Raw genomic sequence first — 129,455 nt, 5'->3', positions numbered from 1 at the left:
GACTTAGGGGGTGTGACATCGTTTTCAACTAAAAAACTAATATATATTATGCATTTTGGCCATTCGTTTACACGACAATGGCATTTTCGGGGCCTGAAAATAGAAACTTTTGGAAACGAGTTTCAAAGTGCAAGTTTTTAAAAATGATACTGTCATCATCTCTTTGTAAGTTATGAAAACATAAATTTTTGAAATGGTGATGTCATGGAAATGTATATTCAGTCTACAGGAATGCTTATGTGCACAGGTGAGTAGTGTTTCTTTAGAAGGTGACATTAGCCCGATTCGGACAGTAATTATTTCTCATATGGACGTCTGTAAAAATAAATTTACAAATTTTATTTCCAAATTTATTCTTATTATTGTGTAAAATGTAATTTAAAATACTTAATATTATATAAAATGTATTCTTATTATTCCAAGCATATTTTATAATATACAATCCTATTTATTATTTGATTATTTAAATCTGTTGTTTAAAAATAGGAAAATAGATGTGCTAGTTATATATAATTATACGTGATATCTGTTTTATGTTGTATTCCATACCTGCTGCTGCCATAATAAAGACCCATTTCAAATGTTTACATGCTTTTCTTCTCTTTATGCTCCCAGTCGCTGTGGTGGCACAGTTATGAAGTATTGTTCTTTTGAATACTTTCTAGCTTTTCAGAAATAAATATGTATGCAAATTACACTGACGTACAAAACGGTGTTCGGGAGTGCTCAAAACGGGTTTATATGCTGAATTTTGAATCAATTTCTTCTTGTAAACTCAGGGATGTGGATTAGGACGGAATACTCGGCCACAGAAGGATCCAGTGGCTTTTCAAGTGGACAACGGCCAGGTATGGATGCAGCGATCTTGTTACTAGCCCTCAAACAGGGTACACGATCTCTAGAGAGTTACGTAGCGGAATATTTGGCTTTGGCTAATGACTCAGATTTACCAGACTGCATGCTGATAGATTTTTTCTGCGATGGCCTTAATCAGCCATTAAAATCAAAGGTGATTCATCGGGGACCTCGTTTGTCCCTAAATTATTTTGTGGATTATGTTCTTTGGACTGCTGGTTCAGCATTCACTGTGGGTGTCACGGAGGAACGTGATACTGCATTCACCAGTATGATAGCAGCCGCTGATGTTAAAGAGTCAAGTCAAGTCACCGCTGATGTTAAAGAGTCAAGTCAAGTCACAGCTGATGTTAAAGAGCCAAGTCAAGTTTTTAGCATATTGTTGACACGTAAACGTACCCTAAATGTCCACCAAACACTGAAGCTGTGTGATTACAAAAATGTCCCACTGAAAAATAAATGTCTGTTGTTACCGAAACTGGGACCAATGGACTAGAAATAGTCTCCTCCTCCTCTGTCTATCAAGGAGAAAACTCCAACTCCAACAGTTCACATATTTTAACTCTGCTTAATCAAATACACATGATTCAACTGATCAGCTCATTAGTAAAGCCAGATAAGAGAGAAATCCAAAATTGTACTGTTGGTGTGCCTCCAGGAATAGGGTTAGGAAACACTTTGTTACATGGTCCATGTTTACATTCCAGTAAAATATTTTTCTGAAGTTGTCTCCATTTGTATAGATGCTAATGGCATTGAAAAACAAACACCTGTATAATTGTTCATCTACCTCTAATTGTTTTTATAGTATTTAATTTTCTTAGATTTTAATGTATTTTGTGGACTTTATATCCAAACAACCATGAACTATGAACTACCTGGGACTTTCAAGACCTCAGGCAGCCATCTCTTTGCCATATTTAGATAGGACTCATCGTGCCAGCATTGAATGTCCCAGAAGGAAAGAGAGATCCTCCACTGCAGACCTGAGGACAATGCCCCTGCCCAAGCCAGCACTCATACGGACAGTGAAAGCCACCTCCAACCACAGAGCCAGCCAAAGAGATGGTCCCGGAGCCAGAGCTGGTCACCACATCTGTCTCAAGTCTGGAGCTGATTGTCAGTTCCATCACGGAGTCAGTGCTGTCAGGATAGTCCATCCCAGAGACAGAAAAGGAGCACTGGCTTATTGGTTTTACTGCTGAGCCAGCTCCCACCTTTGTCCCTACCCCAGTCCCTACCCATTTTCTCCCAGTATCCTTCTCACCCTGCTGCACTGTGTCCACGACACTGAATTTACCTGCTGATCGATAGCTTCAGTCTGTTCCTGTCTGTTGTGCTGCTGATAGGTTTGCGATTGTAGCTCTGCTTTATTGAATCTTTACCTTACTTTCACTCTCTGTTGTTTAAAGTGATAATATATAACTTAATTCCCACCATATTTCTGGTATTAGCTATCAAAATAATCTAACTAATTTGATCGTTCGCATTTAAAACCGTGAGTGCAGCTCGTTAGCATTCGTTAGCCGGTTAGCTTGTTACTCGCGGTTCCATTCGCGTTTCTATTCGCGCCTATTATTGCTTTCTTTATTCTCCCTCCGTTTTCATTTCTCTCTCGCTCCATTTTTCACGAGTTCACCAAACAACAGTGGTAAGTTAAGTTGGTATCATTCATCAATCACGGTGAGTAATTGCTTCTTCTCCTGCTATTCTTGTTTGCACTGCTTGCCACATGTACAGTTTATCTATCTCTGTCGGCGACGAGGGATTCACATGTGATAAATGCAGGGAAATAGTTAGGCTGACAGAGAAGATTTTAGAACTAGAGACACGCATCCAAACTTTAGTTCAGCATAGTAAGAATGTGAGGGCTGTAGATACGGCCTTGGATGCGACTAGCTCAGGGAGTCCTGTACATTGTTCAGTTCCGGCATTAGAGCCCATGCAGCAGGGCAACTGGGTTACTGTAAAGCCAAGTTCACACTACACGACTTTACACGTCGGCAGATCGCTGTGCCGTTCAGACTACATGACTTGATTGTCTGTCTTTTAGTCGTTGTGGGGTTCACACTACATGACTCTATGTAAATGATCCGCTACCAGGGTTTACACACTACAGGAGCTGACAACAACTCTGTCACCCAACTACTCGATTCGGTCCCTAAACCACGTTTTGTCATGAAAACACGAGAGGTCAGTTTCCTCTTTGCTTTGCGATGTGTTTTTCACTGCGTGAGATAGAGTGTAGTGTGAGTGTTTGTCGGTCATGGCAACAGTAACTATTGGTGGTTAATAAAAAATATAGTAGCCAAAAGCCTGTGAAAGACGCTTATGTGCAAAAATATAAGCCTTTTCTTTAAGCAAAGTTGCTGCTGTTTTTGTTCCGGTGACCTCAACCCATGCCTTGCTCTTTCATTGGCTGTAGCTCGTCACGACACCTGACATCATGTGATGTCGAGTCGGCCAACCGGTCCAGATATTTGGCATGCTAGATATTTGTTTTGCGACGCGTCAGGGAGCGTCTTTGATGCATCGTTGTGTAGTTCACACATAAAGATCGCGGTGCGCCGATCCCCCGCAGATTTTCCGGCTTAAAATCCTGTAGTGTGAACTAGCCTTTAGGCGGCCTAGTCGCGGGTCAAAACACCGCTCTTCCTTTCCGATCAAAACATCAAACAGGTTCTCCCCACTCAGTGACACACCCACTGAGAAACCTGATGAAAGTGCTCTAGTAATTGGCGATTCTATTGTACGGAATTTGAAAATAAAGACACCAGCCACCATAGTCCAACGTTTACCGGGAGCCAGAGTGCCTGACATCTTGGCAAATTTAAAAGTGCTGGCTAATGCTAAACGTAAACTCAGTAAGATTGTTATCCACGTTGGCGCTAATAATGTTCGACTTCGCCAGTCGGAGATCACTAAAAATAATGTTAACCCTCTGGGGTCGAAGGTATCGCAGACGATACCAGCTCGGTTTTTTTAAGATCAGTGCAAAAGACACTAAAAATACTCTGTTCATTTTGGTCACACAAATAAGTGTTATACATCAATCGAAACTGTTAAGTGTCTACTAGAACAGAGGAAAGGTCTTCAGACCCACAACCACAGAATCCTGGAAGTCATTCATTTGATGTACAACCTGAAGAAACAGAACAAACTGAGACAGACTAAATCCAGATGAACTGTGGGCAACATCTCCAAGATGCTTCAAGAAACTTACCTGCAAAGTTACAGTGCTGTTAAAAGTTTTAGACACTTGTGAAAAAATGCTGTAAATTGATGATGCTGTCAAAAATAATGTCCTAAATAGATTTTCTTTATCAATTAACTTCTATTAACTAAATTAAATCAACATTTGGTGTGATCATCCTTTAAATTTAAAACATATTTTGCCCTCGGTGCACTTGAGCAGAGTTTCTCATGAGGTTTTCAGGGAGGTTTCTTGAAGCGTCTTGAAGACACAGTTCTTCTGGACTTAGTCTGTCTCAGTTTCTGTTTCTAGCTTTTGCCCTCGGTGCACTTGAGCAGAGTTTCTCATGAGCTTTTCAGGGAGGTTTCTTGAAGCGTCTTGAAGACACAGTTCTTCTGGACTTAGTCTGTCTCAGTTTCTGTTTCTTCATGTCATTCCAGACAGACTGGATGATGATCAGATCAGATCTCTGTGTGGAGCACTGACTGTTTTCAGACTCTTTGTGCAAACAAAAATCTCACTGGATTATTACATGACAAAATTAATGTTTGGAAATGTAAACTGATATTTCCTACTGACACATTACAGCAAAAGATTGAAATAACTGACTTAAAACTCTTTTTTTTATTTAGCTGACTAAAATACTAGTGGCCTAAAACTTTTGCACAGTTATGTATATATATATATATATATATACACAGGTCCTTTTCAAAAAATTAGCATATTGTGATAAAGTTCATTATTTTCTGTAATGTACTGATAAACATTAGACTTTCATATATTTTAGATTCATTACAACACAACTGAAGTAGTTCAAGCCTTTTATTGTTTTAATATTGATGATTTTGGCATACAGCTCATGAAAACCCAAAATTCCTATCTCAAAAAATTAGCATATCATGAAAAGGTTCTCTAAACGAGCTATTAACCTAATCATCTGAATCAACTAATTAACTCTAAACACCTGCAAAAGATTCCTGAGGCTTTTAAAAACTCCCAGCCTGGTTCATTACTCAAAACCGCAATCATGGGTAAGACTGCCGACCTGACTGCTGTCCAGAAGGCCATCATTGACACCCTCAAGCAAGAGGGTAAGACACAGAAAGAAATTTCTGAACGAATAGGCTGTTCCCAGAGTGCTGTATCAAGGCACCTCAGTGGGAAGTCTGTGGGAAGGAAAAAGTGTGGCAGAAAACGCAGCACAACGAGAAGAGGTGACCGGACCCTGAGGAAGATTGTGGAGAAGGACCGATTCCAGACCTTGGGGGACCTGCGGAAGCAGTGGACTGAGTCTGGAGTAGAAACATCCAGAGCCACCGTGTACAGGCGTGTGCAGGAAATGGGCTACAGGTGCCGCATTCCCCAGGTCAAGCCACTTTTGAACCAGAAACAGCGGCAGAAGCGCCTGACCTGGGCTACAGAGAAGCAGCACTGGACTGTTGCTCAGTGGTCCAAAGTACTTTTTTCGGATGAAAGCAAATTTTGCATGTCATTCGGAAATCAAGGTGCCAGAGTCTGGAGGAAGACTGGGGAGAGGGAAATGCCAAAATGCCTGAAGTCCAGTGTCAAGTACCCACAGTCAGTGATGCTGGTGTTGGTCCACTGTGTTTTATCAAGGGCAGGGTCAATGCAGCTAGCTATCAGGAGATTTTGGAGCACTTCATGCTTCCATCTGCTGAAAAGCTTTATGGAGATGAAGATTTCATTTTTCAGCAACACCTGGCACCTGCTCACAGTGCCAAAACCACTGGTAAATGGTTTACTGACCATGGTATTACTGTGCTCAATTGGCCTGCCAACTCTCCTGACCTGAACCCCATAGAGAATCTGTGGGATATTGTGAAGAGAAAGTTGAGAGACGCAAGACCCAACACTCTGGATGAGCTTAAGGCCGCTAGCGAAGCATCCTGGGCCTCCATAACACCTCAGCAGTGCCACAGGCTGATTGCCTCCATGCCACGCCGCATTGAAGCAGTCATTTCTGCAAAAGGATTCCCGACCAAGTATTGACTGCATAAATGAACATAATTATTTGAAGGTTGACTTTTTTTTTGTATTAAAAACACTTTTCTTTTATTGGTCGGATGAAATATGCAAATTTTTTGAGATAGGAATTTTGGGTTTTCATGAGCTGTATGCCAAAATCATCAATATTAAAACAATAAAAGGCTTGAACTACTTCAGTTGTGTTGCAATGAATCTAAAATATATGAAAGTCTAATGTTTATCAGTACATTACAGAAAATAATGAACTTTATCACAATATGCTAATTTTTTGAAAAGGACCTGTATATATATATATATATTGGGGGCTTTAAATACCCCATAATTTATGCCATATTGGTTGGATGAAATTTAGGTAGACAACCAAGAAGTGCCAGTAAGCAGAAAGAAACCTAAATCATTAACACAATAAATATTTAGTTTGATTACCAGACCCAGTTCACAGGAAAACCCTGATGGTGTGGCTTATTTCCATAAAATACACTTAAATGTTATTTAAGGGTGTATTCACACCAGGAAAGTCCGTTAGTTCACTTGCTTTGGTCCGGACCAAATAGAATGTTTTTTTTTATTGTTTGGTGCGGTTCGCTTTCATACTGCCCTTTTTTCAAGTGAACCAGTAATTGTAAACAAAACCACACGTGTGCCAAGGTCATCAATTCATTGGACAGAAATTCTCAAGCAGGGAAAAGCAGGAAGTTCGAAAACAGGCTAATCATGTAAATGTTTCATAGTGCAATTGCTATTATTTTACTGATTTTCTTTTATCAGCTACAAACGCAATATGCAGACACCTATGAACTTCAGATGAGACAATGTCATCTATACCATGTTGCAACAAGGATTTTGCGAAGACGAATAAGTGCTGCAAGACGGTTCCGACGGAGAGAGCATGCTTTTATGTGCGCCTACCATGGCATACTGACAGTAGCACTGCGCAGAACACGGATCAGGTATAAAGAAAGCGAAAGTGAAACCTAAAAAAAAAAAAACGCGCATAGGAGAGCGATTGCAGGCTTTCACACGTGTAAGCTAACTGCACGATCGCCCGAAAACACCACCCCCTGCTCAACGTGATTTGTGGCCCCTAGAAATTTAAATTGTTCATACAATTACAATCACTGCTATTATTATTGCATACTAATATGTGTAGGCATTTCGTCACCCCTAATTACATAGTAAAAATCATGTTGCACTCTGCTTAGGCACACAGTGCTTTTTCACCATATTTGGTTCGTTTGGAACCGAACCGAGACCACCTCTTCAGCTGGGTCTCGGTTCGGTTGTTTGGTGCGCACCAGAGTGCGATTGCTGTATTCACACCTGCCCAAAAGATCCGCACCAAAGGGGGAAACGAACCAGAGTTCGCTTTAATTGAACCAAACAAGACAGGTGTGAATACACCCTAAGTCAACTTAAATGTTACAACTTGTAAAAATGTAAGTTATATTGCAAGACTAAGTGTTGTGTAATTAACAGGTGGGGACCAACATGGTGCTGCATTCCTGTACATTTTGTGCCTTGGTGACAAGACAACGACATGCCACACCTTCCCCATTGTTTCGGGCAATGCCATTGGAATTGACTTGAGGCTGTTTATCTTTTTGAAGTCCTTTTTTTACACTGACATATTCCTTCCTGCAAATTTCTCCAGCATGCAGATATCATATCATATATCATATTGATGGACATGAGTCTTCATGTGTGAAGTATTTGAGGGCAACAGTTTTTTCTGACCACTTGTAATGTTTTAATTTTTTGTCACATGTATTGTCTGTTGTAGGTCTCTTGGTTTGGCTTAGTTTTAATGGCACACTGTTTGGACTGATTCTCATGTGGCAATAATCAATTTCTTAGTGTTATGATGCTGCAATGTTGACAAAGAATAGGAATCTACAGTACCTAGTTTACAAAGTTTTGTGTTTTAAAGAAACTGATCTACAAAAACCATTGTTTTATTTGTGTCTGTAGGGGTGGGATGTAATGTGTAACAGTAGCACCCATTCAAAAAAAGTTTTAAAAAGAAATGTTAAAACTCAATAAATTGATATTTACAGTTGCATTTTTTGTGTTGTGTAATTGTATTACAGAAGAATAATAATTGTACATTCCTTTGTGATTGTTATTTTTTATTATTGGTTATATTGGTAAATATAAAGGTAGCAAGGCAATGAGACAACAAATAACCCAATGTTTAGGTAATGTTTAACCCAGCAACACAGTTAAGCTGACCCACTGGTTTCGTCAAATAAACAACCCAGCATTCTAGGTCAAATGGCTCAATCCAGCATTTGGGTCAAAACAACCCAGCGCGTGTTCTGTCCCATAGTTACCCAGCGGCTGGGTTATGGTTGGATTATTTTTTAACCCAGCATTTTTAGAATGTAGAATATCAAAATCGACTGCGGGCGGCAGATCCTTTTCCTATTTAGCAACCAAACTCTGGAACAATCTACCTAACACTTCACGCTTTAATTTAAATCTCTCCTCCGGCGTTAGAGGGCGGTTAGTGGGTGTGGTCTGACCGCAGTGCTCGTAAGCTCATTCTCAGTTTTGACAGCGCGGAGCACACGGATGTATCAACGTAAGATGATCAGGGCTTTTTCTTTTTGTTTAACTTTCTGTCAATGTAACTAATGATAGACTACAAGATAGATTTCGACAAGTATCTTATGCTGGTGTTTTAACGATCGCCGTAAGATACACATTTGTTTAACTTTTCTACCGTTGTGACAACTAGTTTTAAATTGTAATGTTACAAGATTTTGACAGGTATCTTATACTATTGTTTTAACGGTCTGATTCTTTTTATTTTAGGTGATGGTAAGTCGTTTCAGCTCTATTTTATTTAACTTATAATGTTAGACTACAAGAGTTTGTCAAATATCTCATTGTTTTAATGGACGTGCCTGATGCTTTTTGTTATAGATGAGCGAACATGCACACCTCTGCTTCTTTTTATTTAACTTTGTCAAACTAACTAGTTTTAAATTGATAGAAAAACTACCGTATTATTTAACATGTCAGATGCTTTTTTGTTTTATTTTCTAACTTTTAACAAACTAACTTTTCCTAAAATAGTTTTAACAACTTGACTTGTAGGAATAAAACAGTTGTTGGTTGTTTTACGTGTATGTTTGGTGTTTTTTCCTTGATATGTATGTGAAAACACTTTAATAAAAACTACCCTTTATCCCATTTAACACAATTTCACCATTTAAAGTTTAAAAAACACATAACAATGGCCCCTACACAAAAACACATTCAGTCATAAATTCCTTAAGATCGCTGGGGTGGATGAACCAGATGGTCTCTTAGATGGGTGGGGGCGTACAAATAGGTGTCCGAACAGGTGTCGAGTTATGGATGGGAGGGAGGGGTGGGGGATGGAATATTTATGAGGGGGCAATAAATCAAATTTTGGACACATAGTGCACTAAGGTCTCTCTAATGGTGCTTCATATAACGTTATCCAAAGAAACAAGTGTTAATGATAAATCCCCTGTGATGTTTGTACTGGCTATTGTACTGTATACAGGCCACCAGGGCACCATTCAGACTTTATTAAAGAATTTGCTGATTTTCTATCTGAGTTAGTGCTGACTGTCCTAATTGTTGGCAATTTTAATATCCATGTTGATAATTAAAAAGATTTGTTGGGATCAGCATTTATAGACATTCTAAACTCTATTGGTGTTAAACAACACGAGTCAGGACCTATTCATTGTTGAAATCATACTCTAGATTTAATACTGCCGCATGAAATTCATGTCAGTGGCGTTGAAATTTTGCAGCAGACCGATGATAGCAGACCGATGACCGACGATATGATCATTATCTAGTTTTGTGTATATTCCATATAGCTTAAACTGTAAAGCCAGCTCCTTGTTACAAATATTGTATAACCATCACCTCGAACACAAAAGACTGCTTCATAAATCATCTTCCTGAATTATCTCTGTTCCTCAGCATATCCAATAGCTCAGAACAAATTGATGATATGACAGAAACTATGGACTCTCTCCTTTCTAGCACTTTAGATATGGTTGCTCCTTTACACTTAATGAACACACTCGGGCCCTAAAGAGAGCAGCCTGGAAAATGGAGCGCAGCTGGAGAAAAAACAAAATTAGAGGTATTTCGTATTGCTTGGCGAGAAAATACTCTCTCCTACAAGAAAGCCTTAAACACTGCTAGATCTGCTTACTTTACATCACTTTTAGAAGAAAACAAACACAACCATAAGTATTAATTCAATACAGTGGCTAAATTAACAAAAAATATAACATCAGCAGGTGCAGACATTACCCAGCAGCACAGTAGTAATGACTTTATGAACTTTTCTTCCAAGTTCAAAACTATTAGAGATAAAATTGTAACCATGCAACTGTCAGCTACAGTATTGCACCATATAGTACGCTATAGATCCCCCGAGGAACAATTCCACTCATTCTCTTCTATTGGAAATGAAGAATTGTATAAACTTGTATAAATTGAATTGTATAAATCATCTAAAACAACAACCTGTATGTTACACCCTGTTCCATCTAAGCTCCTAAAAGAGGTGCTTCCAGAAGTAATAGATCCCCTTTGTCTATTATTAACTCATAATTGCCATTAGGCTATGCCCCAAAAACCTTCAAACTGGCTGTTATTAAGCCTCTCTTTGAAAAACCACAACTTGACCCCTAAGAATTATTTAATTACAGACTGATCTAGAATCTCCATTTTCTGTCAAAGATATTAGAAAATGTAGTATCATCACAACAATGTTCCTTCTTAAAGAAAAAATGCCATATGTGAGGATTTCCAATCAGGTTTTAGACCATATCATAGTACCGAGACTGCTCTCATTAGAGTCACAAACGACCTGCTCTTATCATCAGATCGTGGTTGTATCTTTCCATTAGTGCTGCTGGATCTCAGTGCCATGTTTGGCACTATTAACCAGAACATTCTTTTAAATAGACTAGAAAATTATGTTGGCATTAGAGAAAGTGCACTGGCATGGATCAAATTGCACTTATCTGACCGCCATCAATTCGTGGCAGTAAATGAAGAGGTATCATACCAATCACAAGTGCAGTATGGAGTACCTCAAGGCTCAGTACTAGGCCCCTTACTTTTGACTCTTTACATGTTACCTTTGAGTGTTATCATCATGAAACATGGCGTTGGCTTTCACTGTTATGCTGATGATACTCAACTCTATATTTCTTCGCGACCTAATAAAACATACCAATTTGCGAAACTAACGGAATGTTGATATCAAATAGTTGATATCAAAAACTGGATGACTAGCAATTTCTTACAACTAAATTCTGAAAAAACAGTGGTGTTAATTACTGGACCAAAAACTTTTGCATGTAATAATCTAGATCACTGTCTAATACTTGATGGCTGCTCTGTAAATTCTTCGTCATCAGTTAGGAACCTAGGCGTACTTTTTGATAGCAATCTTTCCTTCGAAAACATGTTTCTAGCATTTGTAAAATTTTATTTTTCCATCTTAAAAATAAATTACGACCTATGCTCTCAATGTCAAATGCAGAAACAGTAACCCCGCTAGAAATTTTACGTTCCCAGAACGTCCTCAGAACGTCCCCGCTGGTGTCAAGGACGTTGTCTATTAACGTCCCCAGAACGTTCTGAGATGGTCACGATGTTGAGTTCTTCAAAGGGTTGGGGAAGTTATTTGGAGGACCTTCACAGAATATTCAGGATGTTCTCAGAACGTTTAGGGGACCATATTTTATTTGGAAATCTGATGTTCCCAGAACGTTCTCAAAACGTCACTGCTGGTGTCAAGGACATCACCTAGTAATGTTCCCAGAACGTTATGAGAAGGTCACGATGTTGAGTTCTTTAAAGGGTGAGGGATTGTTATTTGGGGGACCTTAGCAGAACTTTTAGGACGTTCTCAGAACATTTAGGGGACCATATTTTGTTTGGAAATCTGATGTTCCCAGAACATTTTCAAAACGTCATTGCTGGTGTCAAGGACGTCACCTGGTAATGTTCCCAGAACGTTCTGAGAAGGTCACGATGTGGCGCTCTTTAAAGGGTTCAGGGACGTTATTTGGGAGACCTTAATGGTACTTTCTGGACGTTCTCTAAACGTTTAGGGGACCATATTTTATTTGTAAATTTGATGTTCCCAGAACGTTTCTAAATGGTCACAATGTTAAGTTCTTCTAAGGATTGGGGGATGTTTTTTGGTGGACCTTCAGAGAGCATTCAAGACGTTCTCGGGCCGTTTAATGAACCAGTAATATAGGACATTACCTCTAGGTCTCTACACTACAGTCCATAACGTTTTCAAGGCCTTTGGGGGACCGTCCTTTTTAGGTATTTCCATCACATTTACTGAATATTTTCAGAACCTTTAGTAACATCACAGGAAACTTTAGGGGATCAAACTATAATGTTACTGCAACACATCTTTCACACTGGTTCTTGGTCTTCAAAACCTAATCGGGCATAAGCACTGTGTCTTCATGCTTAACATATTCAAAGATAAACATACAAAGCAGGAATTCGTCATTCATTTGCATTGTGAACAAAAACAGACTATAACATAATATTACATGTGACCATGCATAGGATGGGTGGGTGAGAGAGAGAGGGGGCAGAGAAAGCTTAATCAATTCAATTGAATTCAAACTGGCTTTATTGCCATGAAAACTTCCATAGCATCAACATTTGTCAAAACAACGGTAAACAGTAACAGTACAACAATTTACATTAATTATATACAATGTGTGTATGTATGCGTGTGTATCAGTCACTGTCTCCATCTTCAGGAGGTGCCCCAAGTTGTTCTTCTGCTGCCTGAAAAAAAAGCATAAATAACAATATTTACCAATCACTTCAATTACTTTTTAACGGCTTTTAATTACACTTAGGTATATACAGTGGTGCTTGAAAGTCCGCAAACCCTTTAGAACAGTGGTCACCAACCTGTCGATCGAGATGGTAGATCTTTCACGAGTTCGCCCTTGCGTATAATGAACAGAGTCAAGGTTTATGCGTATTTGGCGTGCTGTCCGGGGAGAGGGCTCCGAGCTCGGTAAATTACTCCCGAACCCGGGGCACTCCCCCTGTCCGGGGAGAGGGGTCCGAGCTCAGCATTTAGCCCGGACCCAGAGCGCTCCCCCCGAGCTCCTCCCCACGCTAGGGTAGGAGCGGGCTGATGGTAAGGAGTTGGGGTGGAGGAGGGATGCTAAAAACTGTAGAGAGAATGAAGGTAAGATGGCTTGGTCTATTTATAGAAGTTCTCTCTCGGCTGATAGGATAGACTGAGTGATTGCTGATGGTGAATTGGCCGTGTTAATTATCTGCGCGTGCTCCTCCCGAAATTTGTTAATAAAACATCACTTATCACTGTCCCAGTAGATCTTAAAAATAATAGTAAAATAAGTACAAAAAGGCATTACATTTCTCTGCTTTGTTTACAGCAGTAACCAAGGACACTCTATATCATGGCTAGTTCATAAGTGCTATCTGCTGTTAGAGAGTGAATTTGGGTCTCATTCAGGCCTGCTGTTTTTGTTTCATACAGATATGTTTTATGCAGCAAAAAATGAAATAAATAAAATACTTAAAACCTAAAGTCAGACCATTCTGTTTTTGTTTTAAATCCTGAAATTATACAATCACATTCAAATGAAAAACAACCGCTTGTGCAACATGTGTGTATCATCTTTGTTTGGATCATGATTAAAATGCAGTGGTTGCCTCTAATTTCAAATGGCTACAGGTATTTTTTGTTTAAGGCCAGTTTGTTTGTTATAATTAAATAGCCAATACATTTTCTTTAAAAAAAAATCTGTCTCAGAATCAGCCAATTTGTTAGGTAAAAAAAGAAAATAAAAGAAAATGATCAGTACATCACTAAGTAATATACTAAATCAAAGGCCTCAGGTTGGAAGTACAATCTGGGATGTCTTTTTCTATCAATTCTTCAATAGGTAGATCTTGTCTTTCACAAAGGCAGAGGTCAGGGATCTTGGGCTTAACAATTTTCAAGTAAAACCAAAAAAGTCCGGAAAGTTGACAAAGAGAATCCAATCAGAGAAATGGATTCGTGACACCTTAAATAAAGTGTTGCCACCTCTGCTCTCCAAAAAGAAAATTGGTGGTCTGCAGTTTGCTAAAGATCATGTGGACAAACCAGATGGATATTGGAGAAATGTTGTGTGGACGGATGACACCAAAAGGGGACTATCTGGTTTAAATGAGAAGCATTATGTTTGGAAAAGAAAAAACACTGCATTCCAGCATAAGAATCTTATCCCACCTGTGAAACATGGTGATGGTAGTATCATGGCTTGGGCCTGTTTTGCTGCATCCGGGCCAGGACAACTTGCTATCATTGATGGAACAATTCATTATGAATTATAACAACAAATTATAAAGGAAAATGTCAGGACATTTGTCCAAGAACTGAGTTTCAAGAGAAAATAGATCGTGCAGCAAGACTCAACGACCCAAGCACACAAGTAGCTCTACTGATTAAAGAAGAACAAAGTTAATGTTTTGGAATTGCAACTTCAGAGTCCAGACCTAAATCCAATTAAAATGCAGTGGAAGGACCTTAGCAAGCAGTTCATAGGAGGAAAACCACCAACATCACAGAGTTAAAGTGGTTCTGTATGAGAAATGGGCTAAAAGTTGTTGTGCAGGACTGATCAGCAGTTACAAGAAAAGTTAAGCTGCAGTTATTGGCGGTCACATCAGATACTGAAAGCAAAGATTCACATAGTTTTGCCAGATATGTTATACTGAATTTTTTTTCTCAATAAATAATGAGAAAGTATATATTTCTGTCTCCTTTGTTTGGTTGGATTTTCTTTGTGTACTTTAAAACAAACAAGCAGACAAAAAAATTGCACTGTTATGGTCACTGGCCATATATTAAACATGCTATTTTCATTACTCACTGTATAATGCGCCTTCTATTTATACTCACTGTGTAATGCACATTCTGTTTACTTCCTTTGCACCTTATGTTGTATTTACAGTCATTTGCATTGAGCTGGTCTCTACCTCATAACTTGTACTATATGTCATAAAGCTTAATATACACATAATTTATTTTTTATATTTATTATATACTTTGTTATTTGCACTTCTGGTTGAATGCTAACTGCATTTCATTGGCCATGTACTTGTACTCTGCACAATGGCAATAAAGTTGAATCTAATCTTGAATTAAAAAAAAAATAATAATAAAATTAAATTAATAATGTTTTAGGTAGGTTTATGCAGACATTTAGAAAAGTTGAAGGGTTCACCATCTTTCCAGCACCACTGTATGTACTAAGTAAATAAGTGAAGGGATAAATCAAACAGTTATGTTATTCTAGAGATAATATAAAATATTCATATACTGTATATATATACACACACACACACACAGTAGGTAAAAAAAGTATTGAATACACACCATAATTTTTCTAAAGGTCCTGTTCCACAAAAGTTGTTTTGCACTCTTCTGTCGCTTGATCTTAAAAAGTTTAAAAAACATTGCAGCAATGTATCTGTGCAGACATGGTTTATAATTTGCTCTTTAAAAGTTGCATGAATAAGTAAGAGACAGAGGCTTTGAAAAGCTTACTTAAAACAATATGGTGGAGGGATGTCCATGAAGGGCAGTTTTCCTTTTCGGCCTTTCAGGCTGTAATTTGACCAGGCCTCATTGGTAGCTAGTTTCCGGAGGATCTTCTCACTGCATCCCCAATGCTGCTGCCTCCCAAAAAGCTCAAAAACTGGATCTATGCAACATATAAAAATAAATATGAAGAACAGGGCTCTGAACCGGTTCAACGAAAACAAACATAATTTTTGACAAGAACAGAACCAGAAACCGAAATAAAACAAATTTTATAGTTCCGAACAGAATAGAAAATTTGAAATGTCCATTAATGTTACTTTATTGTTCCATTTTAATTATCCGTGTATGCCATTGTTTTCGTTTACTACAGTTCAGAGGATCAGGAGACGCTGGCTGCTGCGACTGAGTGGAGGCGGGGCTAATCTGCATATTCATAGATCTGCGTATAGTAAATGCACATACCATGGAAAGGATTATCAGCTGAAAGGTTAGGCAGGGATGACACATCTTCCTCAGGTGCATGGGCAATGACTGTGATGTCAGTAGGTGGCTTGTCTATGAGCAAACATTGAAAACATGGGATAAACTCAAACAGTTCGAGAGGGTTGAGTACTGCAAGGCACTGCAACTTACACAAAAAGCCATGACAAAAAATACCAACCTACAACATAACTGGTCAAAAACATTTTTAAAATGGGATTCTCATCAGAAATCTGGGGCCAGTTGCATAAACATAGCCACTATGTTAAGATTGCATCTTTTTGACTCAGACTGGGCAAATCTGTCTTTTTATAACAGACTTTAACAAGTTATGACCAGTCTTGAAGAAATCAAATTAGATGATTAGTTTTTCAGACCAGTCTAAGCAGTTTATACAACGGGCCCCTGTTTGTATTGTACACAAAGCCTGGAAAGCTATGTTCACACCAGCTGGCACTGCACTTTTGTTTTCATTTGGCCTGTTCACTAATTGACATCGCACAAACCATCATCAAATCATCACAACACAAGAAATTACACCAAAAGTGAAATCTGTTACTTACAACTCGGAGGCTTAGGGAGACTTCGTAGTGGGTTTTGAGAGGATGTGGACATTTTTTTCCTTTGTTTCGGTGGCATCTCATATTCTCCTATTTAATTAAGGATAAGACAGTGAGTGTGAATATAATTTTGAGCTACAGGCAAAAAAAAAAAAAGTGAACAAATTTTCGATTTTAGCCGAATTTCAGGTTTCCACAAAAAAAAATTTCATACAGCCCTCATCTAGCGATACCAATGCTCCAAATAGTAAATGAACATCTAAATTTAGCTTTTATTTTAACAGAAACAGCAGAAGAGCATTTATTTTAAAGGAAAACTGACATGGGGGTGAGTAAATTATCAGGAAATTTGAATTCTGGGGTGAACTAATCCTTAAATACACAATATAGGCTACACAATTTGATTATTTCAATACTTCATACTTGGATTTAACACAACAGTTATAAACCAATATATCCTCCTAATAATGTAAAAATCTCTTGTTATAACACCATTTTTCTGGCCTGTCAGCAATATGCTGCTGTAATTTTGAAAAAACCTTTTTGCAAGTCAAGCCTACCTTCTGAGATGACATCACAGCTTGCATGAGGGCAGTGTACAAGGCAGGGTCTGGGAAGCACAGCAAAGGGAATAGTATAGACTTTGTTAGAGCATTGTAGTACAAAATAAGTGTTCATTGCTAATCAAAGGGGACAAAACGGGCACAAAGAAGACAACTGTAAAAGGCTTACATTATAGGAAAAATGACTAAAAAAGAAACAAAATTCTGATCCAACATCTTTTGTTTAAGATCAATCTCATTGTTCATACATAGGTATTAGCTAGTAACGCTTCCAAGGACAACACATACATTTTCAAAATTTGGTTAATGTGTTAAAACATTTAAAACATAACATTTAGATTTGTAGACCCCTTAACCTACCCCCAAACATAAACTTACCCATTTTACAGCGACTATAAAAAATAAGAAATGCATTAGAATAGACCAAAATGAATTTTGAGCCGCAAATTCCAGTCCTACCTTTAAAGCCATATTTTCTTAAAATATGTACAGTAGGCTATAAATAAAAACGTACTCGGTTACTATCGTAACCTCGGTTCCCTATCGATACTCCACTCGTACTGCGTCTTGCTAAAGACGCTATGGAAAAAGCCTTTTTTCTCCTTTACTGAAGCCTTATTCAATCACGCAGTGAAACTGCACGATCATTGGTTCGTGCAGTGTGTTAAAAACTAACCAATGTGTCGGCAGCGGAGCTGCACGAGCCTATGGCGACGGAGCCCGCCAGATCCCGCCAGAATGGGCGGGGTTATCTGGCTATATAATCGGCCGTCTGGCCATAGGATCCTCAGGTTTACTTCGACTGAAGCGACGACTGAGTCGTGCAGCTACCTGGCACGGCAAAGTACGCAGTACTCGTTCCGTATCTCAGGGAACCGAGGTTACGATGTGAAGATTTAAATGTTAAAAGAATTCAAGTAATATTTTAACATTAGAACAAAGTTATTTTTAATAATGTTTTTACATTTCTTAATGGATGAAAGCATTCACCATTCATCCTAACGTTTTTCACTTTTAAAATTAGGTTAATCTATACAAGTTTTTTTTCTAGACAATCACCTCTAGGGCACAGGAAAATGTTGTTTTATTTTATTTAGTTATTCGCACTTAATTCTTTTAATAGGCCTTTGATTTTTGTAAATCTTAACTTCTAGCATGCTAAGTCAGTTAAAATACACAAATGCGCGCACAAATATGTAACTGGAATGAAAGCGAACGGTTTTGTTTCATACTTCTTCATAAAATCAAGACTGGACTGGATTTTCTTGCCGTAAGACTTGTTATCAGTTGAAACAGATGTACAACGTCTAAACTTTTACAACATCACACGAAATGCAAAATATCGCGGCTCACGCACTGCAATGAAACGAAAGAAGGTTTTAAGATGATGTGCAGAATCTGTAACGCTGTGCTATAGGCTACCCTATCGGTTGTACAAGCAAATATCAGGATGAAAAGTGGTGAAATAAGAGAGAATCAAATGTTTTAACATTAGAACGATGTTAAGGAACTGTCGGACACAAAGGTAAGTATTTCAAGTGATAATATTTATTAACAGTTTTGGTGATCTCCCAGCACAGGTGGATGATGTGAGAACAGGTGAGTGGTGATTCTCCGTGAGTTTGGTGATAGATCGTCAGGATTCTAACCGTCCCTTTCTTAACTTGCAGGTCCGTGGTGAACCGGAGTTACTTCGAGCTTGGGGAAGATGGTAATCACCAGGAGCTGGTTCCTGAGAGCTGGGTGGATGAAGAGGAACAAGGCAGAAGGTAAGTACGACAGGTAGGGAAGTACAGGTAGTATACTCAGCCTAGTAGCTTCGTAAGCGGTCTCTCCTTGTAGTCACAACAAGATCGGACAACTGTGTGAACTGAGGACGGTGCTCTTATTGAGGGTGGTGATAGCAGCGGTGATGAGGTGCAGGTGAAGGTGATCAGAACTCAGGTGAGGCGGATCGTGGTAATTGGTTTAGTGATGAGCCTGGCCGTTCTGTGACAGTACCCCCCTCTCCACGGCCTGCTCCTGAGGGCCGACCCCGGCGTTGTGGTGGTCTACCTCGGTTTCGTGGAGCAGGATGGTTTGGATGGGTGGCATGAAACTCCTCCAGTAGAGCGGGATCCAGAACATCATCCCTGAGGACCCATGAGCGTTCCTCGGGGCCGTAGCCCTCCCAGTCCATCAGATATTCCAACCTCCCACCACGGCGCCGGGAATTCAGGATCTCATTGACCTTGTAAATGGCGCCGTCGTCGATGATGAGAGGGACAGGGGGTTCCTCGACCGGACCAGGCTCTGGGGAAACAGAAGGAACATGAGGTTTGAGAAGTGACACGTGGAATGTGGGATGTATCCTATAATGTGAAGGTAGTTGTAATTTGTAAGTGACCGGGTTGACCTGTTCCAGAATTGTGAAGGGACCAACGAATCTGGGACTTAATTTGCGGCAAGGCAGGCGCAGCCTGACGTCCCGTGTTGACAGCCATACCTTTTGACCAGGTAGGTAAGTCGGTGTAGCAGAGCGACGGGCGTCAGCGGAGATCTTCTGTCTGCGCACTGCCTGTTGTAGATGGAGGTGTGCCGAGTCCCAGACTCCCTCGCTCTCCCGGAACCAGTGATCTACGGCGGGCACGTCGGAAGGCTCACCTGACCAAGGGAAGAGGGGAGGCTGGAAACCGAGTACGCACTGGAAGGGAGTGAGTCCAGTGGATCCTTGCCGGAGAGAATTCTGGGCGTACTCTGCCCAGCCTATGAACTGGTTCCAGGAGTTCTGGCGACTGTGGCAGAAGGTTCTCAGGAAACGTCCTATTTCCTGGATTTTGCGTTCAGTCTGCCCGTTTGATTGGGGATGATATCCGGAGGTTAAACTGATGGTCACACCCAGGAGAGTGAAGAAGGCTTTCCAGACCCGAGAGATAAATTGAGGTCCCCTATCGGAGACAATGTCTTCAGGGATTCCATAATATCGGAACACATGATTGAAGAGTAACTCAGCCATCCTCATGGCTGTGGGTAGTCCTGGTAAGGGAAGAAGTTGGCAGAATTTAGAGAATCGGTCGACGATGACTAGAATGCAGGTATTGCTATCGGATGGTGGCAGGTCAGTGATAAAGTCGACTCCCAGGTGTGACCAAGGACGGTTGGGTATGGGTAACGGTACCAGTTTGCCTGAAGGAAGATGACGGGAACTTTTTGAAATGGCGCAATCTGGGCAGCCCTGAACGAACCTTCTCACGTCCCTTGCCATATTGGGCCACCAGAAGCGATCCTTTAGCAGCGAGAGAGTGGCGTTGGCCCCTGGGTGGCCAGTACCAAGTGAAGAGTGTGTGGAGTGGATGAGGGGTGTGCGCTGAGTCCGTGGAACATACTGGTGATTGGGAGGACAGCCCGGCGGATTCGCTGGAGGTGCCTCGGAGACGACTGGTGGAGAGGTCCAAATGATGGGGCTTGTGATAATGCCAGCAGGAAGAATCCCTTCGGGTTCCTCGAGTATTTCTTCGGAGGAATACATGCGTGATAGGGCATCTGCCTTGATATTGCGAGAGCCGGGGCGATAGGAGATCTTAAAATCAAACCTTGCGAAGAACAATGCCCATCGAGCCTGGCGAGGGTTGAGCCGTTTAGCCTCTCGCAGGTATTCAAGGTTTCTGTGGTCGGTGAGTACCAAGAAAGGATGAGATGCCCCCTCCAACCAGTGTCTCCATTCCTCTAACGCTAGCTTGATAGCTAGCAACTCGCAATCTCCGATGTCGTAATTTCTCTCCGCCGGGCTGAGTTTTTTGGAAAAGAAGGCACATGGATGGAGCTTGGGAGGCTTCCCCTGCTGCTGAGAGAGTACCGCACCAACTCCGGTGGTGGAAGCGTCTACTTCCACAATGAAGGGTAGGTCTGGATTGGGATGGATGAGGAGTGGTGCAGTAGAGAAGGCCTTCTTAAGGTGATTGAAGGCCTCCGTAGCGTTGAGGTCCTAGGTAAGGGATTTGTTTTTTCCCCGAAGAAGGTCAGTAAGTGGACTGGTGATTGAACTATAGTTGGCAATGAAGCGGTGATAGAAATTGGAAAATCCTAGGAACCGTTGAAGTTCCTTTATGGTAGTGGGACGTGGCCAGGATGAGATAGCTTCCACCTTCCTCTTGTCCATGCGAATGCCACCATTGCTAATGATATAGCCCAGGAAGTGCACGGAGGGTTGGTGGAAGAGACATTTTTCGGCCTTGAGATATAGTTGGAACTTGCGGAGTTGTTGGAGGACCTCCGCAACGTGGTGGCGATGTTCGGCCAGGCTCCGGGAGTAGATTAATATGTCGTCGATGTAGACAATCACAAAACGGTGGAGAAACTCCCGGAGCACCTCATGCATAAAGCTCTGGAAGACTGAGGGAGCGTTGACAAGCCCATAGGGCATAACCCTATATTCGTAGTGGCCAGTAGGGGTCACAAACGCGGTCTTCCATTCATCCCCTTCTCTGATGCGAATGAGGTTGTACGCGCTGCGGAGGTTCAGTTTAGTGAAGATGGTGGCATCGCGGAGTTGCTCAAGAGCTGCTGGGACAAGAGGAAGGGGATAGCGATATTTTATGGTTATGTTATTGAGCTTACGGTAGTCTATACAGGGACGGAGGCCTCCATCCTTTTTGGCCACAAAGAAGAAACTGGAGGCAGCAGGGGAGGTTGATGGTACGATGTATCCTAATCTACGATGATTAAGAGCCTCCTTAATATACTCCTCCATGGCCTTCTCTTCAGGCAATGACAGGGGGTATATCCGACCCCGTGGTACTGGCTCACCTGGAACTAGGTCAATAGCACAGTCCCATGGCCGATGAGGTGGTAGGCGTGAGGCTCTTTTGGGGCAAAAGACATCACGGAAGGAAACATAAGCAGGTGGTACCTCAGTAGATTGCTGCTCCACAGGGCTTTCCACGGAAGTTGAGTAGAGCGATAACTGCTTTGAGCTCTGGAGTCTAGGTAGTGGTAAGTGCGGGAAGCAGTGTGGGAAGCAGCTCGAGCCCCATTTTAGGATTTCCCCAGATCTCCAGGACAACACGGGGTTATGTTTTACCAGCCAGGGCAGACCCAAAATGATGTCGACCGTAGATTCCTCAAGCACCAGCAGATGGATAGATTCCTGATGAAGTAGACCCACCCTGAGCTGTAAGGGTCCTACACAGTGCTTAACTAGACGGCGTGTGAGAGGGGTACTTGTTATTGTCTGGATCTGGTAGTTAGTTTCGGTCGCAATGGTCGAGAGGTGGAGCTGTCTGCAGAGCTTCCCCGAGATGAAGTTCCCTGCTGAGCCGGAGTCGAGGAGGACGGTAACTGGCAGTAAATCAGTGTCGAGGATTAGATTAGCACAGGTAGTTAGGGGATTCATCTTGGGAATGTCGGGCTTGAGGCCCCTCACCAGCAATCTAGGTGGACGCAGGGTGCAAGTGAGGATCGTATGTTCCTGGCTGCCACAGTATAGACACAGTCCATTGTTTATACGTCGCTGCCTTTCCATGGGGGATAATCGAAACATGTCTGTCTGCATGGGTTCGGCGGTGGTGCTGACCTCTGGCTGGTGGTTGGGAGGAGTGACAATGGCTGCGGTAGCATTGGTATCCGATGAGCAGGCCTTCATTCGATTGGAGCAGCGGATGGCGAGCTGTATAAACTTTTCCAAGTCATGTGAATCATCATAGGCGGCTAGATGTAATCTCAAACGGGGATTCAAACCTTGACGGAAGGCGGTTATTAAAGAGGGCTCATTCCAGCCGCTCGCAGCTGCTAATGTGCGGAACTTCAGAGTAAACTGGTGGATCGTCATAGACCCCTGTCGAAGTTGATACAGCTGCTCACCAACTGAGGAGTCCCCGGGAGAGCTGCTGAAGACCTCTCTGAAGTGGGCGACGAACTGCGGGAAGGACTGCGTGGCGGGTCCTGCTTGATGAAGTATTGTCTCTGCCCATCTTAAAGCAGGTCCCTTAAGGGAAGTGACCACAAACGCTATTTTTGCTTGATCCGTGAGGAACATCTGTGGATGTAAGTCGATGGTTAATGAACATTGTAATAGAAAGCCATTGCACTCCTCGGGATCACCTGAGTAGGGCGCTGGTCGGGCCATGGGACTGGCGAACATGACTGGAGAAGAAGAGCTGGCGATGGTGGAGACGGGAGTGGGAACTGATTCTGGCAAGGGTGATGAAGCTGGACGGGTTAGAATTCTTTTGAGTGTGTCGACTAGTTCCTGAAACGGGTCTGGAACACTCATCTTGATGCGGTCTAGGTCCGATCTTCTGTTAAGGAACTGTCGGACACAAAGGTAAGTATTTCAAGTGATAATATTTATTAACAGTTTTGGTGATCTCCCAGCACAGGTGGATGATGTGAGAACAGGTGAGTGGTGATTCTCCGTGAGTTTGGTGATAGATCGTCAGGATTCTAACCGTCCCTTTCTTAACTTGCAGGTCCGTGGTGAACCGGAGTTACTTCGAGCTTGGGGAAGATGGTAGTCACCAGGAGCTGGTTCCTGAGAGCTGGGTGGATGAAGAGGAACAAGGCAGAAGGGAAGTACGACAGGTAGGGAAGTACAGGTAGTATACTCAGCCTAGTAGCTTCGTAAGCGGTCTCTCCTTGTAGTCACAACAAGATCGGACAACTGTGTGAACTGAGGACAGTGATCTTATTGAGGGTGGTGATAGCAGCGGTGATGAGGTGCAGGTGAAGGTGATCAGAACTCAGGTGAGGCGGATCGTGGTAATTGGTTTAGTGATGAGCCTGGCCGTTCTGTGACAAACGAAAGTTGTTTTTAATAAATCTTTAGTATTTCTTAATTAATTAACCTGTTCAGCATTCATCCTAAAGCTTTTCACTTTAAAATTAGGTTACATGAGTTTTCTTCTAAAGAAACGACCCACAGGAAAAAAAAAAAAAGTTGTTTGTTTTGTCTTATTTTATTTAAGTGCCATAATTCCTTTATTTACTCTTTGATTTTTGTCAATCTTAAAACTTCTGCCGTGTTATATAATCCAGACTTTCTTCGCTTTAAAAATTAGGTTAAACAAGTTTTCTTCTAAACATTCACCTATAACCTGCAGGAAAATGTTGTTTTATTTCAGTTTAGTTTAGTTATTCACACTTAATACCTTTATATACTGATTTTGTCAATCTTAAAACTTCTAGCGTGCTATGTCAGTTAAAACGTACGTATGCGCACACAAACTGGAATGAAAGCGAATGTTTTGGTGGGCTCTCTGGATTTTCAGCTGTAATTAGATGCCTAAACTTTTTACAACATCTTACGAAATGTAAATATTTTGTCTCACGCAGTGCGACAAAAAGAGAAAGGTGCTGAATGGCTGGACGTATGATTATTGAACCGTCCATATCAGATCAAGAGGGCTGTTGTAAAACATGTTGTAAAGTTTCTGGGGATGCAACTCATTTGAGTTTTTGAGGGGATCTGGCATCGTAAACTTTGTTAGAATGTTATGTAAAAAAGTTAATTGATCAAAACAGATCATCTTCCTAAGATGTTCAGTGATCAAAGCATCTCCAGCGCAAGGTTATTTTCGTAAACGAATACTAAAACTAAGATGAAAACGATTGATGAAAAAACGATTTCGTAAACTGAAATAAAATACAAATGTCAAAATATTTGAAAAACTAAAACGAAACGAAACTAACAACAGTTATTGAAAAAACTAACTGAAATAAAATAATAATTAACAAAAAATAAATAATAATTTTCGTAATCATTACGTTCTCACCCCTTGGCTGAAAAATATTTGAGCTGTTTGGTGGTTTAGGGAAATACCTGTAAATGGCGCATCTCTGACGGAGAGACGCAAAGCAGTTTAAAGCAGAGTCCTGCACGGGTCCTGTTTAGTAAACGTGCACCAGCAGTACTTAACAGAACACCCGACCCGTTATCCGACAGCAGCACTAACTTATTTCTGTACCCTACCAGACCAGAACCGTTTGACATAAAGACCGAGAGTCGCGACCTAAACCAGACCCGCATTAATCTACAACATCAGGGAGGCAAACTTATTTATTTTCTCATCTAACACAAGCAATCAAACCAACATTAGGCAAGTTGGTGCTTTGAAGAAAAACAGACACGCAACATGATAATTAACAGAAAATAAAGATGAGAAAGCACCTTTCTGTAAACAATTCAAAACTTGCCCTAGCATTTTGTGATCACTGCCAAACTTTCGAACAAATAAATATGCATAGGCTAAATTACATCATACACACGCTTATAATTCTTCATAAATAAAGAAAATAACACATTCAAATGTGAGCCTTTAAATAGGCCTACGATTGCAGTTATTATTGAATTTCATTAGTCCCACACAGTTATGATTAATACGCGGATGTTCACGGAAAAGTGCGCAAGACAAGACAGTTACTGTCACGGTATATTAATCTACTGCCTCCTTCATGTCTCATGTATCATTGTCTGTGTATTGTGTGCGAGTGGGCGTGTCCCTCGCTCCGTGATCAGCGCGCCAGCTGATCTCAATTCCCGCACCAGCTGCTGCCAATTCACTCAGCTATAAAGCCTCACTTAATACTTCTCTCCCTTTTCAGATCGTTGGATGTACTTGGATGTGTTTGGATGTGCCCCAGTCAGTGTTTCATCGTGTACCATCGTCTTCCTGTTCGTGTTCGAGTGTGTCAGGAGTCTTTGTCTCACCCGGATCATCACCTGCACTGGATTCACCCTCGACACTCTTCACCAGCACGCTGTTCATCTGGTCCCTGCGCCACCACCCCATCCGAGAGACTGTTGTCTGTATTGTGCTTGTGTTGTCTGACCATTATTAAATATACTCACCTGCATCTTTGCTTCCGCCTCAGTGACTGTGACAGAACAATCTGACCAGAGAATGGAAGCAGCAGGCGGATCATCCTCGTCTCTGGAGGATTTCCTCAGATCCAGCGTCTCTCGGATGGATGCCCAGGAGAAGAGCATGAAGGAGTCAGGGCTGGCGATTCATGCTCTTATGGCGCAGGTGTCCGAGCTCACCCAGCAAATGCAACATCTACAAATTTCTGCTGCGCCGCCCACACCGCCAGCTCCCCTCATACCACCGGAGAGCGTCTCCCAGCCAGAGCCCCGCCTACCAGCTCCGGAATTGTATAGTGGTGAGCCGAACTATTGCAGAGCATTTCTTACGCGTTGTTCCATGCATTTCGCTCTGCAGCCAAGGACCTTCGCCAACGAACAGAGCAGGGTGGCGTTCGTGCTCACCCTTCTGACTGGGAGAGCAGCACTATGGGGAACGGCGGTGTGGGAGAACCAGGATCCTTGCTGTGCCTCGTTTCAGACACTCTCCGCCGAGATGAAAAGAGTTTTTGACCGCGCGGCCGCGGGAAGAGAGGCGGCCCGGATCCTCGCGGATCTTAAACAAGGGGAGAGATCGGTAGCGGATTACTCCATCGAGTTCCGGACCTTGGCGGCAGAGTGTCAGTGGAACGAGGAGGCGCAGTGGGATATGTTCCTGCATGGGCTGGCTGATCGCGTCCAGAGGGAGATTTACATTCTGGATTTACCCACCACCCTGAATGGACTAATCGAACTGGCTCTTCGGGTGGACTCTCGCGAGTTGAACGGCAGAGGTTACCTGCTCGATTTCCGGAGGAAATGCCGACACTCAGAGCCAGTGACAGGGACGCGGTCAGCTCCGTCTACGATCCCGAGCCCATGCAGGTCGGGCGAGCTCGGCTGTCTCGGGAGGAGAAGGAGAGGCGGAGGTCCCAGGGCCTTTGCCTTTACTGTGGTACGGCGGGACATTTCGCGTACAACTGCCCAGTAAAAGGCCAAGCCCGGCAGTGAATCTGAGGCTACTGTCGGGTGGGATTTCCGCTGAAAAGACCTCATTTACATCTACACTCCTAAGTGTAGATATATAAGACTAAGATGGACAGCACACACTCACGTCGGTCAAGCACTATTGGACTCTGGGGCAGAAGGTAATTTAATGGACTACAAATTTGCACTCCGGATTCAGGTTCCCCTCATACCCCTCACTCATACCATCGCAGTCCACGCCCTCAATGGCCAAACCTTGCCTAACATTTCCTTCACCACTGGACCCATCACACTCATTGTATCTGGCAATCACACTGAAATCATTTCCTTCTACATTCTGGACTCCCCCCTGGCACCCATTGTTTTAGGACACCCCTGGCTTACCAAGCACAACCCCAGGATAGATTGGCAGCAGAAATCTGTATCAGAATGGAGCACTAAATGTTATGAGTCTTGTCTTGTGTCTGCTTGTCCGTCTGTTTCTGTTTTCACCTTGCAGGAGGAGGCAGGGGATTTGTCTAACGTGCCCACGGAGTATCTAGACCTGAAGGAGGTGTTCAATAAGTCTCGTGCTGCTTCTCTCCCTCCACATCGTCCCTATGACTGTGCCATAGAGTTATTGCCAGGTACGTCTCCGCCTAAGGGCAAGTTATATTCACTTTCTGTTCCAGAGAGAGAGGTTATGGAGAAATATATTTCTGATTCTCTAGCAGCGGGGTTCATCCGGCCCTCCTCTTCTCCCGCGGGGGCGGGGTTCTTTTTTGTGGGGAAGAAGGACAGATCACTGCGACCTTGCATTGACTACCGAGGGTTGAACAGCATCACGGTAAAGAATACCTATCCTTTGCCGCTGATGTCTTCAGCTTTCGAGAGGTTGCAGGGAGAGTCGATCTTCACTAAATTGGACTTACGGAACGCTTATCATTTGGTCCGCATCAGGAGGGGGGACGAATGGAAGACTGCTTTTAACACCCCCAGGGGGCACTTTGAATACTTGGTCATGCCCTTCGGGCTGTCCAACTCCCCGGCAGTCTTCCAGGCACTCGTCAACGACGTGCTGCGAGATATGGTCGATCAATTCATATATGTTTACCTGGATGACATATTGATTTTTTCTTCTTCTCTCCAGGAGCATGTGCAGCACGTTCGACGAGTGCTTCAGAGGCTGTTAGAGAATGGGCTTTTTGTCAAGGCGGAGAAATGCGCTTTTCATGCACAGTCTGTTCCTTTCCTAGGGTACATTGTGTCGTCTGAGGGAGTGCGCATGGATCCTGACAAGGTTAAGGCTGTGGTGGATTGGCCAAGCCCAGACTCCCGCAAGGCCCTGCAGAGGTTTCTGGGGTTCGCCAATTTTTACCGGCGGTTTATTCGCAATTTCAGCCAACTAGCCTCGCCTCTGACCGCCTTGATCTCCCCCAGAACCACGTTCAGGTGGTCTAGCGCAGCTGAGGCTGCGTTTGCCAAACTGAAGGGCCGCTTTGTTTCAGCCCCCATCTTAATTACCCCTGATCCATCACGTCAGTTCGTGGTGGAGGTCGATGCGTCAGAGGTGGGGGTAGGTGCAGTGCTATCCCAGCGCTCTCCGGCGGACGACAGAATGCATCCATGCGCGTTTTTGTCCCACTGTTTGTCCCCTGCCGAGAGTAATTATGACATTGGTAACAGAGAGTTGTTGGCAGTCAAGCTAGCATTGGAAGAATGGCGCCACTGGTTGGAAGGGTCGGGGGTACCTTTCATCGTATGGACCGATCACAAGAATTTGGAATGCATTAAAACTGCTAAAAGATTGAACTCTAGGCAGGCTCGGTGGGCACTTTTTTTTTCGGACGTTTTGACTTCACTCTCTCGTACCGCCCGGGCTCCAAGAACATCAAGCCCGATTCTTTATCACACATTTTTGACCGTTCCGATCGCCCGTCTACTCCCGAGTGTATTTTTCCGGAGACCCTTATCATCTCCGCACTCACATGGGAGGTCGAATCGAAGGTCAAGACGGCCTTGCAAGGGGTAACGCCTCCGTCGGTTGCCCACCGAACCGGTTATTTGTGCCAGAGGGATTACGGTCCGACGTTATTCAGTGGGGTCATTGTTCCAGTGTGGCTTGTCATCCAGGAGTCAGTCGCACTACATCTTTAGTCAAGCAACGATTTTGGTAGCCACTTATGGCTCGTGATGTTCACAGTTTTTTTTTTTTTTGGCTTGCTCAGTTTGTGCCACTGGTAAGACTTCCAATAGACCCCCAGATGGGCTCCTTCAACCGCTGCCGGTCCCTTCGAGACCCTGGTCCCATATCGCTCTAGATTTTGTCACCGCCCTCCCACCCTCTCAGGGTAACACGGTAGTTTTGACCGTGGTGGACCGATTCTCGAAGGCGGCCCACTTTATTCCCTTGCCCAAATTACCCTCAGCCAAGGAGACAGCGGTAACAGTCGTTGACCACGTCTTTCGGTTACATGGCCTCCCGACGGACGTGGTTTCCGACAGAGGTCCCCAATTTGTGTCCAAATTTTGGCGAGAGTTTTGTAAATTGCTGGGTGCTACTGTTAGTCTGTCCTCAGGGTTTCATCCCCAGAGCAATGGTCAAACTGAGAGAGCCAACCAGGATTTGGAGAGAACGTTGCGATGTCTGGTCTCCAAAAATCCTTCCTCATGGAGCCAGCAGCTGTCTATGGTGGAGTACGCCCACAATTCGTTGCCAGTGTCATCTACGGGCCTATCTCCGTTTGAAGGTAGTATAGGTTACCAGCCACCTATTTTTCCTAGTCTGGAATCCGAGGTCGTGGTCCCCTCCGCTCACGCCTTTGTCCAGAGGTGTCATCTCACTTGGACTAGAGCCCGCGAGACTCTACTCCAAGTGGGAGCGCGCACCAAGGCCAAGGCCGATCGCCACCGGTCTAGACCTCCCGTATACGTCGTCGGTTCCAAAGTGTGGCTTTCTACCAAGAACATTCCTCTCCGCTCCGTTTCTAATAAACTTGCTCCCAAATTCATTGGCCCGTTTGCTGTCACTAAAATCATTAGTCCGGTGGCAGTTCGCCTCAATCTTCCTCCAGTGTACAGGAGAATTCATCCCGTCTTCCATGTGTCCAAAATTAAACCCGTGTTTTATTCCCGCATTAATCCGCTAGCCCCGGTTCCCCCACCTCCGCGACTCGTAGAAGGGGAACCTGCTTATTCGGTCGATCGTATTCTGGACTCTAGGCGGAGGGGACGCGGATTCCAGTACTTGGTGGACTGGGAAGGTTACAGTCCGGAGGAGAGAAGTTGGGTGCCTGCTAGAGACATTCTGGATCACTCCCTTATCGATGATTACAATCGACAGGTAAGGGAGTCTGGGGACGCCAGGAGGCATTCCTAGGAGGGAGGGTACTGTCACGGTATATTAATCTACTGCCTCCATGTCTCGTGTATCATTGTCTGTGTATTGTGGGCGTGTCCCTCGCTCCGTGATCAGCGCGCCAGCTGATCTCAATTCCCGCACCAGCTGCTGCCAATTCACTCAGCTATAAAGCCTCACTTAATACTTCTCTCCCTTGTCAGATCGTTGGATGTGTTTGGATGAGCCCCAGTCAGTGTTTCTTCGTGTACCATCGTCTTCCTGTTCGTGTTCGAGTGTGTCAGGAGTCTTTGTCTCACCCGGATCATCACCTGCACTGGATTCACCCTCGACACTCTTCACCAGCACGCTGTTCATCTGGTCCCTGCGCCACCACCCCATCCGAGAGACTGTTGTCTGTATTGTGCTTGTGTTGTCTGACCATTATTAAATATACTCACCTGCATCTTTGCTTCCGCCTCAGTGACTGTGACAGTTACAATATCATGATTATGGTTAAATAAGGAACAAAAAGACATATAACCAAATTAGGCTACTTTCATTTTCATATTAAATATCTCAACACACCATTAGATATGACATTAAGTGCAACCTGTGTAGATTTATGTAGTAAAAAGACTTACTTCATTTGGTGTATATTTGTATACTTTTACCGTCTCTCAATCTCAGCATGGGTTAATTTTGTCACTAAACGTTTGCCTCACTCAAGGTTAAATTATGCTAAGGCCTTCGCTCTGGAAGTGATCTGTTGATTCTGCTAAACTTTCATTAAAACTGAAACTAAAACGGAAACTAAATAAAAATGTGTTCACAAAATAAAAACTAAAACTAACAAAAATATTAATGAAAGTAATAAAAACTAAACTGAATTTCTTAGCAAATTTGAAAACGATATTAAAATAAAACAAATTTAAAAATTCAAAAGTATAATAACCTTGGTGTGCTCGTCTGTGCAAAAGATCCAACAAATTAATGCATTGAAAACACAGATGGACAAAAATCAAGTTTACAGAGTTTCAATGACGATTTCAAAGAACATGCCTGCGTCCCAGTGTGCACACTGTCCATGCTAAATTCTATGTGATATTAGTCATTTTTAATAGGCCTACTATTTAGGGCAGAGAGGGTGGAAAGTATGCACATTGGGATGCAGGGCATGTTTCCTCAAATCCAGCACTGGAGAGCCATTGTCCTGCAGAATTTAGCTCCAACCCTGATAAAAACTCAACTGCCTGATACTGTCTAGTAACTCTGGAAACCTTGATTAGCTTGTTGTTTGTAAACTATTGACATATTAAACAAGACTGCATCTTTAATATGAATGAATATGAACATGAATATGAATTAATAAATTGTATACATATGTAGCGTCTGCTTATGATCCTTGATGGTCATTGTGGTTTTATGTCTTAGAGACCCCTTTTAGCCTCTGACATTAGCTAAATAAGTCACAGACCTGGCCTCACATTCTACATTTATATGGCTGCTTAATTGCCAGTGGTTGTCTCCCTACTGTCAGATGCTAAGCAGAACTGACGATCTGTTCTCTCCATCGGACTTCAAACACATTCCAAGAGAACTAAATGACCCTCGGTACCAGGCCTGACTAGACCAGTGGTCTCCACAATTTCAAATACACATCACACACACACACATAAAGACATTTGCTTTATTTAGGCTATAATTAAGCAGTTATAAATGTATCTGATATATGCGTGTGTTGTATGTATATTCCCCTATTATATTAACCTAGTTACAACCCTTTACTTGTATTAGTTAGACTCTAAATGCCTATATTCAGGGTATGAATGTATCTCTGGTTTAATATATGCTAGATGCTTCTTTCTTGATATCAAAATGATCTGCTCTTCATTTCTCAAACAATGATGGACACAGTGACCTCGTGAAATGCATCAGAATATTCCTACAGTACTGTGGGAAGAATTACACTGATTCAGCAGAAGTCATAAAACATGCAAATGAGGTGTCAAGTGAGACAAAGGAACACTCTCCTGCCGAAACTATGCGCGTTGTTACTGGTCGAACTGACCAGAAATGGGTGTAACTTGGTCAGATAAAACTCCCAAACCCAAAAGACTTGTTCTTCTCTCTACCTTTGGTGCCCTAGAGACACACAATCACAGTTGAAACTTGGCGACTCCCCTTCGGGGGAAGTTCGAGCTCATGGCAGCTTTGAGCTCAGTAACTTTGGCGATTTAACTTCGGACCAATCAACCCGTGGTTGGAATGACGAAGCTTTCACTCCTAAAGGAATTCATCAAGAATTAAGAAACGCATTACAAATGCAGGACACTTTACTCAGCATCAACAAACCAGTGCAAGTAACCGCTTGTTGGATGTTAGATGCGCTTCTAGGCTTCGACCCCTTTTGATTAAGGTGATGTGATTCTTTGATGGTTCTAACAGGTTGTGTCAGCTCTCTCTCTCTCTCTCTCTCTCTCCATGCCTTCCTTGCGTTGGCATCTGTGTTTAATGTGTGTATGTTTGTGTTTAGTTCAATGTTACATGTACCCCGTAGAGTAGTTTAATAAACATCCATATGTATTCACACTTGGTTGTCTGTGTCTTCAGCTCACAGAAACGAGGTCACTTTAACGTTCCGGTTTTGTTACATATGCTCTATGAGCGATTGTATTAATGAGGAAATTATTTTTCGTGACCCGAGAAATAATTTTCCTTCAAGTCAATAGACGATTGAAACTGTCCGTACTGCGGACGAACAAATCATTTTATTGTACTGTTAATGCTACAGTTAATTCCTGAAGATGAATATATAATTGATAACAACCCGTTATTATAAATTATGTTCATCTTACTTTGAGCTAATTTGCTACACATATAAGTTGCATATTTTTGTTTTTTGTTGAATTGTAAAGAATTATTTTATTTTCATTATTAAGAGGTTTGCACAAGAGTTAACTGTAAACTGCAAACATTCAACTTTGCTCAAATTAAATGTCTTGGTTCGGTCTACACTGGAAGTGTTCCATTAACTCTGTTATTGTTACGAATCCTGGCCATGCACTTCAGTTTACTCACCACCAGGGGTCACCCGCTCACCACATGGACTTTCACACTACACAGCACATTGGACTCCATTTCCCACCATCCATTGCACTCACTAATCACTCACAGCTGTTCACACTGATCACGCCCACACCTGAGAACCATCTCGCAATCACTATCACCCAAACACACACTATTTAAGCCTGGGACTTGCTCTTGCTCGCTGCCGAGTATTGTTAGCCTGCTACCTTACAAAGCGTTCCTAGTTTTCATAGTCTTGCCTTGCCTTGTTTTCCTTTCCGTGTCTGACCCTGCCCGTGTTTTCTGGATTTACCCCTTTGCCTTGCCGTTTGGACTGTGTTCGCTCCCCGTTTGGATTATTGCTTTCGTTTCTGGATTATCTCTCTGCCTTGCCCCTTTGGATACTGTTCGCCGATCGTTGACCCACGCTTGCTCCACGGATTGCTGTGTCTTGCCCTTGCCATACCTGTTTGCCACTGTCTGACCCTGCCTGTTTCTGACCATGTTTAATAATAAAGCTTTGCATATGGATCCGCATGTCTCACGTCTCGTCAGCCCCGTAACAGTTATACTAAAACTAAAACTGAAACTAAAATATATAAAAACTAAATAGAAATTTGTTCACAAAATAAAAACTAAACTAAAACTAACCAAACCATTGGAACTAATTAAAACTAAACTGAAATTATAGGAAATTTGAAAACGATATTAAAATAAAAACTAATTTAAAAATTCAAACCTATAATATCCTTGGTTCGCGGTCAAGGGGGTCTTTTTCGGCCAATTAAGTAAATCGGGGGGCCGTGACGTGACGTGTATATATATCAATTTCGGGCCGATCGGACACTGTCACATTTTTTGGAACAATGTAGAAACTCGAAACTTTGGATCTCACATCGGGGCCCCTTCGGCTACCCTTGTATAGAATCTCGAGGTCCTATGACCTTTTGAAGCCAAGATATAGATACATCCTGCTTTGACAAAAAAATGGTGGTTACGGGTCAAAATAGGCGCTCTGTGGCACTGATGAAGACTATGGTGAAGTTTAGGTGGTTAGGGGTCAAAACGGGCACTTCGCGGTCATTTAGGTGGTTAGGGGTCAAAATAGGCTCTCCATGGCACTGAGGAAGGCTATGGTGAAGTTTAGGTGGTTAGGGGTCAAAATAAGCCTCTTTGTGGTCATTTAGGTGGTTAGGGGTCAAAACAGGCGTTCCGTGGCACTATGGCAAAGTTTAGGTGGACAGTGGTCAAAATAGGCACTTTGCGGTCATTTAGGTGGTTAGGGGTCAAAATAGGCGTTCCGTGGCACTGAGGAAGACTATGGTGAAGTTTAGGTGGTTAGGGGTCAAAACGGGCACTTCGCGGTCATTTAGGTGGTTAGGGGTCAAAATAGGCTCTCCGTGGCACTGAGGAAGACAATGGTGACGTTTAGGTGGACAGTGGTCAAAATAGGCACTTCGCGGTCATTTATGTGGTTAGGGGTCAAAATAGGCTCTCCGTGGCACTGAGGAAGACTATGGTGAAGTTTAGGTGGTTAGGGGTCAAAATAGGCTTTCCGTGGCACTGAGGAAGACTATGGTGAAGTTTAGGTGGTTAGGGGTCAAAATAGGCATTCCGTGCCACTGAGGAAGACTACAATGAAGAATAAGGGGCCACGCAGCGCGAGGGTGCCCCCGGAGGCGTCCGTACGGAGCCTTTTGCCGATTTGGCGGCCTTATCAGCTTTTTCGTAAAACGTCCACATCACCATTAAAATAAGTGGCAAGTGCCGTCCAAATAGTGAGCGTGAGCCCGTGCCCGGCCTATGCGTATTTTGGCAACTTTTTTGAATTGAAAAATTCCCACAAACCACCTGAATGGCCTTACATTTGGCAAGCACCACTAATAATAAGTTTAAGTCAGATTTCAGTAAGGTGGCTTTCTCAAGTAGTACTATTATATGCACAATATGAAAATAGATAACTAATATAGTGTCCCTTCTTCAGTTGGACGTACATTAAGTTATGTGTGAAAACTTCAGAAATATACTGTCAATAGTAATGATTAAAATAAGATAAAATAAAAGTGATGGCATGTAGGAGATTACAGGTTTTGCACACCATTGATGGGCATTATTAAAGTTTATGAAAATGTAATGAATTTTTTTTTTATTTAGTCACTTAAATGAAACGTAAATGAAACCTTTTCAAAGCATTTGAGGAGATCTTGAAGGACATTAGCATAATGGCCTTCATTTCTGAACTACATTAAGATGAAATTACCAATATTTCTTGAATGATTGCAAATGTTTAATGATTAGTTTACTTATAATATAATATTGTAATTTTAGACAGTAATTATTGATTATTATGTGACTTGTTAAATGGTTATTTACCAATTATAAGATATAAACAATATAATGATGAAAAAAACAGTTATTGTCTTCATAAAATTTTCAATAGACACTTGCTATTTTGTATTGTAATGAAGAAGGCTTTCATGACAACCAAAATTGTCATTACTAAAAAATAAACACTAATTTCATTCATAATGTTTTCATTCATTTCAAAAAGTAAAGGTCAAGTACTTCTGGCATTTTAAGCAGCTTGTTTGAACCCTGGTAATATTTGTTATAGACCGCTGTAATTGTCTATTTTAACAAACACGTTTATTATGAAAATAAAAGTGTAGATACCAGTTAAATTGTGCGATAAACAAATTGCAAACAATAGTATAAAAGAGCAGGTTTTAGGTAGGTGTTTAGATCCAGAAATGAAAAAAATCAAATGTACATTTGATGTACATACAACAGTATTTTTCCATGAATCCTTGCTATTTTCTATTCTAATAAAAGCAAACTAGGCTATGACAACAACTTCAACAGAGTTAGCTATCTGGATGCGAAATAATCTATGCAAGTTTCGTGAAGTTAAGAATAAAAACGTACCGTGAAGCATAGATCTGTTTTTCTTTGCATCGCCTGTCTGGTATAATGTGTGACAGCTCTATGAACAAAATCTTTCGATCTGATCGACGCAAATTCGGTCTCTTTTTAATCCAGAGAATTTTCAGAAAATAATGCTGTGTTTTTCAAGATCTATGCATGTTTCTTAAAGTTACGAGCTAAAACGTAACAGGACTAAACCCTCTGTTTTTTTTTTTTGTTTTTTGTTTAGCTTCATGTCCTAATTCTATTTTATGTATTATAGCTGGGTAAACGAAATGTTTAGATATCCTTAATTTTTTAATTCATCTTGTCTGTGTTTATTCAAGAGAAGCGGAGCAGTGCACGAGCATCTGAGCTGCTAGTTGCTCTGCAGTTAGAGAAAATATAAGCACTCATAAGCACAAATTTTATTATGTTCTTCTATATGTATTTTTTTATTTATAAGGCTGTAAAACACATGGAAATGATGTAGTTTGTTGTATGTAGCCTATTTCTCCTTTCAAACGCGGAGGGCAGCTGCCTTGCCAGTGTGTTTTCCCCTATGGGGTAGTTCTTTTTTGTTTATTTTATTTTTTAATTAATAAAGCCCTATTTTCCTCCAGCAATTGAGTCCTCGTTCTATCCCTTCACTCAACCCTGACACGTTCAAACTGCACTGGTTGATTGATGCGGTGAGAGTTCGCTCGTGTTTAACACTGTTCTCTGGCCAGATTAATGAGCATTATTAATGAGCCCTGACCTGGTAATAATCAGATATGTTGGTTTAGCTTGTCAGTGTGAATGAAACCAAGCTTTGCCAAGCCAACATAATAATAATAACAAGCTTAAGTAGAAGATCAGTAGGTTGGCTTTCTCAAGCCAACCTAATTAATCGTTCAATCTTCAGATATGATTTGTCACGGAACGGCGAAGAAGCGCCGCGAAAAGATGGAGTCAGGGTCCAGGTGCAGGGAAGTGCTCTTTAATTAGCAACAAAAAGGCCAACACGGCACAAAAAACAAAACATAAAAGATCTGGGATACCAGACGGCAATACAGTGCATGTATCCCAGACCAGAGCAAAACACAAGAAATGAAACACAACCACGCATTTGCAAATCACGAATTACAATTAACGAACCAGGCAGAGTGGTGGGAAAGGGGAGACTATATAGTCTGTGGCAAACGGAGAACAGCTGGGAGTGTTAAGTGTACAGGTGTGTGTGGTTAAGCAGGTGTATGTGATGTGGCAGGTGTATGTGATTACGTAGATGAGTCCGGGAGGAAGGGAGATGGTGACCTCTGGTGGCAACAGGGAAGAACTGCCGAGCCCGGACTCGTGACATGACCCCTCCCTTAAGGAACGGCTTCCAGACGTTCCACCAACACCCCCAATCGTCCGGAGGGAGGTGGAACAGGGGGAAGGATGGTGGGCCAGGCCCGTGCAGCGGAAGAGGGCCCAGAGACAGAGGCAGACACGGGCGCCAGGATGGCACCGGCAGAACAGGAGGCCAGGGCGGATACGGTGGATTCATCCGGGGAAGCTCGCAAGCGGACACCGCTGCCTCGGAAGCCTCGTGCGCGGACACCGCCGCCTCGGAAGCCTCGTGGGCGTGCACCGCCGCCTCGGAAGCCTCGTGGGCGTGCACCGCCGCCTCGGAAGCCTCGTGGGCGGGCACCGCCGCCTCGGAAGCCTTGTGGGCGGGCACCGCCGCTTCGGAAGTCTTGTGAGCGGGCACCGCCGCTTCGGAGGCCTTGTGAGCGGGCACCGCCACCTCGGAAGCCTTGTGAGAGGGCACCGCCGCCTCGAGAGGATCGTGAGCGGGCACCGCCGCTTCGGAAGCCTTGTGAGCGTGCACCGCCGCCTCGAGAGGATCGTGAGCGGGCACCGCCGCTTCGGAAGCCTTGTGAGCGGACACCGCCGCCTGGGAAGCCTTGTGAGTGTGCACCGCCGCCTCGGAAGCCTTGTGAGCGTGCACCGCCGCCTCGAGAGGATCATGAGCGGGCACCGCAGCTTCGGAAGCCTTGTGAGCGGGCACCGGCACCTCGGAAGCCTTGTGAGCGTGCACCGCCCCTTCAGGAGGGTCGTGAGCAGGCACCGCCGCTTCGGAAGCCTTGTGAGCGTGCACCGCCGCCTCGAAAGGATCGTGAACGGGCACCACCGCTTCGGAAGCCTTGTGAGCGGGCACCGCCGCTTCGGAAGCCTTGTGAGCGTGCACCGCCTCTTCGGAAGCCTTGCGAGCGTGCACCGCCGCCTGGGAAGCCTTGTGAGCGTGCACTACCGCCTCGGAAGCCTTGTGAGCGTGCACCGCCGCCTCGAGAGGATCGTGAGCGGGCACCGCTGCTTCGGAAGCCTTGTGAGTGGGCACCGGCGCCTCGGAGGCCTTGTGAGCGTGCACCGCCCCTTCAGGAGGATCGTGAGCGGGCACCGCTGCTTCGGAAGCCTTGTGAGTGGGCACCGGCGCCTCGGAGGCCTTGTGAGCGTGCACCGCCCCTTCAGGAGGGTCGTGAGCAGGCACCGCCACTTCGGAAGCCTTGTGAGCGTGCACCGCCGCTTCGGAAGGCTTGTGAGCGTGCACCGCCACCTCGGAAGCCTTGTGAGCGTGCACCGCCACCTCGAGAGGATCGTGAGCGGGCACCGCCGCTTCGGAAGCCGTGTGAGTGTGCACCGCAGCCTCGGAAGCCTTGTGAGCGGGCACCGCCGCTTTGGAAGCCTTGTGAGCGGGCACCGCCGCCTCGGAAGCCTTGAGAGCGGGCACCGCCGCCCTGGAAAGACCACGAGCAGACCATGCTGCTCGCACCGACATCAGTGGGGGATCCTGCACGCTGTGCATCAGCCCAGGATGCTCCAGAAGCGGGTGCGAGGCACTGGGCGCGGCCACCGATGCCTCCGCCGCCCCCCGGATTGCCGCCTCGGGAGAACGGTGAACGGGCTCTGCAGCTAACTCCACCCTGAAGGCTGAGCCGCTCACCTGCAGAGCCAGGTCAATGTAGTCCTCCAGCGACTCCTCGGGGTCCCAGTATGGCACCAGGGACTTGAAGGGCTCGGCCAGGCCTCCGTAAAAGAAGACCATGAGGCAGGTCTTCTCCATATCCACCCGCCGAGCCACTCCAATAAAATCCCTGGCGTACTCCTCCATGCTCCGGTCTCCCTGGCGGATATTGAGGAGCTTCCCTGCTGGACCCATGTCTGCTGGTTCGTTCTGTCACGGAACGGCGAAGAAGCGCCGCGAAAAGACGGAGTCAGGGTCCAGGTGCAGGGAAGTGCTCTTTAATTAGCAACAAAAAGGCCAACACGGCACAAAAAACAAAACATAAAAGATCTGGGATACCAGACGGCAATACAGTGCATGTATCCCAGACCAGAGCAAAACACAAGAAATGAAACACAACCACGCATTTGCAAATCACGAATTACAATTAACGAACCAGGCAGAGTGGTGGGAAAGGGGAGACTATATAGTCTGTGGCAAACGGAGAACAGCTGGGAGTGTTAAGTGTACAGGTGTGTGTGGTTAAGCAGGTGTATGTGATGTGGCAGGTGTATGCGATTACGTAGATGAGTCCGGGAGGAAGGGAGATGGTGACCTCTGGTGGCAACAGGGAAGAACTGCCGAGCCCGGACTCGTGACATGATTATTGTATTCTTCTTTTGTATACTTGAAAAACTTATGAATAAACTGACAACTTTTCTTCATCGACACGTCTTACTTGGATCTGATTTGCATCAAATTTTTACATAATGATGAGCTAGTGATGACAGAACAAAACTAGAATCAAAACAGTCTGTTTATTAATTTATTTGTCATACATTAAAACATATGTTTGGTGAAAATTACCACTGAATTAATATACATGAGTTCAAAATGAATAAAATGAAAATGAATAAAACAAATATTTAATTAATTCATATATTTATTCATAAATTTTTTCTAAAACAAGGCACTGTTATTTAGCAAAAAAGGCACTTAAAATATTAACTCACATGACTTAATCCATGTAGCCCATCAACAAACATTTCATTTTATTAACCCCATTTACATGTTTCCTGTTTCCTTCACGACAGGACCATGATGCATGCATGTGCTTTCCTCTGTGTGTAAACATGGCGCAGCACATGCAGGTTCTACATCAGAACGCCGGCTCCTGCATCAGCAGCATCACACACACGTGTCGTGGTACTTTTGTGAACGCTCGTGGACTGACACGGAAGAGAAGTTGTTGTTGAATAGAGTCTTTATTTTTGTTTTCTTTGCATACAAAAAGTATTCTTGTAGCTTCACAAAATAAAGGTTGAACCACTGATCTCACTTAGACTATTTAAACGATGTCCTTACTACCTGGTAGTTGCGTTGCTGTCTGTGGAGGGTCAGAAAGCTCTAGGATTTCATCAAAAATATGTTAATTTGAGTTCCAAAGATGAAAGAAGGTCTTACATGATGACAGAATTTTCATTTTTGGGTGAATTCTCCTTTTAATTTCTGTGCAATTTTTTGGCATTGTGGCTTATTTAGGCTGATTAACACAAACAAACACGCACATATAAAATACATAACAGCATGCATTCTGACAAAAAAATAATGATTCAAAAGTATTAAATACATCAGGAAAGATGTGCAAAAAAATTTGCTTTAAATATGAACTTGTTATCAGTCAGTGAAACTGATATTATCCATGTCTGCAGCATATGGGCAACATTTGCCAACAGCCTCAAAGTCCATTTTGAAGTACCAATCTTTTAATAATTTTTAATCACCAAACATTTTTATCTTCATTCTAAAAGTGAATCAAATCAAATCAAATAAAATCTCTAAAGCTTTCAATCCGTACATAAATGGCAATAAGTGCTCAGATGGCCCATGCCTTGTGGTAGTTCTGTTAAGGCTTTGTGGAAAATTCCATGTGTGAGCTCAGCCTCCTCGGTAGAGCGTGATCTTGTGTTTGTCTGCTAAGAGCATTGTGATGTTGTACTCATAGTCTCCATCGTGGACGCCTGTGTGTCTGAATGCTCCTCCCAGCATGTTGTCCTCCCAGTAATGGTGCCAGTTTCCATCCTGGTCAGCACCAAATCCAAACACATTCACCTACATCCAACAGATCAGATAGGCTTTAAGACTGAAAGCAGTTCCTTTAGATCATCATCATTATTTGTTGATTATTTTATTAGCAGTAGTAATTTCAGCAGCAGTAGCAATAGTAGTAGTAGAATTTATTAATTTATTTTAACATTAAATCTTTTTTTCTCATTTAAATTTGGTGCTTGGTTGTAAGATCTATCAGTCTGGGTTTTGATAAAGTGTCAACATAGCTGTACACGACATAATCCGTTTCTATTATAATCTATTCTAAAGAAGTTTTTCTTTAAAATCATATCAAATGACAAAAAGATCTGTGTTAATCCGTGTTTATTAGATCATATAAAATGACAAATGTAATGATCTGACAAACATATGTGACCCTGGAACACAAAACCATAAGTGTAAATTTTCAGAAATTTAGATGTATACCTCATCTGAAAGCTGAATACATTAACTTTCCATTGATGTATGGCTTGTTAGGATATGACAATATTTGTCATCTGATCCAAGATGGCGGTGCGATCAGACGCAGCGGCTCCTCCGGGTCCCAAAGACTGTGCTTTTATGTCTTTTAATGTCGTCTGTTCGTCTCCAAATAGTGTCAGTTTACCGCTAACTCGTAAGGAAATCACCCCCAAAACTCATCTATGATTGCCAAAGTCTTTTGGATATCGGCAACGCATACAAACAACAACTCTCGCCGGCGGCTACTGAGAAGCTACGAGGCCTTTGTTTACTGCTGGACCTCGAGACCGCGGCCTCGCCTACTGATACTACCCGCACAAGGCAGCGTCGCAAGCGGTGTGAGAGAGGACGGAAACGCGGTAAGCGCTGGGGTATACGAGCTAGGCGAAGAGCTAACCCCACAAGACCAGCTCTTCCAACACTCATGCTCTCAAACGTTCGCTCTCTGGAAAACAAACTGGACTTAATTCAACTCAGTCGGTCTACACAGCATGAGGCAAGGGATTGTTGTGTGTTTTCTTTTCACCGAAACATGGCTAAACGACAACATCCCGGACTCCGCAATTCAGCAGCACGGGCTAACCACCTTCCGAGCGGATAGAGATTCATCACTGTCTGGTAAGACCCGCGGAGGTGGCTTGTGTGTGTATATCAACAAAGACTGGTGTAACAATGCTGCGGTAATATCAAAACACTGTTTATCGCTGGTGGAGTTTATGTTTGTGAAGTGTCGACCGTTCTATCTGCCGCGGGAGTTCACGGTCATTGTGTGTGCAAATGCTAAGGACGCGCTTCGTGAACTGTATAGCGCCATCAGCGAACAAATAACCCTGATGGCTTTTTCATCATAGCCGGTGACTTCAACCACACAAACTTAAAGACAGTTTTGCCAAAGTTCTACCAACACATGAACTTTGCAACAAGGGGACACAACACACTGGACTTTGTTTACACAACAGTAAAGAACTCTTACAAGGCTGTACCCCGCCCCCACCTCGGGTACTCAGACCACATCACTGTTATGCTAATCCCAGCATATAGACCACTTCTCAAACTCACCAAACCGGTTCAGAAGCAGATCACAGTATGGCCAGACAATGCCACCTCAGCACTGAAGGACTGCTTCCAGGACACAGACTGGAACATGTTTAAAGAGGCAGAGATGAAGCATTCAGATCAGGAGATAAAGCAGCCCTCAAAACAGCAAGAGCCAGTCTGTCCGGTGGCATCAAAAATGCAAAACGGTCATACGCTCAAAAAATCAACAATCACTTCACAGACAGCAGAGACACACGGAGCCTGTGGCAAGCCATTCAGACCATCACTGACTACAAGCCCCCGCCACAGGCCTGTGATGAGGACACATCCCTCCCCGATGCACTCAACCACTTTTATTCACGGTTTGAAATGCAGAATGACACACCTGCACAAAAACTGCCCACACCTCCCAACGACCGGGCGCTCTGTCTGTCTCCAGCTGACGTAAGACACTATCTAGGATTAACCCACGCAAGGATGCGGGACCTGACAACATACCTGGCCGTGTTCTGAGAGACTGTGCTGCACAGCTGACAGATGTCCTAACAGATATCTTCAACACCTCGCTGAGCCAGGCAGTCGTCCCCACATGTCTCAAATCCACAACAATCATACCGGTACCAAAGAAATCACCTGTGTCCTGTCTAAATGACTACCGTCCCATAGCACTGACTCCAATCATGATGAAGTGCTTTGAGAGGTTAGTCATGCACAACATCAAAACCAGCCTCCCCAACACACTCGACCCGCTCCAGTTTGCATACCGTCCAAACCGCTCTACGGACGATGCAATTTCCTCCACCCTCCACCTGGCTCTTACCCACCTAGAAAATAAAGACTCCTATGTTAGAATGCTGTTCATTGACTTCAGCTCGGCATTCAACACAATAATCCCACAACAGCTCATAAATAAACTAAACCTGCTGGGCCTTAACAATTCCCTGTGTAATTCGATCCTGGACTTTCTAACCGGAAGACCTCAGTCAGTCCGTGTCGGCCACAACACATCGAGCTCTACCATACTGAGCACAGGGGCCCCAAAAGGCTGTGTGCTCAGCCCGCTGCTCTTCACACTGCTGACCCACGACTGCACTGCCAAGTTCAGCTCCAACCACATCATCAAGTTTGCTGATGACACAACAGTGGTAGGTCTCATCAGCAACAACGATGAAACGCACTACAGAGAGGAAGTGGCACAGCTGGCTGAATGGTGTGGCACCAACAATCTGTCCCTCAATGTGGAGAAGACAAAGGAGGTTGTGATGGACTTCAGGAGAAACTCCGTTGACCACCCCCCACTGACCATCGACAGCTCGACTGTGGAGAGAGTCAGCAGCACTAAATTCCTGGGGGTGCACATCACAGAGGATCTCACCTGGACCACCAACACCATGTCACTCTCCAAAAAGACACAACAGTGCCTACACTTTCTCCGCCGGCTGAAAAGAGCAAGTCTCCCTCCACCCATCCTCACCACATTCTACAGAGGCACCATTGAGAGTGTGCTGACCAGCTGCATCACTGTCTGGTACGGGAACTGCAGTGCTGCTGACCGCAAGACCCTCCAGCGGACAGTGAACACAGCTGCAAAGATCATCGGTGCCCCTCTCCCCTCCATCCTGGACATTTTCCTTACACGATTCTCCAGCAAAACCAACAGCATCGTGAAGGACTCCACCCATCCCTCCCACAGTCTCTTCCAGCTCCTACCATCAGGAAGACGGAACCGGAGCATCAGAGCCCGCTCCGCCAGACTGCTCAACAGCTTTTTCCCCCAGGCTGTGAGAGCCCTGAACTCAAACCACCCTCTGAAACCCCATGCAAACCCCCACCTGCTGAAACATGGACCCCCCCAACCTTACCACACCAAAGAAAAAACTGTATGGAACTTTTTTTTTTTTGTGCAATTCGAAGTGTGCTACACACAGGTGAGTGGGCCCGTACAAACCACCTGTAGTAACACTCTCCTCTATGTGCACTAGACACTTTACACACACTGCTGCGTGTACACAATCCCACAAAAGACTCAGCAATATATGTATGTTTACATGCTCATGCACTACAAATCATCCTGCTCTGTTCCCCAACCAGCTGCTGACTCAAATGTCTCTCTTTGCACATGTACAGTATTTGTGAAGCATTCGTATAGTTTGTATTTTTTATCTTCTATTTTTTAGTTTGTATAGAGTAAATACTTATATATAGTATACTTATAGTTAAATCTGTCAGTAGGTTAGTTGTGTATAGGCTTATAGTGTTTTTTTACTTCATTGTTGTATGTCTGTATTTATGTAGCACCGTGGTCCTGCGAGGCACGACATTTCATTCCCATGACATGTCCCCACATGTCCCCACATGTAGCAGAATGACAATAAAGCTCAACTTGAACTTGACTTGATATTACTAATCAAAACTTCAGTTTTTATATATTTACGGTAGGAAATTTACAAAATATCTTCATGAAACATGATCTTTACTTAATATCCTAATGATTTTTGGCTTAAAATAAAAATCGACAATTTTGACCCATATAATGTACTGTTGGCTATTGCTACAAATATACAAATATGTGCTATTTATGACTGCTTTTGTGCTCCAGGGTCATATTTACTTCTCAACACACAGTTGCAGCAGAGGGCTGGTTCCACAAGGGGGAGATATTCATGTAGAAACTAAATTTTAGAATGGGAGTGAAACATACTCCTCAAAGCATGGAAAAATATTAAACTGAATAACAGTGAAGACGCAGAAGAAAGAAAAACAATAAAACTAATATTAACATACCTCATCACAAATGTGAATTGCAAACATCAGAGAAAGGAATCCAGTGGATGGATATCTCCCATGACCCTCTAGCCACGAGTCATAAACATACTTTAAAAAGCTTGGGTTGTAGATTAACACCTGTGAAAAGATCATGAATCAAGTCTCTAAAAATAGCAATAAAGAAGAAAAGTAAAACAGATCAAAACTACAGTCAAAAAGCCCCCCTTTTTTCATTTTGTTTTTATAAGGGCACACAATCAACTAACCTTGTCCTTATTGGCTTTGATCCGTGACTTGACTGGTACGTATGTCCTAAAAGCCAGAGACAATCATATTGATTAATAAACAATGCTTCACTTTACTAATTAAATTATCCTGCAGATTTTAATCCTCCCCTGTAGAATGTACATAAGGTTCAAAAGATGATACAGGAAAAAAAAAAAAATTATATATATATATATATATATATATATATATACATACAGTTGGATGATAAATACATACATATATATACATACAGTTGGATCTTGCTTATAAATATTTATTATATTTATTTTATATGAATGATATATCATTTATGTTATAATGCATTAACACATAACATACACTGACACTTAACATTAAGGGCCAGATTTACTAAAATGGGTAAATTAGTGTTAGAACGCAATTCCATAAAATCACCGATGGGAGGAGAAAGTTCTGCGGGTGATTTACTGGCAATGCGCACATTAAAGAACACAGATGCTCTACCAAGAGCAGCACAAATTACAGCCTGCTATAAGACATGCTTTTTTTGGATGTTAAATAATGGCAAAAATACCAGTAATTTGCCAAGAACAAACGTTAGTATATCATGCTGTGTAATTAATTTGAATAAACTCCTCTTATAAATTTTGCGTCTGAAAGGGAAACTCCTACAAATGCATATTCAGTATAGGCAAGGCACAAAAATAACTGTGTCAATGCCTTTTCAGCACTATTTCTTCACGGTGTAGGTGTGTCCCAAATCACGTACTTATGCACTATTCTATGATGTTTTGTAGTATAAATAGTGCGAGTACTACGTTCATACTGAAAATTCCAAAAAGAAAAATTGCCCTTTCAATACCCGGATGATGCACTTAAATAACCGAAAAAATTAAGTATGGAATATTGGACACTTCATTTTTTTTTTTATGTTGGACACTTCATGCAATCAACTGTCGCAGCTTTAATTACTTCGCAAAGGGGGCGGAGCTCATAGCAGCATTTTGTACCAACTGTAAGCAGTTCCAATTGACTGTCAAACTGACTCGCTCCAGTTCCCAACACACACAGTCACCAAACTCTGACAAAGACGGTTGCGAGCATTGTGTTCAGGTTTGGGTTATGACCCATCTGTGAGTTCACCTGTGATGTCACCTATTACCAGTTCACCTGCTTATTGTGGAATGTTTCAAAACAGTTTAATTTGGATATTCTATAGTTTCACTTTTATTTAGCTTCTGTCCCAACTTTTTTGGAGTGTGTCACAGTTATCAAAATAAAAATTTATATAAAAAGTGTACATCTACAAAATACAATGAAGTTTATCAGTGACAACACTGGAAATCTTTCCTTTTTAGTTTTGTCAGTTACATAAAGGTAAAGTGGAATCAACAAATCACAGACTATTTATTCCATTTTACAAAACACTCCCTGCATACTAAATTATTACTTACTAATTTATTATTATTATTATTCAAAAACCAAAACAAGAATATTTATCTAAATTAGCAATACAGCGATGACAATATTGTCTGACTTGGTAACATACTTGCAGTCTTGCAGAATTTGGCTTGAACCTTAATTAAACACACCTGATCTGAATCAGGGTTCAAATTAAACTATGCAAAGTTGTGGCTCTCAAGTACTGTAGTATATCTGATCAAATGTACATTATTATTATTCTTTAGCTTGGGTTGAACAAATAATTTCTGCTGAGATGGAACAGCAGCTAAGCTAATTGTGTCTCTATTTGTTTCTCTATTTGTAGGAATTACAGAAGCTTCAGTCTGGATCCAACCCTTAAATGATCTGAGATGACCGAACACCTGAGAAAAGATAATGCCAACCCCTCAGAGGACCTCAGAGGATGCCAACGCTCAGACAACATACAGAATTACCAAATTTTGCCATAAGTTAAACATATTAAGGTTCTGCAATATATAAATATATTGTGGAAACTTAATTTCCTGTAGAGCTGCTTTGCAACGATTTGTATCGTAAAAAGCGCTATACAAATAAACTTGAACTTGAACTAACTTTGAGATGTCTCCTGTAGTCAGAGCGCTGATGATCCACTCTAGATCCAGAGTTTTAAAGGGAATGAGTATTAGACTTGTAGAGTTGTCTAAATCGGTGGCACTCTCTGGATACATAAGGTGATGAGTAGTCTTATAGCCAACATCCTTTTCAAAACCCTGTGTTGGAGCCTGGTTCATTCTGTTAATACACAAATGTGCACACACTTTAAGATCATGTTATAAAGTATTACAAAGTTATGTGCATGTCTGTTACAGCAGGAAGGTGTGGCATATTTATAATGATATATTTCAGCTACATTGCAAGGTTGATTATTGCCAAAATTTCTACATAAAAACTTTCTGAAATGTTCCTGCTCTGACGCACAAATTAAAGTGTGGTATAATATTAATTATAAAAAAATCATGAAATGCAGCATCTTTTTTTCATAGGATGTTACAACCCAATAACTGTAGCAGGTATAATGAGCAATCAGATACAGTAACAATACCGTAAAATGTCCATAAGTGCACAAAACATTTCTTGTTCATACAAAATTCTGGGCTCTCAAAGGACATTTGTGATTCAAAGAAAATTTTGAGAAGCACAAATGTAAGAAGCAAGTACTGTAAGAAGTACATCCAAACATACGTAGTCTCCAAAGAATTTCCCATTCACTGTTTGATAAATGATAAGACATGATATATATAGACATGATAAATTTGCAAGCATGAATGATTAAAATCTGGAAAACCAAAGGGGCCTGAAAGCTCAGAATAGAACTATATATAATTATATAACATGGCAGTGCATTAAACACATGATACAAAACATTGGTTGGTTGATTTCTTTAAGATTTGGTCAGTTTTATGAAATCTTCAGTTCATGGTTATGTCTGTGTGTTCAATCTTCTCAGTTTATTCGCTAGTATTGTCTTTTGTTAATATTCATTAATCATTTAAATTCATTAAGTCATCTAAAATTCTGATTCGGAATTTCTTTCCACCTCTACCTAAATCTGTATTTCTCTTTGATGTTTGGAAAATCATAATAAATAAAAATAAAATAAATAAATCTTTACCGTATGACAAAATCACTGGAGTCGATGTAGGACCCATAGCGGGACTCCCGAAGAGTCCCAGAATTACCGACTACAGAGCATGTTCGACAGCGATCTGGATCTGCATCAACATAGCGTTCCTCAGCAGGGATCAGCTGGAATAATCTGTCCAACACTGTGGTTAGATTGGATGGGCTCTTCTCAGCCTGTAGCCACTACACTCAAAATACACAGAAATCACAATATGGAAATTAATAACAAAATCCTTAATATTACACTACTACTACTACTACTACAAACAAAAAAAATCTAGGAATAACTAAATACTGTATGTCCTATTGATGTAACAGGGAGAGATACTTAAACAGGATCACTTGGAATAAAAATAGATTTAGATGCCTGCTATGTTTTCCAAATGTTGTTCAGTTTTTAGATGTGGAAGAACATTGTCTCTGAATACTTCTGAAGGATTTTAACATTTGGGAAATAGCTATTTCAGTGCAGCATAATTATTTATGTCAAAATTGGACATATGCTTTGCAAACACAATTTCATTGAAAGATGGAGATGACTATAATACTGTAAGAAGTGAGTAACTAAATTAATTTTAAAGCCCAAACTGTGATAAATGGTTGTTTTAATATGCAGTGAGCCATTCTGTCCCAAAATCATTTATTTCAGTGTATGCATTAGCAAAATTAATTGAATGGCCATTTTCACATTGTTCCTTTCAGTAACATGGAATACAACAAGTGTTTAAAATATATACAGAAATTAATCAAAAGTCCCTCTCACACAGTAATATCAGTAAATTGCCTTAATTTATGCCGTAAAAAAATGCGCTGCTCACACAGTCTTTTTTCTGGTTCTGTCCATTCACACATCGCTTTCAAATGACCGGTAAATTCTGAGACATCATTAAATGGAAATGACCTCTAAACATCTGTGCCTCCTGGTGTTGTGTTTGTAAATATGGAAGGGTATACTTGGTCAGTGTTTTTGTTGATGTTTTAATTTTTGTGTCAAATGTTCACATTCACGCAGCTTCTTTTGGCCTAGAGACATCATATTAGACGACTTCAAACTGAACTACAAAGCGCGGAGTAAATGCATCATCTGCGTCAGAATGTTATGATTGGCCCAGAGCCGTTGAAGTTTGAATTTCAATGGCTCTGGATTGGCCAGGAGCAGACGTCTTATGTCAGAGCTTTCTTAACTTGTACATGCTAATACCAGTAATTTTCATTCTGCATTCACACACAGCATCATTCCGGCAATTTACTGGTGTTACAACTTCTCATACCTGTAAATTCCCGGAATGAATTTACCGGTATTTTAAAAAGGGCCTGTTCACACATGATCTCTTTACAGCAATTTACCGGTGAAGTATTTTCCAGTGAAGTCTGTATGTGTGAAAGGGGCTTAAGAACGCTCCCTTTATAATGACTGAAGTTGTCATCTCTGGTTACAATGTTCGGTACTACAAAAAAAAGTGTCTACATCTAGACACGCCGCCTATAGTGCGGCAATGAGGATCAGCATCTTGATATTGTTTATTTTTATTTTTCAGGGAACAGGGTTACAGTCACTGCATTTTATTAATGCTAATGGGATCAAAAATACCAACACTGCTGAGGTTGTGTGGTGTGTGCACACAAACATTTAAACATTTAAGTGGTCTCAGACTTGACCTGATCAGACATGATGTTGACTCAAGGACATGCAAGCCCTGAGTAGCAGGGACATCGAATCTGTAGAACCTGATGAACGTATGCAAGAAGGACCAGACTGCCACACCACATACTTGTTGCAAGGGGGCACCTATTGCCAGAGTCTTGGAGGATGCAATTCTCCAACGCAGAATGGGCCCTAACTCCTAGAGGCAAAGCTTGACCATGCGCCTCATAGGCTAGGGCAATAGGATGACTCAATGTGACATTGTTTTCATTGTTTCATTGTTTCATTGTTTTCATTGTTTCATTGTTTCATTGTTTTCATTGTTTTCATCACTGACATTGTTTGCCTAGTGGCAGTCGGTCCCCTGTTGCAGCCCCCATAGCATATAAAAAGCTGCTCTAACTTACGCCACTGGCTGGTGTGGTGGATGTAAATCTTGCTGAAAGTGATTTCACCAAGTGCAAAATGTTCCTGGATCAACAGCATTGTTAATCCTGGAACAACATTCCAAGCAACCAATCAGAATTGAGGCATATGTTTACAGGAAATGTCAGTTTTAGCCTTACAACCACAGTTGGGTGCTTCTACATCCTTATTATTTAACATATTTCAACCTATTTCATTCAACATCATTTCGTTCTGATTTTAGGGATAAATTATGGGTAGGCTTAGAACAACATTCCAAGCAACCAATCAGAATTGGGGCATAGGTTTACAGGAAATGTCCGTTTTAGCCTTACGACCACAGTTGGGTGATTCTACATCCTTATTATTTAACAGAATAGAATATTGAATATTCTAGAATACTTAGAATAGTTTCCACTACACCAGCTGAAAGACCAGTCTCTCTTAATTGGTCCCCCTCAAAAGCCAAACATGTAGGTTCCAAAGTTTGGGCTAGGAGTGAATTATCATCCACTGCACCTGAGATCCCTCCTGATGGGAACTGCCCACAACGGGGAGGAATTCAAGGAGAGATATCAGGTCAAAGAAAAAACTAAGGTGGGCCAACGAGGCACTATCAGTAAGAGGCAAGACCCTTTTTGACTGACCTTAGCCAGGACACCTGGTAACAGAGCGACTGTCTGGGCTGCGTATGGGCCGTTGTTAGTATCTTGCGTTGACAAAAAGTACCTAGAGTGGGAACCAAGGTAAGAAAGACTCATGTGCAGTTGGTCCAAAGTTACCACTGTGGATTGCAATCCCAAATTTCGTCTGTAGTAACCTGACCATCTGTCTGGTAGGGAAACATGTTCTATGGCCCCTTTGTCCAGCAGAGTTTTGCAAATTGTGTCAACAAATGCATCTGCTGTGGTTTCACGGTAGTGGAGACCATGCCGTTGAACTGTAGAAGATTATACACAAACTATATCTTGTAGCCTTTTTCTACAGTCCTTATGACCCAATGACAGAGCTATTTGGCAGTAGGTTCTACGCTAGTTTTGTCACTTCTTTTTGCTAAGAGGATGTTAAATGTTTGGTGTCCTGACAGAGAGAACCAAATATGTAACCAATCGCTGGAGACCCGCTGCACCCCAAAACACCAGTGGCCGTGGAGATTGCACAGCTATCCCCTGAGGGTGCCAGGAAGGAGACCCTACTGTCTGTTAGAATTTTCTTTCCACCTAGTTTTGAACTAAATTTAGTCTACACTCTTGTGGCTCCTTTTTCCCATGGATGTGGTTAATAAACCAATGGGCACTAAAAAGAGGAGAGACATGGTCCAAACATATGTATACCAGGATTATCTGAGGTTACATCACTGAAATAATGTGTTTATTCATTTTAGATAGATTAAAATTTTTAGAACAAACTTTACAGACATAATTATGGTTATTAATGCACATTGTTGCAACCATTATGTACTTTTATGCCAATCTTGAATGAATGACTGTGCATGCTGTTTTAAAGAAAAAAAGTTTTCTCTTTGTAATCTTTCAATAAAAAAACAACATCCCCTCTAAATAGAATTCATTCAACTTCTCTGTTGTAAAGACCTAGTTCTGTTCTGCTATAAGTAGTGCTGTTCGACAAACCTGCCACCATCTGTATGTGTCATCTGAGAGCATGCTGCTTTTCCTGGACATCAGTGGGTGGAAGGATTGGTTAAACCGTTCCATAAACCAGCCATCATCTTCATCATCAAGGTGAGTGATACAGCGTCGACAGGAACATGTACTTCCTGACAAGCCCAGCACGGACCTGAAGAAGTACAGTGAGGGTTCTCTGAGTGTGTAACTGAACACAAACATGGAGAAGGTCATGGCACACAAAAGTCCTGTTAATGTGCGTATCTTCCTCTGGGTGAACAGAGACATTTTGAGTTTGAGTCTGTCTCTCACCCCAAAAGAAACCAAAGAGTGAGGGATATATTACGCATTCTTACTTCTCCCCCAAAAATCGTTGAGAAAAATGAACATATGCAATTATGTGATTCTTCACTCTCCAGCAGGTATCCACATTGTAAAGAAAAACATGTGAACCTTACAATGGTTTAGGAGGAAAGACAGTGAAACCAACCCCCCCAAAAAATCCTTGTTATGGTAAACCCAAAAAACATCATACAGTCCTCAATCAAAAAATGTTCTCTGGAAAAGTTCCATAACATTCTGCAATCTTTTCTGGCGGATCTTTCTGGACAAATCAGGATCCAGGTCAATTCAGGACAGTGTGATCAGGATGCTAGTCTTCTCTCTCATGATGCTAATCTTGTCTGTGTGTTCATCTACCTAGAAAAGCAAACACAAGATAACTTAAGCCTAAATATCACCATACATTTAATTTTTTTTTCCTAATAGCTAAGATTCATTTCCTACAATTAAGTTTATTTATTTAATCTTCAACCTTGTGTAACAAAACCAAAAACTCTGGTTAAAATTTTACAACATCTTTTACAACATTGTTTTGTAAGACTTGGGACGTCGTTGATTATTTGTCTTCTTTCTCCCTCTCCTTGTCTTTCTTTTGACCTTTGTTCATTATTGATTTCAAATCATTATTTAAAGTTGAAAGTGATTTTTGAAAAACGCTTTTGACCACAGTGTCGGACCGAGTCACAAAACACACTTGTCGCCAGTCAGCAGTAAGAGAGTATGTCTTGTAATGATAGAGGGAAGAGAGCGCTCAATTTGAGTGCACAGGACGGGTATTAGTTGATTGACTATTGATAGAGAGAGATATAAAAAATAGGAATATATCAGAGAAACAAAATATTAAAAAGAAGGGTTACGATCAGGCAAGAGGTAGGACCTGCATAAACACTGGAGCCGCTTTCCAGCGGTGGAGAGAGCTCAAGGAGCGGGAAGGGCTCGAATCAGATGCCGAGGTTGCTTTGTTTCTTTTTGATAGGTTAGTAACATTGATTTTGCTTCGCTTCACACAACTTATCCATGTTGGTTTTTGTTTGGGGTATGGGCGAGTTTGTGTTGGTGCTTTCAAATATCAATATCGTTTGGGAAAAATCACTTAGTGCACCTTTAATTAAATCAATCAAAAAAGGAACTGTTATCTTTGCTCACTGATTGCAAGAGAAAATATGTGGGTTAGGATAACAAATTAAAATTCGTCTATGATATAAATGCATGTATTGAATGTTTCTATAAACTTCCAAAAATTCATAAACATTTAAACAAACCACCTCCTGCACACCCTATGATTTCTTATAAGAACCATCCACACAATATATATATGGAGCGGGGCCCATGTTACGTAAAACTACTGGAGCATGCCATGGAGTAATGGCTGCTGTATCCAAATTAAGTGTAGAGGTGGTCAACTCTGCCAGACGTTGCTCTTGGAGAAACTCCAACATTGGACCAACTGGCCAGTGGACTGGGTCTAAACGGCTTTCCATGTCTCACCAAAATGAACTAGAGACTTGCACTTTCTGCATCGCATGTGAAACTGCCTTTACGTTGAAGGGGTACTGCTGGCCCAATTTATGAGTAAACCAGTGGGATGGTGGTCATGAATGCATGGTGGAAAAAAAAAATGGTGAAAGTCTTCAAGCTGTAAGACATTATTTAACACCTGCTATGGGAGCAAGTTTTGTGTGAACCTCTTTTTGGGACTTTGGGAAAAGGAGTTTGTCTTCTGTTATTGTCAATCCTTTCTGTGACAAAATAGTGGAGCAGATATATTGATGACATCTGTATGCACTTTGAAGGGAATTAAACGGAATTACAAAGTTCCCATGCTTTTTGAACATATGTATTAAATTAAGTCCTAAACTCATTACATCCATCCATTCTCCAAACCGCTTATCTTTCTGTAGGCTTGCAGGAGGCTGGTTGAGAACCACTATTCTAATGTGATTAAATCCTTTTTAACCCTTTGTACGAAGTGAAGTTCCTTGGCCTTTATTTATATTATTTATAACTGAAAATCGAACAAACAGCACCATTTGGGATAACTTCACAAGGTCATTCCAGCAATCAGCATTCCAAGATGCTTTACTTTGATCTGCGTATATGAAACCTATTAGAAACTGGAACATTTTCCGATTTCAAAGTCCACTTTATCTCTATCCTTGATCAAAATCTCAACTTTCCTAGTAATCCTGAAGACACTGATTAGCTTGTTAAAGTGTGTTTGATTAGGTTTGGAGCTATAGGTTTGGGTATCGTTTGAATTTTATCGATTCCAATTTAGATTCTGCTTATTAATTCTGATTCTGATTCTTATCGATTCCTAGTTTCGATTCCAATAAAAAAATAAGTCAAACATTTAGATGTAAAACATACTTATTCAGTCTTTTTAGAAAGAGCTCTGTTGCAGCTGAATAACATGAGCAAGCAGCTTACAAAACACTTAGGCCTTTTACACTTAGGAACTTGCCTATGGTTTAAAAAAATACTACAGCAAAAACAAGTAGACTAATATATTTCAAACATTAAATTGTTAAAGACTAGTAAACAGTCAGTAATACAATAGGAACAAACAAATCAATTAGCAATAGCATTAATAAATACAACTGAACAAATTTCAGGTACAGAAATTGAAACCAAAAGTATAAAAACACAACAGTTTTCTTTTCCTAAATTATATATAAATTAAAGTTTACTATATAATATAGTTTAATATATAAATTAACGATACGAAAGATATTCAGTCAAGATCAGTCAATGATTTTCTTTTGTTCTTTTATTAACATTAACCTGTTAATCATCACCTCCCATTGTGGGCCTCACAGGTGAAAGTAACCTACCTAAATTAAAATGGTAACAGTTCCTGACAAAGCGTGCTACACAAACAAATTAGGTATCTTAAGGAAAGAAGACACTCTAGGCTTTACTATCCATCATCCAGAGTTGATAATACTCAAAAAGATAAAAAGTTATAGACACTGACGTGCCTTGAAAAATATTTTTCCACACTGAATGTTTTTTTATTTTATATACAAATACATGAAATAAGTCCTGGAGCAATCCAGAAAAGTAATGGATTGAAAGCCACCTGTCTCATGAGATTATATTTAAAATTTGAAGAAGATACCAAGAAAAATTAGATTCTTGCAATATTTTTTCTGAAACTATTTATAGTCCTCCCAGCCCCCCTGTTTGAGGAAATATAACCACCAAATGTATTGCAGAATTATACAAACTACTTTAGTCAATGATGAAGAAGAAATGACAGAGCAGCCGTCAAGTATTAGATAGTGTTCTAGGTTATTACATGTGGGGTTTTTAGGTCTGATTATTAACACCTGTTTTTTCAGAACTTAGCAGTAACAAGTTACTCGTCATCCAGTTTTTTATATCGACTATGCATTCCATTAGTTTCTAAATTTGGTGTGTTTGACTGGGCCGCGAAGAAATATAGAGCTGAGTATCATCAGAATAACAGTGAAAGCTAACACTCCTGATAACATCTCCCAAGGGTAACATGTAAAGCATGAAAAGTAACGGCCCTAGTACTGAGCGTTGAGGTACTCCATACTGCACTTGTGATCGATATGATACCTGTTCATTTACTGCTACGAATTGATGGCGGTCAGATAAGTACGATTTGAACCATGCTAAGGCACTTCCACTAATGCCAACAAAGTGTTCTAGTCTATTCAAAAGAATGTTGTGGTCGATATTGTCGAACGCAGCGCTAAGATCCAGTAGCACTAATAAAGAGATACAACCACAATCAGATGATAGAAGCAGGTCATTTGTAACTCTAATGAGAGCAGTCTCAGTACTATGATACGGTCTAAATCCTGACTGGAATTCCTTACAGATACCATTTTTCTCTAAGAAGGAATATAATTGTGAGGATACCACTTTTCTAGTATCTTTGACAGAAAAGGGAGATTTGAGATTGGTCTGTAATTAATTAGATCTTTGGGGTCAAGTTGTGGTTTTTTAATGAGACGCTTAATTACAGCCAATTTGAAGGTTTTGGGGACATATCCTAATGACAATGATGAATTAATAATTGCCAAAAGAGGATCTATGACTTCTGGAAGCAGCTCTTTTAGTAGTTTAGATGGAATAGGGTCTAACATACATGTTATTGATTTAGATGATTTAACAAGTTTATACAGTTCTTCCTCTCCTATAGTAGAGGAGATGTGATACTGTAGCTGACGGCTGCACGATTACAATTGTATCTCTGATAGTATCGATCTTGGAAGTAAAGAAGTTCATAAAGTCATTACTGCTGTGCTCTTGGGGAATGCCAAGACCTGTTGAAGCTTTATTTTTCGTTAATTTAGTGACTGTATTGAATAAATATCGGGGGTTATGTTTATTTTCTTGAAGAAGAGACGAAAAGTAATCAGATCTAGCAGTTTTTAATGCTTTTCTGTAGGAGAGGGTACTTTCCTGCCAAGCTATACGAAATACCTCTAGTTTTGTTTTCCTCCAGCTGCGCTCCATTTTCCGGGCTGCTCTCTTTAGGCTGCGAGTGTGCTCATTATACCACGGAGTTAGATTGTTTTCTTTGATCTTCCTTAAGCGTAAAGGAGAAACTGTATCTAAAGTGCTAGAAAAGAGAGAGTCCATAGTTCCCTTCCAGGAACTTCGAGCTGCGTCGAAACGCATATGGGAACGCCTTCAGCGTGACCAGGCTCTGAATATGATGTGTAATCAGTCAAACAAGGGCGAGGCGTCACGGGCGGGGTGACGTCACGACCAGGAAGCATATAAGCATGTGCGGCGGAGCCGGCTTCAGCTTTTTGTCATTCAGCGAAGCGCTCTGTGTGTGTCAGTCTTATTTACTGTTGTTTGTCCTAGTTTTAAGTGGAAAGCATTCAGTATCATGCCAAAGCCAAGGGCAAGCTCAGGGGTGAAGCTTTCAGACCACGTTTTGAGTCGTGTGTGCATCCTTGCCCTCGCTATATCACGAGCGAGGACACACACGATTTGTGCGTGGTCTGTCTGGGTGCGGCGCACGCAGAATCGGTCTCCGCACCCGGAGGGCTCTCTTCGAGAAGGGAGCCTTCGCGAGCTCCCCACGCGGTGCCGGTCCCGCTGCTGCCGAGGCAGAGCGGCTGCTGCACTCGTGGGGCTCGCAGGCTGATCTGGCTGGCGAGTGTGAGACGGGCATGTCCTTATCTCCTCCCGTATCCGCCAGATCTGGCGCCCCGTCTCTCGGTGTGGAAGCTGTCTCTTCCCCCGAGACGAGGGCTCAATGCTTCGTCTCTCTTCCTCTGAGGAGGTTGATGTGACGAGCGTTCACGAGGTTTCTCCGCCTCTGTCACCCCAATATGATATAACTATGAGCTTTGTAAGCTGCAGTGTTTGCACAAGCATAAAATGAATAAAGCCGGTCCCGCTTCTGCCTTTAAATCAGAGAGAAAAAAAGGCAGAGCGGCGGCGGTCTGGCCGCTTCTCTGAACCCAGAGGTCAGTCTCGAGAGACTGATTCCCTTAGAAGATCATTGGGCAGCGAGCTGCCGAATGTGTCTCTTTGGGTCCTGCCTTGCAGGGTCTGGTTCGTTCAGAGGTCCTGACGGGTGAGCCCCAGGACTACGGAGGACGACCCCTACTGGGGTGGAGCGGCTTACACCGCGGCACACGGTGACCGTCTCCCCTCGGTGCCCTCCGGGGATTTGTCTGTCAACCCTGCAGTTCCAGGGCACAGCAGGTCCCAGTGAGTATTACTCTCAGGTTCTTCCGCCTGTGATTTCAGCGGGCCTGAGAAACTCGCCTCGGCCGCCAGATTACGTGTCTCCTGCCGGTGCGCCGCAGCGAGGCAGCGGTCTGGCCGCTTCTCTAACACCAGAGGTCAGTCTCGAGAGACTGATTCCCTTAGTAGATCGTTTGGCAGCCTGGCAGCGACTGCCAAATGTGTCTCTTTGGGTCCTGCGGACGGTAGAGGCTGGCTATTCCATCCAGTTCGATGGGCCACCTCCGCTGTTCAAAGGGGTCTGTGTGACTACGGTCCGCCCCGAGCAGGCTCTGGTCTTGGAACAGGAAGTTGATACTTTGCTGAGGAAGGAAGCCATCGAGTTGGTTCCTCCTCACGAAGTCCACGCCGGCTGCTACAGCCTGTACTTCATTGTTCCAAAGAAGGATAGGGGGCTGAGGCCCATACTGGATTTGAGTCTTCTGAACCGCTCAGCCAGAAAGCTGAAGTTCAAGATGCTCACTGTCAGGCAGATCGTGTCTCAAATCAGGTCCGAGGACTGATTTGTCACGACAGACCTCAAAGATGTCTATTTCCATGTACCCATCCCTTCCTCTCACAGGGAGTTCCTGAGGTTCGCTTTCGGGGGGCAAAGCGTATCAGTATCGGGTTCTTCCCCTCGGCCTAGCACTCTCACCCCGCACTTTCACCAAGTGTGTGGATGCGGCACTGGTCCCGTTGCGACTGCAGGGCATCCGCATACTCAATTATATCGACGTTTGGTCGATCCTCGCTCAATTAGAGCGGGCGGCGATTCGGCATTGAGGTGTCGTTCTCGCCCACATGAAAGATTTGGGGGGTTACGACTAAACGCCAAGGAAAGTGTGCTTTCTCCAGCTCAGAGAACCACTTATCCAGGTGTAGTGTGGGATTCGACCACGATGCAGGCTCGTTTGACCCCTGCTTGGATCGAGTCGATCCTCACGGCAGTCGAGAGAGTGTGAGAAGGCCAGCCATTCACTGTCAAGCAGTTTCAGAGACTGCTTGGGCTCATGGCAGCTGCGTCCAGCGTGATTCCTTCTGGCCTGCTGACTCGCTCCGCGCTGTCAAAGTGTCACGCCGCTGTCCGTGCCTTAGACATGTGGAGGAATCCTTGGTTCTTGTCCCGGGGCCCGGTGCTGGGAGCTCCTTGTCGCCACGTCTCGCTAGCGACGGACGCTTCCCTCACCGGTTGGGGTGCGGTCATGAGTGGCCACCCTGCCCGCGGTCTGTGGAGTGGTCGCCACCTGACGTGGCATATCAACCAGCTAGAGATCCTAGCTGAGTTCCGTGCGCTCAAGCACTTCCTCCCAGACCTAAGAGATCACCACGTGCTGGTGCGCACCGACAGCACGGCAGTGGTCTCTTACATCAACCACCAAGGAGGTCTGCGGTCGCGCCCCTTGTATAAGCTGGCACACCAGATCCTTGTGTGGTCCCAGGGCAAGCTCCTATCACTGAGAGCTGTGCACATTCCTGGGCATCTTTATGTGGGAGCAGGCGTCCTGTCGAGACAGGGGCCGAGGCCCGGGGTATGGAGGCTTCACCCCGAGGGGTGAAGCAGATGTGGAAGGTTTTGGCCAGGCACAGGTGGACCTCTTCGCCACTCGAGAGTCAGCGCAATGTCCCCTCTGGTTCCTCCAGCTCCTCCGGGACTGGACGCTATGGTATAGACGTGGCCGAGGCTCCGTCTGTACGCCTTCCCCCCGATCGCTCTGCTCCCTGGAGTTCTGGCGAGAGTGCGCCGGGACGAGGTTAGTCTACTGTTAGTAGCACCGTTCTGGCCGGGCCGAGTATGGTTCTCGGACCTGATATCTCTCCTCGACGGCACTCCGTGGGAAGTGCCCGTCAGGAGGGACCTCCTCTCACAGGCCGGGGGCACCGAGGTGCACCCTCGCCCGGAGTTATGGAAGCGGTGGGTGTGGCCCCTTCCGGTCTGTCAACCGAGGTTGTCGAGACCATCCTCCAATCCAGAGCTCCCTCTACGAGGAAACTGTACGCCTTGAAGTGGAGGCTCTTCACTTCTTGGTGCGGGGACCACCAGCTCGACCCAGTCAACTGCCCCGTTGGTGCAGTACTGGAGTTCCTGCAGGCCCGTTTCTCCGCAGGGGTAACCCATTCCACTGTTAAGGTCTACGTGGCAGCTATTTCGTCATACCACACCCTTATTGGTGGCCAGTCAGTGGGTAGACACCCCCTAGTTACACGTTTCCTCCACGGTGCGCTGAGGCTGAGGCCTCCGGTATGATCTCGCGTCCCTACGTGGGATCTGGCTGTGGTTCTGGAGGCTCTGTGCATTGCACCTTTCGAGCCCATTCAGGAGATAACTGAGAGACTCCTCACTATCAAGACCGTCTTCCTATTGGCTATCACCTCTCTGAGGAGGGTGGGTGACCTTCAGGCCCTGACAACGGCCTCTATTCACTTTGCGTCCGGTTCGGCGAAAGTATTCCTCTACCCCCGCGTGGGGTATGTTCCGAAGGTCCCGTCGGTCGTTCCACAGTCGGTCGTACTGCAGGCCTTCTGTCCTCCTCCCTTCGGGGAGCCAGACCAGGAGAAGCACAACCGTATGTGTCCAGTGCGAGCACTGGACGCATACATCCATAGGTCCTCCCTGTGGAGAAAGTCGGACCAGCTGCCTGTGTGCTATGGTCCGCCTAGGAGGGGTCTTCCTGCTACGAAGCCCTCTCTTAGTAGGTGGATTGTGGGTGCCATGGCTTTGGCATACGAGGCCTCTGAGCTCCCCCCCGCCGGTGGGAGTCAGAGCGCACTCAACCCGAGGTGTGGCGGCCTCCAAGGCCTTCTGGGCAGGTGTTCCATGCAGGACATCTGCAACGCAGCTGGGTGGTCCACCTCTGTCCTTTCGTCCTGACACCAGGCAGGGACTTGTCAGTCTGGCGGCATTGGTATCTCGTTCCCATATGCGTTTCGACGCAGCTCAAAGTTCCTGGAAGGGAACGTCTCAGGCTACGTATGTAACCATGGTTCCCTGAAGGGAACGAGACACTGTGTCACGTAGCCACACTTCCGGCATCCCTGCCAGCGCTTGCTTCATGACTTGAAGCTGAAGCCGGCTCCGCCGCACATGCTTATATGCTTCCTGGTCGTGACGTCACCCCGCCCGTGACGCCTCGCCCTTGTTTGACTGATTACACATCATATTCAGAGCCTGGTCACGCTGAAGGCGTTCCCATATGCGTTTCGACGCAGCGTCTCGTTCCCTTCAGGGAACCATGGTTACATACGTAACCTGAGACGTTTTCAAATAAGCCTAAATGATTAGATTAGTATAGATATAACCCTAATTAAACACAGCTGATCCAGCTGATATTTATACTGTGTAGGGCTGTGGCCCTCTAGGAGCTGAGTTTGACACCCTTGGCCTATCCCATTTTTGCGTCCCTCCCACTGTTAAAAAGTAACTAAGTAATTTTTACTCTGAGTAAATTTTAAATGAGCTACTTTTTACTTGAGTAGATTTTTAGACTGGTACTTTTACTTGTACTTAAGTAAAATTTCATTAAGGTAATGGTACTTTTACTTGAGTAGAATATTTTCGTACTCTTTCCACCTCTGTCATTAACAAACTTGGAGTTAGTTTTTGAGGCCTGGGGAAACCAATTTACAAAACCCAATGCATAGTTGATATTAACATTTATGTGACTAGTAACTTCTTGCTACTAAATTCAACAACATCAACAACAACAATGTTCTGTCAAGTCTTTGTCATTAGTCAAGAACCTGGGTGTGTTATTTGATGCCAATCTGTTATTTGGAGGCCAATTAATGATTCCGGACTGTTAATTTCTTTAAAGCACATCCTGTTATAGCAACAGGTCTATAAACTCAAACCTGCCCAGGTGCAGGTTTATTTCACATAAACAGGATTCGATTTGAGATTTTATCAACATAACTTTGTATGACAGCATTGCTTAAAGTGTCTTAATCCCTCAAGACACTTTAATCAATGCTGTCATGCAAAGTAAATCCACTTCACATTAAAAAAATGAATTGCCAATTATAATACTCTTGACAATGAAAATTTAAAAAATATAAAAATAACTGGGAATTATTTAAACAAAGAGTTACACATTTTATTTAGAGGATTATGTAATTTTGCTCAGTTGAGATTACAGCAATAGCAAACAACAACGTTTTCCTCAGATATACATCGCAATAGGGGACAAAAGATAACTGCAGCTTGCCAGCCTCAAATAGACAATGCAATCTAAATTTTGAGAGCCATCAAAGAACATCTCTAAGGTGTGTGTGAAAAAAATACGATTCAGCTATAAAGCACCTCTAGAAGGCAACAGTGTCCTTATCTAGCTGAAGCTATATCCACCTAATCCTTTCCAGAGACAGCTCTCAAGCACTGTGATCAAAGATTGATTTGAAAATTATTTAAAGATGGAGAGAGAAAATAAACAAAATGACAAGTAAACAAGCTGACATGCTGTGTTAGCAGTTTAGCTTAAAAAGTGAACAAAGTCAAATTACTGTAGTTTGATAAATTGTATCAGATAATATCAGAACTATGGTGATAATTAAGTTGTATTTTTGTCACAGATCGTCAGGCTCACTCACCCAATCACAATGCACTCGGTCATCTGAGTATTAACTACACGCACCTGCAAGTCATCAACTCCCTCATCAACCAGCACTTATAAGCACACACCTCACTTCACTCAATGTCTGATCTCGTTTATACGTAGTGGACTGATATCCTGCCGATACACTGAGATACCTACCTTGTTTACTTACCTGTTGTGTTTTCTCCAGAGTTACCTTCTGCTCCTAGCTCCAACATCCCCTCCAGTCTCCATCGCATTGTGGATCATCTCCCTACTCCTCATCAGAGGTGTGTGCTTACTTTCATCTCCGTCCCACGATCTCCTGCGAAACAAGAATCAAGGTTACAAGCTTCAAGTCAAGAAACCCTTCATTATTCAGGATACTCACCTTTCATCTGCACCCGCACCTATTGCTGACAATAAACTTACCTGTTATACTTTTATTCCTTTGTCCGAGTGTCATTCCATAACAGAAGATCGGACCTACAAAGGAGTCAGCATTATGAGTGCACCCGACCCGTTCCAGGAGATCGTGGATGCCCTCAAGCGGGTTCTCACTCCATCACCAGTTCCACCATCACCCGTACCTCTGGACACCAACAACTTCATTCCTTCTCCTCCGGTAATTTCCAGTCCCATCGCTACATGCCAAATCCGTCCACCAAGACCCATGGTGAGTGTCATTAAACCTGATATATTAAATATGCAGCCCCTCACCGCTGTTGTGAACCTTACTGCCTCCGGTGTCTCCCTTGCAGTACAAGCCCTCCTCGACTCCGGGTCAGCCGGTGATATCATCTCCGGGAATTTCTGCTGCCAATTCAGACTCTCGACCACCTCCACCAAAACCATCTACCAAGTCCAATCAGTAACCGGCAAACCACTCAGCCGAAGACAGGTGCGTCACAGCGTGGGACCTCTTCACTTGTGTGTAGGACAGTTGCACGAGGAAACTCTACATCTTCTGGTTCTGGAGGATCCCACTGCTAATGTGATCGCCCCTGGTTTGTGCAACACGATCCCATCATCTCCTGGAAAACTGGTGAGGTCCTGAAGTGGGGCAGTAACTGCTTCCCTGACTGTTTTCCACATACACCTCAACCCACGTCTCCTCGACCGATTACACTCCCAGTCAACTCCACCTCCATAAAGAGCCCCGTCGACAGTCAGTGGAGATTCCTACCTGTTATGCCCCCTTCAAGGATGTGTTCTGCCCGAAGTAGGCCTCCCAGTTACCTCTGCACCGGCCATGGGGCTTTGCCATTGATCTGCTTCCGGGTGAGTCAGTGCTCAGTGGGAAGATATACCCACTATCACTCCCTGAACAGAAGGCCATGGAGGAGTACATTGAGGAGGCTCTGCAACAAGGCTATATCTGCCCTTCCACGTCTCCTGCTGCTTCGAATTTCTTCGTGACAAAGAAGGACGGAGGTTTGAGGCCTTGCATAGACTACCGGGCACTCAAGAAGGCTATGGTTAAATTCCGTTATCCACTTCCCCTCGTCCCAGCGACACTAGAAAATCTCAGCGGAGCCACTGTGTTCACCAAGTTAGACCTCTGCAGCGCGTATAACCTCATCCGGATGTGAGGGGGCCGAGTGGAAGACCGCCTTCATCACCCCTACTGGCCACTACGAGTATCTCGTTATGCCATATGGATTAGTAAACGCCCCCTCCATATTCCAGGACTTCATGCATGAGGTATTCTGGGAGTATCTCCATCGATTCGTCCTCGTCTACATTGATGATATCCTCATCTACTCCCGGAGCATGGCTGAACATCGCCACCACGTTGCGGAGGTCCTGCAACGCCTTAGAGATTTCAATCTCTTTCTCAAGTCTGAAAAATGTTCCTTCCACCAATCCTCAGTGCAGTTCCTTGGATACATCATCGATCACAGTGGCATCCAGATGGACGAGGGGAAGGTAGAGGCCATCAGGAATTGGACCGTTCCAACTTCCATCAAGGAACTTCAACGATTTCTGGGATTCTCAAACTTCTACAGAAGATTCATCCACAACTACAGCTCCATAACCAACCCACTCACCAGTCTGTTGAGAGGTAAGCCCAAATCTCTGTCCTGGTCACCAGCAGCCACAGAAGCCTTTGAAACCATCAAGAGAGCCTTCACCAGAGCACCGCTCCTCGCGCATCCTGACCCCAATAGGTCCTTCATAGTAGAGGTTGATGCCTCCACCACTGGGGTAGGAGCGGTGCTTTCTCGGCAGCAGGGGACTCCAGCCAAACTCCATCCATGCGCCTTCTCCCGCAAGCTCAGCTCGGCGGAGAGAAATTATGACATCGGCAACAGAGAACTCCTAGCTATCAAGTTAGCCCTAGAGGAGTGGAGGCATTTGCTGGAGGGTGATCAACACCCATTCATCGTACTCACTGACCACAAGAATCTCCAATACTTGCGAGATGTGCGCTCTTCTTCACCTGATTCAACTTTACCATCTCCTACCGCCCAGGGCCTAAGAATGTTAAAGCGGATGCGCTTTCTCGCCTGCATGCTCCTGAAGAGGTCAGTGAGGAACCAGATACCATCATTCCCAAAAAGATCTTCGTCAATCCCATCCAATGGACCTCCAGTCCAGCTTCTCCCTCCAATGCCTTCACAGCCACTCTGCCGTGCTGTCCACAGGGGTTGCGGTATATCCCCAGAGCACAATGCACCACTCTGATTCACTCTACTTGCACATCGCTGGGCACTGGCCACCCAGGGGCCAACGGCACCCTCTCGCTGCTAAAGGACCACTTCTGGTGGCCTAATATGACTAGGGATGTGAGAAGGTTCGTCCAAGGCTGTTCCGACTGTGCCATCTCCAAGAGTCCGAGCCATCTTCCATCCGGCAAACTCCTTCCGCTGCCCGTCCCCAATCACCTCTGGTCACACCTAGGAGTTGATTTCATCACAGATCTGCCAGTCTCGGATGGTAACACATGTATCCTTGTAGTCACTGATCGATTCTCAAAGTCCTGTCGACTTCTCCCACTCAAGGGCCTGCCCACAGCTATGGAGACCGCTGAGATCATGTTTAACCACATCTTCAGATACTGCAGAATTCCAGAAGACATTGTTTCAGACCACGGCCCACAGTTTGTATCTAGAACCTGGAAGGCCTTCTTCTCACTCCTAGGTGTGACCATAAGTCTCTCGTCGGGATATCATCCTCAGTCAAACAGGCAGATGGAAAGTAAGATTCAGGAAATCGGACGATTCCTGCGAACCTTCTGCCATGGCCACTAGGGCCCATGGAACCAGTTTCTGGGCTGGGCCGAGTACGCACAGAACTCTTTTCGTCAACAATCCACTGGACTCACTCCCCTCCAGTGCGTCCTCGGTTACCAGCCTCCCCTGTTCCCCCCTGGTTGGGGGAACCATCTGAGGTACCATCTGTCGATTACTGGTTCAGAGAGAGCGAGAGGTTCTGGGATGCAGCACATCATCAGCTGCAACGGGCAGTGAGCAGAACCAAAACAACAGCAGACCTTCGTAGGGCTGAAACTCCCACATACCAACTGGCTCAGAAGGTCTGGCTGTCCACCCGGGACATCAGGTTGCACCTGCCCTGCAAGAAACTTAGTCCCAGATACGTTGGTCCCTTTACCATCACCAAGCAGATCAACCCAGTCACATATCAACTACAACTCCCCTCATATTACAAGATTCACCCTTCCTTCCATATCTCACTACTCAAACCATATCACCCTCCTGTTTCTGTTTCCACAGAGCCTGGCCCGACAGTGGAACCCCCTCTCCCGTTAATCCAGGAGGAAGGTGCCATTTACACGGTCCACGAGATTCTGGACTCCCGGCACCATGGTGGTCTCTTAGAGTATCTTGTGAACTAGGAAGGTTATGGTCCAGAGGAACGGTCATGGGTCCCCAGAGATGACATCCTCGATCCCACGCTACTGGATGACTTTCACTCTAACCATCCAGATCGTCCAGGACCCCGAGGGAGAGGTAGACCACCACGATGTCGGGGTCCTCGGCCCTCAGGAGCGGCCCGTGGAGGAGGGGGTACTGTCACAGATCGGTCAGGCTCACTCACCAAATCACAACGCACTCCGTCACCTGAGTATTAACTACACGCACCTGCAAGTCATCAACTCCCTGATCAACCAGCACTTATAAGCACACACCTCACTTCACTCGATGTCTGAACTCGTTTATACGTAGTGGACTCTCTCCATGATATCCTGCCGATACATTGAGATACCTACCTTGTTTACTTACCTGCTGTGTCTTCTCCAGAGTTACCTTCTGCTCCTAGCTCCAACATCTCCTCCAGTCTCCATCGCATTGTGGATCTTCTCCCTACTCATCAGAGGTGTGTGCTTACTTCCATCTCCGTCCCACGATCTCCTGCGAAACAAGAATCAAGGTTACAAGCTTCTTCAAGTCAAGAAACCCTTCATTATTCAGGATACTCACATTTCATCTGCACCTGCACCTATTGCCGACAATAAACTTACCTGTTATACTTTTATTCCTTTGTCCGAGTGTCATTCAGTAACTATTTTAGCAGTTTAAACAACAGAGAGAGATAGTAAGATTCCAACAGCACTCAGTAGCGTCTCAGACAGGAACCGTGCATAAGGAATTGCCTCTCTTCATATATTGAAAAATATGTGACAGTATATTTACTTGTATATTATAATGTATGCAATTTTATATTCAGTAATGCACTTCATAACATATAGATGTACATGTGTTAAGAGATGGTAATGCATGTGTATAAATATATATTTACTCATGTACTATATACACATAGAAATACACAATATATTTCTTAAATGTTATTATTATTTATTATATTCATAAAGCAGTTTTTATGGTCTTCAAATCTTATTGGCTTATAAGAGTAATCGTTTCACTGTCTGTATCACTGCACTTTTAGTATTTCTCACAGCGGGTGTCATGGCAGACACCCAAATTCACTATAATTAAAAAAAAATACTGTTTTTGTGTCACGGAATGTGGTTTTAGGATTTTTTTTTTTGATGAGAATGTACTTGTTTAGACTCGAGATATGTGGTTTAATAAAGATAACATCTATTAGAAAATTTGCTTCAATGTTTTTGGAGATGTGAGCTCCATGTTCCGTGGCCAAAATCTGATCACTTTATATTTTATGTAACGTTAATAAAGTATTAGAACTCTGCCTTTGTACTTTTGACTAAAGCAACTTTTATGATGGCTGTTGCTGTTTATTAAATATTATCATTCAATAAATTATGTTTTACTAACAAGGTTCGGAAGGAGCACGATCAGCTAATCAACTAATTTGGCGCAGGTGCAATTCATTTAGCTAACTATCCTAACGAGTACAATGCATATAAATATGCAGCCTGCCTACCTCTGTCCAATGACAGTTTTCTGGCATCCCTCCTCCACTCCAACTCCTCACCCCTAATCTATTTTATCCCATATTAGGGATAGGGGGAGTACTCTGGGTTCGGGCCATATTCTTGGCTCGGAGACCTCGCCCCAGGACAGCACGCCAAATTATGCTTACTATTTGCTATCAGATTAGATGTAAGGGTGAACTCATGAAATACTATTTTAATAAATAATGGTAGAATTTAATAATAGTATTTAGTTTTGAGAAATGATTTGTGTCTTCATGATGATGATTTTAGTTACATTGTTCAGCCATTAGATAGCGACAAGAGGCTGTTTTTATGAGTGAGTCAGCAGTAAAGACTTTTATATTTAAAGAGACTAAAAGAGGGTTGTAAACAAGGAAGTTATTTTTACTTTCAACTACACCTTGTAAGATTCAGCCAACAAATGCACTGAGCAGCGCTGTCATCGGAAATCATCCTTAACAGATTAAAGGATAGTACAACAAAGATATCACTTTCCTCAGCGGACATTCAAACTAATGTTTTATTGTGTGTATTTTAACAGTAATACAATAAACTTTCAAAGAAGCAACTCAACGTTCTTTTCGTTACTAGTTCTAGGGTGCTTTCAGAACTGTAGATCGTTTGCTTTGTTCCGAAACAGGGATTAATTTGTTACATTATTGCATTTTCTTCTTGATTCGGTTCGCTTTCACACGGCAACATTGCAAAGCGTACCAAAATGTGTTTATGCAAGTCACATGTGAGTAAAGCTGTCCTCTTATTGATCAGAGTTCACTTGTTTGCGTTCCTCTGCATCATTCATCAAGATGGATTGACAAGTTTGCTCCGCAGGTTAATTGCGGCTTTATAGCTGTCTTGGCAAACGCAAAACGAATGTAGCTGTCATTCCTCTCTAATATATCTATCTATATAGAATTATATTTTCACAGACATATATATATATATATATATATATATATATAGTGAAAATATAATTATACATACATGCATATATAAAATGCAGTTACAGCCAGCGCGAATCAAGGCTTCATCAGGAGAGCATTCTTGTAATGCGCGGAGAAGAGTAATTAATTACACAACATTTTAATATGAAGAGGTGCTCTTTGGTTTTCAACTGCAATAACAAATACTCTCACTAACAAAATCAAAGTTTCTCACAAATTCTCACTTGCATTCACAAAATAATTTGTTACATTTATATAACGCTTTTCTGGGTACTCAAAGCGCTTGACTGCTAGACACAAAAGACACTGACTGCTGCTTTTTATATAACATATTTCCCGTTATGAATTATGATACCGCTTGGTTCGTTGGTCCGTTGGGTCGGATTGCTTTCTCACCACAAACAAACCGTTCCAGGGTTCATTTGAAAGCGTGCCGAGACCACCTCTTCAAGGAGGTCTCGGTACGCTTGTTTGGTGCGCACCTGAGTGCGATTGCTGCTTTCTCACCTGCCCAAATGAACCACACCAAGAGGGAAAACGAACTCTAGTGCGATTCAACCGAACTAAATGAGGCACGTGTGAAATCACTCCTAAAGTGATGTTTTGGAATTAGTAACGGAGGCTCAGGCTCAGCTGTTTAACTGTCAAACTGAGATTTGAATCTGTGGTGAAAGGAAGTAGTTCTGGACAAAAATGGGTTTTTAAAGACACTCCATTCTTGTTTGTTATGTATTCACACACACACATGCCACATAACTGTTGTATAAACGCAATAATGCACTCATAGCAGTGTGATATGGCTGTGTATCACCATGCTTTGATTACCTACAGCCAAATCATAGCTGTGCCAATATACAACCATACCGCACTGCTACGAGTGTGATATTGGGGCGTATTACAAATCCTTTCAGCCTGGCTCACGAATGTCGATTAGGTGACATGATATTAATAATTATAACTGAATAGCTCTTTCTATTTCATTATCCTCATTCATACAGATCATCATCCCAAAAGGTTCATGTAAATTTGTAAATTTACATAAAATAAAAAAAATTAATCTGTCAAGAAACAGTTCAAAAGAGTGTTCCATCAGGAGTCTGTCTTCAATTTTCTAAAACCCAACACTATAATTTACTGCTCAGCATGTCTGGCATTTCAATGCAGGACTTCATCTGCATCTAACAGTCTACACTCAAGACAAAGCAATGCCTCAACCATCCAGCAACGGCAAGTTTTTCCATTTTCTATTGATTCCTGACAATCTCTCATATTTTACATAGGGGCATTGTTAATTTAACTGTAAATACAACTCAACTGATTTCATTAAAAGGATAAAAATCTGAGCACAGGCTCCAGCATTCTCTTCATCTCACAGACTGACAGCATGAGGTCTGGGAACCGCCTGCCCAAGAGGCCATATGACTGACAGCTAAAGCAATCAATCATGTTTCTTTTTTATGTCACGTCATGTTTAGGGGCATGGAAATGTCCCCACAATAAGGCCTTAATGTAGATGCAGATTTCTAATGTTCATATTAACAATAAAGAATTGAGAAAAGCCAACAAATCTGCATGTTTGCTGCTTAAATATAATCTCCCAAGAAAAAAAGAAAAAAAAACTCTTAATGCTGCCACAGCAAGGGAAACTGCAGTGGATGTGGCTAACTTTAGTATGAAGGCTCTTCAGGAAAACCAACAATCCTTCTCCAACCACACAAATCACAGTGATGATGAATCCCACCAATAGGTTGTGCAGCTACTCTGACTGCAAACTTGTTCAGTATGTGTATGTTTAAAGTTAACCCAAATGCAGTGCCCGCAATGCATATCAAGGCAGTCTTTACCAGACATAAGAGTAGGATGCAAATACACAGGGACTTTCAGGGGACCAGCATGATTTTATTTATAGTAACAGCAACTTTATTGTGCATCTGATTTACAGATGAAATGTGCATTCTTATTTCAGTGTTGTTGTTAATGTTGTGGTTATTTAAGCAAATAATTTGTGTTGTACATTCAGCTCAACAAGATTAAGATAAATAACAGGGCCAATGTCAGAGCTACAGAAATGAATCAGCTTCATATTACATGTATTAATAATACAAATCCTTCCACCCCCACATTTAGTTTTGATGTCCAATGGACAACTCCAATGCCCGAGCCATTTGCTGATAAGAAAAAAACTTGCTTAACCAATGGATATGAATGGATAAGTTAAAATCTAATTTTCCTTTTTGCTGTTGTTCTTTTAAAGCATGTACAAATACAGGTGACTTTAAAAATACATAACAGGATGCCATGAAATGTTATTAATGTGTTACTGCATTTAATGTTTATCTTTATCAGTGCCTATCACATGATTAACCTGTCAAACTCTTACTTCTGAACTTCCAAAAAATTAACGTCTATCTATCTATCTATCTATCTATCTATCTATCTATCTATCTATCTATCTATCTATCTATCTATCTATCTATATGTGTGCACTATATATCATATTTCATCATAATATGCATCAAAACGTCGTTCCTACATAGATCGCAGGCTAGTTCTGAAATAACAAATCAATCAAACAATTTTATAGGAAACAGCAACATCATGCATGCTTCAATTTCTTTCAGTAGCATGCAGTCATATTTGATGGTGAAATGACATTCGCGAATTAAGTATAAGCCTAAATAGCTCGCACCGAAGAAGAATACATACCATACTTTTTATCACTGGTGTAAGACAAAAGAAAAAAGCAAGTACTGTACAATGGAAAACAGGTGAGCGCGAACCGGTCACTACCACGTCAATTCACTTACATGATATCGTGGGAGAGCGAGAGAGCATATTCCCCTCTTCTGTAAAGGTTAACCTGTCGTTCTTTCCGTCATGAAAAAAATGAGAATGGCATTAAAGGTCAATAAAAAAGAAGGCGCATCTGCAGCGCGGTGAGGATCGTTATCATGTGTTCATCAGTCATCCGCGGACCTGTAGACTGTACAGCGGGAGCTCAGACCGCATTCACGCGGAGCCCCTCCTTCAGCACACTGGAACCGCAATTAACACTGTAGCCATACGCCTGAGGTTCCTATAACGCTACAAGCTCTTAAAATAATCATAACTAAAGTCGTACCTTACTTATGAGTCCGGGGAGCATTCACCGAACCACGACATAATTTACTACCATGCTACGATGCGTGGATTGTTGGCAAAATTACTCTTAGCCTGCTTGCCACGATTGTTTCTCAAAAGCAGAGTAGTAGGCTACCTTTGTCGCACATTCGTAGCCACGTTCGTTCTTTTTCAGATGGAAGGTTGCAGTTTACTTTTTATTTATTTAATATTTTAAAGTACATGTTATTACTAAAAAAAAAAAAATATTAACATAAACTGGCATCTCTTCAGTGTCTTCTGTTCATAAGCAATACAGTTTCTTGTACGATCCAATTCTAATAAAATGAGTTTCGATTTTTTTTTTCTATTATTTATTAGTAAAACTTTTTAACTCAGGAACTGAAAGAAAGAAACATCCTCTCATAATCGACTGCTTTTATTTTCAGAAATTTCTTAAAGCTGCAGTCCATACCTTATTTTTGATTTGATTTAAAATGATCCGAATTCAATATTTGAGCAAGTATGTAGTACATAACCAGCCAGTGTTCAAAACCATCGCCTTTAGCCCTATTCACAATAGCTATCTTATAATAATATTTTCTAATTTGAGTGGTACAGGTAGATTTTCTCGGAAATTCGAGCATGGCACTACGTCATTACGTCGCGTTTGTAAACCTTAAAGAAGTTGTCCCGTGGTGTCAATTCGCCAGAGTCTATTTGGTATTTTATCCCACACAATATCTATAAAAAAGTGGGAGGGCTTAAGTTTTTGCTCACCTGTAATTTTTCTCCTTCTAAGCTTCCTATAAAGCTTTCTAAATTCCACGAACAGGCTCTTTTGGCATGGAAACTTTGCTTTGTTCACAATTTTTCCCCACATAAAGTTAAGCTATGGAACAATGAAACTATACTTGCTAAGAACAAATCGATTTTTCTTAAGAATTGGCATGAAAAGGGTATTGATTATCTTTGTGATTTCTTAGATCCACAAGGGAATGTTTACTCTTATTATGATTTCATGTCTAAATATAATTTCCCTGTTATCCATAAGGAATTTCTTACAATGGTAAAAGCTATACCAAATGGACTTGTTCATCTAATGAAATGTCATTTATCATTTGAAGAGATTGTAAAGAGTGAACATAAATTTATGATTGAAGATAAGAGTATTTACGACCCAAAATGTAATAATAAAATTTTAAGAGATGTTTTTGTAATTCTTTGATAGATAATATTAATTGGAAAAAGCATGACTTTTACCTTACAAATTTTGTATCCCCAACAAGGTGAAAGAATTACACTTAAGAATTTTACATAATATTTACCCCACCAACGAACTCACATCTAAATTTGGTAATGATAACTTGAATTGTAATTTCTGTAAAAGTAGTATTGAGTCAATTGATCATCTGTTTTTTTTATTGCTCCCTTGTTAAAGAATTTTGGTTGGATTTGTCAAATCTCCTTGTTTCAAAACTAAAATTAGATATTGAATTTGTATTGGGTGATGTAATTTGTTATTTTTCTCATTGTAATCATAAAACAGAATATATTGGAAACATATTTATTTTATTAGCAAAATATTTTATCCATAAGTGTAAGTTTGCTCTAAAAGTACCCAAATTATATAATTTTTTGTGTGACTTTAACTACTTAATTAAGACGTTGAAAAAAATTAACAACAAAAAAAGTGTCAAATGTTTGAAATTATATGACATTTTGTTGAGCGAAGTGTAATTGGATTAATATGTCTTTTTTCTTTGTAGGACTACTTAAAATGTTTCTATTGTCTTCCTTATGTTTTTGTCATCCACTGTCATCTCATTGTTATGGATGTTCAAGTGTATTATTATTTGTTATTTGATTGTTCAATTGCAATAAAAAAAAAAAGAAGTTGTCCCGTGTGATGATCCTGCAGGTGGCGCATCCCTTAGCCTTTTCTCACAGCAGCTAGAATAATTAAATGTATAATTTTGATGGTGGATTGTGATCCAGAAAGGATTATGTGTTTATGAAACACATGCAAATTAAATTAAATTATATTACAGTTTTAAATATGCTTCTGATTACAGATAGCCTGGGATTACACAAGATTTGTATTTTAAATAAAACCAGTTTGAAGGGAGCATAGTTTGCTTTTTGGGTTAAAAGAATTTCTTAATATGAAATTCGAAAGACATGACAATTAGATTAGACTCTACAGAAATTGAAATCATGCTAATACACGCTATACTCATAGTCACGCAATGCTGATGTTGTTAACATTAATAATTTAAGAATAAAGTATAACAATAATAATAATTTGTATGGTTTCATGTGATATGAGCTAACCAAGGTTATTTTCGTAAACGAATACTAAAACTAAGACGAAAACGATTGATGAAAAAAACTATTTCGTAAACTGAAATAAAATACAAATGTCAAAATATTTGATAACAAAATAAACTAAAACGAAACAAAACTAACAACAGTTATTGAAAAAAAACTAACTGAAATAAAATAATAATTAACAAAAAATAAATAATAATTTTCGTAATCATTACGTTCTCACCCCTTGGCTGAAAAATATTTGAGCTGTTTGGTGGTTTAGGGAAATACCTGTAAATGGCGCATCTCTGACGGAGAGACGCAAAGCGGTTTAAAGCAGAGTCCTGCACGGGTCCTGTTTAGTAAACGTGCACCAGCAGTACTTAACAGAACACCCGACCCGTTATCCGACAGCAGCACTAACTTATTTCTGTACCCTACCAGACCAGAACCGTTTGACATAAAGACAGAGAGTCGCGACCTAAACCAGACCCGCATTAATCTACAACATCAGGGAGGCAAACTTATTTATTTTCTCATCTAACACAAGCAATCAAACCAACATTAGGCAAGTTGGTGCTTTGAAGAAAAACAGACACGCAACATGATAATTAACAGAAAAAAAAGATGAGAAAGCACCTTTCTGTAAACAATTCAAAACTTGCCCTAGCATTTTGTGATGACTGCCAAACTTTCGAACAAATAAATATGCATAGGCTAAATTACATCATACACACGCTTATAATTCTTCATAAATAAAGAAAATAACACATTCAAATGTGAGCCTTTAAATAGGCCTACGATTGCAGTTATTATTGAATACATAATGATTCTTATAATCTTGTACTGCAGTTATATCTGATCAAATGTACATTATTATTATTCTTTAGCTTGGGTTGAACAATTCATTTTTGCTTAGATGGAACAGCAGCTACGCTAATCATGTCTCTGCTTGTCTCTCCGTTTCTGTCTCTCCGTTTCTGTTTCTGTTTCTGTGGTAGCTAGGAATTACAGAACTTCAGTCTGGATCCAACCATTACATGATCTGAGATGACCGAACACCTGAGATGGAGGATCAGCGCCGGGAGATGACGTATGTGTCCCTGATCATAGGCGGAGGCCAAACACCTGGATGAATGCCAGAGACAGATCCCCATTGAGGACCCCGCCACTTAGACAGCCATCGGAAAAGACCACTGGAACCAGCTGAGCCCATTCAATCTGACTTGCTGCAGTTTGGAATTGAACTGCTGGTTTGTTTGGCCAGAGGAGAATTGGCCCCCCGATTTTTTCTCCATTCTGTCACCGATGGAGTTTTGGTTCCTTGCCGCTGTCGCCTCTGGCTTGCTCAGTTGGGGACGCTTCATTTCCAGCGATATCATCGACCTGATTGCAAAGACACTATTTAAACTTATTGATACTTTTTTGATATTGTGCAGTGCTTTGACACAATTTGCATTGTAAAAAGCGCTATATAAATAAAGGTGACTTGACTTGACTTGAATTTCATTAGTCCCACACAGTTATGATTAATACGCGGATGTTCACGGAAAAGTGCGCAAGACAAGACAGTTACAATATCATGATTATGGTTAAATAAGAAAAAAAAAAACATATAACCAAATTAGGCTACTTTCATTTTCATATTAAATATCTCAACACACCATTAGATATGACATTAAGCGCAACCTGTGTAGATTTATGTAGTAAAACGGCTTACTTCCTTTGGTGTATATTTGTATACTTTTACCGTCTCTCAATCTCAGCATGGGTTAATTTTGTCACTAAACGTTTGCCTCACTCAAGGTTAAATTATGCTAAGTCTTTCTTTGGCCTTCGCTCTGGAAGTGATCTGTTGATTCTGCTAAACTTTCATTAAAACGTAAACTAAACTATATAAAAATAAACTATAAAATAAAAATTAAATATTAATGAACGTAATAAAAACTAAACTGAATTTCTTAGCAAATTTGAAAACGATATTAAAATAAAACGAATTTAAAAATTCAAAAGTATAATAACCTTGGTGTGCTCGTCTGTGCAAAAGATCCAACAAATTAATGCATTGAAAACACAGATGGACAAAAATAAAGTTTACAGAGTTTCAATGACGATTGCAAAGAACATGCCTGCGTCCCAGTGTGCACACTGTCCATGCTAAATTCTATGTGATATTAGTCATTTTTAATAGGCCTACTATTTAGGGCAGAGAGGGTGGATAGTATGCACATTGGGATGCAGGGCATGTTTCCTCAAATCCAGCACTGGAGAGCCATTGTCCTGCAGAATTTAGCTCCAACCCTGATAAAAACTCAACTGCCTGATACTGTCTAGTAACTCTGGAAACCTTGATTAGCTTGTTGTTTGTAAACTATTGACATATTAAACAAGATTGCATCTTTAATATGAATGAATATGAACATGAATATGAATTAATAAATTGTATACATATAAATTGCATATTTTTGTTTTTTGTTGAATTGTAAAGAATTATTTTATTTTCATTATTAAGAGGTTTGCACAAGAGTTAACTGTAAACTGCAAACATTCAACTTTGCTCAAATTAAATGTCTTGGTTTGGTCTACACTGGAAGTGTTCCATTAAGGGGAGGTTGTGGCCTAATGGTTAGAGAGTCGGGCTTGTAATCCAAAGGTTGCGGGTTCGAGTCTCGGGCCAGCAGGGATTGTAGGTGGGAGGAGTGAATGTCCAGTGCTCTCTCCACCCTCAATACCACGACTGAGGTGCCCTTGAGCAAGGCACTGAACCGTGGTACATGTCCTTGTGGAGATTGAAAGAATGCTATCTTCTCCTGTTCTGTTGTTGTCTCCTTTTTGTAGTTTTAAATAATGATTTAATGATTTGGTATTTAATTGCCGCCGTCACGGCTTCTCCGATGAGCCGCTTCTTCTTCGATTTTGGTACTGTTGGTACTGCGGGTTACACAAGCAACAGACCCGTGGACACGGCAGACTAGCGGTCCGCATGTGTACTGCATATCGACGCGGGAGATGATGCAAAAGTACAAATGAAAACCGACACCCAGCTTACGGTGTAGAGGCTACGGTGTAGGTCCGACGCAGAAGTATAAATCAGCCTTAATTCTCAGCACATAAAAACTCTTTCACCTATATCAGACTATAGAGACCGTGTCTGTTCCCCGAACTTGAAAATAAAAAAAAAAACACTCCAAAACATTTGAACGGTAACAATTTAATTGATGTTCAACCAAAAAAACCCCAAGATATAATACAGATAAATGATAAAGCAAAAAATAAAGCATCAATAGTCGTTAACATTTCGCAACAGCACAGCAGTAATGAATTTATGAACTATACTTCCAAGATCGATACTATTAAAAGATAAAATATTAATTCAATTAATTAAAATTAATTTAAAATTATTTAATTCTGGCTAGAAGCAGAAAGTCTGAGCATATCACACCAGTCCTCAGGTTCTTACACTGGCTTCCAGTTACATTTAGGATTGATTTTAAAGTACTTTTACTCGTTTATAAATCACTCAATGGCCTAGGTCCCAAATACATTGCAGATATGCTCACTGAATATAAACCTAACAGACCACTCAGATCATTAGGATTGAGTCAGTTAGAAATACCAAGGGTTCACACAAAACAAGGGTAGTCCGTTTTAGCTATTATGCGGCCCGCAGTTGGAACCAGCTTCCAGAAGAGATCAGATGTGCTAAAACATTAGCCACATTTAAATCAAGACTCAAAACTCATCTGTTTAGTTGTGCATTTGTTGAATGAGCACTGTGCTACCTCCGAACTGACTGCACTGTATTTTATGTAGATTCAAGATTCAAGATTTTTATTTGTCACATACACAATTATACAGGGTATAACCAGCAGTGAAATGTAGGTCAGGTCCGCTCCAAGGACAGTGCAATTATAAAGTATACAAATATTAAGAAAAAGAAAAGTAGAAAAAAATAAGAGAATAAAATAAAATAAAATAAAAGATCAAAAATATAAATATAAATGTGCAGGTCAGTACAGGTCAGTATGTTGTTGACTTAAATAGTAATAAGAGGAATGTGCAAAAAGAATGTGCAAAAAGTTGTCCAGGGTATAGCAGCAATATGAGGTAGAGAAAAATTATGAATAGCTATTGATATAGTGATATTTACATGGAGTCATGTGATGCTATGACACAGAGTTAGAGTTTAGGAGCCTGATGGCCTGGGGGAAGAAGCTCCTCCTAAGTCTCTCAGTTTTTGCCATCAGACTACGGAAGCGCTTACCAGATGGAAGCAAAGTGAATAGATGGTTACCAGGGTGATTAGAGTCCTTGATTATTTTGACAGCTCTATTTTTGCAGCGTTTGAGGTAGATGTCCTGCAGAGAGGGGACAGCAGACCCTGAGATGCACTCAGCTAAGCGCACAACTCTCTGTAGTGCTTTACAGTCCTGATTGGAGCTGTTTCCATACCACACTGAGAGTCAATACACTTTCTATGGTCCCTGAATAAAAAGTTTTCAGAATTGCTGGTGAGACCCTGAATTTCCTCAGCTGTCGCAGATGGTACAGTCTTTGCCTGGCTTTCTTAACCTGTGTTTGGATGTGTGTAGTCCAAGTCAGGTTCTCGGAGATATTTACACCGAGGTACTTGAAGCTACTCACCCTCTCCACAGGGGTCCCACTGATCATAAGAGGAGTGTAGGTCTGCTGCTGTCTCTTCTTAAAGTCCATGATCAGCTCTTTAGTTTTGCTCACATTCAGAGAGACAGTTGTCCTGGCACCATGATGTGAGTCTCTCTACCTCATCCAAGTATGCGGTCTCATCATTGTTGGAAATGAGGCCCAGAACCACAGTATCGTCAGCGAATTTGATAATAGATGTGGAGCTGTGAGAGGACACGCAGTCATGCGTGTAGAGAGAGTAGAGCAGGGGACTCAGGACACAGCCCTGTGGGGCTCCTACGTTCAGGGTGATGGAGTTTGAGGTGAACTGGCCAACTTTCACCACTTGAGGTCTGCCGGTGAGGAAGTCTTGAATCCAGTCACAGAGGGAGGAGTTTAGGCCGAGGTCAGTGAGTTTAGAAGCCAGCTTGATGGGGACTATAGTGTTGAAAGCTGAGCTATAGTCAATGAATAGCAGCCTTACATAATTCCCATTGTTGCTGTCCAAGTGTGTGAGGGAAGAGTGGAGGACGTGAGAAATGGCATCGTCCGTAGATCTGTTTGGGCGATGGGCAAACTGAAGAGGGTCCAAAGTATCAGGTATGGAGGAGCAAATGTGGCTCTTTACAAGTCTCTCAAAAACCTTCATGACTATAGATGTGAGAGCAACTGGGCGATAATCATTCAGGCAAGAGAGTTTATTATTCTTAGGTACAGGGATTATTACAGATTTTTTAAATGAGATGGGAACCACGGAGGTAGCAAGGGACTCATTAAAGATAGAAGTGAACAAACCAGCGAGCTGAATGGCGCAGGACCTCAGAACACAGCCGGTTATCCCATCAGGTCCGGCTGCTTTGCTGATGTTCACTTTCTTTAGCGCCCTCCGAACCTCAACCTCCGACACGGTGATTACAGGATCATCGCTGCTCTGCCTGCTGCTTCCTGACGCGCTGGACGGCAGAGACGTGCCGCCGCCGTTGCAATCGAAGCGGCCGAAGAAGGTGTTTAACTAGTCGGCCAGCAACGGATCTGCTCTCACCTCCGCGGAGGATTCGTTTCCAAAGGCACAGATGGTCCTCAGTCCCTGCCACATCCGTTGAGAGTCATTGAGCTGGAAATGAGGCTTAACTCCCTCTCTGTATCGGAGTATAGCGGCTCTTACTGGGCGTCGGAGAGCATAGCACGATGCTTTGTACTCACTCATATTCCCGGTCTGAAGAGCCTCATTGTAAGAGGCAGTGTGTGTGTTAACCACAGCACGGATTGTTCTGTCCGGCGGCATGGTCCGATTTGCCAAAAGCCGGAAGTGAGCGGGCTTTGTAGGCATTCTTGAACTGAGTGTAGCAATGATCCAGTGTGTTTGGTCCTCTAGTTGGACAGGATACCTGTTGATGAAAGTTCGGCATGACCCGTCTGAGGTTGGCTTTGTTAATGTCCCCCGCGATGATAAAGGCAGCGTCAGGATGTTTGTTAATGTAGGCGCTGAGCACATCGTGAAGATTAGACAAAGCCAAGCCAAGCCAAAGTCCTCCTGTGGTGGAATGTACACAGCAGTAACAATGATCGATGAAAACTCCCGGGGCAGATAAAGTGGGCAGCAAATAATGGAAAGATGTTCCAGATGAGGCGAACAGGAACGCGACAGAATGGAGATATTCCTGGGATCACACCATTTCTTGTTAATCATGAAACACACACCTCCACCCCTGGATTTACCGGCCTCTGCTGTTCTGTCCGTCCGAAAAACAGAGAAGTTATCACTTGGCATTACAGCAGTGTCCGGGACCGAGGACAAAAGCCACGTTTCTGACAAACAAAGGATGTTACAGTCCCTTATGTCCCATTGGAAACTAATCCTGGCTCTAAGATCATCCATCTTATTCTCCAATGATTGGACATTTGCGAGCAGAATGCTCGGAAGAGGAGGAATGTGAGCCCTTTTCCTGAGTCTATCTCGAATTCCCACGCGTTTCCCACGGTGTTTCTTGATCCTTCGCCTCGGGGGGTTATTGTTCATCTCTGCGTTCCAAAGAATCTCCAGAGGCCATGCTGGATTCCTGGATAAAGTGCCCTAGAACAGGTTAGTGTAGCAGTTTCCAATGTCCAAAAGTGTTGCTTTGTTATAGGTGATCAGTGCCGACGTGAGATGTGTAAAAAGAGAAAGTAAAACTAAGTAGAAAAGTAGATAAAAACACAATTTTAGCGGAGCGACCTGGACGGCGTCCGAACAAAGCGGCGCCATCTTGCAATGACTCCAAAAGAGTTTATTAGGTCAGTAAACGCAAGTCCTAACGCATAATTTGTATTATTAACGTGAATGTTAAAATCTCCGACAATTAGCACTTTATCAATATTAACCAATAGATCTGAGAGGAAATCTGCAAATTCTTTTAGGAAATCTCTATATGGCCCTGGAGGTCTATACACAGTAGCCAGAGCAAGAGATAGACGAGATTTCTTTTGCATATCTAACAGTGTAACATTAAGGAGAAGTACTGTATTTTGAATGCGTTAAACCTCCTGTATTCTATTTTCTGAGTAACATTGAGAATATCACTATATATTGTTGCAACATCGCCGCCACGACCAGTCTGACGGGGCTCATGTTTATAACAGTAGCTTGGTGGAGTAGACTCATTTAGACCAAAATATTAATTTGGTTTAAGCCAGATTTCAGTCAGGCAGAGTACATCAAAATTATTATCTGTGATCATTTCATTTAGAATAACTGCTTTGTTTAAGATATATCTAATCTTTAAGAGCCCAAGCTTTGAAATTTGTTTTTGTTCATTTATTTTGCATTTTTCTGGTTTAATCACGATCAGATTTTTTCTAGATCCTGCATTAAATTTATATTTTGACCTCGCTATTCGGGGAACAGACACAGTCTGTATAGATTGGACAACGCAAGTACTTCTATCTTTTAAGTGGGTAGAACAAAAGTCATCATAGTAGTTATTTGAGAATTGGCTTACTAGTCAGATGGAGCGTAGCGTCCTGGAGATGTTGTCCGACATGAGTTCCGCTCCGACTCTGCTGGGGTGCAGGCCATCAGCACGAAAAAGCCTAGGACGCTCCCAGAAAAGATTCCAATTTTTAACAAAGAGCAGTTTCTGTTCTTTACACCATGACAATAACCATTCGTTTAAAGCAAACAGTCTACTGAACCTTTTGTGTCCTGGTCGATACGTGGGAAGCGGTCCTGACACGATGATTGTCGTCGCGGGCAATGTATCAATGTATCTGCGCATAAACATCGAGAACACGAGCACCGGGGAAACAGAGAGTGTGCACTTTACCTTCAGCTAACGTAGCATGGACGTGCCGGACGATGGAGTCTCCGACGATCACAGCGTCGTGTTCCATCTCGCGGAGGGGAGCGAAGCGGTTCTGGGTGGAGATCTCGAAGACCTGAGGTGGCGGAGGGGGAGAGGTTGTCACCTGGGGCCTGGCTCGCGTCTTCCGCTGCTGGTGCACCCAGGGTCCGTGGTGTCCCGATGCCGGAGTGAAGCGTCCTGGGTGCACAGGGCCTGTGTAGAGAAACACACGGAGATAACCCCACCGCCACTATGGGCCACCGATCCACAACGTTGGTATCAGCAAACTGCTCACCCACACTCTCTGCCATCTGCCCTGTACAGTGAAAACTGGGATTCATACGTGAAGAGAACACCTCTCCAAAGTGCCAGACACCATCGAATGTGAGCATATGCCCACTCAAGTTGGTTACGACGACGAACTGCAGTCAGGTCGAGACCCCGATGAGGATGACGAGCATGCAGATGAGCTTCCCTGAGATGGTTTCTGACTGTTTGTGCAGAAATTCTTTGGTTATGCAAACCGATTGGTGCAGCAGCTGTCCGGGTGGCTGGTCTCAGACGATCTTGGAGGTGAAGATGCTGGATGTGGAGGTCCTGGGCTGGTGTGGTTACACATGGTCTGCGGTTGTGAGGCTGGTTGGATGTACTGCCAAATTCTCTGAAACGCCTTTGGAGATGGCTTGTGGTAGAGAAATGAACATTCAATTCACGGGCAACAGCTCTGGTGGACATTCCTGCAGTCAGCATGCCAATTGCATGCTCCCTCAAAACTTGCGACATCTGTGGCATTGTGCTGTGTGATAAAACTGCACATTTTAGAGAGGCCTTTTATTGTGGCCAGCCTAAGGCACACCTGTGCAATAATCCATGCTGTCTAATCAGCATCTTGATATGCCACACCTTTGAGGTGGATGGATTATCTCGGCAAAGGAGAAGTACTCACTAACAGAGATTTAGACAGATTTGTGAACAATATTTGAGAGAAATAGGACTTTTATGTAAATAGAAAAAGTCTTAGATCTTTGAGTTTAGCTCAGGAAAAATGGGGGCAAAAACAAAAGTGTTGCGTTTATAAATTTGTTCAGTGTATCATGTTAGAAATATATTTTGGAACATTGTGCCAATATTTCATTGCGAACATTGTATAATCTGTTTTCTCAACAACATCCTCAAAATGTTGCCAGTAAAATGTTCTAAACTGTACCAAATTGTTCTTCGACTTTTAACAATAGCAGAACCCCTTTTGGTTCTAAATAGAACCCTTTTTTAATAAGGTTCCATAAAGAACTGTGCTTTGACAAGTTTATAGGACCTGGTGTTACAATTAATTTTCAATTAATATCAGTAAATATATTTAAATGATTAATAATTGTATTAACATTATTTTATATATTATTTATTAATATTAGTTTTCACCTCTCTATCTACCTGATGTTATAATATTTTGTGGCTTCTATTTAGTTTTTACATAAATAAACAAAAAAACAGCATATGCCAATTATGTACAATATTTTTTTTTTTATTGCAAAAGAGTAGGAAAAATGACATTAATGGAATTAATCAAGACCAAGTTCAAGTGAAACATCTTCACAATGTCTTTATGTCCATCTTTATGTTTCTCTTTGCTTATGATGATGGTAGGTAGGATGAGACAGCTTCTGAAATGTACAACTGGACACATTATAACTCTAAACTCAGCTATTTATGTAAAACAATTAGAAAAAATGGACAGTATCTGCAAAGCAGCGGGAAAATATTTTATCTGGGTGGTGCCATGGTGGGGGATTTTTGGCAAAATCCTAATATTAAACAGCCCAAATTCTTATAGATTATACCAAATGAAGACAGAGTTATATGCAAGCCAATATATATTTGTGCGTTTGTGACTTTAGTTCAATAATTTTTTCTTTAATATTTCTATCATTTAAGGGGATTTTGCTAAATAACATCCCTGATACTCAAAGGTTTTGATCAGTGCACTTCGGCGAATTCTCTCATTGGAAACAACAAAGTGCAGATGTACATACAATGTAAATAAGAGATTAAGTCATCATACTCTGCAGACAACATAACTGATTATAGCTTTTTTTAGTGTGCTTACACTCACGCTAGACTGAATTCAGTGATATTTTTTGATAATATATTCTTTGCTCGCTGTATAATTTGTTTGTTGTTTGAATAATCGTAGACATGCTGCGTTCATTAAACTTAAAATGTGTTTTTATTAAACGTGATCAGGTTAAATACAAATTCTGTCTTATTAAAATGTTTTATGTCATAATATGGTAACCTACTTGCCTAAAACGTTATGATGTGTGTGTAGTTAATAGATATACATTAGGCTTGTTTGAGTGCGTTTGACCAGAGACTAGAGCGCAATTAAACAGCTGTGCTTATATTGATTGTCAGTGGCCGTCTTGAGAAGCGAGAAAGCTTAGGAAGACGGTTCATAAAAAGGATGAGGACGTTAATGGTTTTTACAAGTCGGAATGTAAAATTACAGTAATATCGCGTGAATATTTCACATGAAATTCTGTTATTGTGGGAGAGAGCTGTAGGGAGGCGCCCAAGAATAATACAACCGCACTAGGCTATATATTTCTAGGCAGTTTAATAAATAATTAATCCCAAACTATCACAAAAATTAAGTATCTTGGGGATGATCGAGGGGCACAAGGAAAATCTCAGACCTGGCCCTGCGGCGGGGGGTGCTGCAGCACCCTCAGCACCCCTAGTTCCCGCAGCCATGAGTATGTGAGCCCTTTATAATGTTAAAAGAAAATTTGATATAAGGTCGTGGGATAATTTTAATGTTATTTATGACTGGGTGTTTATGCATAAAGTAATAAAAAAAAACTTGAATCATGGATCATTATTTCAACATTTAGGCCGACTTACATAGTGAGAAAGTACATATCTTTTTTTTCTTTTTTTCTTTTTATGCAAACAAACATGCCATTTACAGGTGACAAATCAGATACAGAGTAACCAGGGTCAACAAAACATACATGACAGCCAACATGGTTTGTGTGAGTATGAGTGTGTGTGTGTGTGTGTGTGTGTGTTTGAGACTGGGTGTTGGGTTTGGAAGTATAACTAAACAAAATAATAAAAAATTAAATAAATTAATCAAAAAAAAAAGAAAGTACAACAGTAATGATAACAGTAATAATAATAATAATAATAGTAACATTAATAACAAAAGTTAGAGGATAGTAATTAATTAAAACAAAATAAATAAAAAAATAAATGTGGGGAAAGTAGGAGGATTAGAAAGAGGACAAAATAGTAATAATAATAATAATAATAATAGTAGTAATCATAGTATTAATAACAAAATAATAATAATATTAATAATAGAGAGAAAATAATAATAATAATAATAATAAAAAAGCTAAAAAGAGTAAGATATTGTAAGGCTGCCTCTGGGCCCTCCGTGGGCAAGGCGGACAAAATAGTAATAATAATAATAATAATAATAGTAGTAATCATAGTATTAATAACAAAATAATAATAATATTAATAATAGAGAGAAAATAATAATAATAATAATAATAATAAAAAAGCTAAAAAGAGTAAGATATTGTAAGGCTGCCTCTGGGCCCTCCGTGGGCAAGGCATAGTTTAGGCCCAGGACGAGCCATCTAGGAGAGGAGCTGCAGGGCACAAGGACCAAAGTCTCACCCCCGGCCGCCACTCACATGCCATGTTTACCTCACATATGGACTGTATATGTATTGTTAAGTGTATGATGCATTAAAAAAGTGTGACGTGCAGTGTGGAGCCAGCCCAGTGCAAAGCCCAGGCCCCCATGCTCACGTCCCACTTACCCTGTGTGTGTCTGATATACATGTATGCATTTTTTTTTTTTTCCTTCCCCTCTTCTCCTTCCTCCTCTCTCCTCTTCCCTTGCTTGTTTTAAAATAGATGTACGTATACCGTCTAGTGATGCATTAAAAGAAACAAGGCATGTAGTGCTGAACCTGCCAGAGGCAAGAAAACCAGCCCAAAGCTGGTACAGATTGGAGCTACAAGGCCCCCGGCCCCACAGCACACCCACCAACCACTAAACCCAACCACACAGGGCCACAGCCAACCGAGGCCCAGAGGCGTGAAAAGAGAAAGAGAAAAAAAAAAAAGTGCAGAGAGCAGAAAGCGACCGTAAGAAAGGATAGAGAAAGATAAAAAAAAATAATAATAATATTAATAATAGAAAAATATTTTAAGTTTTTGATTTAGTTTGATATTAGCCTTTGTTGCTACCTCTTCCTAACCCCCCTCCCCCAAAATCTTATGTAGATATTGATGAATGGTGTGTTGTTGAGGGTGGCTTCAGACAGAGAGGGTCAACGGATTCATGATTGATGGAAGTTTATGAGATAACAAAGAGGGGCTCAATTCTGTTGTATTATTTTGAGTGGAAGTTGATAGGTTTTCCATGGAGATGTAGTCTGTTATTAAGTTTTTATATTATGAAATATGTATGTTATTCCTTGATTTCCAGTTCATGAGGATAGTTTTCTTGGCGATAGTTAGAGCTACTAAGAGTAATTTACTATCGTTTGAGTTGATTATGGATGTGTCACCTAATATACAGAGGGAAGGAGACAATGGGATGTGACATCCCATATGGTTGGATAGTGACTCAGTAACATTTTCCCAAAATTCTTTAACTGGGGTGCAATGCCACAAGGCGTGAAGATAGGTGTCTGGGGTGTTTTGTGTACAGTGTGAGCATGTTTCTGAAGTAAAACCCATTTTAAATCATTTTCGTCCAGTAAGGTGAAATCTATGAAGTACTTTATATTGTATAAGTTGAAGATTGGCATTTTTCGTCATGAAGTAAATGTTTTTGCAGATTTGTGTCCAGAAAGTGGCATCGGGGGCAATAGATAAATCTGATTCCCATTTAACATTTGGTATACCTAATGTATTGTCCGATTTTTATATAATTCTGTATATTTTGGAGAGTAGTTTTTTAGAAGAAGAAATATTTAATAGCGCTGATATTGGGAGGGGGAGGTCTAGATTAATTGTCCTAGTGTCAATTTTTGATTGAATTGATGATTTGATTTGTGAGTATTCCAAAAAACAATTGCTCCCAATGCCGTATCTCTGAACCAAGTGGGAGAATGGTGCCAGGTTATTATTATGAAAGATATGCTGAAGTTGTGTGATTCCCTTTTCTGCCCATGTGCGTAAATTGAGTGGCTTCTTGTTAGCTGTAAAATCTGGGTTATTCCAAATTGGGGTGTATTTAGATGGTGCAAGAGGAGAGTTTGTGATTTGATGGAATTTCCACCAGGCTGTCAGAGCTGCTGCTATTGTCGGCATTTTAAAACAGTGATGCTTTTTTATTGTCTGATTGTAGAAGGGTAAATCTGAAGTTTTAATGTCCTTACAAATTGTTTGTTCAACATCTAGCCATGTGCTTTCTGATGAGTTAGGTTGAATCCATTTGTGTATATTTTGGAGCTGATTGGCCAGAAAGTAGTGGTAAAAATGTGGTGCTTCCAGTCCTCCTTGTGTTCTCTGTTTCTGTAGGGTGGTCAATTTGATTCTTGGGGTCTTGTTTTTCCAGTAAAATTTGGTAATTATTGAATCTAGTGATTTAAACCAGGAAAGGGTGGGTTGTGTTGGTGTCATTGTAAATAAATAGTTTAATTTAGGGAGTATAGTCATTTTAATTGCTGATATTCTGCCCATAATAGATAGTGGTAGGTTCATCCAGCGTTGAAGATCCTTGTCTATTGTTTTAAGTAGTGGAGCGTAGTTGAGTCCAAACAGCTCTGACAGCCTGGGGGAAACATTAATACCTAGATATTTGATATGATCGGTGCACAGAGGAATTGGTGATGTATGGGATGTCACATCCAAACTAGTGGAATGTAATGAAAGTATAGCAGATTTACTCCAGTTGATTGAGTATTCAGAGATATTTGAAAAAGAGTCAATGAGTTTAATCGTTTCTTGTAATGATGATGGAGGATCTTGTAAATATAATAATATATCATCAGCGTAAAGACTTATTTTGTGGTGTATATTTAGTGTTTGAATACCTTTTATGTTGCTGTTTTGACGGATGGCTGCTGCTAATGGTTCAATGAAAATGGTAAAAAGTGAGGGGGAGAGTGGGCATCCTCGTCTAGTCCCGCGGTGCAGTGTGAAGCTACGTGATGTTAGTCCATTGGTGATGACGGTGGCTAAAGGTGATGTATATAGAATTTTAATCCAATTAATGAACGACTCCCCAAAACCAAACCTCTCTAATGTGGAAAACAGGAATTTCCAGTTTACTCTATCGAAAGCTTTTTCTGCATCAAGAGTGACTATGATGGTTTTGGCTTTGTGAATTGATGAATAATACATTAAGTTAAAAGGTCTACGTGTGTTGTTAGATGCAAGTCTACCTTTAATGAAACCAGTTTGGTCTGGATGTATTATAGATGGTGTGACTTTTTCTAATCTATAGGCTAGTGCTTTGGCGATGATTTTAATGTCTACATTGATTAGGGAAATTGGACGATAGCTTGACGGTAGTGTTGGGTCTTTATTGGGTTTAAGAAGAAGCGAAATTGTAGCTGTGTTCATATTATCTGGGAGTTTTGATTTTTGTTTTGATTAATTTGTCATTCGGATAGAGTGGTGATAAGATGGACCAAAAGTGTTTGTAGAACTCAGCAGGGTATCCATCAGGACCTGGTGCTTTATTATTCGGCATAAGTTTGAGGGCATTAAAAAATCATGTTCTGTTAACGGAGATTCAAGAGTATTTATTTGATGTTTACTAAGTTGAGGTAGGTTGATATTGTTGAGAAATGAATTGATGTCTTTCTGAGTCGGGTGTTTTTCTGAAGAGTATAATTTACTGTAAAAATTGTGAAAAATGTGATTTATTTCTTCTGGTGAATTGGTGGACTTCCCTGCTGTGTTTGTAATAACTGCTATTGTTGTTTTTTCCTTATTTAGTTTGATTTGATTTGCCAAATATTTATCAGATTTGTTACTGTGATGGAAGTTTTCTTGTCTTAGCCTTTGTATTAAGAATTGGGTATGTTTATTGATTAATTCGTTTAACTGAAATTTATATTTTCTTAATGTGTCCTGTGTTTTTTCTGTTGGATTATTTATATTGGAGTCTTCTAGTTCTTTGATATTTTGTTCCAATTCTGCTTGTTGTTCTCTTTCTTTTTTTTTTTGTGAACGGAGAATGAAATGATTTTTCCTCTTAGTACTGCTTTTCCTGCTTCCCACAGAAGAGAAGGAGATAATTCTGGGGAGTCATTCATCTCTAGAACGAATGCCCACTCTCTTCTAAAATAACTGTCGAAGTCATGGTCTCTCAGAAGGGATATGTTAAATCGCCATCTAGTAATGGGTTTATGTGGACTATTTATGTTCCATTTTAATGTTACTGGGGCATGATTACTAATAACTATTGGATGGATCTTTGATTCAGAAATATTTGATATGATAGAGTTACTGGTGAGAAAGAAGTCAATGCGGGAATACGATCGGTGGACTGGTGAGAAAAAATAATATTCTTTAATAATTTATTCTTTATTCTGCAGATTTCCAGATACGTGTATTGTCTGAACTGTTAAATCTATCTATTGTAGGGTCTAGAACTGTGTTGAAATCACCTGCTATTATGACTGGTCAGCTAGAAAAGTTTGAAATGGTGGAAAAAAATGTCTGAAAGAAAGATGGGTCATCTATGTTTGGGCCGTATAAATTGCCAAGAGTAACTGGGCTATTATTAATTGAGATGTTTATGATAATGAAACGTCCCTCGGGGTCTATAATGGTAGTGTTATGAACAAATTAGATTTTTTTACTTATTAAAATGCATACTCCTCTCTGTTTTGTGTTGTAGTGAGCCGAGAATAAATGACTGTACTTTGATGATTTAATTTTGTTATGATCAGATTCTGATAGATGTGTTTCTTGCAGAAGGCATATGTCGGCTTGTAGTTTATTTAGATGATTCAAAACTTTAATCCTCTTTGACTGAGAGCCAAAACAACGAACGTTCCAGGTTACAAAATTGATAGTTGACATGTTTTAATAGAGAGTGAACAGAAATAAATATTAATGTGTGGGCCTGTTAGTACTGTATATGTATAAATGTGTGTGTATGTATTTGAAAGGATACAGTAGTACATATGTGTGTGCGTATAACAGTGCAATGCTGTTGGCAAACTGACAAAACTACAGATACATAATTGACAGAATGTACACAGCAGGACAACACTAACAAAACAAAAACCATTAAATACAAACATATACAAAGTACATATCTTTAACTGGACAGAGCTGGTCACATACATTTTCTGTTAAACTAAAAAGAGAAAAATACTCTTAAGAGTGTGTTGAAAGTCTGTCTTGAGCTCCAGAAAACCAGTAATTATGCGGCTTTGACAGTTACAGATTTAAAAAACAAAAAGGCGGGGGAAAATAACCCTAAACTCTAAAGCAAAGAACCGCCTCGCATTTAAAAGGTTCTTCAGGATGATATGGTTCTAAAAAGAGCTGTTTCTACCTGTAAAGAATCTTTAAAGAACCATATTTTTAGAGTGTAGCTTTGTAAACACAAGAACATTCCCAAACATTTTATAAAAAAAACATTGCATCTCAGGCCTCAATTACATATAATGTTCTCCTAATGTGGCTGTGAGAATGTTCTTCCTTTGTTATCTTGAAACATTGTACCAATGTTTTATTGACAACATTGTACAAACTGTTACCTCAAAAACATCCTCAAAACATCCTTAAAATGTTGCAGGTAAAATGTTCCAGCTTTGTTAACATGTCACATTACAAGAAACTTTTATAAAGAACATTTTGTTATCTCCGGCCTCAATGACATCCTTACAATGCATCTGGAAAGTATTCACAGCGCTTCACTTTTTCCATATTTTGTTATGTTACGGCCTTATTCCAAAATGTATTAAATTCTTTATTTTCCTCAAAATTCTACAAACATACCCCATAATGACAATGTGAAAGAAGTTTGTTTGAAATCTTTGCAAATTTGTTTTAAAAAATTAAAAAATAAATCACATGTACAAAAGTATTCACAGCCTTTGCCATGACACTCAAAATTGAGTTCAATTGCATCCTGTTTCCACTGATCATCCTTGAGATGTTTCTACAACTTGATTGGAGTTCACCTGTGGTAAATTCAGTTGATTGGACACGATTTGGAAAGGCACACAACTGTCTATATAAGGTCCCACAGTTAACAGTGCATGTCAGAACACTAACCAAGGTGTGAAGTCCATGGAATTGTCTGTAGACAGGATTGTTAAAGCAGGCTGCCTGGCCAAACTGAAAGATCGGGGGAAAAGGAAGTCAGGGAGATGACCAAGAACCTTCCAGAAAAACAACCATCTCTGCAGCACTCCACCAATCAGGCCTATATGGTAGAGGGGCCAGAGAGAAGCCACTTCTTGGTGAAAGGCACATGACGGCCCAGAATATTCTTCACTCGTTATCTTGAAACATTGTGCCAATGTTTTCTTGAGAATATTGTATAATGTTACCTGAATGACATCCACAAAACATTCTTAAAATGTTGCAGGTAAAATGTTCTAGCTTTTTTTACACTTAGTTTTTTTTACAATAATTTTGCTACTATTTTCAGAACCTTGATGTCATACAATAATTTTGCTACTATTTTCAGAACCTTGATGTCATTTTTCACAACTCTAGACACAAAACTCACAACAAATTATCAAAATGCACATTTTTCAAAACTCTAACCCTTTTCTCAATTGCTTGGATACAATACATATAAAACTTAGATCATTTGTTCATTCAACAAAAATCACCTGTTCAATATGACACAACAACAATTCACACATTACATTTCAAATGAGTGTCTATTCATTTCCTTACAATGATCTAACTATCAATTGATACAACTGCTCAAAATGATAAGTAACTGTTGCATTACTCTTAATGCATAGTTGTATGGAAACAGACAAACAATCTTCCATGTTTAAATCATGACAGTTTCAAGATACTGTAACGAGATTCATTGTCACCAATTAGCGTGGAGCATGAACCAATTAGACTACAATATGCATGGATCTAGCCTAATATTTTATGATAATGCTTCATCAGACACTGTGTCTATGGTCCCAAATACTGTACCACCTTTTCAGACTGTTTACAGTATTGACAGTACTGCACTGTATAGATGCAGTCCCTTGTAATTGCTTGTCCAATTCTGCCAACTCGTTACTGATGATTGAGTGCACATTGTGGAATGAGTATATAAAGAGTTGATTGGGATCCAATTTCAAGAGCATAGTGCTACGTAACATGGAGCCAGCAGGTGATCCAGGTCACAATGGAGGTCAAGCAGTGGTGGGAGGAAGACGTGTTGGTCAAAGGAAGGACAGGGGACAGGTCTTCTGAGAGGTGGTCGTGGGCCTCGTTTGAGAGGTGTGGGGGAACATGGTAGAGGACAGGCACCCCTTCTGAGAGGTGGTCGTGGGCCTCGTTTGAGAGGTGTGGGGGAACGTGGTAGAGGACAGGCGCCCCTTCTGAGAGGTGGTCGTGGGCCTCGTTTGAGAGGTGTGGGGGAACGTGGTAGAGGACAGGCGCCCCTTCTGAGAGGTGGTCGTGGGCCTCGTTTGAGAGGTGTGGGGGAACATGGTAGAGGACAGGCGCCCCTTCTGAGAGGTGGTCTTGGGCCTCGTTTGAGAGGTGTGGGGGAACGTGGTAGAGGACAGGCACCCATTCTGAGAGGTGGTCGTGGGCCTCGTTTGAGAGGTGTGGGGGAACGTGGTAGAGGACAGGCACCCCTTCTGAGAGGTGGTCGTGGGCCTCGTTTGAGAAGTATGGGGGAACGTGGTAGAGGACAAGGCCACGGACCAAGACAGCGGCAGCAACAGCATAGAGTGTCGGGCAATAGTTGTAGACCATGTCATAAATCATGTCATGACAATGACTGAAGTGCCTACAATGATACAACCAAACCTCAGAAGGTCAACCGTGGCCTCAATAATCAGAACTTTCCGCAATGAGAACCGGTAAGTTATCAGCATGCACTAAACATTATTTTTATTTTATTTAACCTTTATTTAAACAGGAAAAGTCCCATTGAGACACAGTCTCTTTTACAAGGGAGTCCTGTATAGCACGTTCAAACATAGGTTACAAGACAATAAATTACAATATAAAATACAACGCAGATTTATTACACATGTCCGTCCGCATATCCGATAATCTTTTTTTAAAAGCAGCTAATGAAATTAGCGCACCAATCTTAAGTCTAGACTGGAGTTCATTCCAGGACGAAGGACCACAGAATGACCGACCCCTCTTTCCTGCTTCTGTCCTCATTCTTGGTACATTAAAAAGTAGTACATCACTAGATCTTAATCGATATGTACTTTGGGTACGAACAAATTTTAAACAAATATAAGACGGCAAGATACCTAAAATCGCTTTATAAATAAAAATGTACCAATGTCGCATCCTGCGCGATTTAAGTATGCTACTCTCAATTGTCAAATGACTGCATACCAATGTGTATCACAGAATAGGTGATGTGACCAAGTGTCTTCTTACTCTAATGTTCCCTGTAGAATTGTGACCAGGCCAAATAGTGGAGGCAGAGGCAAAATTCTAACTGACCAACAAGAGCAGGCTGTGGTCGATTTGGTTCGGGCCAGAAATGATATTCGCCTTACAGAAATTCGCCAGCATATCTTGGACAATGAAGACAGGTTCAACAATGTGGGATCCATAAGTTTGCCGACTATTGCACGCATACTGAAAAGGCACCAGGTATCTATAAAACAACTATACCGTGTGCCTTTCGAAAGAAATGCAGACAGAGTGAAGCAAATGAGGACTGAGTATGTTCAAGTAAGTTCAGTTTCAAGATGGCTGTTCAACATTCCCAAAAATTCTACATTGTACCGTAATCTCTACATCTCTTTCCAAAATGTATTTTTAGAGGGTGATGGAGCTGGATGCTGATGACGACCATCACAAATTCATATATTTGGATGAGGCAGGTTTTAATCTGGCCAAGACAAGGAAGAGAGGTCGGAATTTCATTTGGCCAGCGGGCAACCACCCAAGTACCTGGACAACGTGGGGCCAACATTACCATGTGTGCGGCTATATCAGAAGATGGTGTGGTGGGACGCAGACCTCATATTGGACCATATAATGCAGCTCTCCTTGTCACCTTTCTTGATGAGCTCGATCAGGTTTGTAGAGCTGAAGGTGTGACCTATGTCATTGTGTGGGACAATGTCAGGTTCCATCATGCTCATGTGGTGCAAGCATGGTTTCAGGCCCATGCACAATTTACCACCATACTCTCCCTTCCTTAACCCGATTGAGGAATTTTTCTCCGCATGGAGACGGAAGGTTCATGATAGGCACCCTCATGAACAAGTCACTCTTCTCCAGGCCATGGATGACGCCTGCCATGACATCACAGCAGACCAGTGTCAGGCCTGGATTGGCCATGCCCGAAGGTTTTTTCCAAGATGTTTGACTAATGAAAACATCCATTGTGATGTAGATGAGAACCTGTGGCCAAATCCACAACACAGAGTTGATGACAATGTAGAAGTAAAAACTCCTGTTTTGTTTCTTACAGTACAGGCAAGTTGAGGAACACTGCATTTGATGTTTTACAGTACTGTTTTTTCTTTTCTATTTCATAGCTAATTACTGTATTTTTGCTTTGATTCAAATAAATCTATGTTGTGATTGTACTGTAGTGTTTTTCATCAATATATTACAAACTTTGTTCAATGATTCCACTGTGTCTGTAGTATTCTCTCTACTACTGCAGTACTTTTACAGAGATGTATTTACTGTACATGTAGTACCATAATGAAACCTGTATCACCTATTTTGTTCTACTATATTTAATGATTGTACGAACAATGACAGTGAAACTATCGGTTGCTTGTGTGTGGGTGATCTATAGTTATGTTTCAATGGTATTTCGCAGTAAATTTGTTTTTTGAACCAATGATTGTGATTTCTTTAAAGATGTGAACGCACAATGCAATGTTTTGAACATTAGACCGCCTGTGTTACAAGTGATAACCGTTTTGAGTTTTGTGTCTAGAGTTGTGAAAAATGACATCAAGGTTCTGAAAATAGTAGCAAAGTGATTGTAAAAAACTGTAACATATGAACATTATCTGAAATGAGAAACATTCTTTAAATTTTTTTTTGAACATTACATTCAAACGTTTTCTCTAAAACATCAATCAAACCTTTATGGAATGTTAGCCAATGTTCTGAGAACATTCCCTGCTAGCTGGGTTGATATCTGTGTGAGTCTACATGATCGTGTCCAAATAATTTCTGGATAATGACATCAAAATATTAAAGCAGGACAAAATTTAATGCAGTGGTATTCTAGGGCTGCTATAATGTGAAATAAATAAATCAAATAAATAAAAATAAGTCAAGGGTTAAGAGCCCAACTAAAGCAAGTGCTTACCTCCATAATGGTGACTTCAAACTTTATTATTTTCAATAAAACAGCGCTTAGGCTTCCTGTAGGTTAAGTGAGGGCTGCCCATGCAGGGCCAGTGCTAAGGGGCCAACGCATTGCTGATGAGCAAATTCTTTGGGGCCCTGCGCTGGCAGCCCGTGAAGGGCCAGTGCAGGCTTGTTTGCAGGGGACCCAGAGACAGACGCGTTTTTACAGCACTGTGCATTAAAACCAATCACACACAATTCTGTTGAGTTTATGAATGCAATAACCAATCAGAGGTTATAGATTACATTACTTTGACCATCACCCACTATAGATCTGCTAATATAATCTATGAAGGTGAGAATCAAGATATTTCATGATATAGTTAATGTATTTGGGAATGTTTCGAATAAAAATGAAAAAAATAAAATAAAACATAAGTGCTGCTGTGGCTGCTATGATGATACACCCCCCCCCCCCCCCCCAACAACTCATGCCCCCTCAAAAATAATGAGTGCATGATGCCCCTGATCACCACTACTTGAATTATCAGCTGCAAGAGATAGCACTTTAGGATGACGTTTCTTCCAGTTCCTGTAGTATGACATCATTTCAAAGTCACAAGTAGCAGCAAAATAAACAAGGAATACACATAAGACATTTACATATGCAGTATTTAAGATGTCATGGGAGAATGACAAGCATGGGAATTTTTACAGTATCTTATTAAAGTGCCCCATATTTTGTCTCTCTTAGTTAACACATTTGATTCAGTTAATCTGCCTGTCAGAAGTAAGCTCTGTGCATGAACTGTGTTCCGATTGACATGGTCCCTACGCAGTGTCCATTGCTCCTTACTCCGTGAACAGGTGAAATCCGTTGAAGTTTACTTCACTTAGGAACATTCATTCATGGATTTGTGGTGCGCTGCTCTTCACACACGAACGAGTGTGACATAATATACCTCTGTAAATATATTTAAATTCACGTCTCGCACACTTCAGCGCACTTTGAATGGAACATATATGTTCGCCTTCGAACTGGAATCATGGCGGAATATCCTGTGATGTCCACTTCGCAGGGCACTTACGTTCGAATAGAACAAACGTCTGAAGCGATAAGGAAACATACAAAATGTGCACGAGGACTGTAATTGAGAACCGCTGCTGTACACAAAGCAGCACTACGCTCACAAACACTACTTTATCAGGCATTACAGGCGAGATGAAATGGAAATGAAATCGACCGATTGGATCAATCACCGCAGATTAGTGTCACGTAAAGGAGAGGTTTGGAAAAATTCATCTTTAAACGAATCGCTTGGGAGTCGTTGAGCAAATAATGTAAAAAATAAATGCATATTATAAGATAATGAAAGTGTTTTTTGACCTTGCATGCATGTCAACCTGTTGTTGGGGACTCCCAAAACTTTCATTACCCATAATAGAGACACTTTAAACTTTATTTAGAGTACTACTTGTGCACAATGCACATTACTCAATATTAAGCCTAAAATGTGTTTTACTGTCACTATTGATGAGGATTGTGTGATCTTTAAATAATATCGGCCTTAAAATGCGAAATATTTAAAGTGTACCTGAAGTATACTTGCAATAGTTTCACTTTACATAGCACAATCAAATATACTTCAGTATATCTTTAGTTGGACTTCAGCATTAGTTCCACACAATTAAAGTTCATTAAGTACTGTAACAGAGTGACAGAGCCATGAGGCGTGCAGTTCCATATGCAAGCTTTTTATTAAAAGATGTGGTCAAAAACACAGGCAGGGTCGAAACACCAGCAAACAGGTACGGCATGGGCAAAACACAAGAGTAGTCCAAGGACAGATGTGATTCGTTTCCGGCGAACAATATCCAACAGGGCAAGGCAAAGAGAGATAATCCAGTTACACAGCAATAGTCCAGGCAGGGGCAAACAGAGTCCGAAAGGCAAGAAGAAAGGGGTAATCCGAAATACACAGGCAAGAATCAGAACACAGGGAAAAAAACAGGCAAGGCAAGACTATGACTAAACTGGGAAAGTAAGGGCAGGCTCCGTAAAGTAACTATCAACTAAACAGTGATAAACGCTAAACAATACTTGGCTATCAGAGAGAGGAAATTCACGGCTTATTAAATGTGTTTGATTGGTAGCAGCTGTGCAATGGATGCAGCTGTGCAATCAGTGCAATGGATGGTGGGAAATGTAGTCCAGGGTGACGTGAAAGTCTGTGAAGTGAGAGAGTCAATAGAATTGAAGAGTGACCACTGGTGGCAATTGGAGAGAAGGCCATGAAACGGATTTGCGACAAGTAAAAAATTAGTTATTCCAATTTAGCAGACTTTAAGTATAGCAGTTTATTATACATTACTGATACTCTATCTTCCGATTTGATACTGTTAAGTGCTTTGACACAATATGTATTGTTAAAAGAGCTATATAAATAAAGGTGACTTGACTTGACTATACTGGTACAATTATTATAAGTACAATTGCCAGGTATTTTTATTAAATACATAAATATGTAAATGTAACTGTAGTACATTTAGCATGAGATAAATGTATTTCAAACATATTGAAGTATATTTATATATTTATTTTTCACTAGGGCCAAGATCACATAAACACATAAAACAGATTAGAGGAATAAAATAGCAAAGACAACAACAACAATAATAAAATATATAGAGAGCAGGTAAAACATGTCTTGTGTGTCAGTGACAAAGTATAATGGTATTTAATTAGTCAGTAACACTACAATATCAAGAGGGGGGGGGGGGGGTGTAGATACAAATTTGTTTTAAATATCCTGTATATCTGGGGGTTCAACAAACAAGACTTCACATGGCTATCTGGGATATTTGTTATTTAATGTTTATTATTTATCAACCAGAACATTACAATTAAGGACACCAATTGACTACAGATTAAATTAATTGTGTTTTGTCTTTTCTTAAGCTTTTTTCCCCATTCATTGTTAAATATGATAATTTACACAGCTAAATACAGTTATTTTGACTTATGTAAGGGAAGGCTAAAATTTGGATAAAAAAGAGAGAAAACATGCTGAAAGATTAAATACGAAGTTGCATGCTTCAGATGTGTACACCCTAAGCTGAGAGCTTTAGTAAAGCCTTACTCACTCTATTAATGGAAACATGGAAGGAAAGCCATTAGTGTCACTCTGGCTGATGGTTAAAATCAGAACCACACAAGCAGAGGATTAAAAAAAAAAAAATCTCCTCCTCCTCTCCTGGAAGAACATGGATTTGTTCGGAAATGAAGGAGTCCTCCTAAATCACATCTTGCTTGAAAGCTCATGTGCTCACTTTTTGTGCATTGCAACATTGAGAAACATAATGTGTTCTCTTGGTCTGGTTTAAAAAAAAAAAAAGAAGCTTATTAATTGTGTCACTCGCTCTTCCCTTTCATAATTATTCTCCTTAATTCACCTTAAGTCTGGTTCTTCTGGGACCAGGAAATGAGCGCTTTAAGTAAATGTGCTGAGGCTGTGCCATTGCGCATGTTGAATGAAGAGTGAACCAGTGTGTAATACTGCACTTCTAGCATTTCTAATTTATGTAAGGGAGTAAACCCTGCTAATCTTCGATCCGTGAGTAAAAACACTCTGCGTTCTCCAAAAATGGCGCTGATCAAAGCTCATTCTCTGGTTAACAAGATCTACATTCTCAAGGATTTTATGTCCTCTCACAGTCTGGACTTCCTGTTCATTACTGAAACATGGGTGAGGAAAGGAGACTTAAGCCCCTATTCTGAACTTGTTTCAGCTGATTACTGTTTCTACGATGCTCCCCGACCTATTGGTAGGGGAGGAGGATTGGCTATTATCACAAGGAAAACTTTTAAATCACATTGTCGTCTATTATCCTCTGCCACATATACAAGCTTTGAATCTCAGCTATTACTGCTTGACTGGTCTGAGCCAATAGTCCTAGCTTTGATATATCGGCCACCTCACAGTAAATGGCTTTATAACGTAATTTTCTGAGTTCATAGGGGACCTGGTTACTAAACATGACCAGTTTCTTTTAGTTGGCGACTTCAATGTCCATGTGTGTTCCCTAAACAGTTATCCACGGAATTTCTGAACACCATTGATTCTTTTAATTTGCTGCAATGGGCTAGCCGTTCCACACATCTTCTAGGACACACTTTGGACTTAATATTGACTTTTGGTCTGTCTATTACGGACGTTGAAGTGATTGAATCCCTCATATCGAACCACTTTCCCATTGTGTTTATGATGTGTCTTCCTGAGATTCCCCAAGGTGACAGCTTCTGATACAAGACAAATTTGCGTATACTCGCCATATTTTTTGCGAGGATTTCACTGAGCTTTACAATAAAGTTAACTCTTCCCTGTCGGTTGCGTCGTTACTCGCTGATCTTGATGCTGAACACCATTTCAATTCTTTAAATACAATCCTGCAGAAAAGCGGAAAGAAAATGGAAAAAAGACAGCAAATCTCTTTTGATATCCTGAAGAATTGTTTGTCCTTATATCAGAGAGCTGTTAAGAAAGCCAAGAACTCCTATTTTTCAAATCTTATTGAAAAGAATCACTGTACTCCTAAAATACTTTTCTCTGTTAGTAGCTCTGTTTTAAATCCTCCTACTAATTATTTTCAAAATCCTTCCTTTGTGCTTTCTGAGGACTTCTTAAGACACTTCTGTGACAAAGTTACAAATTTGAGGGCTCAGATACAGGTAATAGATTATGTTGAGTTGCCACACATCCAACACCTCCCTGGACTACATTCAACCTGGTATCTTTACAAACAGTCAAGGAGGTGATCACAAAATTAAAACCCTCTCACTGTCCCCTTGATTTAATACACCCTTGCTTTTTAAGGCAAATTATTCAAATTCAAATTCAAATTTTATTTGTCACATACATATACATACATAGTACGACATGTAGTGAAATGTATTGTACGACTGTCCAACAAATTGTCCAACAAAATTAAGAAAAACCTCAAATTTACAAAAATACAAATAGAAAAAGAACAGTAAACATATATATAGAAATAAACCAGCAATAAAATAAAATAACAAATAGATATGAGAATAAAAATAGATATGAAGAATAAAAATAGAATATGATTCTATATAGATTCTATAAAAAGTAAAGTGTATGTCAGTGATAAAGTGTCCGTGTGCTGTGCAGTGCAGTAAAGTGTATAAGTGAGTAAAAGGAATACTAAAGACAAATGGTATGTAAATCCCACTCATTTATCCTTACGTAACCTTCTACAATTTAGTGCAGATTGTAATGAAAATGTGCAAAGTGGAAGTGTGGGGTGATGTGATTAGAGTGGAGAGAGGTTAAGACTCCGAATGGCCTGTGTAGCGGTTGTTCTTCTGCGTTGTGTTATTTTGATGTTAATAATAAAAGATTTTCTACACAAATCTGGTTGTGCCAAAGGTGATTTAATTGCAGCGCCTTCGCTCTCTTTTCTCTCCTCTCTGTGCAGTAAAACACACAAACAGACAAGCACTGTTATCTGCCAGACTTTCTCTTTTGCCTCTCCTCTCTAGTGACATTGCAGGAAAGAGAACATATACACACATTTTACAACACACACACATACATGTGTGTGTGCATATATATATATATATATATATATAAAATAATCAATGAACATATCATTCTTATATAAGAATAATTAAAAACAGCATTACAGTGTTTCTTAGATGCCAATTAACATACCTGTGCAGTAAAACACACAAACAGACAAGCACTGTTATCTGCCAGACTTTCTCTTTTGCCTGTTAACCACAAAATACGTGTTGAAGTACACCAGGTAGTAAACCACAAAAACACACACTGATACAATGTCCATCATATTAATAAACTAGAATATACATCTTTAGTATGCTTAACATATACACAATTATATAAGTATAATTATACATGCATATCTATATATAAATACATACACATTTAATCTAAATGTTAGCCGCTTATCCGCTAACACCTCTCACTCGTGACACACACCAGGACGCCATTTCACGCAATATACTATTCACCCATTAAGAGCACTCAAACTTAATTTAACCGATTGATAACTCAAACTAAATGTCAAATATAACACATGAAATACTTTTTCACATTTAACCATCATTTAAACATGAAATGAACACCTATATAACAGTTTAACATCAGATGAACGGAGCTCATGAAATCGTACCTCTCCTCTCTAGTGACATTGCAGGAAAGAGGACGAACTCTGATTGCACTGTGATTTGAACCTCTCACCTACGTATGACGTCAGCCGACGTACATACTGTGACGGTTACCTTTAATAAGAGCACACAAGCTTCTTTCAAAATAAAATACCCCTAACAAATAATAATTAAAACTAAAATAAAACAAATGACAAAAAATTGTATAATCTGGTGTAACAACATAACCCTGCTACATCCACCCCCACTGTTTCACACCAGATTATGAATTTCGTACAAAGTCTTAGCAAATAACAATGTCACTTATTCTGAGATCACATTAGATCTGCTCAGTTCTCAACTATCTCATCTGAGATTAAGGTAATCCAGGGGTAGCTAATCCCCAAAGTACCTATAGAAAACCATGCCTTTTACATAGTTCAATATATGACAACAACAAGTGTACCCATAAATGTACATCATCCACAATATGTAGTCAACAAAAACTACAAGAAAAGAGAAAAAAATAAAAAAAATAATAAAAAAAATTGCTACAATATCAACACCTAATATTCATTCAACACTTTAAACTGCATGAATTGCATGTACTCTCTGTGTAGACATAGACTGTATAAGTCTGTTAACTGGTTTAATGAGTCTCCCAAATCTGGACCTAAAACCATCTTGAACAATCGATTCTCTTACACTCATCTGATTAGGCTCACTTGACACTGTCGTAAAAGTTTCTTGAACAGTTGGATCATCATACTCATCAACTTTGGAAACACACTCATCACTCGGAACTGCTAACACAGAAGAATCATCAGACACCAATGAACATACTGACAGAACTTGACTGGGTAAGTTGTCAGAATGTCTGTCATGCACTGGTACTCCATCCATTGCAGTGTCACGTTCCACAACTGTGTCACCAGGTGCATCACTCTGATCAACACTGAAGCACTCAACAGACTCTTTTCTCATTACATCTGAAGGAGCATCATGATCGGCTACCCAACGAGAAGTTCGATCTTGACTCAGAGTTTGATTATCTTCATCACAAGAAGCACAGACAGAGGAAATTTCAACACTGTCACTGCCATCACCAACTTCATTCCAAGCGGGCACTGGCAGGAAGTTTACAGGCATCAACAGATTACGATGTACAGTCTTGATTTGACCTGTCCCAGGGTTTCTTATCTTATACGTGTTTAAAGTGTCACTTTTGCCCACAACAACATATACCACCCTCTCCCATCGGTCCGCTAACTTCCTTTTTCCACGTTCCCCCTTATTCGCAAGAAGTACTCGGTCACCCAACTCAAGAGAATGCCCTTTTCCTTTACGGTTATAATACTCAGCTTGTTTAGACTGTTGGCGTTTGGCATATTCCTGAGCAACAGACATTGCTTCCCTCAAGTCTTTCTGAAGTGACTGAACATACTTGTGGACATCAACGGTCTCGTTATCCAAGATGACACTTTCAAACAGGACATCCACTGGTAATCTCGGTGTTCGTCCGAACATCAAGAAAAACGGTGGATACCCAGTGGTCTCATGCCTTGTACAATTGTACGCGAAAGTCAGAGTGTTCAACAACTGCGGCCACTTAACCTTAGATCTCGGAGGAAGAGAACGGATCATATCACCCAGGGTACGGTTAAATCTTTCCGTTTGTCCATTCCCCATGGGATGATATGGAGTGGTGTGCGATTTTCTCACACCAGACAATCTCAACAGTTCACCCATCAAAGAGCTCTCAAAGTTAGTGCCTCTGTCAGAATGAATGCGACTCGGAAACCCATAAATGCAGAAAAACTTGTTCCACAAGACACGCGCGACTGCTTCTGCAGTTTGGTTTGGACACACATAAGCGCAGGCAAACTTTGTGAAATGGTCAGTGACCACCAACACGTCGACCGACGTATTGGTGGAATTCTCCGCCGACCAAAAATCAAGGCACACCATTTCTAACGGAGCACTTGTCTGAATTGACACAAGTGGAGCCCTTGCCTCAGGCTCAGGTCGTTTACTCAAAATGCACCTCTCACACTCATTAACGTATTCCTTTATGTCTACCTCCATAGACTCCCAGAAGAACCGCTGTCTGGCCAACCAAAGGGTGCGATGCTGACCCTGATGACCAGCTTTATCATGCACACCCTTTAGAACAGTACGTCGAAGAGCTGTTGGCACAACAAACTGGTAAGTCTTTTTCTTAGACACTGGATTCTTTGAGATTCTATAAAGAATACCCAACTTCAAGGCAAGTTTACCCCATTGCCGCAAAATTTTCAAAGTTCTTTTACACTCGTACACTTTTTCTCTGCGAGAGGGTCGTCTTCCTCTCTCCACAAAAAATTTCACTCTGTCAATCACAGGATCTTGACTCTGCTTTTCCAGCAATTCATCGTGGGTAAGACTACCAAGTTGACTTTGCTCTACGTCCGCCAAGCTCTCTAAATGCTGCACGTAAGCCACACTCCTAATGGCCGCACCTTGCTCCCAATCCTGGTGAGATTTAAGAACTGCTGACAAGTCTGGATGAGAGACTGACCCAGTAAAATAAGTGGACCCTACATACACTTTCTCACCACCATCTGTATGCTCAGAGAAACCATCTATTTTGTCACCATCTGCACATTCACACGAAAGATGGAACATATCCTGCACCTGCTCGACAGCAACAGACTTGGCCTCATGCAGCAAAACATCGTAAGGTGTTCTAGTCAATCTATGCAGCATTCTCGAAGTCGCAAACGGCTGCCTACTTAATGCGTCTGCCACTACATTTTTCGGCCCGGGAATGTATTGAATGTCAAAATCATATGGCGACAGCTTCGCCACCCACCGCTGTTCACATGCATCCAGCTTGGGTTTTGTGAGGATGTACTTAAGTGGGTTATTATCAGTCCACACAGTAAACCTGTGCCCTCTGAGCCAATGACTGAACTTATCAGAAATAGCCCACTTCATCGCCAAAAACTCAAGTCTGTGTGCTGGGTACTTTGACTGTGCATGATTCAACGATTTTGACGCAAATGCAATGGGCCTTGCCACAGCACTCCCCTCCTGTACCTGCGACAAAACGGCACCAAGCCCACTAGTAGAGGCATCCACAGACAACAGAAACGGCTTAGAAAAATCTGGGTGAGCAAGCAAAACCTGACTAACCAAAGCAGTTTTCAAATTCGCCAAGGCAGCCCTGCAGTCATCAGTCCAATCTGATGGAGAAAGAGTACGACCTCCTTTCAGCCGCTTTACTCCTCTCCCCATCCTAGGTCTCTTTTTTCCTGTCAAAAGCTGAAACAAGGGTTTAGCCATCGAAGAGCAATTCTCTATGAAGTGCTGGTAGTATACCACCATACCTAAAAAGGACCTGATTTTACCAGCTGACGGTGTAACACCGTCAGTCTCCATTAAATCTTTCTCGGATACACTCACAATAGCTTCAATTTTCGCTGGATCACTGGCAACCCCTTCTTCAGACACGATATGGCCCAAAAACTTTACCGACCTCCTCAGAAAGTTACATTTTGAAGGAGATAGTTTCAAATTGTGGTCTTTCAAACGCCGAAACACCATCTCGAGCCTTTCCAAACTCTCCTGTTCAGTCTTCCCAAAAACTAACAAATCATCCAGATAACACAAAAGACTCAAGAAATTCTGGTCACCAAACACAGTCAACATCATTCTCATAAACGTTGCTGGACTGTTGCACAATCCTTGAGGCAACCGATTATATTCATGGAGCCCCAAGGGTGAACAGAACGCAGTGAATTTCTTATCATCTTCGTGTAACGGAATGTTGTAGTACCCGGAAGTCAGGTCCATGGTACTAAAGTATGCATTCCCCCCCAAAGCCGCCAGCACATCAGCTTGGTGAGGGAGGGGGTGAGCATCCTTCACTGTGCGTGCATTCAGCCATCGGAAATCAGTGCAGATCCTTAGATCACCATTTTTTTTCCACACTAAGACCAATGGCGATGCAAACTCACTGCTCGACTTTCTAATGATTTCCTTCTCCTCCATTTCGTCTAAAGTCTCTTTCAACTTCAGGTAATGTGCGGGAGATAAACGGCGATACGGAAGACGAAAGGGCCTGTCATCTGTAACTCTGATTCGATGACAAAAACCATTCGCTTTGCCACAGTCCAAACTGTGCCTAGAAAACACACACTCATATTTTTCTACCAGATCAATGAGCTTGCTCTTCCAAAAGGGAGACACTTCGCAATCCCTGACATTCAGATCACTCAGCCCCAGGTCATGCAACCTGCTGTCACCCATCAAACTCGCTGCAGATGTAGAGGTCCCCGTCATTAGGCTGCCACACGACCCGTCAGAACATACGGTGCCTGCATTTTGGCTAACCATCATGTCAGTGCTTTGTGCAAGGTCCTCCAAAGCAATGCAAGGGTACACATCAGCTACCTTTGCATTTTTCCTCAGCACAATTTCCAAATTGGTCGGGTTGATCATCTTCACTGGTAGCCAGCCATCGCCCCACAAAGGTGATACAACCCTCCCAATCAAGACGTTCCGATGCACGCAACGCGAAATACTTGGTTCGATGACTACTGTGCTTCCTACTGACAGCACTGATCCTGGAGGTAAACGACCCCAGACAAGGTGTTCGCTCATAGGCTGCAGTGTCACAGATGACCTCAGTCTCAGCGTACCCACCTTGTCAGGAATTGAATCGCCCCTCCATCTCTCTACACATGAAAGCATGCGTAAAAATTGGCTATTGTCAGACTGTATAACTGAGTCGGGTCTATTCACCACTGTCCAAAAACGGTCTGTCTGCTTCATCTGACTTATTAGAGGTTTCAAGACATTAGTTCCAAGTATGATTGGGTCCTTTTGCCCACTCACAATCAAAACAGGGACACTGAAACTAACCCCGTAGACTTCAAGCTTCAGATTGATTACACCATCGGGACAAGTTTGTTTTCCACCGCAACCTACCAAGACAATATCTGAAGAACTCAGGATATCCTGGTCCAGCACCCCAGCGTCTCTGAGTTGCTGAACTACATCAGCGCTCAGAGTAGTCGCCATGGAGCCACTGTCCAACATACCCTGAAGCTCAACTTTGTCCTGTAATAACACACTTGCATAAAACAAACTGCTACTCTGATCAACTTGCATGCTGTTCTGAAAAATTACAGTTTTCTTTTTGCCAACACTTTCACAGAAAAACGAATAAACCGATTCAATATCAGTCTCACCAGAGGAATTACTACACAGCCCCACCTCGTCCCCTGCCCGAAGGGAGCGGTCTAGTTTTCCTGTGGCGTGACTTCATCTCGCCGACCGGAGCCCACCCTGGACGTAAATTTGTCGCAGTTGTAGCTCACGTGTCCAGCTGCAAAACACTTGAAACACAAGTTACACATCCGACAATGAGCAGTGGTGCTGTGCTCACTGCTTTGACACACTCTGCATTCCCGAATCCTAGGCCCTGCTTGTTTAGGCCAGGGGCCCCGCACAGACTGAGTGTTGCACACTAAAGCTTTTTCCAGCAAAGTCAATACTTTGTCCAATGCATTTTCATCAGTTACGCTGGCACCCTGTTCAGACTTAGAAGGCAAGGGAGTCACATCAACTTCTGTCTCTGAGACAACTGTGGTAAATTGTTTGACAGCTTGATTAGTCAACTTCCGTTCTCTCAACAACTCATCAAGTTGCTCTTGCACCTCTGATGCAGTCCATGACTGTACAGGTTTACTCTTGAAAACAAAAGCTAACTCTCTGTCAGGACAGTTGCGAATGAACATAACTGCTAACTCTTTGCTCCTGTTATCCAGAGTTCTGCCTTCCCATCTTAAACTTTGTTCAGCAACGTCTGCTGCCTTATTTAGTCTTATCCAGTAATCCCACGCACCCTCTTTAGGATAAGGTCTCACAGAATAGAAGTCAGCCAACGGGATACCTGAACTGCTTTGGTCCCCGAAGTGCTGCTTCAAAACAGAAAAGACAGAGTCAACAGTAGGAGTCATTGTACCATTGCGCAGCCATACTTTTATTACATCTCTGGCCCGCCCCATTACTCTGTTCATTATCTCCTCAATCATTTCAGAATCAGTCACATCCAGTTTGTTCAAATATACCCTCATCATGTCTTCCCATTCCATGATCGAACATTTATCTGAACCATCTCCTCTAAAGTGTGGCGGTGCTGCCACCTCAGCTTTCAGGATCAAGTTCATTTTCGATGCATCAATGACAGCAGAATTTGTTTGATCAGTCACATAACCACTGACACTTTCTTGAGACTTCTTAGCAGATGGATAATTTGGAAATTCAGTTCTCATCATACTTTCTCTGATAGACTGTCCAATCTCACTACCAATTTGTTTTATGAGTTTACTCATTTGACCCGACATTTCTGACTCCTGAGGAGCATACTCAAAATTACTGGCTCTAGGTAATGGACTCCCGCACAGTTCACTACTGTCGTAGGCAGAAATGCCAACGGTTCTACCCCGGCCTGTACTACAGTACTGAGGATCCCCAAACAGCCTTGTTTCATCAGGCATATTCATCGGACTTCCCCGCCCTCTACCGACTGTAAAAGTGTTGTCCCACCCCAAATCACTTTGTTTAGCGGCCATTCCCCTCAGGTGTCAGATTACACTGTCAAAACACAATGTTGTACACACACACACAAAACAAAAAAAACAAATCAAATAAATGACAATCTGTGTTAGAACTCTTCAAAAACTTTCAAGTGTCCATCAACCCCATAAAAGCTTCTGTTTACTAGGGTATAGTAGTTCTTTGATTGAAAAATCAGTCAACTGATGATGAGAAATACCTTATCCAGTCTATCCAGTTAATTGACAACACTCCTCAATGATCCAGTGCTCGCCTGATCCCGCCGAGCAACAACTCACCAGTCCCACAGTCTGCACATCAGTCACTGTCTTGCATCTTCAATGTAGAATTCTCCAACCAAAAGTAGCCTCGTCCTGTGCGCAACTCAAGCCGCCCGACCTCCGAACACCAGCAACAGAAGACCGAAGTCCTGTCTCGTCTCGCCTCCAGTTCCCCCTCAGCACCAGCAAAACTCCAGGTCAGCAATCCCGGCGGTCGACAGCAATCAACCATTCGACGGGTCACGGCACCAGTTATGTAGCGGTTGTTCTTCTGCGTTGTGTTATTTTGATGTTAATAATAAAAGATTTTCTACACAAATCTGGTTGTGCCAAAGGTGATTTAATTGCAGCGCCTTCGCTCTCTTTTCTCTCCTCTCTGTGCAGTAAAACACACAAACAGACAAGCACTGTTATCTGCCAGACTTTCTCTTTTGCCTCTCCTCTCTAGTGACATTGCAGGAAAGAGAACATATACACACATTTTACAACACACACACATACATGTGTGTGTGCATATATATATATATATATATATATAAAATAATCAATGAACATATCATTCTTATATAATAATAATTAAAAACAGCATTACAGTGTTTCTTAGATGCCAATTAACATACCTGTGCAGTAAAACACACAAACAGACAAGCACTGTTATCTGCCAGACTTTCTCTTTTGCCTGTTAACCACAAAATACGTGTTGAAGTACACCAGGTAGTAAACCACAAAAACACACACTGATACAATGTCCATCATATTAATAAACTAGAATATACATCTTTAGTATGCTTAACATATACACAATTATATAAGTATAATTATACATGCATATCTATATATAAATACATACACATTTAATCTAAATGTTAGCCGCTTAGCCGCTAACACCTCTCACTCGTGACACACACCAGGACGCCATTTCACGCAATATACTATTCACCCATTAAGAGCACTCAAACTTAATTTAACCGATTGATAACTCAAACTAAATGTCAAATATAACACATGAAATACTTTTTCACATTTAACCATCATTTAAACATGAAATGAACACCTATATAACAGTTTAACATCAGATGAACGGAGCTCATGAAATCGTACCTCTCCTCTCTAGTGACATTGCAGGAAAGAGGACGAACTCTGATTGCACTGTGATTTGAACCTCTCACCTACGTATGACGTCAGCCGACGTACATACTGTGACGGTTACCTTTAATAAGAGCACACAAGCTTCTTTCAAAATAAAATACCCCTAACAAATAATAATTAAAACTAAAATAAAACAAATGACAAAAAATTGTATAATCTGGTGTAACAACATAACCCTGCTACACCTGCGGGAAGAAGCTCCTCCTCATTCTCTCTGTGTTCGCCTTCATGGAGCGGAAGTGCCTCCCTGAACGCAGCAGAGAAAAGAGTCCATTGTTGGGATGGCTGAGGTCCTTCACTATCTTCCTGGCCCTGGTCAGGCACCGCTTGCTGTAGATCTCCTGCAAGTCAGGGAGCTCGGTGTGGATGGTACGTTCCGCTGAACGCACCACCCTCTGGAGGGCTCGTCTGTCCTGCATAGTGCAGTTCCCGAACCAGGAAGTGATGCTGCCCGTCAGGACGCTCTCGATGGTGCAGGTGTAAAAAGTCTTAAGCACCCGAGAGGGAAGTCTAAAGTCCCTTAAGCGTCTCAGATGGTACAGATGCTGCCTGGCCTTCTTCACCAGGGTGCTGGTATGACAGGACCAAGTCAAGTCCTGCGTGATGTGAACACCCTGAAGCTGTCCACTCTCTCCACTGGAGTCCCGAGATCTCCAATTATCTCCCTCTCCTCCCCTTACCTTGCACTGCTCTCCAAACTGGAAATCATGGATTTGATCAACTGGTCTCTCAACGCTATTGACACCATCTTCTCGACGAGAAGCTTGGGTTCGGGGGAACCTGACTGCCCTGCCGGAACGTTTGCAGCTGGCTACACGATGGACGCATGGGAAAGGTGGCGGGTCGTGTGTCTGGCGGCTCTTTCCGTGAAGGACATTGAAGATATCTACCTGGAACCATGATAACAGGTCTTCTGCTGATTCGATTAGGCTTTGCCCTGGGTTATCGAAGAATTCAGGAAACGGGAACAGCTGTCCAAAGCCTCACAAGGCTGCCCGTCATGATTTAAGCAGTGGGCAGAGTGGTCAGCATTGAGACTGAGACTATTAACCGCAATATGGATACCATCACGGAGAAGCTCACGGCTTTGAAAAGGAAAATTGATGGATTTGGAGACCAGAACGGACAAAGAGAGTAGCCGTGAAAATTGGAATGCGGCTACTTGCCCCAAGACCAAGCAATCACAATCTTATCTTCTTTCGGCTCCCCTCAACCAGCACTGGCCTTGGCCAAGGCCGCTGTTGGAAAAAACAACCCCGGGAAGAGCTCTGCAGTGAGACACTCTCGCGTTCCTCCCCCCTTCCACACAAACTCTTACATACAGACACACACACACGAACATATACAGATATGCATTCACCTCCCTACCCCAGATCCCTCGCCTTCGCCGCTTTGTACCGCCAGTCTGACAAGTGGGTCTGTGACCAGCGCCGATAATGGCTGCAGGACCGGATGGCTGCTTGCCGGAGCTGGATTACCTCCCCTGTTGCAAAGTCGTATGTCTATGCTGTATTGATTATGTGCTTTTGCTGCTGGGGTGTTTTTCCTGCTCTCACACTGTACTCCCAAAGGTCTGGGAGTTATTTTTTTCTCTCCCCACCTTCCTCATGTTATGCTGTATTTCTTCCTCAATTCCCTGTCTTCCTGTCCTGAAATGGACAGGTTGATGGCTAATTTCGCTGGTACATGTGACTAGTGACAATAAAGGGCTACTACTATTATTGATACCGTGGGTCCGGGGCTGGTATCACTGTTGAATAAATGTTTGAAATCCGACCTGGACGACCTGAAAATGGCCATGGTTACCCCGGTTCTCTCTTGATGCATCTCTTTAAGAAAACTACTGGTCTTACTGTGTATCTCAATGGAAAAAATTGTGCTACTACAACTTCTGGTGCTTCTGCTGTATTAGTGATGTTAGGCTTGTCATCTGCCTTCGATACTGTTGCTCAAGAGATTCTCATTTCTCATTTGGCGTCTCATGTGGGATTGGGTGGGGGGGAGGGGGTCTTAAAATGGTTTAAATCATTCTTAACAAATAGGATATTTGTGGTAAAAGCTGCAAGTTTTCTCTCGACCCCAGGCAACCTAACCTGTGGAGTTCCTCAGGGTTCTAGCTTATCTCCCGCACTCTTCTCTCTTTATCTTCTTCCTCTAGGCTCTATTTTAAAAAACACAGCATCTCTTTTCACTGTTATGCTGATGATCTACAAATTTACTTGCCTTTTACTAAGAAAACAAATTTTGTCATTGATACTCTTAATGCTTGTCTTGCTGATGTCAAATCATGGCTTTCTAAAAACTTTCTGTTCTTGAACCCAGATAAAACCAAAGTAATTTTTTTCAGTCCATCCAAACATGGGGCAAGTATTCAACCCAACCTCGGAAACTTAAATCCCTTTATCTCTCCCCATGTTCGGAATCTGGGTGTGGTGTTTGATAATTCCTTAAAATTTGATAAACAAAGTAGTGCTGTAGTAGGTTCTAGTTTTTCCATCTTAGTTCTCTTTCTGAAATCAAGTCATTTCTCTCAAAACTCGCTAGAGGTTGCTATCCATGTCTTTATTACGTCTCGGCTGGATTATTGCAACTCCCTCTACTTTGGTACACTGCAAAAAAAATCTGCTAAATTTACAGTAAAATACTGGCAGCTGTGGTTGCCAGAATTTTACCGTGAAAAATACGTTAGCAACATTTTAAGATTTACATAACTGTTTAAATTTACAGTGAAAATACGTATTTCATTAACTGATTTAATGTTAATATACAAACCTTTCGATTAACTCATTTTATTTGCAGAAACTGACTGCACTTACATTGTCCAAATGGCATTTGTTTTTAAACTAACATTTATAATGTTTAAGTGATGCGAGCATAATGGCATTGACAACTATTTTGCTTAAGTCCATAAAGAAAAACCTGTGGACTTATGCAAAGGCTTTAAAAACATCAATCCAACTCAAATACCTTGCAGATAACAACAACACACATAAATACATGATTAAAATTAGCTAAGAGACTCTCACTGCATCTGTAACTCTACAGTTACTGTCTTTAAATAATACAACATGCAGCATAACATCAGTGCTTCTCTGTCCGTCCTTGACTTAAACACAGGCTCTACTCTCCAGCACAATGGTGACCCACAAAACACAACAGGAAGTTGACTGTTAGGTTTTACAGTATTTAGCTGGGGGTTTTTTTCTTGATTTTATGGTGAAATACCAGCAGCTGTGGTTGCCAGTAATCTACTGTTTTTTGCAGTTTGCTTCCGTAAATTAAATTACGGTATATTTCTGTTAAAATGTACGTTTCTAACCCCCGGTTTCACAGACAAGGCTTAAACCTAGTCCTAGACTAAAATCTAAGTCTGAGCTGTTTCAACTGAAAGAAACTTGCACTGACTGATCTTGAAATATATCAGTGCCTTTGTTTTGTCTCAAGATGCAGACCAGTAATGTCTTTTTCTAAGCATGTTTATAAAAATGGCTTAAATGTCCTAACTGAACTATGATCTAATCCTGGTTTAGTCTAAGCCCCGTCTGTGAAACACAGTGTGTTTTTTTTTTTCATGTCACAAATTGAACCCCTTTAATCCCACAGTAAATCCTCAAGATATGCGTCCACACTACAGAGTGTTGAAGTAACACTGAAGCCGTGATGAAGTTAATGAGAGAATTAAGAAACTAATTAAATGAGGATTGAGCTTTAGTGATGAACACCTGCTGTTGACAAGTAGAATCACCAAAAGAAAGAGAAGCAAGAGTAGAGAAACAAAACTTACAGCCAAAGCCAAAGATGAAATCAACTGAAATAAAACACATTAAATCTCTCGAGATCTCAGAAGAGGGTGATTAAACAACTCCACAAACAGCATCACCAGCTTCTTATTACAAAACACTTTGACTTTATTTCTGTCATATGTGTACAAAACCTCTTTTAGGTGTTGTGCTTTCATTTGAAGTCACCATAATGACAATCAGTGGTTGCTTTAGTTGGGCTCTTGAACCTTGTGGTTTTAACGTTAGTTATTCTTTGGTTGCTTTATTTAGCTGTGTTTGTTTAAAGCAAAAAAAAAAGAAAAAAAGAAAGAATCCGTGATCGAACAAGGCTCATGTTTGTGATGTCAAAACCATCATGATCTAGTCTAATTCACTGATCTTACCCAGTGTTTAACCTCTTATTAAATATGTGATATGTTATTATGCTTACATTGCACCACTGATACTACAGCAATCAAATGTTGTGAAATGGTTCAAAGCACAATATGCACAAATAAACGTATTGAACTACGGCAGCACTTAAACACACACATACATCAACAATCAGAGTATGAATCTCAAAATTGGTGATAATCAAAAATGCTAAAAAAATATATAAAAAAACGACTCTGAACATTACAAAACAGTTTACTGAAAAGTCACAACCAAAACAACACCAAAATAAAAGCAAATAAAGAAAATAGTAAGAACATTCAGCTGCATATTTTATTCATGCTGCAATGCATGCTGGAAGTTTTGTATTGGCACCCAGCATGCTTTGCGGCATGAATTGTTTTTTATTATTAATAGTCACCATTGTTGAGGTTCATGTGTTGATTCTTGATGTCTGTGTGTCTAAAAGATGCTGTAACTGTAAAGGTTTTGTGCATAAAATGTTTTTAAATTCCTTCATAATAGTTTGTCAACTTTTAGAGAATTATTACTATCATAAACAATGTGAAATTAATGACAAATCACCCATATCGCTTTACAGTAAATGAGATCAGTGAATCAGGTCATTAGATGATAATCATGACATTACAGTTAACCAGAACTACTTAACTCAATTTTTTCTTGATTTTTCGTATCACAAATGTGCATTATAAACACAGTTACAAGAACCAGAGAAAAACTAACAATGAGGAGTCACGGGTCACCAAAATGGTGAGATCAAACAAACCATTTGAAATCAAACTTAAACCTCTTTTAATTCATAGATATATGACAGAAATGAAGTCAAACTAGTTCGTAATAAGTGGAGCTGGTGATGCTGTTTGTGGAGTTGTTGAATCATCCTCTGCTGTTTTATTTCAGTTGATTTGATTTAAGGCTGTGGCTGTATGTCAGTTATAGTCTTGTTTCTTGTTCTTTCCTTCAGTGATTGTGTTTGTTAACAGCAGGTGTTCATCAGTGTCTGAATTCACTCATATGTTCTCAATCACTCTGTCTAGTGGACTATATAGTGAACTAATGTAGGAACAAGTGAATGATGGTGTAGGGTGTGGTTTCAGACACAGTCTATGAGAGTCAACTCTGAGGCTACTTTCTCAAAAATAAAGGTTAGATCTGTTACAGTTATTCACTGTATATAGTAAGGGAACTTACTGTTAATCATTTAACAGGTTTTTACTGTGGTATTTTTACAGTCTTTTACTGTTAAAATCACAATAATTTTTTTACAGTGAAAGTCTCAAATCTCGCGGTTACAAGTAGTTCAAAATTCAGCAGCTAGATTCTTGAAGGGGTGTAAAAAGTTTTATCATGCCACTCCCCTCTTCCGATCATTGCATTGGCTGCCACTATCGAATTGAGTTTAAAATCTTGCTACTTGTCTATAAATCCACCCCTACAGGGGACTAAGATCAGAGGGCAAACTTCTCCTCCAGACTCCTAGAACTCGCTTAAAAGCCAGGGGATCTAGAGCCTTTGAAGTGGCTGGTCCCACCCTCTGGAACAACTTACCAGTTTGCATTAGAATGGCTTAGTAGTAATGTGTACTTTTGAATCGTTTTATTCTGCTTTTGTTGTTTTATTGGTCCCTAAATGGTTTTAATTTGTTTACTAATTTTCTCCTCATCATATATTATTGTTTGTTGTGCAGCACTTTGGTCGGCCTTGTCTCATGCTTAAATGTGCTCTAGAAATAAAACTGAACTTGAACTTGAACTTTTCATTAGTTTCCTTTGTTAAGTTTTCCTGCCACTATTCAGTTGTAATGGTATTTCATTTAATTATCACAGGTGTGTATCATTTGCCCTGTATTTAAGTTACAGTCTCATCAGTTCTCATATGTCCGATCACGTTTGCGTGTGTCTCTACTGCCTGTTTGGATTACTCTCGTGTGGATTATTCTTAAATTCATGTTGGAATCTTATTCTTCTGCCTCATCTTCTATCTACTATACCCATGCCTTTGACACCTAGGTTTGTGTTTTCATAAAATGTTTTTCACAACAGGACCAATTTTGAATTTATTTTTTAACCTGTTAATGTTTACCAGAGCGACGGTGCACTGAAGCATTTTTTTCCCCACTAGTTTAATGTTTATGAATGAATTTAACGTGAAAGAATATCATTAATCTTGACAAACTATATATCATTCTGAAGGTCTAAGCCTCAAGCATCGACGACATATCGCTGTTCTTCGATGCAAAGCTTATAAGGAATGTATTGGCTACATTTGTGTAAGCAGTACACATCAAAGCAATAACGAGCCACAAACGCGTCCACTGCTGAAATCCCAGTTTAGTTAGAGAGGTAAGGGTCCACAGAACAACATCCCAGCGAGCACTTTTAGTCCAGCGAAAGAATAACGTTGTAATAAGGATGAATATTCCTTTGTTTACATTTCATTTCTTCGGGAGAGTTATTGTTCGCGTCCGTTATGGAATAAATTACGCTCAAAAACAGCGTCTTGGTGGTAAAAAAACAACACGGTGCTGTAGCATACAGTTTTACAAACAGAATGAGACCGTCCACGGATAAAAAAGTCTCAGAAAAGCGGAATATAGATTTGGCGCTCTCTCCTGCCAGCCGTGAAGCACGCTATGACGCAACTGTCATCTGAGCGGGGCGTAACTTAGCGATCTGCTTTATCCATAAAAAAAAATGTTTTTTTTTTCTTCAACATTTTTTATATGTGTGTGTGTGTATTGTGTGGGGAATGTGGCCGTATCTGCATGATTATCATATGTATGGACGGACATCAGCGTGTTTATTACTGACTCTATGACGGCTATCATTGTGATTCAATGATCAGTTATTATTGATTATATGGCCCATCTGTATGATTATCATCTGTATGGAAGCACATCAGCGTGTGATTACTGACTGTATGACCATGTCTGGCAATATCACTTCATGTCTGGCAATCAGAATACTTCAGTATACATACAAATAAATATATACATATATAAATATATAAATATTTTTATATTTAAATTGTCTATTACTTTTTAGCTTTTTGAGCATTATCAACTCTGGATGATGGATAGTAAAGCCTAGAGTATCTTCTTTACAAAGATACCTAATTTGTTTGTGTAGCACGCTTTGTCAGGAACTGTTACCATTTTAATTTAGGTAGGTTATTTTCACCTGCGAGGCCCACAATGGGGGGCGAAGGTTAACAGGTTAAGAATCTACACTGTTTTAAGTTGAGCCAACTTAAAAGTTTAAGGCAACTAGCTTCAGCAGATTTTTGAGTTTTCTCAATTTATTCTTTAGGAAATTTCTCTACTTTTTGTTGTATAAACTTAAAACAAGAAGTTGAGAAAACTCAAAAATCTGCTGAAGTTGCCTTAAACTTTTAAGTTTGCCGAAGTTTTTTTTTTTTACAGTGTAGAACTCACAGAATTTAGTAACATTAACATTTTTTAATTGTACACTGCCATCAAAGTAGAGTTTTCTTTTCTGTTATTCAATCAAATCATAATAAGGATCTTAAAGATCTTTAAATAACTGTTCAAATAATTGCTTATTAAATAATTGGTTTTCTTACTGCTAGTAAATTTTCTGCCACAATTACTGTAGCGTAAAATATTCTGGTTCAAATGCTGCAGTGTGTGACATACAGAACAGGAATAAAACAACACTTAACAGTTATACAGTAAAAAAATAACAAATAAAACTTGAACATGTTTAAGTTTTCTCATACATAATTTTTAAACTCCTAGTACTTAACATTTGGTTTCAAATGCTACAATGTGCACCTAACAAATTAATTTCCTCCCAAAACTGTATGATGAAATATAAATACTTTTTATATAGTGACAGCAATTTATAGGGTTAGGAACACTCCATTTAGCTGTAGGGATCTCTTCTGCAATGGCAAACACCCTGTCTGCTACTGTATTTGTATCAGGGATGCAGAGGGTGCAAGCAAGAAAGCTCTTACACCTCAAACAGTTATAGAATAACACTGAAAATGACTTTTAGATACTTTTATTTTATTTTATTCGCAGACTGTTTTGTGTTGTGTGTGGTTTGGTATTTTAAAGTTAAAACTGAATTCACAAAATGTATATATCTGCAGCACACATACAGTGCCCTCCATAAGTATTGGAGCAGTAAAGGCAATATTGCCTGTGGAGTCATGACATTTGCAAATATGATTAAAAGATGAATATGAGACAAAACTACAGAATGTCACATATTTTTATTAGCCATTTCAACACATATATGTTTTACCAAATAAAAAGAACAGCACTTTTAGAGTTCATCCCACTCATTGATGTGAGCATAAGTATTGGAACAGTTGAAGAGAAAGAAAATAAAAGCATCGGTAACACTTTATAATAACGTCCAGTTATAAGTAATTTATAAGTGATTAGTTAATGATTAACTAATCGTTTACAAAACATTCATAAGCAATTAATAAGTGATATGCTAACAATTTGTGTATGTTTTGTTAATTCATTTAAAAGTCATTTACAAGTAATTAGCTAATGATGAACTAATCATTTACAAAACATGACTATGCATTCATAGATGATTAATAATTGATATGTTAATATTTTTATCTATGTTTTGTAGAATAAGTTTTGAATCATTTACAAGTGATTAGATGATGATGAACTAATCATTTACAAAACATAAATATACATTCACAAATGATTAAGTATATGCTAACAATTTATAAATCTGTCATAAGTTATCTTTACATATAGCATCATGAAATAATCAAACAGATCCTTAATGGTTAATAGTTAATAGTTAATATATTATTAATCACTTATAAATCATTGAAATGTCAACATTGTACTATTATCTCAATAAACATTATAAATAATTTACAAAGCTTTCTGCATCCCCTAATCTAAAGTGTAAACTACTCATCAGTTGTAAATGTTTTACAAACTTTATGGTTTCCAGTCGTGTGTGCGTAAATATATATATATATATTCACAAACAACCTGTAACCTGGAAGGTTTGTAAAACATTTACAACTGATGAGTAGTTTACACTTTAGATTAGGGGATGCAGAAAGCTTTGTAAATTATTTATAATGTTTATTGAGATAATAGTACAATGTTGACATTTCAATGATTTATAAGTGATTAATAATATATTAACTAGTAACTATTAACCATTAAGGATGTGTTTAATTATTTCATGATGCTATTTATAAAGATAACTTATGACAGATTTATAAATCGTTAGCATATTACTTAATCATTTGTGAATGTATATTTATGTTTTGTAAATGATTAGTTCATCATTAGCTAATTACTTGTAAATGACTTTTAAATGAATTAACAAAACATACACAAATTATTAGCATATCACTTATTAATCGCTTATGAATGTTTTGTAAATGATTAGTTAATCATTAACTAATCACTTATAAATTACTTATAACTGGACGTTATTATAAAGTGTTACCAAAGCATCTTCTTCAAAACCACATACTTATCTATTGATAATTTATGTGACACGAGAGACAGCATATCTTCTATTCTAAGATAATCAGTTTGCATTATTATTTGTAATGATCTAAATGTCACAGAATGGCCCGTCTTCACCTTCACTGATCACTTTCACCTGTTCCTCATTAATCATCATGCTCACCTGATCATCGTCACCGTCATCATCCTGCACTCATAAAAGCACTTCCCTCAGCTCACTTGATCGTCCGATCTTGAAGTAAAGTAACATGACGTAGAGACACCTCAAGGACCGACGCTCTCAACTAGCCCTACTAGCTGAGTATCCTACCTGAAGTTACTTACCTGTTGTTTTGCTCCTTGTCATCCTCCCAGCTCCTGAAGTATACTACGAAGATTCACGGGACGCTCTCCTTCGCCTCCTGGACACGGGAACCTTGGAGACCTGTGAGAAGGAGAAGCATTGGATCAGTCCTTTGTGCACGGAGCACTATTGTCACTAATGAACTGTTCCTCACCTGTCTTCAAGACGATCCTTCACCTGACACCTTGCACGCACCTGAATAAACCCTATATCGTTTACTCACCTGCTGTGTCTGACTAGTTCCATTACAGAAGATCGGACCAACAACCGAAGACGAGATAGCCGCTCGAAATGCTTGAGCTGGTTCCCGTCGTTTGCGGGGGTTCACGCCGCCGTTCGCGGCTCGCCCCTGCCCGTGCAGCGTGGGATGTCGGGCGGCCTGTCGCGGCTTACCCAGGCCACCCGTTTTGGGGAGAACGGGTCGCCATTCGCCGCTCGCCCTTACCCCCCGCCCAAGAGAAATTCGCTCCGCTTGAGACGGCGATGAAGGTTCCGCCCGCGGCGAAGAGGATTCCGCCGCGAAGGGCGATGAACGTTGCGCCGTCCGCGACGAAGAGGATTCCGCCGTACACGGCGATGAATGTTCCGCCCACGGCGAGGAGGATTCCGCCGCAAGGGGCGATGAACGTTGCGCCGTCCGCGCTGGAGAGGATCCCGCCGCCTATAACGGTTCACCCTGAACCACCGAGGAAGGAAAAACAGGTGCCGGTAGGGATCTTAATTGAGTTTGAGGGCATGACATTCCCTCCAGTGCCTGATCCTCGCCAGTGCCATCCAGCGCCTGCTCCTCGCCAGTGCCATCCAGTGCCTGCTCCTCGCCAGTGCCATCCAGTACCTGCTCCTCGCAGGCGCCCTCCAGTGCCAGCTCCTCGCCAGTGCCTTCCTGTGCCTGCTCCTCGTCTGAGCCCACCAATTCCGGCACCTCGCAAGTGCCCACCTGAGTTCCCGCTGGTCCCGTCCAGCCCACCTGAGTTCCCGCTGGTCCCGTCCAGCCCACCTGAGTTCCCGCTGGTCCCGTCCAGCCCACCTGAGTTCCCGCTGGTCCCGTCCAGCCCCGCGCCTCCCGTGCGCCCTCTAATGTCCGCGCTACAAGAGCGCCCCTTTGAATCCGCGCTGCAAGAGCGCCCTCAAGTGTCCGCGCTGCAAGAGCGCCCTCAAGTGTCCGCGCTGCAAGAGCGCCCTCAAGTGTCCGCGCTGCAAGAGCGCCCTCAAGTGTCCGCGCTGCAAGAGCGCCCTCAAGTGTCCGCGCTGCAAGAGCGCCCTCAAGAGTCCGCGCTGCAAGAGCGCCCTCCTGCGTCTCCGCTGGTCCCGTCCAGCTCTCCTTCATCTCCGCTGGTTCTATCCAGCTTCGCGCCTCCCGTGCGCCCTCAAGTGTCTGCGCTACAAGAGCGCCCTCAAGTGTCGGCGCTGCAAGAGCGCCCTCAGGAGTCCGCTCTGCAAGAGCGCCCTCCTGCATCTACGCTGGTCCCGTCCAGCTCTCCTTCGTCTCCGCTGGTTCCGTCCAGCTCCGCACCTCCCGTGCGCCCTCCGGCGCCCGCTCCTCCAGAGCGCCCTCCGGCGCCCGCTCCTCCAGAGCGCCCTCAAGAACCCTCTCCTCCAATGTGGCCCCCAGAGGGGAACTTTCCCAAAGAAATTTTGGGGGGGGGCCATATAGTCTCAGTCTGTGTGGCCAGGCCAAGGGCCAAGGCCACGGAGGACCCCGATCCACCATGGCCGTCCGAGGATCCCGATCCGCCAAGACCGCCCGAGGACCCAGATCCGCCATGGTCGCCCGAGGACCCTGATCCGCCATGGTCGTCCAAGGACCCAGACCCATCATGGCCTTCCAAGGCCCCAGATCCGCCATGGTCTCCCGAATCTCCAGTCCTGCCATGGCCTCCTAAGGCTCCGGATCCACCATGGATTCCCAAGTCTCCAGTTCCGCCATGGCCTCCCGAATTTCCAGTCCTGACATGGTCTCCCAAGGCTCCTGATCCGCCATGGCCTCCCAAGACTCCTGATCCGCCCTGGAGGCTTCCCTGTCCTGTCCAGGTTCTGCTCCAGCCTCCAGGACGCCCGCCCCCCCTCCCCGGTATTGTTGTTACGTCGTGGGACGCGCCGTCCGGGAGGGGGAGGTAATGTCACAGAATGGCCCGTCTTCACCTTCACTGATCACTTTCACCTGTTCCTCATTAATCATCATGCTCACCTGATCATCGTCACCGTCATCATCCTGCACTCATAAAAGCACTTCCCTCAGCTCACTTGATCGTCCGATCTTGAAGTAAAGTAACATGACGTAGAGACACCTCAAGGACCGACGCTCTCAACTAGCCCTACTAGCTGAGTATCCTACCTGAAGTTACTTACCTGTTGTTTTGCTCCTTGTCATCCTCCCAGCTCCTGAAGTATACTACGAAGATTCACGGGACGCTCTCCTTCGCCTCCTGGACACGGGAACCTTGGAGACCTGTGAGAAGGAGAAGCATTGGATCAGTCCTTTGTGCACGGAGCACTATTGTCACTAATGAACTGTTCCTCACCTGTCTTCAAGACGATCCTTCACCTGACACCTTGCACGCACCTGAATAAACCCTATATCGTTTACTCACCTGCTGTGTCTGACTAGTTCCATTACACTAAAAGCATGTGCAGCAACACTGTAGGATCAAATTAGGCTATTTTATTTACTTTAGGTTTAGCAGTTTCACTAAAGTCACATAAGCTGAAGTGCAACCTCACATTTTCAGCATTTTTATTATAGTGTAACAATCACATTCTGGGCTGCCAATGGAAAATATTACAAAGAACAATCAACATAAGTCTAAAAAATAAATCAACATGTTCCCATTCTTGAACTTGTTACTTGTTCTAAAGCAGGGTGTCCAAACTCAGTCCTGGAGGGCCGGTGTCCTGCAGAGTTTAGCTCCAACTTGCCTCAAAACACCTGTCTGAAAGTTTCTAGTACGCTTAGATTAGCTGTTTCAGGTGTGTTTGATTAGGGTTGGAGCTGAATTCTGCAGGACACCAGCCCTCCAGGACCAAGTTTTGAGACCCCTGTCCTAAAGAAACCATAGTACAATGTAACCCTCGCAAGCAAGGCTGTGTAGCATATAAACACCTTCAGCTCTGTGTGTCTGTGTGTGGCCGCGCATGTATTTGTTTGCTGTTTACCTTAGGCCATATAATATAGGTGCAATATATGTCCCCCGGCCCCGGGGATAGGGGGATATAGACAGTATTACAGGTGTTAAGCTGAGGCCATTTTTAATAGTAGAAATAAAAATAATTTAGTTCAGTTAGAGAATAGACAATTAAAGATTGAAAAATTTAAGAAATTAAAAATTGGAAGGTTTTTTTGTATTTGTTTCTAGGCTGGATGATATGGCAGAAAAAAAAAAAATTATTTGACCAATTCTCGATTTTGTACAATTTTAATTAGTCAACTTGAAAATATAACTACAACATGATTCAAGCAACTCTTTCTTTATTAAACCTCTAATTAAAGAAAATTATTTTCTAAGTGCACCACACACATGAAGTTGTCATCATGATGTAAATGTTAAACAAATTACTAAATATCTTTGCAGAAAACATGCATGAACTACAACTACATCTTGTACAAACTTTTCTTATGCATATTATATGTTCAGAAATAATACAAGAAAAATGCTTTAAAAATTCTCAAGTAATTCAAATTCAAAATGACTGAAGGTATCACACCTAGAGTGCTATTATTAACTATAAATGCTCTGTAAAAACAATGAACAGTGGTTTTCAGCCTGTCACCCTGATGCACACATGAAATATCAGACGTACAGTAGTAGTTCTTCACGGGTTTTTTATTTGATTACGCTGCTTTTCCATTGTTTTTTCTGTGTAAACATGGACACGTTTGACTGTTGCAGTGTCTCGTGCATGAAACGGCTTTCTAAAAACGCGACGCTCTAGTTATTAAAAGATGTTTAACTCCCATCTTCTTGCATGTTTCCTATTCCACTGCCCGCGTCACATCTTTGTGAACACAAAAGCACATTCTGTGTGAATGGCATAGAGAGCATCACAAGAGAGCGCTTAATCATGCGGTGGGATCTTCTTCTCTCTTTACTGTTATGGTCAAAGTGTCTAATTCTAGCGTTTGGTAATATTTCTATTCAAAATTGCTATTCCTCGATTTATAAAAAATACATTTGTGGCAAAACATTAAAATCGATAAAATGAATCCATAAAATCTGAAAAATCGGCCAGCCATAGCCCCAGTGTTTGCTTATTTTTACTTTATTTAAATTTTGTGTAATTTATTTATTTTATTTTACATCAAGGTGTTTGATCCTCCAGGCTTTATTCATTTTGCTCTTATTCGTTCGGTTTCTTATTCATTTGGTTCCACAGCGTTTTTTTTATTTTTTTTTTTTTTTTTTTACTTTTAACCATTTGTAAGTTTGTTATTTTATATTAGGCTTATAGCATATGGTGTATTCGTTTTGTTAATAAAAGTCCCATGTTTATTGCAGAAAATTAGTTGTTGTAAGTTATAGATAAGCAATTGCGGAATTGCGCTATTGAAAGTGAAAGTAAAACGCGCACAGGCATTTATAAGGTATATAAAAGCGAAGGAAAGTGAGGTGGAAGAGAGGGAAAACTCCAACAAACTTTGTAAAACCAAACTGTATTATGCAACTCGCCGACATTGTGTCTGTGGCCAAAATAAAAATGAATTATGCCTCTGTGCATCGCACACTCAGAGCCAGGCATATGACGCAGCCGTGCATTTACCAGGCGACCAATGGCAATGCTCGTTCTAGATGGATTGTAAATTAAACCATTACATTACCCATTCTCCGAACAAGCGAGCCAGATTAATGGTGTTGTTTTGAACGAGAAAAAAAGCATATATAGCTGGACTCGGTCGAGACCTACTACAACATTTGGCGAGTCCAATGACCAAGTCCGAGACAAGTCCGAGTCCAAATACCAACGAGTCCAAGACAAGTCCGAGATGACAGAAAAACGTGGGTCTTTAAAAACGTCCGAGACCGGACTCGAGTACTACAGCCCTAATAAGGCAGATATAAAAGATTAAAAGCTATTATTTAGTTGCAGATCCCTTGCACACAATCACAGCAGTGAGTCTGTGACCCATAGACATCACCAGACTCTTGCTCTCATCCTTTGAAATACTTTCCCAGCCTTTAATGAAGCCAATCCCAATTGTTGCTTGTTTTGGGGAGTTTCTGCCTTTACTCTCCTCTTCAGCTGCTGAAATTCATGTTCAATCAGATTTAAATCTGGAGATTGACTTGGGCAATCTAAGACTTTCCATTTCTTTGCCCTTATACATTCCTTGACTGAACTGGCAGGGTGTTTTGGGTCGTTGTCCTGATGCAATATGAAGCACTTCCCAATGAATCTGGTAGCATTTTCTTGAATATTGGTAGGCAAGATGGTCTGTCACTGGTGGGATATGTAACATGCTGTCTGTATTTTGGCAGTTCGCGAGAGAGATTTGCTTTATTAAAGTCCCCGAGAATGGTTAAAACAAGTTCTGTGTCTGTGATCAGATCAGTGAGTTTCTGTAAAGCTCCGCCGGCTCGCTTCCCCCGTCTGTGCGTCCTCCTGAAGCGTTTGACCAGAGCTACGGCTCCGCCAGCTACAATGTCCAGCAAAACGTCCGAATAGTCAAAATCCGGTAAATGATTTTGTGGTGTGTTCTGCTGTATGTTTAGCAGGTCATCCCTGGTAAAACTGATCGTATTTGAGAAACAAAAAACAGGAAGAACAAACAAAAACAGTACAAACACTGAAGAGCAAAGCACAGTAGCTGCCATCTGCGATGCCATCTTAGATCTTGTCTCATAGAAGAGACAAGCATTATTTCTGGCATCTCATCTGTAGCCCCAGTATCATTGCATCACAATTCAAAAGGGGAAGCCATGGCCTAATGGTTAGCGAGTCGGACTCGTAATCCAAAGGTTGCGGGGGTAGGTGGGGGGAGTGAATGTCCACCCTCAATACCACGACTAAGGTGCCCTTGACCAAGGCACCGAACCCACAACTGCTCCCCGGGCGCCGCAGCATAAATGGCTGTGTTCACTCTGTCTCTCTGTTTGTGTGTGTGTGTGTGTGTGTGTCTATGCCTGTGCCTGTGCCTGTGTCCGTGTGTGCGTGTGCGCGTGTGTGTGTGTATGCCTGTTTCTGTCTGTCTGTGTGTCTGTCTGTGTGTCTGTGTGTGTACCTACTTGACCATATTTTGGGGACAAATTTGTGCCCAAAAGTGAGGTAAACCTGACAAAATCTCCAAAATCCTCCCTTTGGGGATGTCCATTTGTAAAACGGGTTTAAAAATAAACTAAACAAAGTTTGTGTGTGTGTGTGTGTGTGTGTGTGTGTCTGTGTGTCTACACTTTGGATGGGTTAATTGCAGAGCACAAATTCTGAGTATGAGTCACCATACTTAGCCGTACAATTGTTGAGGTTCATATGCAGATTTCTTTGAGTCTATGTAATCTCAGCCCAATGAGCATAATGGTTTAAAAACTTACAAAATTTCAAAGCAGGACAACACTTGAAACTAATAAATCTAAATAACACATTGTGATCACTACTTGATGATAAAATCATCATCACTAAGTTTTCGCGAGCGCTTTCAGCTGCATCAAATGTATTTTAGAAATGCACTATTGCAGCAGTCAGAGAAAAACTAATGTTAAACATTCAAGGATCAACAGCCCAACTAAAGCAAACACTTATCTCCAAAACGGTTTATAATTGTCAATAAAACATCAACATCTTCACGCATTAAGTAATTTGACCTAACTGGAGAAATCAAGTTACATCTACTAACAGTTATGTTTCAGTAAAACTTTTTTTCAGGTTGGTTGAATTCAGTTATAATCAGTAACCTTAAATCATTTATTTCATTTAAACAAAACCAGTTATTGTACATGTTACCAGTTGACGTACAATTTCTAAGTTGAACCGACTAAACATTTTTTTCAGTGTGGGTTATTTGACAATATCAACAAGTAAACTTGTATAGTTTTGCAGTCGAATGCATCTTAAGAGAACCACTGACACGGAGAAGAAAGAGTGAAAATGTGCTTGTGCTCAAGACTGTTCTTGAACATCTGAATACAAACAACAAAGCAAGTGCAAAATTGATGGATCTACTTTTATCATAATAATCTGTTTGTTTGTAAATTGTATCATCTGAATTAAATCAAATTTAATGTATATCTGTAGAATCATTCACAGACAGCACAAAGAATTGTTCAACTAATAAAAATCTTCAAGTCAAGTCACCTTTATTTATATAGCGCTTTATACAATACAGATTGTGTTGAAGCAGCTTTACAATGTTAAACAGGAAAAGGGTGTGTTGATAATGCAAGAGGACAATAGAAAATCATTTTCATTTAAAGTGAGTTCATTGTTGATTCAGTGATGTTATTGTCCAGCTCAATTCAGTTCTCTTCAGATAATGTGTCTGTAATCAAGTCAATAATTGAGTAAAGGACTCTTCTGGTTCTTGTGTCTTGTGGCGATGACCGACAAGGTCTTCACTGGGGATCAGTCTCTGGGGCTCATCTAGGTGTCCTGGTCTCTGCTGACATTCAGGGCTGTAGAGGTCATCTCTAGGTGCTGATCCACCATCTGATCTAGATACTGCAGTGGATCCAGGTGGCTGCAGTGACCATCTGAACTGGATACAGTCTGGATCTGGGTGGATACGGTGACCTCGGAATAAGAAAGAAACAGACTAATATTAGCATAGATGCCATTCTTCTAATGATGTAACAAGTGTAACACAGCCATATTACCCTGCAGCCCAAGACTGGTTGCCCACTGAAGCTAAGCAGGGTTGAGCCGGGTCAGTACCTGGATGGGAGACCTCCGGTGAAAACTAGGTTGCTGTTGGAAGAGGTGTTAGTGAGGCCAGCAGGGGGTGCTCACCCTGCAGTCTGTGTGGGTCCTAACACCCCAGTATAGTGACGGGGACACTATACTGTAAAAAGCACCGTCTTTCAGATGAGATGTTAAACCGAGGTCCTGACTCTCTGTGGTCACTAAAAATCCCATGGCACTTCTTGTAAAGAGTAGGGGTGTAACCCCGGTGTCCTGGCCAAATTCCCTCCACTGGCCCTTATCAATCATGGCCTCCTAGTAATCCCCATCCATTTGATTGGCTCTATCTCTCTCTCCTCTCCACCTGTAACTGGTGTGTGGTGAGCGCACTGGTGCCATTGTACTGTGGCTGCCATCGCATCATCTAAGTGGATGCTGCACACTGGTGGTGGTTGAGCAGTGACCCCCACATGATTGTAAAGCGCTTTGGGTGTATGGCAATACACAATAAAAGCGCTATATAAATGCATCATTCATTCAAGTACATCAAGTGTTTTGGGAAGTGTTCCCAGTTCCGGTTGACCTAATTAATGCAGTCTAACAATCTTTTAATGGATTTGAATTATAGAAATGTGATAGTGTGTTATGTGTAAGCCAGGTTAAAGAGATGGGTCTTTAATCTAGATTTAAACAGACAGAGTGTGTCTGCCTCTTGAACAGTGTTTGGTAGATTGTTCCAGAGTTTGGAAAAAAAAACAAAACGATCTCCGGCCCGCAGTTGATTTTGATATTCTAGGTATTATCAAATGGCCAGAGTTTTGAGAACACAGTGGACGTGAAGGACTATAATGTGAT

General features: G+C 41.5%; 1 protein-coding gene across 1 annotated transcript; it reads right to left on the bottom strand.

The window, feature by feature from the left end:
• Window positions 1-40,133: 40,133 nt before the first annotated feature.
• Window positions 40,134-63,634, bottom strand: LOC306885300 (CMP-N-acetylneuraminate-beta-galactosamide-alpha-2,3-sialyltransferase 1-like; the record flags this gene model as incomplete). The annotated part of the gene is made up of 8 exons (XM_079441735.1): window positions 40,134-41,445; window positions 45,727-45,846; window positions 45,975-46,020; window positions 47,992-48,171; window positions 49,052-49,245; window positions 52,744-53,044; window positions 63,391-63,466; window positions 63,568-63,634. The coding sequence occupies 8 exons, from the start codon at window positions 63,632-63,634 to the stop codon at window positions 41,272-41,274; spliced, it is 1,158 nt and encodes a 385-aa protein (XP_079297861.1). The 3' UTR covers window positions 40,134-41,271.
• Window positions 63,635-129,455: the final 65,821 nt, after the last annotated feature.

This window comes from Barbus barbus, assembly GCF_936440315.1.
Source record: "Barbus barbus genome assembly, chromosome: 19".
In the NCBI taxonomy this organism is placed as follows: Eukaryota; Metazoa; Chordata; class Actinopteri; order Cypriniformes; family Cyprinidae; genus Barbus; species Barbus barbus.
This window is presented reverse-complemented; position numbering and strand designations above follow the sequence as displayed.